At 33.4% G+C, this 107,475-nt stretch overlaps 3 protein-coding genes across 4 annotated transcripts; 1 reads left to right on the forward strand and 2 right to left on the reverse strand.

Moving 5' to 3' along the window:
- The first annotated feature begins 31,441 nt into the window (after positions 1-31,441).
- LOC133202674 (acetylcholinesterase-like) lies at positions 31,442-38,788 on the forward strand. Its single transcript, XM_061338530.1, has 4 exons — positions 31,442-31,815; positions 32,070-33,624; positions 37,006-37,199; positions 38,618-38,788. The coding sequence occupies exons 2-4, from the start codon at positions 32,096-32,098 to the stop codon at positions 38,755-38,757; spliced, it is 1,863 nt and encodes a 620-aa protein (XP_061194514.1). The 5' UTR covers positions 31,442-31,815; positions 32,070-32,095; the 3' UTR covers positions 38,758-38,788.
- Positions 38,789-43,564: 4,776 nt separating this feature from the next.
- LOC133202672 (uncharacterized) lies at positions 43,565-97,977 on the reverse strand. Its single transcript, XM_061338529.1, has 31 exons — positions 97,954-97,977; positions 96,989-97,201; positions 96,699-96,789; positions 96,266-96,373; positions 95,705-95,791; positions 95,185-95,276; positions 94,681-94,749; positions 92,549-92,628; positions 92,164-92,282; positions 91,955-92,007; positions 91,775-91,838; positions 91,150-91,320; positions 90,755-90,822; positions 89,568-89,678; positions 89,112-89,205; positions 88,397-88,516; positions 88,009-88,097; positions 87,651-87,819; positions 87,414-87,474; positions 83,767-83,896; positions 83,569-83,654; positions 82,591-82,706; positions 82,245-82,322; positions 77,130-77,264; positions 76,721-76,884; positions 67,274-67,450; positions 62,474-62,556; positions 50,644-50,727; positions 47,988-48,093; positions 47,647-47,794; positions 43,565-44,405 (listed from the first exon to the last, which is right to left on the reverse strand). The coding sequence occupies exons 2-31, from the start codon at positions 97,186-97,188 to the stop codon at positions 43,863-43,865; spliced, it is 3,696 nt and encodes a 1,231-aa protein (XP_061194513.1). The 5' UTR covers positions 97,189-97,201; positions 97,954-97,977; the 3' UTR covers positions 43,565-43,862.
- Positions 97,978-102,414: 4,437 nt separating this feature from the next.
- On the reverse strand, positions 102,415-107,117 carry LOC133202424 (uncharacterized). 2 transcript variants are annotated; one of them, XM_061338242.1, is made up of 4 exons: positions 106,920-107,117; positions 103,494-103,671; positions 102,984-103,168; positions 102,415-102,830 (listed from the first exon to the last, which is right to left on the reverse strand). In XM_061338242.1, exons 1-4 carry the CDS (start codon positions 107,082-107,084, stop codon positions 102,663-102,665), a joined length of 696 nt encoding a protein of 231 aa, XP_061194226.1. In that variant the 5' UTR covers positions 107,085-107,117; the 3' UTR covers positions 102,415-102,662. The 2 variants fall into 2 exon arrangements, with proteins under 2 accessions (XP_061194226.1, XP_061194225.1); XM_061338241.1 differs by having other exon boundaries at positions 106,917-107,116.
- Positions 107,118-107,475: the final 358 nt, after the last annotated feature.

Here is a 107,475-nt window from a genome sequence, read left to right on the forward strand (position 1 = left end):
ATGAAGAATGTTTATTGGCTATTTATCTGCAATATATCCAATAAATAAAGGTGAGTTTATTATTTGTTGAACTTTTTTTGTTATTCTTGTGAGAAGGTAATTTAACAAGCAATGCATTGTGGGTCCAGAAGTTACTGTGGAAAAAAAATTTGTTTGGATCAATGTGCAATGTCCAAATTTTCTCTTCACCCACGCGTTGTATTAAGAGCTCCCAGTGATGAGCGGGGCTTTGCGCTACTCCCTGTACTCGCAATGATTATTGTTATCATAACTGTTTACTTACAATTTACATCGAAAAGGGTCTCAGTTTGTAGGATTTAAAGGGAACAAACAAAAATATTCTTTAACAAATCCTCAATGATTATTGCACACAACTTGATGAAAAAGTCAATACTTGATTTTGCATATACTTAACTTAGCAGAACTCTTTTGCGGTGAAGGTAGGAAACGACTGTTGGATTGGGGCAAATGTGCTATTGAATACAATGCAAGATCGATCATTGTGGAATTTATAAGAAAGAAATCCTGGTGAAATATCTTGCTAAACATATGCTGAACCAGCCTAATAAATCTGAGAGAGGAGCTAATCCTCAAATTTTTACATTTTTAGCGATACTTTTCACTAAGTGGACTCTTCTCATGAAATTCTCATTGAAAATTGTTACTTTTTACAGTTCATAAAATACTTTAAACTTTCCTTATTTGACAAAATAGCTACTATTTCGAGTTCAATCCTTGGCAATACATTGTACTTTTTGCATACTCATCACTGCTTATTGTTCAAATCATTTGATTGTCACTGCTGTAAACAATGTTATGCCCCAGAAATCTTGCAAGATTTAGAGCTTCCTCGACTCCCCCACAAAAGAGCAGTAGTAAGTAAGATAACTGCAAGGTACTCGTGATTCTATGTATTGTTCTGTTACATGTAGTTCAATATTCGATATTGGTATAACGACCTTACAAATTTATTACCAGCCTTACAGAAAACAGAAAACTGTTATAATTAATGTACAATGTGGAAACCTAATTTCCCCAACCAAAATATTGCCTAACTTAACCCAAATATTAATCTATTGTGATGGTTTGAAGTGTATTTATTATGTGTGTATATATTTATTTATCTGTACGTGACATATTTCATTCATATTTCCCCTATTTGTCTTAACTTGTTATATGGAGTTACAGGTATTCCCCTTTGTTTATAACCCGTCCGGATTAGGCACGCCCAGGTCTATAGTACCCGGCCGGGATTTATCATATTATACATGCATTTGTGTATAATCAGCAGCAGTCGATATTATTATTGATTATCGATTAGACATATTTCGAGGATCGAGGCTAAATTTCTATCTACAATAATGGTAATTATCACACTCTTGGATCGTAGGTGATATTGTTTCATATGTTTTACGTTTGATTTACATGATTGTTATTTTAACAGAATATAGAATCTAATTCTTCAGTCTTTAAACACTGAAATTCTTGTTTTCTTTCATCCTTCCGAACTCGGATTATGTATGGGACTGACCCCTAGACAGTCATGTTACATTATAAAAGCAATATAAACAGACAAACGAGAAAATGATTCCAGTATATGAAGAGTGTAGCTAGCAAAGTCAGCTGTCTCCCTCCCTGATGATCTGATAGCTAGCTGTATAGCTTTATATGGAAATGAGAACAAAAGGAACTGTCAAAGAACTTACTAGACAAAAGTGGGCGTTTCCACATATAAGATAAATAATTTACATCGGGATCGAAATGAAAAGATTTAAGAAAACGTAAATAAACTACATCTGCCACAATACATGTCAAATGTCTGATTGAAAAGATTAGGATACAAAAATTAAATACATTGCACCCGGCCTGCTTTAAAAAGAATCATATCATATGATATGCAATTATAATGAACTTTGCAGAACTTAATTTAAAAATTGTTCGTATATAAACAAACACACCAAACATGCTAAACAGCTGAAATAAGAAACCTAGGCAATTCGGAAAGTCTTATCTGTCGTAATAACAGATATAAAACATTCGACAAGAAATTGCGCAGATGTAGTGTGTCTTTAGAAAGACTTCAAGTCTGCAGAACATAATTACAAATTCATTTCAAGGAATCAAACAAGGATGCGATTTTTTCTTGCCCAAAATTATGCCTTACCTGAGTAAGCTGTTTACATCGGATGTGTATAATGCCCTTATAGTACAATGTCCTGACTGATTGTAATAAATAGTTTTTAGGTGCACAAACAATATCATTTTTATTGGAAATAATAATAAAATTATTATTCTCTATAAGAATCATGGCGATATGCAAAATAAAATATATAAAATTTTTATTGGACATAATAAAAATGACAGGAGTACATGTATAATGTCCTGATTTGGGGTATAATGACCTGATTTGATATGTCCTTCATAACAATTTAAATTGGTATTTATATTTATATTCTGTTTTTTTTCATAAGATTTTTTAAGATTGAAATTAATGTGTTCACATAAAAATTGGGATAAATATAAATTTATTCTTGGGAATTTCATTTTTCATCTTTTTGTACTGGATGTCAGTTGAGATATATAAGGCTCACAATTTGGAGAAAATGACAAATAAGGCTGGTTTGACAGTGAAAATGTGATAAATGTTTACTTTATCATTAATAAATTTTGTACAAGATGTTTTCATCCATATTATCTTTTTGAATAAAAATTTTTATTCCTAACACATGACCTTAGAGAGACCATGCAATGTGATTTTTTAAGGAATGCTGTAAAATGATAATAATTAAGAAAAAATGTGGAAAACATAATTGTCACTTAATGAATTGAACTGTCATATCAGTAATGTGGTAGCTTTTTTAATCAATGGATGCTTCACCCTGAGTTTCTTTTATATATATAAACAATTATGAAAACAATAACTTAATATTCAATTATTTTGCTCTTTAACACTAGATAATAAGTGCATTTTGAGTAACATTGAGGTAGGTCATTATTGTATTAAGTAAAACCCTTTTGCTATATGTCTAATGCCCTGTTAACACAGAGAGTTTAATTCGCAGTAAATTAATGCGAAGTGAAATAATGTGAATTAAAATAATGCGAATAAGAATGCATTCGGATAACAGCAAAAGCGAAGTAAGCTGATGCGAATTAAAATTTTGTTTCTAGGCTATGATAGCTTTTCAGTAAGGCTATTATGACATCATTTGTAAATCATGTCATGTATGCAGAGCAGATCATTTGACATAACATATATAATCATAGTGACTGTATACATTTTAGTGATTTACATTACTTTCCTTTTTTTTCAACCAAAAATAGCACAGATACATAAATCTAACCACCGACATGTGGCCTTTCAATTGACTTAATTCTGGCCTACGCATGCGTCAAAATTTAATTTGAATTAGCTTTGCTTAGGGTTCACATGGAGCTAATGCAATGTAATTTAATGCGCAGTAAATTAATTCGAATTAAACTAATTCACACTAAATTCTCCATGTGAATGCGCTTCAAATTTAATTCGCAGTAACTTGTGTTTAATTCAAATCAAACTCTCCTTGTGAACAGGGCATCATTATATGCCCTGTTCACATGGAGAGTTTAATTCAAATTAAACGCAAGTTAATTTACTGCACATTAAATTACTTCGCATTAGCTCTGCGTGAACGCTTCAAGCTAATCTAATTCGAATTAAATTTTGATGCATGTGTTTGTATGTTGTTTAACGTTCCTCTGGAGAATTTTTCACTCATATGGAGACACCGCATGGTGCAGTGGTTAGAGCGTCTGCTCTAGAGTCGCGAAGTAAGGAGTTGATCCTTACGTTGTGGGTTTGAATCCCACTGTGGGACGTGGAGACCGGTCCTTCGGATGAGACTGTATAGACCGAGGTCCCATGTCGCAGTAGGTGCTGGCATGAAAAAGATCCCTCACTGCTCAATGGCCGTAAGTGCCGAGTATAGGACAAAATTTCCAGCTCCCCACTGGCAAGTGGCGGCGTCTCCTTATGAGTGAAAAATTCTTGAGAGGGATGTTAAACAACATACAAACAAACAAACATATGGAGACACCACCACTTGCTGGTGGAGAGCTGTGAATTTTGTAATATACTCGGTACTTACGGTACTTACTACTGTGTCACGGGACCTCGGTTTATAAGGTCTCATCCGAAGGACCGGTCTCCATGTCCCACAGTTGGATTCGAACCCACGACGTAAGGATCAACTCCTTATTCCATGACTCTAGAGCAGAAGCCACGTGGGCGACTTGATGCATCACAGTGTAATGGCAAATGTAGGGTAAATGCACATGTGGGTGGTCAGCTATTATAGATACTTGTGCTATTTTTTAGTGAAAAACAAAGGAAAATTATGTGAATGAAATGTGTACAGGTATTAGCCTATTACATTCTGTCAAATGGATCTTCTTTGCATAAGGTGACGTGATTTGAAAATAATGTCATAATAGTCTGACTGAATAGCCTTACTTGTAGAAATTAAATTTTAATTTGCATAAGTTTAGTTCACATTAGCTGTCATTTGAATGCAATTTAATTTGCATTAGTTTAATTGTATTAGTTTAATTCGCATTATTTTGCTGCAAATAAAACTTTCCATGTGAACAGGGCATTAGAGCAGATCAGAATATACATGTATTCAAGCTGGCTCCACGAATATCCTCCTTAAGGCTTTAAGCTAAATTTAATGAGTTATGAAACCATTAATATTCAATTGAAAACAAATGAAATGATGTCTATATATTATAGGCATAAGTTAAATTTATAATCATATTATATTCTAAGCATAACACGAAATAAGAGGAAGTAATAGATTGCAGCTCTCAAGAAGAAGGGGGGGGTGTTTACAATCAGATCTCACTTTTGGCTAAAAAATAAAAAAACAAACAAAAAACAAAAACAAAAAAAACCCAAAAAAAATTAGGTTGCTGAGCTAAAGAAGAAGGGGGGTGGGGGTGGGGGGTGATGGTTACAATCCGATCTCACGTTTGGCTAAAAAATTAAGTAAGAGGTTACAGATTTCAAGAAGAAAGGGGGGGGGGTTACAATCTGATCTCACTATTGGCTAAAAAAGCATATATGTGAACTACGTTTTCAAAATCTTCAATTAACACGGACCAAATTTAGCTAAGTTGAGTCTTACAAAAATAAGTGAAGTTCATTTCATGTTGAAATGACACACACAACACATTCGATTATACCTTTCATTTGATGAATTTTAAATCATTGTGAAATGAATAGCATACATTGTGTACTATTCCAAGAAAGAAAATTATCACATAAATACGAACTGTCTTTTCATTTCAACAGAGTACCCGATATGCAGCAATCGTCACTGACCCCCCCCCCCTTACACCTTGATGTAAGTTTCTATACACCATATTTCATCGAACAAGTAATAAAACATACCGTTTTCCAGCGTTTCTTTAACATAGAATCCATCCTCATCAAAAGAATCTAGGTTTCTTTGCCCAGGCTTTCCTCTGCGTCTTTTTTTCGACATGTTTATTATATCCCGCTTCAAAACAATTGGACTTCCGCTCTCTTTACACACGCGCATGCGCATTCTAGATGTGTGTAACGTCAGAGGTGTGTAAGTGAAGATGGCAACTTCAATCCGCACGATATCTGTGTAATCATGTGTTTGATGAAACCCCGAAACTGGGACACGTTATTTTTTTTACTTTTTTAGGATTAAGACATGTCAATTTTTCGTTTTAAACGATAAAAAAGTTTGGGGACTTGATTCAAGTCCCCAATGTTTTTTATGTCCCCAATTTACGACTTGCGTATCTGTCGAAGGTCCCCAATATGGCCTTCCCACACAAGCACCCTCACCCACACACACACATATACATATATATATATATATATATATATATATATATATATATATATATATATATATATATATATATATATATATATATATATATATATACATAAAATAAGGAAAAAAGTGTATTCTGATTTATAATTTAAATCAAGAATTTCGGTATCTATGTACCAAAGGCACCTGACGTAACTTATTTTTCTTCTAATAAAAAAATATACCCCTACCTAATAATACACTGTGCATTATTATTAGGTAGGGGTACATTTTTTTTTTTAAAAAAATAAGTAACGTCAGGTGCCTGTACTATGTAGATGTTTATCATAGACGTGTACACCGATGCTTGACTGTACATTTTGTCGTAAATCAGATGGAAAATAAGGCTCATCTCGGCACACATTGTCGCCGGCGACAGCATGCACCGATGGACAACAATTTGTGCAGTGAGGGTAGGTACATATTGTCGCTGACGACAATATTTACAGTGCGACAATATGTACCGTCACATGGCCACTGTGGTTGCAATTTGGTATTCAGTAAGAAAAGAAGCAAAAATTCTTTTTAGGCAATTACGTTAAGCAGAATTACAACACCCAAGTTCACAGACAACTAAAACCAAAAGGAAAGACTTTCTTTTATCAGTATCAAACTGTGCAGTCTTTTCTCCTATATAAAGTAAACTACTTAGTATAAAGATGCATTAAAAAAGTTAATTTCAACAGCTAAGGAATATTTTTTAAGTTTAGTGTGAATTATTGGTATGTAAATCACAATGACTTGTCACGAAGGCATATTTCATGAAGCGCGCTAGCTTCATGAAAAATATGCCTCTGTGCAAGCCTGTGTGATTTACATACCAATAATTCACATTAAACTTAAAAACATTCCTTATATCTACATTTTACATGTTTAAAACCACTAACAATATACTCAATGTTTGAATTTCTCAGCTGTCCTATATCTTTATACACAGCGTCATTAACAGGAAGAAATGTGCAGAGTCTTGTGTCAATGACAAGAAATAAAAAAAATAGTTTAAGGGAAAGAATGCTTGATTTTGAACTATTGTAAAGATCATGCATAGGACATAAGTAAAAACAACAATATTATTGTTTATTACATTAAGATAATCCATTCATACTTGGTTAATGGTATATATAACTGACAGGTAAGCTATCTTGACCTTACTTGAATTAAGCGAAATATTGCAAACTACTTGGTTAGAAAACTCAAATAAGGTATGAATTTGATTCAAGTAACGAACCAAAGATTACCTTTAGTGGTTGTGATAAAAAGATGGAAGAGAGGTACAAGACAAAGGGTACATATAATAATGGAGAATATAGGAAATGGGGATGGATGAATGGCTAGGTGGTTGAGATTTGAGCAGACAGGAAACAGACTGGAATATACATGTACTTGTATTTGGATAAAAAATATCCTATTAAGTATCAAGTTCTTAGATGCTGTGAATTGTAAAATTAAATATACTGTAGGAAGAGGAAGTCATTATCCACTGGCAAAAGTAATTCTTGTGACCTGCATAGGAAATTCAGCATTGTGAAATTATCCAACACCAAACGAGTTTATATAAATCACTAGCAAAGTTTCAATCGTGTATTTAATTAAGCCAACAAAACGGTATATTTAAATTCAAAAGTCTCTGCAATTCCTCCTTTAATAACATGTCTGTCAGGGGTAGTAGTGAGTGCCCATTGATTAAGATCAATTCTTCTTTCTTGAATCTGAAGAGAAGAATGAAGTTTTTTTGCCCTAAAAACAACTTTTGATCTGTCTTCCATTTTATATGACAAAATGCAGGGTGAATGTGGAATTCTTTATATCTCATATCAATAGCAGTTTAATAGCCAACACCCAATGACTTTATAAACTATGTACACACAATAATATAATTTTTCTTTGTCTTTCTTTGATATTGTAAAAGTGATGTATGTACTTGTGCGAATGCAAAAATTGTGACGAAAGACTGGTTTATCCAAGATGCCGGCAAATTATAAATAAAATTCTAATGATAACTTTGCAAGACTTTTTGAAGTTCAAACCCCTTGCTTATAAAGATAATAAACTGAAATTTTAACACGGAAGAAAGTTATGCAAATACAAGCTTAATTATTAAGTTATAAGATACAGAAAACTGTTGAAGTTAAAAAAGCCCTCAGTAGAATTTTAAAATTTCAATAATCTCTCCCAAAATTTAGAAAACTGGATAAATAGATTCATAAGGAAGAGAATTTTAGGGCATTTTTGCCTGCTATACAATCCATTTTCCTCTAGGAAATAAATATTGTCAAAAGTAAAAATTGTCCCCATCAATGCAACGTTGATGGTGGCATTCAAATGAAGCCTTTTAGAATATTTAAGCTTCATCTGTATTGAATGTTGTGTAAATTCTTAAAATTAACTCCATAGACAATGACAAGGTAAGTAAAAGCAGGTCAAGCATCTAGACTCAAGAAAGATCTGCATGGACCTCGTGCAATGTGTTGATGCAATACATCACTATATGCAGCCGTTAAATACATTGACGGTATGACTTTTGAAATGGATGTACGTTCAATGACGTAAAGATTGTTGTGTTCTGTGGGTAGTTTTTGAAAGTTTCTTCCCGGGCCCTAAACAAATACATACATGGATATTGAATGTCAAAGATCCTCATCTTTAGCGACTAAAAAAAGAAATACAGGATTTTATGGAACGAAAGGCAGAGTGTATGCCGGATTTAGAACTCAAATAGCCTCTACATGTATTTACAAGTGCCAATCCTTATTATATGAAAAAGGTGAAGATAACGAACAGTGATAGATGTCAAAAATTCCTCCAAACCATACAAATCTCTGAACAGAGCATAAAACAGGGACCCCCGGAAATTCCAGAGGTGAGATCAGGTGCCTAGAAGGAATAAGCATCCCCTGTTGACCGGTCATATCCGCCGTGAGCCCTATGTTCTAGGTAGATGGAACATACCGTAAATGTATATAAAAACAAACAAAGAAAGGCCTAACAAATGTTAAAAAATATGTCTGTTAAAATACGACCGAATGATAGGTTATATCTGCCAGCAAGGTCATTGTAACGACCATAGAATTAATAAAATGCTGAGTTTAATCGAGATTGTTGTAATCCCTGTAACATCCAACTTTTCTGTCGGTAGCCTGCCTCGGTTTAAAAATTGTTTGTGCATGTACTCGGAGCATTCTCTTGAGTATCGAATAAGTTGGGAGACATAAACACCAAATACAGATGATTATAGAATTTTATATTACATTGTAAAAGGTAAAGATAACGAACAGTAATCGATCTCAAAATTCCACAAACAATACAAATATGTGAAGAGGGCATAAAACACGGTCCCTGGAAATTCCTGAGCCGAGATCAGGTGCCTATGAGGAGTAAGAATCTCCTGTTGACCGAACACACCAGCCGTGAGTACTATGTATTGATCAGGTAGACGGAACTATCCATAGTCAATTCAGTACAAAAACAAAGGCCTAACAATTGGTATGAAACAAGTTAGCCAAAATATGACCCAATGATAGGTTATTTTTGCTAACAAGGTCATTATAACGAACCATAAAATTTACGAAATGCTGACTTCAAACGAGGCTGTTGAAACCCTTGTAACATCAACTTATCAGTGAGTAGCCTGCCCGCTTAAAACATTGATCGTACCCAGGGCAAGCTCTTGAGTATCGAATAAGTTGGGAGACATAAATACCATAAGCACGTGATAGTGGAATATTACTACAACATAAATAAGGAAAGTGGACGATGGAAAAGTTGAAGTCATTTCCTTTGTTAGTTGGCCCTTATCGTCTATAGTCAGTAAAACATCCAAATATGAAACAGATGCAGCAGACTCCGTGGTGTCTTTTATTTCGAGTTCATTGGGATATATCGAGTCGACATATAAATGAAAGTAACTATATTGTTAATTGATAAATAAAAACGTCGTCGATATATCTGAATGAATATCGAGTCGAAGATCACATCAAGTATTTTCATCTTCTCATATAGAGCTTTTGAATAGATTTTTTAATACTAAATTCATAGGAATATAAATACAGGTTCGCTAATAAAGGAGCACAATTAGTGGCCCTCGGATTTCAGTTTGTTGGAAGACCTGTCTCCAAAGACTACATTGATATTGTCATTGAGAAATTCCAGCGTTCTTTTAAAATCAGCTTCAGAGTACTTGTGTGTAGAATCCGAGTGATTTTAACAAAATATTTTTGTTGATGACCAATCAAAAAACATGAAATTTTCCGAGTTCCATTTTGATTGAAGAAGCATAAAAAGCCTTAATTATTAAGTTATCGTGAGGAATGCTTGTTGACTGTGTTGAAAAGTGGTGAAAGATTTTGTGATTTTAAATGTTCTAAAAGTTCATTTGAGTTCTGGAGATTCATTACTGATTTACACCAATTCTGGAATATGCTGTAGCACAGTACACCTGAAGTTCCTTCTTTACAGCAGCTAATATTTTGTGAGAAGTAAAAATATATCTTTATCTCTAATTATTCATTAAAATAACAAATTCAATGTAGTAATGTTTATAGCTCGACTGTTCGTTGCTCAATTTAAGAATATTTTTCTGCAACATCAAAGCAGATACATGTAGGTATTTAGAATTCCTTGTGTGACAATAATGACTGTTTTATACATGAAGTCTAATAACCACCATCATGGTGATGTAAAGACCAATCAGGTAGAGATGGCCTCGTAATCAATAGTGATTTTTATCACCAGCTGAGACACATCTATTCATGGTTTGAAAGATATCTTCCTTGGTTACAACTTGGTAAATTTTATGAAAATGACATTAAGCTGGTTAAACTTACCTGTGAATTCGAACTACTAGTATAACCTTCATACCGACATAGGTAATATTTCTGCAAAAGATACTTTCGAAGGGTGTATGTACTACTGTGTTTATTGTAAGATCATTAATAATGTATACATTTTATCAACATTCGCGTTAAAACCCTGTGAATTCGAACTATTAGTATCATATAACCTTCATAATGACAAAGGAAATTTTTATTCTGCACATGCTCCTGCTGCAAAAGAAACTTTCGTAGATGTATGTATACTACTGTGTATGTTATAAGATCAGTATTGTCAAGCAATTAATCATGTACGCATACATTTAATCAACATACGCCCTGATCTCAGTGAATTATGACTTTAGGCGTGCATGTAACGATAAACCAATCAGGATGCTGTAATAATTGTTAATTAAAGATTTACTACTTACACGTGTATGCTAAGAGTCGATAAGTTATGTTCAGCTCAGAAAAAGAAAATTATATTTGAAATCACAGTGTGATCCTTTTTGTAAAGTGATATATGAATTGAAATGTACCACTATTTATCTTTTACCGATTTCCCTCTGGGTAAAGAGCGATTATGTTCAATAAACCTTCTTGATTTTCTAGCCGGCGTATTGAAAAATCATACTTTACAATTGGCAGTCAAAGTATTGGTCAGTGCACTCGGAGATAACTGGTTGATGAAAAAGGCAAGGTCCGTCAGTTTGACCCTTTACAGATTACTCATTCTATCAAGAGCTTCAAATCCACTTCGTTTTATAGTTAGCAGAATATGAATTCAGTTCCATTTTATGTACAAATGTCAATGATGATAGTATGCATATTCTTTACCCTTACATATGGACTTAGCAATTTTATAGAACAATCTTATTTTAGTAGTATTTTGAACGACACTTATAGAACACTTATAGAACACCGATATATAATACGTTCCTGCATTTCAGCAAGAGTCTATTCTGCTATATTAATGAACCAAGGTTGTAGAAAAAAAAATCAAAAGTAGGTATTAAAAACAAGATGTGTTTGTGAAACACTATGCCCCCGATGGTAACACAATTCTGGAGTGGGACGTACAGTGCAATAGTTATAGAAATTGTTTAAGTTTTTCAAATGTAGGTCAAAGGTCACAGTTGAGGTCACATGATCAAAAGTTTCTGTACCAATGGAAAGGTCTTGTCATAATGAACATTCATGTCAAATATTAAAGCCTTACCCTTGACAGCGCAATAGTTATGGGCTAGGTTAAAGTTGACTACAGACAGACAAGCAGACAGACAGGACAAAAACAATAACCCCCCGGGATCTTTCGATCCAGGGGCATAAAAATAAAATAAAGACACAAAGATAAAATAGAAATACACTTTTAATACCGCTCTATATATAAGGAGATGTAATGTGTAATTGAGTTCTTATCGCTTACTTTGTTTAAAAATGGCAAACAATTTTTCTCAATCACTAATTAGATTCATATTATTTATTAAGTATCCCTGCCTTGGGTATGAATCAAGAAAGAATCAAAAACAACAACTAACTAGCTACATGTACAAACTAGGTAAAACCTAAACTTCTTAAAATACTACTAAATTAATAGATGCACAGGCAACAAGGACAGGTCGGCTCTTATCGGGCCCCTAACCCTGGTACCTATGATCTTCCTGACAAATTGTCAGACCTCTGGCTTATGACTTGCCAAACTTTATCCCAAACAATTGAACAGCTTCGGCTCTATTCGGGCCACTGATCAACTGTATGGGTTCAAAAGTTTATATCATAGAAAATAATATTACCTACTCCCTTCTCCGCTGTAGCAGACACAGCCTCTCACTGTCTCTTATATTTATACACTGTACTAGTGAGAGAGTCTAATAGAAAGGGGTGTCAGGTTATTCCATTATGATTCTAATTAAGGTCACTAAAACGTTTGATAGAATAGACCAAAAACATCACAGAGACTTTTACAAAGTCATAATACAAAGGAATTGTATTAAAATTAATATCTTATAGGGAATCGAACACTCCTCTTAGCTTACGGTATTGCAATTGGTTTCAGAAACAAGCAATAACAACATTCTGCGTTACATTTGTATGGCTAGTTTTTTTGTTTTTTTTTTGTTTGTTTGTTTTTTTTTCTTTTGACTTTAGCAGAATAAATGTCTTGATTAACTAGTGCGAATTTTTAACTCGTATGAGACGTCAACATATACATAAAATATAGAACTTCAAACAAAGATAAAATAGAAATACACTCAAGAAAGGAACTTCTACAAAGTTTTTATAGCTTTAAGAGAATCGAACACTGCCCTTAGCTTACATGTTGATTTAAAAAACAAGCAACATCTGGAGTTCCCTCAAATCTATATTATTGTATTTGAAGACTCTAACAGATCAAATGGAGGCCTGATCCAGGAATCAGAAAACGTCATAATTCATTGATCTTAATGACGTAGCATGGATAGATGGCGTGAGTAGATACTGTGTAAATGATACCCCGTTTTTCCTGGACTTCCCATAATGCTCCGGGATGCTATGGGAAGGGAAGGCAAGTGATAATATCAGAGAGAATTTTAGGAACTGTGACTATTTTGTCCTCACGTAATGCAATACTACTCCTTTGTTCAATTGTCATGGGGACACTCAGAGGAACAAATATACACGCAAAGCTTTATTTGATCTTAAACATCAAGTTGAAATTAAACACCTACATGAAGGTTTGTCAATTCATGGAAATGATACTGTACAGATTAAGGAGAGATGGTGCAAACAGTTTTTTCTTCTCTAAAATCATGAAAATAACAACTAAATTTATGTTTATATAAGTAAAATTAATTTAGCCGCATAAAGTTTTATTGTTTCATTCAAAGTTTCTCAATAAAGTCCTATAGTGATAAAAAAAAATGTAAAGATTTATAAGCGTGATGGCAAAAGGGAAGAAATTTGAACACCACAGAAAAGTCTACAAATTCGTAACATTTTAGAAATATAATGTATGCATCATTATCAACCAAAATAAGTCCAAAAGTATATACAATATATATCTTTTTTTTTCTTTGGTAGCATGTGTCCTTATAAAAATACAATAATTATTTTATCCCCACATGGAAGAATTTCATGGCTTTTTCGCAATATTTCTTGTAATTGAAATCTAATTAGGAAATTTTTATTGTGTGAAATGTTAAAATAGACTCTTGAAAATGTTTCCAGAAGCTTTACTTAACAAAAATTTGATTGAACTGTAAAGTTAAATTTACCAGCTTTTCACCAAATGATGTGGATTGATAAAAAATTTAAAAGTTGTTAAACTAAACAGATATCACTTCATTAGTGAAAGAGACACCTTTATAATAATCAAACTTAAGATATTTGAATTTTTGGAGGGAATTTTGTGTGTATGTCATATATCCTTAAGAAAAGAAGTCTGATTTCGTTGGCACTTAAATGAACACATGACCCCATTTTCTATGTTTCTTAAAACAAGATGCCAACAGTTCTTGATGGTCATCTTAGTATGATGACTTTCTCAATATACCTTATGAATTCATTATCCCCACTTGGATACTGAAAGCGATTGACCCAGCGAAAATTAAGAATTTTATACTTTTATACTCTTGAAAATGTTTCCAGAAGCTTTACTTAACAAAAATTTGATTGAACTGTAAAGTTAAATTTACCAGCTTTTCACCAAATGATGTGGATTGATAAAAAATTTAAAAGTTGTTAAACTAAACAGATATCACTTCATTAGTGAAAGAGACACCTTTATAATAATCAAACTTAAGATATTTGAATTTTGGAGGGAATTTTGTGTGTATGTCATATATCCTTAAGAAAAGAAGTCTGATTTCGTTGGCACTTAAATGAACACATGACCCCATTTTCTATGTTTCTTAAAACAAGATGCCAACAGTTCTTGATGGTCATCTTAGTATGGTGACTTTCTCAATATACCTTATGAATTCATTATCCCCACTTGGATACTGAAAGCGATTGACCCAGCGAAAATTAAGAATTTTATACTTCCTTATCCACAACACATAGATTATGTCTGCTATAGATACAGAGGAGTAAAGAATTTTTTTTTTTAAAAAAAGATGCATTTTTAGACCACCTGTTTCACTCAGTGACCTAAATCGGTTATTGCCCGTCTATTTTCGTACATTGTGTGTTAATAGCTGAACAGTCTTTTTTCCTGAAAACTGTTGAGCCAATTTTCTACAAATTTGCTTTATAGCATCTGTAGGGGTAGAGGAAAAAGATCATGAATATCATGGGTTTTGTCCCTTTGGGGTGGGGCCAAAACCGTCTAAAGTAGTACAATCTTTAAGAATCTTCAATTTTTGTACACAAAAGACACACACACACAAATCGAACCTTTAATTTACCAAAATAGTCATAAAATTAACAAATTTTGTTCCATTTAATATGTGAATATCATATAACAATGAAATGAATTATGTCGTTTTAGAGAGGCTGAAAATGTTCAAAACTTTACAGACGACGCACTTCTACCGAGGAAGGACACGGCAGCGGACAGTAATTTATATCTAAAGGGGACGATTTACCTTTTACAGAACTTTTTTTAAAGTTTTGTCAAACATCTTTGCAAAAAATAAATAGCAGTTCACATACACTGTACTCATAGAAAAATGAAATCCCACATATCTCAATTAATTAACTGCATGTATGTGCTATTAATGAAAGCTATTTCATTTAGTCTTAGAATACAAATATTCCATGTAGAGAAAAAGGTATAAAACGTAGAAGCGTAATATGAGAGATAGATCTTTAACCTTTATGTGGGAGGACACGTAATTAATAGGGTGGCACATTAAAGCCAGAAGCAAAACCAGAGCAATTAGGGGATAAAAAACGTAGTGGCAATTTGTCAGTCATCTGTCAATTCCAAAACGGTCTAAAAATTCAATTATTTGGAGTAATTTGTCTAACTATAATTACACTGTGTTTGGTCGACGTAAGCAGAAGGTTAAAGTGCATAATTGATGTGACACCCACACTCTCTCTGGCGGTTTGTCTCATCTACAACCAAATTATTACTTTTTTAAAAACGGATGTATAAAACCGAAGCATAATAATGATGATGAATAGTTCATAAATATTTAATAAATGAGGAAAAATCATTGCAAGGTGTGGGTCAAAATTGGATTTTTTTTTTCTTTTTCTTGGTCATGATCAGCTGCTATTTTTAAACGACTTTTTGATGATGATTCAATTGATAATCGTAATATTCTCTTTGAATTGACGATGCGTTCACCTCTTTTCGTAAAAAACTAGTAGTGAGCAACAAAAATTGAACGTTATCAAACTTTCTTTTAAAGATTTTTTACGTCACCCGAGTAACTCAGATGACCTAATATTTTTTTTCGTCCGTCGTCAACCGTCGACGGGGTCTACTAACCCTCCATCAATTTTAGCTGACTAAACTAGTTTTAACCAATTTTGATACGTAGCATACATGGCAAAGTGGAACAAAAATTTTGAATTTCATGTTCTCTGTCTCCCTGGCCTTAGTGGAAGGACCAAAACCATTAAAATTAATGCAATATACAAAAAAAATCATCTTCATCTTTACTCCTGGACATCAAGTAGTTAAACTGTTGGCATGATTATTTTAAGTAATGAGCCCTATACAAAAAATTCATGAATTCTGTATCCAGGGTAGGGCTTAGTTTGTCATATATTGAAAATGCATCATATCTTATAAACTTCTTTTCACATGGACATCTAGCGGGCAAAATTTGTATGATTATAATGAGTACTCAACTTTATACCAAAATTATGAAATTGGTCCCCGAGTCCATCTTTCAGGTCATAGAGTGGGGCTCTGTTGGTCATATATTATACATATATCACATCTTTCGAAAACATACTCTACTCATATAAGCATTATGCAGATAATTATTTCCATGATTATAATAAGCAATCACCCCTTTCTAAAATTGTTTCATTCAAAGTCCCGTTGTATATTCTTTACGGCGGGGTTAAATTCAAGGCTCAGGGCCCATGGTACAGGCTCCCTGGTGATCTAATTTGGTCATACTTGTATACTGAAATACATAACATCTTTGAAAATCTTCTTTTCTAAAAGATATCGAGAGCGAAAACATTTTGCATAGTTAGAATGAGTAATAAATTTTTAACAAAATTTTGTGATTCATGGTTCCAAGAGTGGGCCATGTTGGTGGTATATTGGAAATACATAGAGGATATTCAATGTTTTGTAGCTGGATATGGAATTTTATTTCAAGAGTGGGACAGGATTTTTTGATATTTTCACGAGTGCCAAGCACGAGTAAAGTATAAAAAATTCCTGTCTAACGAGTGAAATAACTTCCATATCCAACTACAAAACATTGAATTTTCTGTTTATTACATTCTCTTTGATTTTCCCTTTGCTCCTGTCTTTTCTTAACAGTGTCATAGGCTGTGGCGTCATAGTTGAGCAGTTGAGACGTCATAGCTTAGCAGGCAGTTGTGAGATTGAAAGCATTGTAACATGGATTTTTGCAACATATTTGGGAGGAAATTGGCAGTTTTAGTCTCCATTAAGATAGTTTAGTTACTATCTCAATCTTATTATGGGCCAGAAATTACTTTTAGTAATATTTTAATTCGTTATTATCATTATTACAATTACTAATTATTACAGGCCTGAAATTACTTTAAAGTAATATTTTACTTACTTTGATATCCTTTTACACTGTAATAGAATACTCAGTATAACTTTGGTATCCTTTCACACTGTGAGAGAATATCACTTTTATTCAATAATTTCACATTTGAAAATGTAATGAATACCACCTTTCTTATTTTCTTAACTCATAAACATCTTTAGCTGAGAAACTATTTTATAATAACATCTACCAAATTTCAAAGCCCATAGTCCATAGTAAATGTCCAAGGGTGGGTATGTTGGTCATACATGTATATCCATACATGTATTGAAAATACTTCACATCATTGAAAATCTTTATTACTTATGGACATCTAAAATGCAAATTGACTGGATGATTTTAAAGAGCAGCTAGCCCTCTACAAGAAAATTGTTAAATTCCTGTCCCCCGGGTCAGGAATTCAGGCCTCAGGTTTGGGTTATATTTGCCATGTATTGAAATTTATAAAACAGTGACATATTTTGCTTTACTCCCAAACTTTTACAAATGAAAACTGCATAAATATAGAAAAAAATTATAGTCATCACCAAACTATAAAGGGTCCAGAATTCCATTTCCAGATGGGACAAAAGTGGCCATCGCTTTAAAACTCGTGATAGTCATGTGATCATCATGACACTCATGTGATTGTATGTTGTTTTACGTCCCATTCGAGAATTTATCACTCGTCTAGAGATGTCACCAACTATTGGTGACAAACTTTGACCTATGCATCTTGCTTATGGTCGCGAAACCGTGAGAGTTCTTATTACTGCTTATGTTTACCATAATCCGAGACCTCCGTTTTAAAGCTCAAATCTAACTTTCACTCTCTTCACTTAGTAACGATAATTAGAGTGTAAAGTTTGACAAGGCGCCGGGTCGAGAATCGCACTTCCTGGTCACGAAGCAAGCACTCAACTACTACACAACAGGGGCCGGTTTATGACATTTAAAATGGAGGTAATATTAAAATAAAATTTTCTAGAATGTAAGAAAGTAGTAACGTCACAATCTTTTTTCACAGGATGAAGGTGTTCTAGTAAATGCTAATCAGTGGAAGTCAATGGCATGCGCCTTTTAAAACCCCAGTCACATTTCAAAAAACAACCAACGGCCGACGGTTTTTGAGGCAAAAATAGGATTCTTCAGGCGACAGTCGGCTGTTCATCGGCCGTTGTCTTGCCCGATTTTGACCTCTTTTTTCGTCGGCCGACCAATTTTGTATCTGTAGGGCCATGTTATAATTTTTTTTCTGCGTCTGTGACCGATTCCTTCAATTGGAGCAGTCGTTGAATAGTCTGTCGACCAACCTTCGATCATCATTCGACCATCGGCAGACAGTTCGTTAAGTCGGTCGTCGGTCGGTCGACATTCGGGAATTGGGTTTTCGTAAATGTCGGCCGACGGTGAAAGTCAAACTGCGGTTTAGCGAATGATGATCGGGCGACTGTTGGCCGATTTAGAATTATTTAATTTTGAAAATCATTGGTGTTCTTAGGAATTAATGTGACTGCTCCGCGTCGCCTGATACTACTGTCGGCCGATCATGTTTTTCAGCCGATGATACGAGAAAAATTTGGTCGCCCGACTTTCGATCGACTTAAATGTGACCTAGGCATTACAAATGAAGCTACGAGGGTGTATACGAACTAGACTGCAATAAATACTTCGTATGGAAAATTACAGGAAGCAACTCTTATCCACTTCTCAGCGCCCACAAAACTAGAAGTACTGTGAGCACTGAGCTCACAAAATGATACCCCCGCCTCACATATGATAATAATGGCAAAGTCCATGATTTGCTATGGGAGACCCGAAATAAGAGTCAGATCAAAAAGTAAAATATGAGGTCAAAATGGCATTATGTAATAAAGACTCTGTGAAAGTATCATTAAATTTTATTCAGTTGTATAGGAGGAGCTGCCGATAAGAGATAGGTACCCCTCGATATTATAGAAATGGAAGGAGAAGCTGCGGATAAGAGATGGGCACCCCTCAATATTGTAGAAAGAATGACAGTGTCCGTACCTGTTTTACTATCATGAGAAATATGTGTCTGATCAAAAAGTAAAATAGAAGGTGCACAATGGCACTATGTAACAAAGATTCTGTGAGTCTCATTAAATTTCATTTAGTGGTATAAGATTGATTGATTGATTGATTGAATGTTGTTTATGTCCAATTCGAGAATTTTTCACTCATATAGAGACGTCACCTTGTGAAAGGCTTCAAATTTAGACATATACTCGGCACTCATGGCCGTTGAGCAGGGAGCGTTCTCTATCGTGCCAACGCTTACCGTGACATAGGACCTCGGATTTAAAGGTCTCATCGGAAAGACCCATGACTTTCACTCTAATGCCGGGCGCTTGGCGAAGGAATAGTCACTACCTATCTTAACGTCTTAGGTTTAACACGGCGCGATGAACAAGAATCGAACCTGGGCCTCCCGATCACGAAGCGAACGCACAACCGTGACCGGCTTAGTGGTATGAGAGGAAATGCAGATAAGAGATGGGTACCCCAATGCCTAGCGGACGGACGTACAGCTATACGGACGGACAGACGGACGGACACCCCATCACTACACTATAAAAGATTAATAAGCCTGATTCTTTAATAAGAAGTCTCAGTCCTCAAGTTTTTGGTCATGGATCAAAAGCTAGCGGATGAAAAAAGACCACTAGCTGATTTTGATAGATACCAGGGTCTTTTAATTTGTATCAACAGTCCTTAAAAGGTAAATATTGTGGTCTCCAAAACTATTAGAATTTCTTAATACTAAAAGGGAAAACTAGATAGAGTCAGAAATGCCACTTAAACCAGCCCGAAGTCATATTAAGAATTGTGTCTTTCAATACATGTGACCGATGAAAAATCTCTATATAAATATATACATTCCTTTTTATCTTGATTAATAAGTATTCCAGAATAGAGCTGAGCGTAAACCTTTAACCTCACCATTTATCTGTGTAATGATGGCCAAATGCAGATTCAGCATGAAATGCTAAAGTTTAGGTATTCACTATATTCACAAAGCCAATATCTATGCAAGATGGTGGTGCTTAGTCACTTAGAAATGGACCTGCTAAATATTTAATTTGAGCAAACATCCGGAAAATATTGCTCTTTTATAGCAAATATATCACAAATACTGGTGATATCCATCCTTAAAGAGAAACGCACCTGGAAGTATTGTGATGTCTATTTTTCATGAAGAACATGTATATTTTTAATATCTTCTATGATGAAGAATAAAAATACCATTTGAGAAATGGCTTTATTTCTTAGTGAAAGCCATTTAAATTTGACCTTTTTGCACTTAGAAAAAGGACGAAATATTGATTTAAACTATTGCTGTTTCAAAAAAAAAAAAATATAGATATAACAATACGTTTAATGTAAATGAATACTCAAGGATAGTATTAATAGTTTTGGTCAGATAAACATAATCACCTTTGAAATCTAAAAATACGAGTCGTGACCTCTTTGCACTTAAAAATAAGAAAATTGAACGTGGACATAGTAGGTTTCTAAAATTCAGTTTAGGAGTAATGCCATTTTAAAAATTTTTGCATGAATATTATTGCTACAGCTTCTTTTTGTATATATATAGAACAAAAAACATGGGGACATATTTCGTTATTTTAGGTTGTAAATGTACACTATCTTATGAATATGAAGATAAATGCTAAACACACATTTTGAAAGGTATTAAGATTAGTACTTAAGATTAAAAAAAAATAACTTGAATAGCTAAGAAAGTGACTTATTTTAATAATTCCTTGCCTCCGAAGAATGCAACTTTAGTAAGATTTTTACACACTCTGGAATTAACCTGACCTGAAAGCTTTCATGTCTTCTATACGAGAAACACAAAGCAATCAAAGCATGATAAACAGTGTTTATCCCAATTCAAGTTTTGTGATTTTCATTTCTTCAAAAATCACTTGTTAATGGACTTGTGTCTTAGGTCACACAGCAACCGAAGTTAACACTATGCACTCTTGTTTTTGAATATTTATTTTCAGCAATGTCCGCAGAGCCTCCCTAATATACCTCATTTGGGATGGCAGGGGCTCCCTGGATCGGTAATTCATTTCATGGCCGTAGGAACCGGGGGCACGGGAGGGGGCCGTGCCCCCCAATAATTTTGCCGATATTTAGAATACTATAGAAAACATAGCTGCTATATGCTTGTGCCCCCTCAATAATAACGTTTGATGACTTTTTTTTGGTTTGGTTTGGTTTTGTTTTGTTTTGTTTGTTTGTTTGTTTGTTTGTTTGTTTGTTTGTTTTTTTGTTTTTGTTTTTTTTTTTTGCTTGTCAGGGAATTTCGGTAGTTGATACTGCCCCCTAAAAATGTATGGTTGTGCCCCCTCAAAGTGAAATTGCTTCCTACGGGCCTGCATTTCAATATATGACACAAGATATAATGTATTATACAAAAGGACCATAGACCACGATGCTCATCTGAGTGACCTTGAGCTTGTCCCGCTGTTCTTTAGAAGGTTTTTCTTATTCCTTATTCCCATGAAAAATATTGACCCCATATATTTTGGCAATATGTTTTCCTATTAACATAAAGGGTTCTGATTTAACTGAATTTGAATCAACACACATTTGGATGCTTAAACATTAATAATATTAACATAACCTTGCTGTTCTGGAATAGATTTTTTTTAATACAGTGTTTTCCTTATATACAATCATTATGTAAAACTTGATCCCAATCATCTATTAATGACCCTGTTGCTCTAAGAAGGGAAATCTTTTTAAGCCTCCCTCCATATATTTCCGTGTAAAACTTTGATTTCTTATTGTGACCCCACTCTACTCCAGGGCCAGGGCCATGATTTGAACAAACTTGAAATCTTGCACCCCAAAATATAGAAGGGGCTCCCATGAGCCGAACCGAAAGTAGAACTTGCCAACCATTACCATTAATACGTACAATCACTTCATACAATTTTTGTTTGGTCGACTCAAATATTTATGTATTCCAAATCATTTTAGGGAAACACTTGGAATATTTTTGTAGAAATTTTATATGTATTTTAGTCTGTCTCATGCTCTCCTTGTCCCCATTACATCAGTATTTTACAGAAGTAGGCTGACGTTTACGGTTAAAAGTCAAACTTTATTTCATTGTTGGCTTAATCTTTGTTCCGATTTGCATTTTCTCGATCACTTGGATTGGCATATGTAACAATAAAATTGTCACATGTTGCAAATAATCATTGTTTCTCGAGACAAACCAAGATTCGGCGTTTGTATAATAAAAAATAAAATTACCTATCTGATTGCGCTCAACACGGTTCGTTGTCTCGCGACTGATGAAATCGTCCTACAGAGTATTCGACGTTAAGTGTTTTTTAGTCGAAGAAACCAAATACTGTGATTGATGCCCGTACAATGATGCCTTTTCATTATCTGCAATTTTGACTTCTATAGCGATGGTCTCTAATCGAATCTACCTCAGTCGTTTAAATAATTTTCTGTTGATAATGAGTACCATTTAGGGAGAATATGACTTGATGTAAAGACATTAAGCAAACACCGATCATCTTTATTATGGAAATAAAGAGCAAAAAACCTTCGACAACGGCGACCTGCATTCCACAGGCAGTGTACCAGAAAGGGCGCTATCGTAAGAACGCTTACTGTATAGTACTAGCGCGACCTTGACAGACAAACGCAGTCATGATTCTGCAGAACCTCCCTTTAAAACAAATTGCATATTGCAGTTTAATTTTTTCAGAATTAACGAATTATAATTTATTTATGCTCTTTATTAGAGTATGTGGATGAAATGATTTAATAGAAAAAAATGTACACATTTAATAAAACAATTAATTAATGGTAATTTCAAAAAAAAGATACTAGTTAATAGATTACAACAAAAAATATTTCACAGCTCTCTCTCTCTCTCTCTCTCTCTCTCTCTCTCTCATTGCGGTTGGCTTAATCAGAGAGAGCAGGCATAATGGACTACAGGATATATAAGATGTAAATTATAGCAAATATAGCAGTCATGATCATAACCAATCAAATTGTGGCCCATGTCTTAAGTAGACTAATTTAAATGTTTGAGGTATTTCATACACAAAGACTATAGAGCCGAGTTTTATTGGAGAAAAGGAAAAAAATTCAGGACAAGGGCACACTGCAGGCTCTCGAACTTCTAACCGTTTAAAGTCGATTGAAATTTTCTCAAGGGAACATACATGAACCGGAGACATTTGCAACCATTAAGGTAAGACCCCAAACTATAATTACATTTTTTAACCTCTGTTTATATCTTTGCTTTTTTCGTAATCTTGCAACACCTGTCAATAATTAAAATCTAACTCAAGAATTTAATGCCTATCTTTTTTTTTCAATGAAACGGTGTTATTTTTTTCCCTTGACGATGTTTGATAAATCCTACAGTAATTAACTGTTTTTATGTAACATAAGGAACTTATTTTAAGTGAGGCTATTTGTGTATGAAAAGGGCTGGGAGAGAAGATGTTCAAATTTCATGATAAGTACGGATTAAAAATTTATTTTATGGAAGGATTTACTTAATCAATTAATCGTTAACAACAACCCCAGTGCAAATTCTTAATGTTCAATTCTTTTTTTTTTTTAAATTAAAGTATCCTTAATTGTTTTGGTAATGAATTTTCAATACATTATTAAAGATTGGTTATAAAAACGTGTGTCACTCAGAACAATTGAACATTTGAAACTTCTTGCACACTCAAGTGGATGTATAGTTAAGATGAGTTTATAACGATGTTCGACAGCAAGAACAACAATTCAAAAAACAAAACAAAACAAACAAAAAAAAGATTCGTTATTGATAATGTAAATTATAGCAAGCAAGAGGATTTTTTTTCACTACCCCAATATCTCTAAATCATATACTGTAGAGTTTTAGCAGAAACTTGATAAGCTGGTAATATCTTAATTTCCTTTAGTCGATTTCAAAATAAGATATTTTTTTCAGAGCTGTTCAAACACTGTTTATATTATTACATGTAGTTAGGCGAAAAGGTTTCCCCTTCAAGAAAGATTTTTTTTTTTATTTTTGTTTTTAATGTTGATAACATCCCGTACTTCTTCTGGGGGCATTTAATGAGGGTTGTATATATACAGAGAGCCAACTTTCGAACGTAAAACAGATGGTCCACATTGTGGCTGATGTAACTTTACAGCATAATAACTTTTCAGAAAAAAGAACAGAAAAAAATATATTGCTTTTAATAACGAATAACTTATCGACAGCAGTCAATGAAGAAAAAAAAAACCTTTGATTTTTTTCAAAGGCCATTGCCCTTGATTTGATACAATCACTTCCTACTGCTTGGATTTATCTTAATTCTCAAGGCCATACCTATAAACTGCCATAAAATGGCTTTGATTTACGTTTCGTTTACTCCAGTTTCTCACCAAAATGTATTATATAACATATCCTACCCAGTCTGTCATAATATTTACTGGTACACTAACGTTATCAATTAAAGTGCTCGTTATCTTAATTCTGACGTTGAATAAATTGACAGAAACCATAAAAGCAAAATATTGTCTCATTTCTTATGACGAAGACGAATGTTTGTATATATTTTACAGTTCTCGTGTTATATCAGAATTTGTCTTATAGCCTACTGATTCTCTGCTCCTTGTTTCATTGGTCGCTGTGGTACATAATTAAACTGTTGTTATACCATGTTAAACAGTCACGTTTACACTACAATTTCAGAAGTACTTGACACAATTTTATTAGGACCCAGGCCTAATTTACACCAGGGCACTTGACTAAATCATTATTTCTAAGCTAAATCAATAAATTTCACCATTTCTCCCCAGATACTAAACTATACTTTTGTGTTGTCTTTTTTTTTATAAGCGAAGTTATGGCTAATATCTCAGTGGCAGATTTACTTTTCCGTTCCATGCACATGTATATTTCATGGTCTGGGCCAATTCCCACAGTGTAAAATCGACATTAATTGTTCCAAGTAACAAGATTGCCAATAGTCCGGATACTTTATACGTGATACACAACTCCAGAATGCCGTTTTCTGAATGACAGCATGCTAATTTATTGGTTCTATACGGCTAAATTAACCATATCGTGATATGCATTGTCTTGTTAATATTGCTCCTTGTTCTCTGAATTCTCTAGGGCTTCTCAAGAAGAGTTTCCAAATTGTATATGGTTTCATTTCATGGGACTGTCATTGAATCTTATTGTCCATTTCAATAATCTGTCAATTTTCCATTAAAGGGAGAATATCCTCGCGATGCACGAGAATTAGCGTTCAATTTTTGGAATTTGGTACAATCTCTCTTTCAATTTCTAATCAATATTGTCATCTACATATTAGGAAGTTATTGAATTACGTTTAGGGATCACTTCAACTTGCTGAAATCATTAATGACAACTAAACATGAATAAAAATTAATGAAAGCATTAAATTGTTTTTCTTAAACCTACTTTAAATACCTATACTTTAAAATTACAAATTAACATTTTACGCCATAGGCGAACTGGCACGCCTTATCTTAATTGATTAAGTAAATAAAAAAAAAATATAATATGTACACTTTTTTATTTACTAATTAACAAAGGAAGCGCCCTTTACGCATGCATATGTTCACAAAAAATATATTTTGCGATATGTAGAACATGTTAAATCATTTTCAAAATGTCTCCAAGCGATAGTTTTGCAGAGTTATTTCCAATGACAACATAACCTTTATATTTACCGATACTGGCCCACAATCTTCCATATTTCAATTACAGACACAGCATCATCAGAATATCAAAAGACCCACTTCAAAAAGATGAAATCCTGCGGGAAAAAGTAGCCAGATTAAGAAAATTTGTGATTAATCTCGAAACACTTTGTTTTTATATTGTTATCGACAAAAACCGTTAACACATTGATGATGAGATGGTTATGGAATTTTTCTGATAATTTTGTGCCGTCAAATAATGGCAGGTGTCAGTGTATTGAACGATCTTTGGCTTCGACTCACTGATACATGTGAAAAAAAAAAGATACAAGAGAAAATGTTCTGTAGTTGGAGGATTTGTTCGAGTTTTAAAAGAAAGTTGCACTGTACATGTAGCAAATTTGCAGAGTAACACACAGTTACGTTAATTCGTTTCTGAGGGAAAAAAACTGGGTGCTGGGGGCTTAATATTATTATATGAGTGCTTTGAGATATGAATTTAATTTTTGGTAATTCATGAGGACATGAACTACATTACGATGCTTGAAGTTAGCGCTTCGTGAAAAATATGCAGGTATGAAGCGTTGTACATTTACATCTAGTTCATGTACTAGTACCTCATAAATATTCAAAAATCAAATTCATTTCTTTTATTTACATTATTAATCTGGTGATTTGACACAAAATATGCCATCCAACTGTCATTTAAAAAAAAAAAGACTGCATTGCGTGGTAGAATTAACCAGGAGAGCGAACTCTCTATAATCTACAAAGCTTTATCAACTATTTTCTTATTTGTACAGTACCAACTGAGTGAGACCCAACCTGACAGAAAGCAGTCCCAGAGGAGTCGCAGAGACTGTTTTCTGGTACTGCATAACGAGGTTCGCTCCTTGGCTTTTTAGCAGATTTTTGTCTTAACCTATAATTAAAAAAAATCTGCATAATATTTTAGTTCTTACAATAAATTTGGATTCTACAATGCCAATTAAACTATATTCAGTTAAAACTCCATGATTAAATCCCATACCAAAAGCATTCAGTGAGGAACTATATTTTGTGGCGGAAGGTTTTTTTTAAAAAGAAAATGATCATTTCTTTTCTCTTTCGAAGTATTTAAAGTATGTTAAGCTTGGATTCCTATTTTTCCATGCAGCCTGCACACAGAGTTATTCTGTGCCGTGAACTGTTTTATGCTACCTGTCCTAAATTATATATTAAATAAACTATCATGACTTTTATCATCAATATTTTAATAAATATAGCAAAAATATTGTGAAAATCCAAAAAAAAAAAAAAAAAAAAAAAAAAAAAAAAAAAAGCCCTCATTTAAGCTTAAAATTAGCACTATTTCAGTAATATCTAAATATTAACATCACAGACCCCCACATTTAATTTTCTTTTCTGAATATATAAGATATACTTTTGACAATTCTTCTTAAAATCAGTAAAATGTCATTACTTTCAAATGATTTCATTGCTTGTGAAATTTCTAATGGCAGAAAAATGACATTTTTTGAGTACAGAAAGGTCAAATTATTGAACATGCAAAGTAATTTGAAAATTTTTGTTGTCACAAATTTTCAGTGTGTCTATTCAAGATGAAATAAGACTGTGTTTGTTCCCATAATTTATTTGAAGAAAAATATTGGAGGAAAAAATCTAAAAATTGATTCATGTGTAAGACGTATTTACAGTGCAAAAAGGTCAAACTAAATGTTCTGTAGCGCAAAAAGAACCCCCATTTTTTGTTTTGATTTTTAATTAAGCTATGTGTGTAAATTCTAAAAATGTACTTGATAAAAAATTCTCATTACTTTTGATGGCAGGATCCAACCTCCTTAACTTTAGTTAAATTTGTATACATTCGGGTTTGCAATATAATAATTACTAGGTAGATATAATGACCTTGCTTGTTTTGAAATTGCATCAGGACAAATAGACAAATAATGAAACTCATAACCAATTTCTTTAAAATTACAATGTACATAAGTTACATAATCTTAATTCTCTAGGAATACCGTGCCATCTCCCTGTTTCAATTGGAAGCCTAGCATTACCTTCATTGCTCCACTTTCTCCCAATTTCAAAATCATGTTCTTTATACGAGGGGTGATCAAAAAGTTCGCGAACTATCTCTATATTTAAAAAACCACAATTCAGATCAGAATGAAATTTGGCACACGTATAGTCATACACATGTTCTGTAAATAGCATATGTTATATAATGTTTTGCTCCGTGTTTGTGACGTCACAATGTGAAAATGACGTCAGTATGTAGGTCACTTGTGACAAAAAATGGTTGACTCAGTCGTACTTGAGCAACGAACGACTGTAAAGTTTAACGTATATCTCGGAAAAGCCTTTGCAGTAGAATATGATAATTTGTACAAGGTTTATGAAGACAAAAGACTTACCAGAAGTTCAATCATTAATTGGATTGAATGTTTTAATGAAGGCAGGGAGATGATTTAAAATGATGTTTGTTCTGTTGCCCAGCGAAAGCAATCCGGTAAAAAGATGTGTCCTTAGTTGAGCAATTTGTTTTGAAAGATCGCCAAGTTACAGTAAGAAAAATAGTTGAATGTCTAGGCAATAATATAATTATCAAATCCCTAAAATATCGTTTACTTTAGAATTTAAACATATGAGATATGAAAAAAAGAAGGCGCCCATACTTTTTCCACATTGGATAAACGACGCTCCCGAGACAGATGACTCGGGTTGTGATGGTCACCATGCTAGTTTTGGGAAGGGATATCCTTATCCACCCATCCTATTGCTGAGATTAGGCCATTTCTGACAGATGGTCTGTTCTTATTATAAAAAATTACTTGCATGGTAAGAAATATAAGACTCGGAAAAATCTCTTAGCTTCTATGAACAGACCGCTACGAAGCATGTCACGTGACCGCCTGGATCGGGTGATTCACGCATGGGCAGACCAATGGCAGATGTGCATTAAAATCGGAGAGGACTACTTTAAAAAATAATGAACACTGAAACCTCATATAATTTCTTTTAACGAAGTAATTCAATTAGTTCGCGAACTTTTTGATCACCCCTCGTACATTGAACCATTGCTTAAACAAAAAACATTAATTTTCCAAATGATAGGCACAAGAAAATACGACTATGAACATCAAGCAAAACTTATGAAAATGGTAACACATGCATATCTTGTACATATTTTAGGAAATTCATTTTGGCTATGCAATAATCTACTAGTCTGCTTGCAGGTTAATTCTCCATTAACATCTCCTTTCGTTCTACCATTCAAAATATAAATACATGTATTACAATTTTTACATACATCTATAAGTTTTCTTCCAGAGATAATAATTGGAAATGTAAATTTATACGTTTAACCACTCGAATTCAATTACCCTATCCTTATTAAAACACATTTATATATACTAGTAATTGATATTACAAAAACATTTGATGATTGTATAAAAGATGGCATTGTCCCAATTATTTCCTTCAGAATTGAATTTCTAAGGGTGCCTTCTTACGTTTAATAAGTATTACCTCTCAGATAGAGGATGTTTCTTCTGATATAAGTATGCACTTTTGGTAGTGCTATGCTGCAGTAAGTGCTGCTCATTGATTATTCAAAACTATGTGGATTGTCATAGATCTAACAGCTTAAAGACAAGTGTTATATGCTATCTTACGATGCAATTTAGATTGGAAAAAAGTTTTTAAACTGAGAAGTTTGCAAACAAACTCAAGTTAAATCAGCAAAATAGAATACTTTATCTACTTGAAATTTTAAAGGTGTTAATTCTATAACTCCTTTACAAAGTTTGAAATTTGATTTTTAATGCGAAACATACTTTTCCGTCCAAATTCAAGGGTTTTGGACTTCTCATTTCCATTAAATTGTTTAAGTTCAATCTATTTGTATCTATTATAATGTACTGGTTTCGATACAGCACTTGTAGTATATATCTTGAAAGCATTTGAATGGATAGTGATAGATCATTTTCCAAACGTCACTTTTACGTCAGTATACACTGGCGCATACACGTATATTTATCTTGGTTTATGTTCTCGCTTGCAATGACAACTTCCTTTAAACGGACTATATACAGTGCATAGTCCAAAATATATAGGTCTAGATTAAACAAATTATACTTGAAGAAAAACTAGGTTTAACTTAACCCATGCCACAAAAGTCGACAAATGGCACTGCAATTCTGATATCTGGATTATTCAGAATCACGGTTACATGTAATCCTATATGATTGCAAATACAATGTGGATTACAATCAAACACGTTACAATTTTTTTTTATCGGAATATACCACTACACTTCAGAATAAGATGTGCTACTTTCGAAAACGTTCATACAAATCACAAGCCTTTAGATCGCTTTAATCCGACTGAAAAAAGGGTGGTGGTATTTTCAAATTAAAGCGACCCAAAACTGATTACTTTTGGGGGAAAAAGATTTCACAATACACAGAAATAAGTGACTTTCTGTGTGTAAAAGTGAAAAAAAAAATTCAATGGTATTTTATATCAGTGACAAAAAAAAAAAAAAAATTAAGTATATGGTAGAAGCCATCCCCCCACCTCACAAGTGAGTAAGGTTAGTGAGATATGTGTGTGTTTGTATGGTTTTCTTTCCGGAGTCATATTTACACAGAAACCAAGCTATGATGATGGTATTTTTGTCTGTTTGAGTCTTCAATCGTAAACATCGTATGAAAAAGTCAGCAACCACCGCCAAAAATTCCTGCATATGTGTCATATTTGACAGATTCTTCTGTTGTTGAGGCAATCATTTTAACAACCAAGATATCATTGTTTGTTTTCTTGGCTTTATAATAATTAATGTACTTGAAGGTTATTCAACACATTTTGCATGGGGTTTTTTTTTAAGTACAAAGAAAATCACGCATAGCTTCAGTTATTGCTAAGAATAAAATGAAATATAGGAAAAATATGTCCCCGTCAGATAAATAAAAATCTTCATGAATAACATTTAAGTTAAAGCTTATAAAGTCAAGATCACATCCAACGATTTAAAAGTACACGATTTGTATTAAATAACATGTTATGATTAATGAATCAAAACATTTAAAGGTATCAATTGTACTTGCATTTTCTAATGTATAATCGACTTTCAAAATGTTTATCTATTCTGATTAAAACAAAATCTATACAGAGTCATAAATTCCCTTAACCGATATTTTCAGAATCAATACCAAAACATGCATATAACCCAACGAATTCACGGCCAATATTGGACACACAATATACACATAATGAAGGTGAAATTCGTGTCATATTTTATCTAATTTTCTATTCCTCAAATGCAGTATACAACTAAATGAAGTATTAACATTCGCTTCTATCGATAGGGTTGCTACCATACTGCAAGAAACCCTCACAATGATTCAACTCGCGCGTTGGATCTTGGCGTTCCCTCGCAGTTGATTAGTTAACACTATGCGTGTTTTGGAGGTAAAACTCAACAAAGAGAGAGATCTTTAACGATTTCCTTAATAATATAGATTTAATTACAAAGCCGGGGCCATGGTATAAGTAATGGATGTTAAAGAACTTTAATAATCCATTTTAGATGTGAAAGTCGTGAAAGAAAGCGTCGTTGTCTTTCATATAGGATAAAGAGAGAGAAAAAAATCTTGAATGTGTGGATTAAGTTTATTTGATTTTCCGTGAAGGGGATCCATATTAATGGTAGGTATTTAAAGTGATATTCAATGAGGATGTAAAATTATTGTCCAAAGATATGTAAGGTAGTTGTCTACGTGCTTTGAATTGATTTTAATTCAATGCAACAGTATGCCTCTTTTATTAAGGCCGCCAAATATTTATTTTTCTAAAATCATCCAACTGAGGTATAAGGTGCATGTGTAATATTTGATTATGGTACGGGTTTGACTTATTCCCGTTAACATAATGCTATAATTTCATTACATTGCTTTTTTTAGACCGATGTCAGTACTGTGATGACGTCATGGATATTTGGGACCTGACATTCTTCGCTGCGACCATGTTTTGGTCATGTAACATAGTGTCAGCATCACATCATGATTATACAGAACCTGTAAAAACTGACAAAGGTAGCATTGTGGGTCTAAGACAACGTATAAAGGGATTTACTTTAGATTCCTTCTATGGTATTCCCTTTGCCAAACCTCCTGTAGGAAAATATCGTTTCAAACATCCTCAGCCTCCAGATCCCTGGAAGGAAATAAAAAAGACAGTTGATCTTCCTCCGGCATGTATGCAAGTGTATGACAATACTTTCCCAAATTTTACGGGAGCCGAAATGTGGAACCCTAATACCCCAGTGAAAGAAGACTGCTTATATCTTAATGTGTGGGTTCCTAAAACGACAGAGTCCAAAAATAAGTCTGTGATGGTATGGATTTATGGTGGTTCATTCAGTTTTGGATCTATATCGTTAGACGTTTATAATGGAAAATATTTAGCTGTAGAAAGTGACGTCATCGTTGTATCTATGCAATATCGAATTGGGTCTCTGGGTTTCTTTGTTGGTTCAAGTCCAGAGGCTCCCGGAAACTGTGGATTATTTGACCAACTTTTGGCACTTGACTGGGTACAAAGGAACATTCATAATTTTGGAGGATCGCCTAATGACGTAACGCTATTCGGTGAAAGTTCAGGAGCTGCATCTATTGGTCTACATCTTCTTTCCCCTCTGAGTCGTTCAAAATTCCAAAGAGCAATTTTACAAAGTGCGGGCCCAACAGCTCCTTGGGCAACTATCACTCGCGAAAAAGCCATAGAAAGAGGCAAAACGCTGGCTAAAGCATTAAAATGTGAAAAAGATTCAGAAATGGAAATGTTAGAATGTATGAGAAAGATAAATGAATCACAATTTCCGCAAAATGATTTTATACTGGATGCTAACATTCTCCAATTTCCCTTTGTACCTATTATTGATGGAGTGTTCCTGATCGAAAACCCTGAAATTTCATTTAAAAATGGAAATTTCAAGCGTTGTCCAATTCTTGCAGGGGCAAACACAAATGAGGGATCCTACTTTTTAGCATACAGTTACGGAGGAGTTGTATTCAATAAATCACATAGTAGTCCAATAGACAGAGACCAATATAAAATAGAGATGGAAAAACAGTTTAGGCACTTTCCACAACATCCAACAAAAATCAACAATTTTGTTTTGGACGCAATAAGATTCCAATATACTCCATGGAACGACCCCTTTGACAAATTCCTCCTTCGGGATGGGGTGGAAGCGGCGGTTGGGGACTTTAATTTCGCATGTTCCACTGTCGATCTTGCTGGGGAGTACGCAGCAGCTGGGCTAAATGTGTACTATTACTTATATAACCATCGCTCATCGGTAAACCCCTGGGGTGAGTGGATGGGAGTTATGCATGGGGATGAAATCATGTTCATCTTTGGACAACCCCTGGACAATGATTTTGAATATGAGACAAAGGAAAAAAGGCTGAGCAAGAAAATGATGAAGTATTGGACAAATTTCGCCAAAACTGGGTAAATATGGCTAAATTTTAAGACACTTAAGATAAATGAACAGAGTAAACTATTTTCGATTTATTGGAATGATTCAATTATAAAACACATTCCAAGCGAAAATGGTTTTAGACCACAGCTTTGACGATTGTCCGGCAAAAACATATGTACATGTACTTGCAAAAAGTGTCATTTTAGAATTTAATAATATCCTCTGCTCAATAAAACTCCCGCTACACATACAAATACACATACCAAAAGTCAAAACTAACAGGAGTTTCGCTCCATCGTAAAACAATAGACACAAAACCCTTGTAAAGATAAACTTAATTCTGTCAACATGAAAAACTTTCGACAACCTAAGATAACCTTGCATTGTGAGATTACTGTGCTTTGCAAGTCCTCGAGCTTCTTTGAATTATATGGTTTAGCTGTGATTATCTTTCAGTTATTTAATCGAAGGTTTGATTTCAGACATTTCTTGTCTTTCTTCTCTCTAAAGATTCATAAGAAAGAGACCTAAAAGTGCAAAAATACAGAAAAAAAAAACACGCAACTTTTTTTTAAATTTAACACTAAACAAAATGATGTTAACGATTAAAAGTACGTTGACAGAGAAATAAAAATATCCAGATACGATGTTCCTTTTCACTGCCTGCATTCACCACCTTGACATTTCAAAACACACCCAAACACCTCCGTACCCAGGAGGACTCATTGATTTAAAGATTTTTACAAGTACATATGACCTGGGCATTCTCCGATGTCTTTAAGATTTCATGCATCATGTGACTTGACTAAAAACATTTCTGTATGCATAACAATAAAATATCAATAAGCAATATCCTGGGTCTGAAACCTTAGATTGTAGTGTTAACACGTCCCTTGTCCTGCTTGGAATCTTACTGAGGTTATGAATGTCAGAAGAGGGGATACATTCCAATGTGATCAAAGTATCCTTTTTTGTATTATTGTGTATATAAATGTATAAAGTAGCTAATTTATTCAAAGGGTTGGGGGGAAAAATGAAATTCGCCACTTTCTGTCTCTTTTTGTCCAAAAGAGCAAAACAATAAAGCTTATGAGAATGGCCAAGTGCTTTCAGCTAGAGAAGAAGATAAAAATGTTTTAAAGGATTGCTAAGCACGCACATCGATTATATAAGTCAAAAGCTGATGGGAAGACTTTAACAGGCCTTGGTCCCATTTCTAATGTCACGAGAGTGCGGATCTTTGAACTAGTTATTCCAAACGTGCTTCTAAAACATGCTCCAATGTTTACAAATAACTTCACCCAAATTATGTATTTTTGTTTATGGAATATTGTATTACCTTCTATTCAAACTATCTTATATTATCCAAACATAGAATTGAACATTTAACAAAATATTAAAGAGAGAGAGGGGTCGATATATGAAGAAAAAAAAAATCCTTAAGCTTGTGGGTTAAAGAGTTCAATCACAGAGTACGGAATACTTACCGTATACATATAAAAAAAAAAATGGCTTATTTGCATGAGAAATTAATTTCAGTACAGCATACTTCCATCAATAAATGTATAATTTACGTGCGTATAATCTATATTTTTAAAATAAATTGGTAGAAAAAAAAATTGCAGATGCGAAGGGGACTTGACTTCGCTGGATCCCAGCATATACTGACGCAAAACATTTAGATGACTTAAGAGTCTTTAAACAAATTCAAATAAACAAGCCAAAAATATTTTCTGCTCCCAGTACTACTTAAATCATATCAAAACAACATATGGTGTATGATAAACCCATACCTGCCCATAGAACAGAACCAACAATATCTTCTTTTTAAACTTTTGAATTATGACCGAATTCAAGCAACTGGTGTCATGTTTTCTATTGCAAATGATATTAAAAGATATCGAATATAATGTATTTATTTTTTGTCATCTATTTTAGAAGACAAAAATGGTTTTACTGTCTTATTTTTAATCTTCAAAGATAGTATTAATAGAGATATCTACATGTATTCCAAAGTCAATCTAAGTTTAAACACATTCGTGTTTATTTTTACCCATATAAAATAAAATTTTCGCCTAACAACATCCGAAAATGAAGATTAAAACAAGAGGCCAATGGGCCACATCGCTCACCTGAGCACATTGGCTAGGAAAAGGCAAAATTCAGTTCAGTATTGAAAAGTTAATTATATAAGTGGTCCCAACCTATTGGGGGAAAGGGTGGCATTATTCGAACAAGCTTAACTTTACACTAACTGAGGATTCTTCAATATTTCTTTGACTATTAACGGCTTTTAAACATTTTTTAAAGATTATGTTCCTGTAAGTTTTATCTTCTACCCCCCCCCCCCCCACACACACACATCTTGGGGTTATTGATTGAATTGAACAATCTTGAATCTACACTATCTAGGATGCTCCAGTTTTGTATCAATAAGACTAATCATGGCTTTGATGTCCTCAAAAATAAGGATTTTTAATGATATTTCCTATATATTCCTTTGTAAAACTTTAATTGTCTATTGTGGCCCCACCCTACCCCGGGGGTCATGATTTGAATTAACTTGAATCTACACTACCTGAGAATGCTTCCATATAAATATGACCAATCATGGCTTTGCTGTTCTTGAGAAGATTTTTAAATTTTTCCTGTGTATTCCTTTGTAAAACTTTGACCGCCCGTTGCAGCCCCGTCCAACCCCGGGGGTCATTTGAACAAATTTGAATCTGAGGATGCTTCCACACAAGTTTTATTTTTTCTGGCCCACTGGTTTTTAAGAAGATTTTTAAACAATGCCATTAAAATTCACTAATTTTTAATCATCTCCTCTTGGAATAAGGCATGGCCCTTCATTTGAATAAACTTGAATCCCCTTAAGCCAAGGATACTTTGTGGCAAGTTTGGTTGAAATTAGCTTAGTGGTTCTGGAGAAGAAGATGAAATTATAAAAAGTTGACGCCGACAACGACAACAACGACAGACAACGGACAAATTTTGATCAGAAAAGCTCACTTGAGCCTTTGGCTCAGGTGAGCTAAAAACTGCACTTAGTTTGTTAAACATATGCTCGCAAACATTGATCTGAATTTATGATGACTTACAGCCCATTTTCACTGTCTCAAATTTTGGATCTTTTGTGAAAAAATAGTCGTTTGGACTCAATATTCGCTATCCCTGAATTTATTGTTTAAATGAGGCCTTGAATTGAATTCTCAAAATTTTAACCGTCTGAAGAGATTTTTACGTTAAAATTGTATTTTGTGTTTTCTGAAATATTCAGAAGTTTTCAAACAAGTGGAAACTAAGATACTATTTGTAGCAAAATGCTATTCTTACATATTTTTTCCAGATACATGTAAGTTCCTTTCTAAACTTGTAACTTTGACACGAATCTAAATGACTTTTATCAGAAATCCAAATAAAGAACCAGGCGAGGACAAAGCCCTGGATGACTGGCCAATTCACACATACAAAGGACGAGAATATATAGTACTGGACACCAAATTCCACGAACACAACAAAAAACCAACTATAAAGAACGCATTCAAAGTCAAAGACTGTGCATTTTGGAGGGAATATGTTCCTACGCTGATGCACACGACAGGTATGATTTTTGGATATTTTATCAAATAAATTTTCACTTCCCATTCCTGCAATGAATTTCATGATTTTGAGTTGTATACATGTACTTTTAGTATTTTGATATTTGTGCATTAAGGACATAGGATGCTCAAAAAATCTGTAAAACAGTTTGTGCAAGCTTGATTATTGCTAAATCACATATTTATCACAAAAATTAACTATCAAACCACTTTTTTTCATTCTCCACAAATTTATACTTTCATATCTATATTGAAATCCAAAAAAGAATTTGAATCTCCCAAAATAGATAAAAATTTTACTCTAATTTTACAATGTAACAAATGAATTTCAACACAAAAATTGCAAAAACAAGACGGTATTATCAAATCCCTACTTTCTCCAGATTTTGGGTATCCTGTGACCGTAATTTTTTATTAACATCGCGAATTGACAGAATGGTACAACTGCATGAAAAACAAAATGGTGCTGAGAAGAATTTCATATCTTTGAAATATTCTTTATTACTCGTCTTCTACTTTAGAAAAGTCCATTTTCATGTAGCTTTAAAACTTTGCTGTCATTAATTCCCTTCGTAACAAGTCAGTTTGCAACTAATGATTTGATCCCCGAATGGCGTGTGATTTGGAGTGTTTACTAATACAGCTGAGTGAAGACTTTGCCTCATTTTATCATATCAGGTGAGTTTTCATGTTCAATTAAAGCAAATTTTGAATTTATCTGAGAGACATTTAAACATATTAAAGGAAATGGGCGCATAAGACGTGCAAAATGCTTATAGCTTCTAATGTATAAAATATACAAAAGATATATTCAGTTCGTGAATATACTATTTAAAGTTCTTATAATTGAAAGGTATGAAACGTTTTCTGCGGGATATTCTTTCGGCAAAAATCATTTTAAGATATTGAATATTGATAATAATAGTGAAATCTTCACATACAAAATGAAAAGGGAAAAAAAAACTTTATGCATATCTTATTGTCGAAGTCGCTGTTCCTTTCCTAGATGATCTATAATGGATCTTCTGATAAGTGTACTTAAACTTCTGCTTTTCTTCATTTCAAATTTTAACAGAAGTACAGTCTAAATGTAATTTGAAACAAGATTTTATTTGTATTTCCCAACTACAGTACATGTATAGTACAGAGACCCTTTATTTATACCTTTTAATATTAACAATAAAAATGCAGACATACATGTATTTAGGGGTTGGAGATGGTTGTCAAGAACAAAAACTTTCGGAAAAGGTGGCTTGTCATTTTCTATTTTCAAATTTAACTAATCTACTATTGCCAAGATTGCTATCACTAAAGCAAAATTTATTTATATATACCTGGGATGCATATTTAATGCTCTTATATTTTTGGAAAAGGGTGTTTGTTTGTGTTTCAATTTTCTTTTTTTTTTCTTGTTTTTCAGCAAACATGTCCGACGTTGAACGAGAGTGGAAGTTAGAATTTTACCAATGGAAAACAAATTATATGGTTCAATGGCAGAGACAGTTTGATGAGTTCGTCAGAAACTACGAAGATCGCCTACAGTCGTGTAGTGCCCCTTAGAAAACGGGTTAAACGATTAAAAGCAAAACATATCAAACACTTTGTTTTTGTGTTGTTCCTCATTTTACAAAGTATTTTGTTCCCTGACTTATTAAATTGGTGTCAAGTTAAATTAATTTATTACATGTCTTTGCCTTCGTTCAAATTTAGATTAACAAAAAAAAAAAAAAAAATCGACGGTCTTCAAAAAAATATGCCTATGGGTCTTCATGACTTTAGGGTTTTGTTTCATATCGCACGTAGGGTCAACCCCTCCCAAGCAATAATTATTTTCTTATATTCAAAATCACACAACAGGGCGAGCCATTTCATAAAGTAATCGTTCTAGTAATAGGAAACAAGACAGAAAACATTCATACATTATCATTTACAAGACATTTATTATCTTTCAATTGATAAACATTATCAAAGCTTGCCACTGCAGTGTTTATGAGTGTTACTGCAAGATTTCTCTTATGTGTGACACCGTAGTGATATAGGAGCAACTATCGGAACGACCTCTTTTCGTAAAAGTGATATCGCAAAACATTGAAATGTAGATTCCAACACATGAAAAAACACAGACATTGGATTACTATGTTACAATATTATCTTGTGAAAAAAGTCGGTCGTCTGGGTAAAATCAATCTTTTTCAAACTTCCGGATTAAATTCTTTAATAGATTTAAATCAAGAGTATTAAATACTCAAAAAATCAAACGTAACGATTAAAACGAAGCGAATACTGCCTGCACTTAATCCCTTTATATATCTTTAATTCGCTGACAATTAATTCTTTGAGAAATACACCAAAACTCCGTACCCTTAGAAAAAAGGGAAAGGGGTAATATTAACACTCTTTTTCAGCTTTAAAAAAAATCATTTTTTTAAAGTGGCAAATTAGTTATAAACTTAAGCCTCAGTCATCATCGGACAACATTAACAGATGTCCAACGTCAGAAAATACGGCGACAGAACGGAAATCCATTGGCATTACGTTCACGAGCTCGAGTCTTCCCCGCCGGTGTTCATGTTCTCACGATCAGTGTAGGTGTATGAAGCATATAAAATGGATAAAAACCATGCCTTAACCGTATAAGCAACAGTCAACTTAAATACTTCAATGTTTGAGTTACGTACGAGTACCGGGTAAAACGAATTGCAAAACGCAACAGAAAAATTTGGGGGGAAAAAAGTTTTCGAAGATTAGACCAACGTTCGTGCGTGCGGTTGGTGCCCAGAACACGTCCAGTTAATCCGTTCTACAGCCGGTAGATGTCCGGCTCTAACTCAATTCTAATGGACACCAACGAAAGCAGACCGGTTAAGTACAAATGAATCGCATGAGTTCCGTATAAAACGCATGCAAACGCATAAAGCTACCGTACTTATAGCGGACAAGTTAGTCCTGTGGTGTCCGTTCCAAGTTTGGAATCTGCTCAAAACTTTCCACCGGATTAGATAGAACCAACTTCACTGGATCTTTCCGGTCATTTAACGTAATCGCCGAAAGAGAAACGGACAAGAAACGTACGCGAACGGAGACGAGCGGATTAAAAGAGGCATAATGCCTTTTTCCAGTACTATTTCGTCAACTAGATAAACTTAGAAACGAACTTTTCTTCCTACTAAATGAACTTCTTAATACGAGCTCATCTCTGTTATTTCCTCAAACCCAGCCTGTGTATTATTAGGTACGACGTATCACTTATTTTACATTATTTTAATTATGTGTTTAGTACCGGTATTATAATGAAGTATATATATATATATATATATATAATTTTTTTCCCGTTTACTTTATAGCTAGATTTACTTTTTCTTTGATATTTGTAAATACGCTAATTGTGGCCTTTTCGTATACTAAGTGCGCTATACATCTTTTTGCCATCTATTTGACGTCTGTGAGCGTTATCCGGAAATATGTGACTGAGGCTTTCATGAACAGTATAAAAGACAGGTTTGTTTTATATGTATATTGTTCGAAATCAATCATATGAGAATTGGTTCACAAAAATAAAACGTTTTTGAACATTTAAAAAAGAAAAAAAAATGTAGTACTCTTATAAGCTTTGTGGTATGGTACATAGTTGTGTTTCAGGAAAAATGTATACGCGTACATTCAAACAATTTTCTGAATCATATTCTTAAATGAATTTGACGAAGAGTAAGTGCTGAAAGCATTCTAATAAGCACAGTTTTCAGATAATTATGTTTGAACATTGGCATAGAATTCAAACAATCACATATCAATTTGATGTACTTTTAGAAATACTCGAATAATTGCGACTTCAGTTGGACAAACCAATAATAGACAATTTGATGGTAAACAGCCTAAATACACATGACGAAGAACGGGTTTATTACAGTCTGCATTTTCTGTCTGCTTTAAAACATACAAAACTATGACTATCTCAAACATTTTAACACAGTAATCTGCAATTTTCCAACAATAACACTTAAAAACGTAAAGCGGCATCGTTTTCAAGAGTGTGCATGCAAGATTAGTCCTTTTTTCTATATTTATAATAATAACTACAATAGTTCTCTTCAAAAAGTTTTACCCCACCCTTACCCACTCCCTCCCCCTTATTTATATCACCTTTACTATAATTTGATTCGATTGTATTTTATTGTATTAATATTATACAAAAGGTCCAAGCACAAGTTCTTACTGTTTTTAAATGCATATTGATTAAAAATGTGAAGATAACGAACAATGATCGATCTAGAAATGTCTATAAACAATACAATTCTGTGAAAAAGGCATAAATCACGGACCCCTGGAAATTCCAGAGGTAGGATCAAGTGCGTAGGAGGAGTAAGCATCCCCTGCATGTTGACCAGTCACGCCCGCCGTGAGCCCTATGTATTGATCAGGTAGACGGAACATTCCATAGTCAAATTCAGTATAAAGCCAAAGGCCCAACAATTGATATGAAAAAAGTCGGCAAAATTAAGATCCAGTGATAGGTTATATTTGCTAACAAGGTCATTATAACTACAATAAAATTTACGAAATGCCGACTTTAAACGAGGTTGTTGAAATCCTTGTAGCATCAACGTATCTGTCAGTACCCTGCCTCGGTTTAAAAATTGATCGTACCTGGAGCATGCTCTTGAATATCGAATAAGTTGGGAGATGTAAACACCATATGCAGTGATAGCGGGATATTATTGCATAAGTAAGGAAAGTTGACGATGGTAAAGTTGAAGTCATCTCGTTTGTCATACAGTTTAGTTGTTAGTTGGCCCTTATTGTCTATAGTCAGTAAAACATCCAAATATGAAACAGAAGTTGCATACTCTGTGGGGTCTTTTATTTCAAGATCACTGGGATATTTCGAATAGATATACATGTGAAAGTAACTACTGTTAATTGATAATACATCGTCAGTATATCTCAATGTCGATTTGAAGGTTACAGCAAGGTTTTCTTCTTCTCATGTAGAAGTTTTTGAATAAATTCTGTTTCATAGGGATAAAAAAAAACGGGTCGGCTAATAAAAGAACATAATCATTGCCCATCGAAATTCCAACAGTTTGTTGGAAGACCTGGTCTCCGAAGACTACATAAATGTTGTCAATGAAAAACTCCAGCATCCTTTTAATATCAACTTCAGAGTACTTGTGTTTAGAATCAGAGTGGTTTTTAACAAAGTAATTTTGTTGATGACCAATCACAAGATAGGAAAATTTCCAAAGACACAATATTATACAATTATGGACTTCAGTGTAGGTCGATATGTGGTTCTAAGGACCCATGGCAAGTGATATTGACCGAAGACACAGCCAATGAAAATTACGAAAATAATCTTCTTATATAATATTCCATCTCTTAGACTGAGCCACGGGGTCTGACATGAATCTACGAGGGGTTGTCAAAACGTTCTGGTCTGACGCCATAAAAATTATACCACGAAGGCTGTGCTTACAAAATTTATAAGGTATATAAAACAAGTACAGTTAAAGAAGTTTTGAAATATATACGACAGAATATTAACCCACTAAATGATCATTTCATGTGTACGTACTTCTCTGTAATAATACATACATGTATCTGACATACATGTAGTTTGACTCCACACAATATTGATTAGATGTGATTAAAAGAGGGTATGAATTTTGTTCATTGATTATACAATCTTGTTCATGGCAAGATACTTTTCTCATTTACGTTTTAAAAAAAAATATTTTTGATACTTGCACAAAACCATTCCCATCTTTTCTGAAACAATATCTTTGAAGAAAAGAACAAGGCAATGGTTGTTAAACCGACTTACTAAACCTCTACTTCCTCCTGCCCCCTTCCTTTCCTTCTTTCTCTTATTTGATGTTGACAAGCTTAGATTCCTCTATGATCTTTTGTAACAAAAGTTACTTTTAAATTTAATCATTAACCAGTCTGCTTTATGTTTAATACTAGTACATTCCAATCATGGTATTTTCATGTGCTTTTTTTTTTATTCCTCAACTTACAGTAGACAGAAGCCTCACTTAAGTAGTATGCCCCAGACTGGAAACTGTCCAGCCATACATGCAACAAAACTTTCTTTTTCAAACTTCTTGAATCTATGTTTAAAAAACAAACCCTACACAACTGGTAGTTAGACCTTCACAGAGCAAGAATCTATGAAAATCTGTGTGTGAGACCTAATGCTGATTTTTTCCCCTTATTCATTCTTTGCAACTGATCTGCAGGCAATGAAACAATTATTATAGAACAGGTGCAATCACATCAATGAGAAACAGCACATTTAAAGATTTTTTTTTTTATTTTATTGTTTTGTGCAATAGTAAAACATGCAAATTTATGCTGACCATACCAAATTCTAACATCAAATATAAATGATAAATCTTGATGAAATGTTTTAAAATTACATGTAATAAATGTGTGTTTAATACATGTAACAAATGCACTTTAAATAAGTCAGTATCAAACTGAAAATATAAAATATATATTTCATTGCAACTTAGTAAAAACATCACAAAATAAAACTTTTTTTCTCACTCCAGCACTACTGTGTGTCATTGTACATTTAGTGAGTACTTTTCAAACTCTGGCATGGATTTTTACAGCACCACACAAAATTCCTGCCTTCCATTTTCTCCCCACTACAAGCACTATCACTCAATCAGGCAATTATCAATATGAGCATTAAGATCCACATTAGATATATCCTTAAATTCCTGCTTGCATATAGGACAAATTAAGAGTTTACTGCTAGTCTCTTTCTTCCTTTTAGTCACATTAGCAAACATGGTGGCTAGATTTGACTGTTTTTGCCTCTTGCTTACAGGCGATTCCACCCTATCACCGAGTGGTCTTTTTCTGGAAATCTTTGACAAGTCTGAATTTGACTTTGATGTTAAGCCACTCTCCACTGCTTTGGAATGATCATTATTAGGAGATATATCTTTTTTATTCACATTAATTGGTGTTTCTTCACAATCACTAGATTTCTTTTCCAAGTCATCTTTAGCACTAGTACTGCATGTATCATCATTACTTAGACTAGCTGGTTTGAAGAAGTTCTTGATGGTGACTGGAGGTCTAAGAGCCCTTGTTTTGCATTTCTGGTTGACAGGAGTCACTTTCTCAATGATGACCTGTTTTACTTGACCTTGATCGGGTTGTGTCAAGGACAAACTTGATCCAGCAGCACCATTCTGTCAAGAAATTCACTTTTACTCATATTTCACATGAGACTTTTCTGATTAATAATTCTATGTATTTTCTTCTATGTAAGTAAAATTGATACACCTAAGGTTTAGATTTATTATTTGCTATGCATGAAAATATTATTGGAGAAAGAAAACATGACATATGTGCTGTATTACAAACAGTAGAACACAGCGGTAAATTGTCCTTAAAATTGTATCATCGAGAATTTGAGACTCTATCTGCTGATTTTCTTTTTGATCTCTTGGTTGTAATGTTTCTATTATTCCTTCATTATTACTAAGAAATTGGCTGACCAGATTCCTATTGATCAGAAGACCTACTTAAAGCCTCTGCACTTGCTGGTTTTTACAATCAATCCCCGAAGTAAACAAGTGTGCACTCCATTTTTTTACTGCATCTCTCAATCATATGTCTACAGAGTGAAATGTCGGAAGGGATCTTTTTATTATCTTCACTTCAGTGTGGAGTTTAGATGTGTAAATACAGAAACTGCAGTACAGAACTCAGTTACCAAGTGGGCAAAGGCTAATTGCCTAAAAGAACTAAGACTTGTGGTGAACTCATTATTTGCTGCTTATCACGTAATCAATAAATTCCTCATTAAACTATCTTCAAGAAAGTTGTTAATAAGCAATTATATGGATTTCCTATACGATCATTAAGTAAGGCTTTGGGTTTTTGTCATATGAAGAAATAATCAAGGTTGAGATGGTGGTTATTTAAAATAAACAATAAATCCACATATGGCTGCATTCAATATCTGCACTTGTAAACAGTGGACTACGTCCTGGTGTCTTGAATTTCAAATATGGCCAAATATTGTCTTAACAATTTTTTTCTTCATGTGGGGCTTATTTACTTTTTTGTTTTGTATAAGTTCAAAAATTGGTCTGGTAATAATTCATTATATATGAGCTAGGATTAACAGACCAGAAAATTTGTTGTTCTTGCCCCATTGATTCAAAATATTTGACAAATTGATTTCATCAGTAGACAGAACAAAATGCTCAATACAAAGTACACTGTCCTGAAAATTTAATTTATAACTCTCCAGACAAAGAATGAACTCCCTAACCCATATGAAGGACAAATAATGGGTTTATGACCTTAACTCTATAGATAAAATAAACAATTTTCATCCAGAAGGCTAAATTAATTTTATCAATTTGAAAACATTTCACCCTGTATCTGCCTGAAAATAATACTTTTCATCAAAAATTAAATCTATTTTTTTCATTTTTTTTTTTTTTTATTTTGATGACAGCTTGGGCTGTGTCAATATATCGATTAATCAATACGTATCAATATTCAGGAATGTATTGTATCGAAAAAATAACTTCCAATATGTATCGGGCAGGCAGTTTTTCTTATAATTCTGTGAAAAAAGTTGGGAATTTCAGTTACCAAAGATTATTCTTAACTGTTTTGAATTAAAACTGGTTAATAATGAAATGAACATTAAGGAGATAGCACATCTTAAATAACTATTACAAAATACATAGACAACTATATTTTAACATGTTAGTTTACATGCAGTCATTAAAAGTTTGAATTTGAAGTACTGACTTTGTAAAGATAGTGAGACCTGAACTTCCAATTTGGTAATTTATCAAATTTATGCCTTAAATGATTTACAAAACTTTTTTGATAGACTTAATAAAGAATCCAATATATCGCATATCACTTTATGAAATATTGTATGGTATTGAAATATTTTGCTCAATACACAACCCTGAAGACAGCAACTTGAAATTTAGAAGATTATCTGAATCATGAAGCAATTTCTCAAAATATTTTCATTCACAAGATTAGTGCAAAAAATACATGTATACAAATAGAGATGTTTCTGTAGGTTTAAAACATATCTTGTGTAAGCTAGGGCTGGGTCAATACAACATTTTCTATATTGATATGTATCACGATATTTGAGCCATGATACGATTTGTATCACGATATGTTGAACAAGTTATAAAATGTTCTTTGTATTGAAATGAACAAAACATTTCTTCACAAATAAGAATAATTTATTCAAGGAAGTTGTACATCTGTTGTAAAACAAAATTATTTTACACAAGTGGTGTTTTTCATTATGTATTTCATATTTATATTTTGCATATTTATTTTATATATTTAACCCAAAATGTTAAGTAAACAAAGAAAACATATGTCAGAATTTTTTTTGCGATATTTCCATATTTCTTCATACATATCAAATGCGCATCATCCTCACAATGAATCAATATTATCGATATCTTGATATATTGTCCCAGCCTAAGTGTAAGCCCGGGGAAATAAAACTTTGTGTCATTATAATAAATGGGACTATAAAGGTATATATAACATATTCGTTAGAAACTGTATCATATAAATGTAACCCTGTTAACTGTCATCCAAACACATATATACAGTTTATCATGATCATGTTTATTAAGAATTAAAACAACTTCTTATGTGTCCTTACATAAATAACTAGCTACCTCAATTTGGAGATCATCATGACCTAATTTTGGGATGTAATACACTTGAACCTTCACGTGACCTTGAACCCTCACAGTAAAAAAGATTTAATCCAGACATGATACAAGAATGCATAGCCCTAAAATTCTTTAGTGAGGTCAGTGTGACCTACTTTTGTGTCATGACACACCGTAACATCAACTGACAAGGTCTGAACATTTTAGATAAGTGTCAGGTTTGATGAAAAAGCTTCAATGGATGGAAAATTAAAACCATTACCATTTAATATCCAATTTATAAAAATATACAGCACATGAAGTGATGATTACTAGGAGTGAAATTCACTGCGATATTTTTTCTCGGTTTGATACACGGTGCAAAATCTCTAATTTTTGGATCGGTTCATTTTTCAGTCAGGATCGTTATTCGGTCGGGTTTGGCATAAGGTAAAACACGTTACTTAGTATAAATAAGTATAGAAAATGTAAATTTTTTATGACTGATAGTTTGTAAAATAATTTTTGACAGTCAAAGAATTCTAATCAATTTCTTCTAGTCAATTTGCAAATAAAAATTCGTGAATTAAGTGACTAGATTCAGTAAAAGAAAGCACAAAACAAGGTTGAATTTGTTTCCTTCTATCAAATGTATCGTATCGAGACAAAATCATACAATACGTATCAAACCGTGAAGGAGGTGTATCGTTTCACCCCTAATGATTACACAAGAAATTTTCAAAGTTTAGCCTAAAAAAGTAGTAGAACTTACTGCCTGTAGCACAAGCTGTTCTGCCTCTGTCTTTTCCTTCATGATCTTTTCAACATGAGGTATCAACACTGCTGGATATCGAATGCCTACGACTCGTTCCCCATTGTTCAGTTTCACCCTCACAACCCTGATATTGGATTCAGACTTACTGTGAAAGAAAAAATTACGCTTAATATTTCATACTCCATGTAACTAAATTAGTATTGTGCAAGTGAAATATGTTTTCTGAACTAATATTTGTTGATTATACGCCAAGCAAGCATTTGAATCACAACAATAAAATTGAGTGTGAATTTTCCATAAAACTCTAAATTTGCAAGAATAGTCAGTTTACACCATACCTTAATCCTAATTTATGAGCATTGCTACTCAAAGTGCTCTCCAAGGTGGACATATGACTCAAGATATTTCCACAGAGTAAATGAATCGTGTAGCACCTGCTGCCCACTATCAAGACAAATAACAGTCTTATTCGGAAATTGCACTAATGTTTTTTATTCAAACAAAGTTTATGGTTGTAAAGTCTCTTTATAATAGCTGTTTTGAGCTTTTGGACATAGTTTAAAAAAAAATTTTATAGCTAGAAAATTATGGCTTCAAACTGCTTTTGAAAACTGTTTTCAAAGTTATGCATTTAATAAAAACAATTCTACCTACCAACCTTATTTGATAAGAATGTAATACTAAACTAACATATTATTTCTTAGGCCTCGCTTATAAAATATTATTTTTATCAGTATTATACATGTGCATAAACTCACAGATAGACATATTTCATGACACTCTTGTAAATTGCCCATCATCTATATCTGGGGTTAATTTTGAAAGACTAGATGAAATCCCACGCAAGCGCGGGGAATTGAATTTATACCACTACCGACAGAAAATATATTTTAGTTCTCTATTGACAGCCTACCGGCTTATAGCAGGAACAAATACTTTGTTCAGCATGCAGGAACAAATACTTTGTTCAAAATCCTGCATGAAGTAGATTTACCTATCCAATCCCCCCCCCCCCCCCAAACACCCCCCCTTTTTTGTTTTTTATTTATTTATTTATTTTATTTTTTTTTTAAACTTGAAAAATAGTAATTTCATTAATTGACGTTTATTGTGAAACCTGTTATACTGTGTTATGGTTATTGTACTTCAGATGCTTTTTTAATTTCATTTCCGTCAAGGATAAAAGCAACGAATATGAACATTTTACTAATAAATTGATGGGGGGGGGGGGGGGGGGTAAAAATTCACAGGTACTTGGTTTATAAATATGTATGTACCTTATTGACAGGTAAAAAAGTAAAGTACATTTTTACATACCAATAAGGTACAAACATATTTATAAACCAAGACCCAAGTACCTGAGTAAAAATTAGCTTTTATCGCCCTATGAATAGGCTGAGTATTTGATACAAAAGACTAATCTGCAATAATGTAGCCCTCTCCGATTTTTTTTTTTATTTGATCTGATATTTTCTGGCCTCTCTCTCTCTGCCCCTCCTCCCCCCCCCCCCTTCAAAAAAGGAGAGGGCTACATTATTGCAGCTATAAAAGATTGTATTTAGAAATTAACTGTGCATTGATTAAAGCGCAAAATTTTACATCTTTAATTGTATCTGAACAATACCTTATTCATTAATTTTCTCTTTTCATGTAAGCAAGTTTATTACGAAGTACAAATTGTACTTCGGGTTCGTTGTCACGATGCGCTCAGTAGGAATATATATAAATTTTACCGATAAATTTATTGGGAAAACCTACTACATACATGTAAATGTAATAGTCTTTCGATATATAATTATATTCACAACTTATAGTGTTATCAGTGATTTACCATTATTTCAATTATGACCATTTACACGAAAGCTTTTCTTATGGTCATGTAGCTATAATCGCCTCCTTTTTTTCTTAACATCGGGCTCGATGCTATATGATGTTCTAGAAGCTTCCGTCAATATAAAGATTGGTGAATGACGAAAATATTTTGCACATTTCCCTTTTTAATCGGTTATCAAAACTTATTTCTTTTATATCATTTAAATCGAGTTTTAATTGAATAATTCAGTGATGACGTTTTATGTAATAAATAAACGATTGCTTGTTGTCAGTTTCATTAAAAATTGCCAGTAACTTAGATCCGCCAACCGGAAATGCCACCGTACTCACGTTTTAGCTATTTCATGGCTGTTTATAGAAAATGAAAGTAGACTTTTAATTTAATGTACGATACTTACTATGCGAGTGAAATCTAAACATAGTTTACGGACATCAGCTTGTATCAAGTGTATTGTTAGAGGAGTAAGTAAGAACTCTAGTGCACCCGTTTCGGAGTTTATTTGCAAAATTTATTAATTTATAAGAATAGATGTTAAAATGAGTACAGGTATTATCCATACCAGATTCAGTGATGATTCTGTGAATTGGCCAAAATATCTAAAATAGTTTGGGGGTTGAGGGGCTGATGAAATATGGGCTTAAGCAATCCCAAAGTAAGTTTAAATGAGTGACTAAAATCGAAGTGTGACAGTTTGTTCAACAACTTTTACATCCTGACCTGGCTGAATGAACCACCGCACCATTGAAAGGAAGTCTGAATCATCCCTACGTTTGTGTTTACCTTACTTGGAGATAAAAGCAAATGTCTGGATGATGCAGACTAGATGAAACATGGACAAAACAATTTGAATTTTTTACCTGGACTAAAATGGAAATGGGTCGCTGCAAAAATAGAAAGTATACTGAAATATTGGAAAACACTCGTTAATATTGGATTCTTGGATTCAAATTAGCGGAATTCCACTAAATATCGGAACAGAATCATCACTGCAGATTTTTATTAATTCAATTATCAAATGTGTTATAAAATATACATGTATATTAATAAAGTGATTTTTTTTCAACAGATGAAAAATGTGCAGAATTTGTGAGGAAACAATGCCACTACAACAACCAGTCCTGTGTAGTGTGTAATCTTCCCCAGTCCTCCCCTTCATGTACCTCTGCAGGAGCGGCCATGTTTACACCCTCTACCATGCATGCAGTGGTCCTTGGAGTCATCATACTGTTCCTTCCATGCAGATTCTAAAAATAACCAATCAAAAATAAATTTTGGAAAAGACTTTTTCTCTCCTTCAACTAAATTTATGATTCAAGTCTTTTAACTACCAAGATCATCAAACTTTTGAATTTAACCAAAAATTCTTGCATAAAGAAAACCTTGCCAATTATTATGAAAAGAGTTTGAGGTACTTTTGAGATTGGAACCACATATTTTCATGGATTTGGAATTGGCATCAGTAGACCCCAGGGTTGACAGAACCATGTTTTTCTCTCTCTGTCGAAGAGAGGGACACTCATTTCTATGCAGCATACATGGCCAGGGAAAAAAGTGTTAATTTATTTTTTTTCCTTGATTACCCTCCGGAGGTAGAATCAATAACGTTCAGATAAAAGACTGATCACATGATGAAATCATGGCGGGCTTCAACCAGGTGGAAACATTGATGAGGGATTTTACCTCCTGATAAATCTTCCAAGGCCAATAGAGCTCGGAATCTTAGCAACAGGGGTGACAACAGGACAATGGGCAATAGTAATGATTTAGATCAATTTTTTTTCCCTATCGTAGCCAAAATAATTTTGTTTTTCTACAGCACATACATGTAACATGTAATTTGACTTAGACCTTGTGCAATGCAACGTTGTGTGCAATCAGTTTACAAATGATAATCATTACATTATCTAGTATTTCACATTTTGTCCAAAGCAAGTCATTAAGTACTAGGTATCTAGTCTGAACAATTTTACTCTATATAGATTTGACTGTTGTTTCACAGATTTTTTGCAAATTCAACACTTTTTCCTTATCATGGTGACACTTCTTGTCTCTTATCTTTATAGATACACAATTTGTTCAGCTCATTAATTGGCAGTATTACATGCAATTAAACTGGATGGATATAAATATAAAAAGAAAGCACAACTTATATGTTGAAAGTCATTCAAATTTTATGCATGATTGTATAGTACTGTATGTGTTCTATGGCATATTCTATCCCAGTTCAAATTGTATCTTAGCGTCATCTTCTCAAGCCTGTACTGTATTGATTACTAAACTCTGAGAAGTAATTAACACATAAATATTAAATTTAAATACATGAAATACACCAATTCTATCTTTACAATGTGTTTTTTTTAATATAACAATATTGAATTTAAATCATTTCACTTAAAAAAAAATGACTATATTTGCATCTAAGAATATTTTACAAGCAAAAAATAAATAAACAAATTAACAAATAAATAGAATAAATAATACAAATAAAAATTGAACAAGATAAATTATTCAGATCAAAAAAGAAAAACCAAATTCATTGCATTTCTGAATGCTGTGTGGGTGCATAAACATTTATCGAGAAACACTAACAGCATTCTTTTTAAATCCATATGCCAAATGAATATTCACACCGAGTAAAAGAATAGACTGCATTTTGTTGTCGTTAGTTATAATGATCTTTTACTTCATGCTTCTAATTTCACTATAATATCCCATGACATATGTCAATTCTTTCTGCCAAATTATAACTTCACATTCCAACAAGCTACATCAAAAGAATATTCATTAATTTCCCAATCAATACAATCTTCATTGCTCAGTGAGTACTCAATTAATTAATACATTTTTTTTTCTTGAAAGCACACACTGTTCTACTTTGGACTCTTTTGTAATTCAAAGAAAAATAAATGGACCTTAATATTAACTCAATTCTGATATGATCAAAAAAAAATTTTTTTTAAGTAATCTACATGTTATTAAGATCACTTGGATTACTTTGTACATTTAAATAATATCAATCTTAATTTTTTCCAAGTTTATTAATTAATTTATACACAGTACCTATATATTTAATGTATATGTGATCTGAATATTTCTTCTGATAAGAGACCTTGGGTTTTTTTTTTTTTGTTTTTTTTTTTTTTGGTATGGGAAGAGTATTAATTTTTACTTCAGCCTGCAGCTTTATTCTTGCAATCAATGCTTATGATGAAGCCATCTGATCAAAATGAATTGTATCTTTGTATCAATGTGCTTCGATGTACATTCTTGGTTAATTAAAAACAAAAGAAAGAATTATTGCTGGATAAAGAAACAAAGGCTGAATGCTGTATTAATTTTTTTTTAATTGTTTTAATATTATGTGTTACAGTAATGAATGAGAAAAACTCTAATGTGGACCTTCTGCTGTTGAAAGATGAGAACAACAATTGTTCAATAAATGCAAGATAACCACTATGTCACAACTGTAGAAATGCAAAAAAAAAAATATTTGAACAAGTCCAATAGTACATGTTACCTCCAAATTTTGAATGCTAATTTACACATCAACATAAGCACTTGTATATATACATATATTAGTATGTGATTTCCTGTTACACTTGTACATGCAAATTAGTTTTTGAAATATATTTTATGCACTCATAGCATCTAACCAATTTTTACTTTTGAAGTTTATTTAAAATCTATGTACTGTGTTAGTGTTTTTCATGTAAAATACTGTAAATATTTTGTACAAAAAAAATCTTTTTGAAATTCTGTAATTTTTTGTGTGCTTGTTGAACACATACTGCAATGTTGCTCTATCAAATTTTCTTTTAACTGATGACCTTTTATCATTTTAAAGTTTAAATAACTACCTTACTAACAAATCGCAATTTCAATGTTAGCAATTGCATCTTAAACTAACCTGTAATTCTCTTATAATGGCTTTCACTTAGTAATTTTGTAATAAAATCTCTTGAACAACATATGAATAACTGTTTCTAGACAAAGTTTACAAGCTAAGGTGGTTAGAAAGCATCTGATCCTGCTACAAAGAAGGTAGCTGATGAGTCAATAATGCCAAGTCCTATCACTTAATACATTACTGTATACAGGAAAATTTTTGCCCCCATTTAAATTTATTTTTGCCCCTTTCGCCCTACTCATAGGTTGGCGAATTTAAAACGGGACAATTCAAAGTACACAGTATAATTTCTTAAACAGAACTGTGACTGAGCGAATTTAAAATGGGGCAAAATTGATTGCAAGTCTGAAAGGGCAAAAATAACACGGGGCGAAAATAAACCTGTATACAGTATGTGGCTTACTTTTGATCAAACACAGAGGACCTCAAAATATTTAATATATTCCTAAAGTGTAAAAAAAAGATTTGTGTCCAAAAGACATGAATATTAAGGTCAATGTTGTAGAAGAGTGATAACTCAGAGGCAAAGGTCAGATAGCAGGTCACCTTCAAAGGCACCTAGGGGCTGTACCCCCCCCCCCTTTCCATTTTTTTCTTTTTTAAATCTGGGGTAGACACACCCTTTTCATGTTTTTGTATTCTAATATGCACTACATGATATCGATTATGTAACCCTTTTGTCTCCAGCAAATCTTTTATATGTATTAATTTGTTCGTCTGTTGTTTTAATAAGTGACGTGCGGCATGAAAGCTGTCTCCTCACTGGTTCCAAGGGTCTAGCTTGGAAGGAGCAAAATAATGGCAGGCCACAATTTTAGTGCCATAATCTGCCAAAGGTTTGTGGGGAGCAAAGTGGACCAGAAACCCATAATTTGCTTAAGGAGATGGGTATTCAATGAAAAAAATCTTTTTTTCAGAATAGGGCAATAATACAAGACCTGAGGGAAGGTTAAAGACACATAATCTTTGAAATGCTATTGCCAAGTTGAAGATAGATTTTTGTGGATGTTTTTGTAGAATCCATTCCTATATGCTACAAGATTTACGTGCAAAATTAGAAAGTGTGATCTCAAGATCAAAAGGAATGACACTGTCACACAATTTCGACTTGAATACATTGATCTTCTCAGATGTATCTTTATATTATATGTACGGCTGAGTATCAGCTGGGAATGTTGTATTGCAACATACTGCGATATTTTTAACTGTATTGCGATATGTATTGCAATATTTTCAATAACCTTTAAAATGCTCTTTTTTAAATTTTTTTAAAACCTCCATTTATAAGCAGAATGTATAGAACAATTATAAATATGCTGTAACAAAAATGTTCTTGTTTATTTCACCACAATTTTGCAATGAAAGGCAACCATAAAACAGCAACCTGTTTGGCTTGATTGAAAACGTTCTGACATACTAAAATTCATATTTTACTTCAGAAATCTAAAACCCAAGCATTTGCCGGTATATCAATACTAGTAAAACATATCGCAATATGATATTTTTTGTTAATGAATCACAATATACCGGAATATCGACATTATTACGCAGCCCTAATTATATGTGAATGGAGTAATCCTTTATGTTTGTAAATAAAATAATCTCAATTCTTCAAGAAAGGTCCAACTGATCGTACGATAAACATGAACCATGATCACAAAACTCTGGCCTGTTCAATGTTCTCAACGAAATGTACAATATTGTATGAAGCTTTATGATAGAATTCTTGTGTTCCAAACAAATGAGCTTTACACAGATTCAAAAGGTGCAAGTTCTACACAACAAAAAAGGGAAAACAAATGCCTGGCAAGGATTTCTGACCCCTTATACTAGGATGAGGAAACTTGAACAGAATCAAGATTACTGTCTAGTAAGTGTGCATTACTGTCATTCTAAAGTGTCTTATTTAACCATCACTTTTACTGGAAGTCTACTTCTTGCTTGAAGACTCTATATTAAAATCAATACATAATAAAGTTATAGTCTAACCTATATATTCATTGACTCTGTTCCAACCAGAAACCATGCTAGATGTAAGTACACTAGAAATATGTCCATAGTACAAGAATGTCACGCCCAAGGTACATTTGTATTGCAACATGAAAGAAATGTATCTGGTCTTTTTAATCTGAGGTAATAGTAAAATATTATGAAAGAATAATGTTTATTTTTTTTTCATATTGTCATTCTTTATAGCATAGTACGTGGAGTTGATTCATACCATCTATCACCTTACAGCTAAATGATGTCTCATTGATTCAAGTTCATTTTCTCATATTACATGTAAGCAAATGTATACATGATCACTTAAAGTATGTATGGTAAAAATGTTCTTAACTTACAAATATTTATCTGTGAATGGAGTTTTAGTAAGTTATTCTTTATGAAATTAATTAAGATGAACTAAGATCAAAACGAGGAAAAGGAGAAGTTCAAGGACATAGGAAGGTCAAGGTCAGGAAATCATGACATTGTTTTATTGCTCTTAGCAAGTCTTAATATATTATGAAGTTTAGTGAAAATAATTTGAACAGTTTTTGTTTTTTTCTTTTTTTCTTTCTTTTTTTTTGAAACTGAGAAAAATGTAAAATGATAGAATAGTGAGGTCAAGGTCATGGGAAGTTAACAGTTAATACTGACACTTTTGAATTGTTATCACTATATGTCTTTGCATGGATTTTAAAGAATCTCAGTAAAGTTAGTGATCATTGGAAGGTCAGGGTGACACAGAAAGTCAAGGCCTGACAATTATGACACACTTGAATATTTTTTACCATTTTATATCAGTGTTTGAAGAAAATATCTTGACAGTAATTTTTTTTTAAATAAGATAACTTTATGTTACTGCAAAATGATAGAATAGTGAAGTCATGGTCCTATGTAAGGTCACAGTCAGAAAATTCTGACACATCTTGAATGGTGCGACAGATGCACAGATGGGAGGATGGAAGATTGAGGTGATACACACTATATGCCCGAGAATTTTTGATGACGGGACATAAAAATAAAACTGACCAATGAATCTACTAAAGAGCATGGATATGTGACATAGGCATAATTACATTTACATCCAACACAAAGTTTCTTTTTTCTCTCAAAAAGGCAGGGGCATCACTAATTTGAAAAGTATGATAATTAATATTGATGGTTTTACACATGAAAAAGTGGATGAAAATATATTGGTAATTGAAAAATCAACATTTCACAAAACTGTGACATTAACATACCATTTAAAATCAATTTCATCATCACAGAATGCAAGTTCCCTTACATCAGATTATCATATTTTATGTAATTAAAGAATTTACAAATTGTGAAAACACCAAAAAAAGACCCTGCATGGAAAAGGATCCAAAAAATATATGTAATTTCCTAGCTACATAATGACATTTGTGGAGAAAATATGAAATTTCTGATAATTTTTTTTAAAGTCCTTTTTTAAATGGACAGGGCAACTGTCAATTATTAATTGTAGCTATGACTCTTAGACACACCATCAGATTCAATTTAGAAAATACCAATATATATCTGCACAGGAGTTTCAGAAAGAGCGACTATAAATTTCCAGAGGAAAAAAAATTAAAGACCCCACTATACATCAATGAAATTTTTGGGGGGGGGGGGGACTCTGGGGAAATTATATCATATAGTGTAAATATGGAGTGTATCTACTTAATTTTCAACATACATGCTATTAACTCCAAGAAAAAATGTTCTCCGACAATGAAGTGTTGCTGAAAAGAAATCACTGTTGCTTAGTTAAATGAGAAAAGCTCATGGAAATAAAGTGTTCAATTAATTTATTACGGCCAAATGGGCAGTTCAGAATGCTTGAATTGAATACAAATTGCATGAGTGATAAACTCTAGATTTCAATTTATTTCATTTTATAGATATACACTCTAAGGGCAGATCATTCTAATTGCTTAAAAATACCATGGAATTAGAACTCTTTACTGTACAGTGTATAAAGATTTTTTTAAGTTTGAATGAATTGTCAATATCTTACCAAACTGATGTGGTCCATTTCTTTTCTGAGGATGAGAATTCTAAACAAACCCAACATAATACAATATCAAGATGATGCATGTTGACATGTAGACACTGGCGGATTTAAGGGGGGGGGGGGGGGGGGGCGTGGGGGGCGCACGCCCCCCCTAAAATTTTCAAAGTATGATATGACTAATATTAATAATGCCATACTGTGGTATATAACTAAACAATACCACTATTTTTGTGCCTGGTTTTACTTTTAAAATACACGAAAACCCAGGAGCTTCCGGGGGCTTCGCCCCCTGGGCCCCCACCAGGGCTTCGCCCTGGCCTCAGGGCTTCGCCCTGGACCTACTGGGGGCCTTAAGGCGGCCCCCAGACCCCCTGCCTAAACGAAGTTATCCACGCCCCCCCTAATCACAAATCCTGTATCCGCCCATGGTAGATTTATGTAAGATTTGTGTTATAAAACAACAGAACAAGAAGTCTGTGAGCCAATGCTCACTAGTTATACCCCCAATCTGATGTGAATATACGCTTTCATGTGAATACACACAAGTTCAGTTGCGACTTGGTATGAACAGATGCAGGAATAAACAGGAAGTTGACATCAAATTCATACAAAAATGAATCCCATCACATGGCATGCCTAAACAAAGCGTGAGCTAAATTTCAAGCATCTGCAATGAGTAGTTGCTGAGAAAACTGTGATGAAAATTTGGTAGGGACAGACAGACAGCTACACACAGACAGACAAACAAGGATAAAACAGTATACCCCTTCTCCTTCGGAGTGAGGTATTAAAAGGTGAATATACAAATTCAATATATATCAGCCCACTTAATTCTCACAAAGAGTATTTCAACTAAGTTGTTATAACAGAAAAAAAAGTATCAAATCAGCTGAAATGTTATTGTAAGATTTCAAATTAAATGATATTTAGGAAAAGAAAAAACGGATAGACACTGGGGCAGGGTTTCATTCCAACTTTTATTTAATGTAATACATATTATACATAAAGGAAGATAACTCCAAAACATGGATGTACTAAATTTAATTATGAAAACCTTTATGCTTTTCTGACTTTCTTTTTAAATACACAACTGAATTTAGTTATACAATTCAAATTTAACACACTGGCATAGACAATGTATTTTGATTTCTTTGCCACTGAAATTCGGGACTAAAATCAGTTTTTTTTTTCTTTGAAGATGTCTTTGATGTATTCTGTTGCACAGTTTAAAAGCAAATGGAAATCCATTGGAAAAGTATGCTTCTTAAAGGACTTATCGCATGCTCTTAAAAAATTGTAATTTTATGAAAAATATTATCTTTCACCTTGTTTATTAAAATACTGAATACAATAAATGTCATTATATGCACATTTTAAGCGATATTGAGAGTTGAAATTCAAATACGGCGATATGCATATTTCAATCGGATTTCAACAAAATACTGCTCTGACATCATAGGCAACAATTCAATGATAGAGAGATGAGGAATTGCACACTGTTAACGGAGTTTCAACAACAAATGCAGTCTATTTACGAAAAACACAGAAAATTTTTATTCCTCACGTTTATTTCAATAACTATAGAAATATGAACTAGTTCTAAGGTAAAAGGCTTTTGTAAAATTTTTGTTTTTTTAATTCTTAACTCTTAGAATCTGCAGCTCTGATTACTGTAATTTTGTGATGGGGAAATTATTTTTTCAGTCTTTACAAAAGATACGAAGGTATACTTGCATAAATTAATATTACAATAACCAGAAGTCTCTGACGAGACTGTAGCTCTACTGGTTGTATTTATAAAGGAAGATAAAAGTAGCACTTTGACTTGAAACTTTGCAACAGCAATAAACAGAATAATGATCCTTGGTTTAGTCTCTTTTGTGGCAAGATTTATTATTATATCAGACTAAAACTGTAGGAGGAGTAGCCTTTTAAAACAATTTCACAGAAATTTTGATTTAAGTAACCATGGCAACATCATTCAACAAAATCAAAAAACAATAACACCTATTATGTATCTCTGTAGTCTACTTGTATGCCACATTATACTGAAATCAGACAAAAAGTGTAGGAGGAGTAGCCTTTTTGAAAGTATTTCAAGAAAATTTCAAGTTTAGTAACCATGGCAACACCGTTCATTGAAACCCAAAACTGGTACAGAGAATTATGTATCTTAGTGAAGTCTAATTGTGTGCTAAGTTATACTAAAATTAGACCAAAACTGTAGGAGGAGTAGCATTTTGAAGGTATTTCAAGGAAATTTCTATTTTTAGTAACCATGGCAACACTGTTCATCGAAATCCGAAACTGGTACAGAGAATAATGTATCTTAGTGTAGTTTACTTGTGAGCTAAGTAATACTATAATCAGACCAAAACTGTAGGGGTAGCATTTTGAAGGTATTTCAAGGAAATTTCTATTTTTAGTAACCATGGCAACAATGTTCATCGAAATCAGAAAATCAATATAAAGAATTATGTATCTTAGTGTAGTCTACTTGTTTGTCAAGTTATACTGAAATCAGACCAAAACTATAAGAGGAGTAGCATTTTGAAAGTATTTCACAGAAATTTCTATTTTTAGTAACCATGGCAACACCGTTCATTGAAATCAAAAACCGATAAACAGAATTATGTATCTTATTATAGTCTACTTGTGTGCCAAATAATATTGAAATCAGATAAAAACTGTAGGAGGAGTAGCATTTTGAAAGTATTTCACAGAAATTTCTATTTTTAGTAACCATGGCAACATCGTTCATCGAAATCAAAAACCGATAAACAGAATTACGCATCTTAGTATAGTCTACTTGTGTGCCAAGTTATATTGAAATCAGATAAAAACTGTAGGAGGAGTAGCATTTTGAAAGTATTTCACAGAAATTTCTATTTTTAGTACATCGAAATCAAAAACCGATACATAGAATTATGTATCTTAATATAGTCTACTTGTGCACCAAGTTATATTGAAATCAGATAAAAACTGCAGGAGTAGCATTTTGAATGTTTTTCACAGAAATTTCTATTTTTAGTAACCATGGCAACACCGTTTCCTTGAAATCAAAAACTGTATCTTAGTGTAGTCTACTTGTGTGCTAAGTTATATTGAAATCAGACCAAAACTGTAAGAGGAGTAGCATTTTGAATGTTTTTCACAGAAATTTCTGTAACCATGGCAACACTGTTCATTGAAATCAAAAACCCATAAACAGAACTATGTATCTTAGTGTAGTCTACTTGTGTGCCAAGTTTTACTGAAATCAGACCAAAACTGGAGGAGTAGCATTTTGAAAAATTGTTTACAGACGGACAGACGACGGACACATTACTATCGCATAAGCTCTTCTGGTCTCTGACCAGTAGAGCTAAAAATGAACAATGAAAAGTCTATAATGTTAATTTTCTGAACAAAATTGGTTAATACGTGTGATAAGATGAAAAATCATATTGTATTGTGAGGCAAGTTTCTTCGCCTTTTCCAGGTCTCCCTCACTATCTTCACTGCTATTTTAAAAATGTTGACAGATTTTGCGGATTTTCTCTTGCTGACAGTTCAAAAATATAAGGTCGGATATCCTAATTCATATCGACAAAATCAGTGATTTGGTCTTCCATAATGCAAAAAATCCAGCTTGTATCATGTATATTTTAGTAAGATTAATGTGAAGAGCTGATCAGCCATCGTCGTCTTTGACGTCACACGGTCACGTGATTGATATCTAATTAACTTGAATTTTTTAATTCAGGGGTTTTCATTTGAGTCAGTTAGTGTTTAATAATTTATCGCAGTATATCCCAGTAAAAAAAACATAATTTATATACTGTGATCATAAAGTCTGTAATATGCTTTTAATTTCAAGTAATTGTCTGAGAAACATGCAATAAGTCCTTTAACTTCTAGAAGAATCCTTAGATTATTTTTCAAGATGACTAATTAATATCAGTAACTGTTATACAAATTTGTATCTATATGTTTGTTTTCGAGCTGCACCTTCTGCAACTTAATGCTATCGGTGTTCCAAAGGTGGGTACTCAAAGTTACCGCCATTCCCAATACTCATTAAGTTGCACAGTGTTTTTATCCATACATTAAAAGTAGCCTTTCATCATTCTTTCATCATTCTATTTTGGGAAGAGTTTTACATTAAAATATTTTTTTTTAAAAATGGGAAAATATTGTTAATTTAATTAGGGAAGGAAAATGACCACATTTGCTACAGGAAGCTGCCTCTTTTCAGCTGTGATTTTGGGTCTAAAAAAAAACATTGATTGCAGGTCTCCAGGGATAATTCTGCTCTACCCTCTGCCACATTGGGTGACCCACAATAAAGGACAGATGGTACAATTTTTTTTTTTTCGAAAACCATGAAAATATTAACTAAATTTGTAAAAATATGTTTACATGAGTAAAATGATTATGTGTAGCTGCATAAAATTTCCTTTTTTTCATTCAAATTTTTTCAATAATGTCCTTTAAAGTGATAAAAATTGGAAACATCTATAAAGCTTAGAGCAAAAAAAGGGAAGAAATTTGAACATCATAGAAAGTGTACAATTTCTGAATGTACATGTGTATGTATAAGTAAAAAAATATATACCAATCCATGCATCCAGTTTACAGTAGGAGTGAAACGGTTCACCGCGGTATCGATGCACCGCGGTATTTTTTCTCGGTTTGATACACGGTGAAAAATCTCTAATTTTCGGTTCGGTTCATTTTTCGGTCGGGATCGTTATTCAGTTGGGTTTGGCATAAGGTATAACACGTTACTCAGTATAAATAAGTATAGAAAACGTAAATTTTTGATGACTGATAGCTTGTAAGATAATTTTTGACAGTCAAATAATTTTAATCAATTTCTTCTAGTCAATTTGCAAATAAAATTCGTAAAATAGGTGACTAGATTTAGAAAAAGAAAGCATAAAACAACGTTGAATTTGTTTCCTTCTATCAAAATGTATCGTATCGAAAATAACCGAACCGAGACAAAATTATGCAATACGTATCGAACCGTGAAGGAGGTGTACCATTTCACCCCTAGTTTACAGCATGTGTCCTTAAGAGAAAATCATCTCACCTGCTTTTTCTCTAGATATTGGGCTGTATCTGTGAAAAAGATCCGTCTTTTCCTCATCAAATTGAGACAGCCCTGTATTTGGTCTGAAAGAAAATTTAAAACCACCTTAACAAATAGATTCTTAAAATTAAAAAAATATATATCATTTTTCAAAACACTAATTAATCAACATTTTTACTTACTACTTATATGATTAATAATAATTGGCAATGGAAGAACACCTAAATTTTATTTAAAAATTAACTAATATCACTTAATTACATGTACAAAAAATTACTACCACACATAGAAAAAGTTTGAAACAAGTAACGGTAATGGTAAACCATTCACATATTTAATCACAGCTATAAATAGAAATTAGAACATTATCAATGATAGTTGGGACTTTCAGGTGTTGCTGACAAAATGTACATCAGCATAACATTTGATGAAAAGCATTCTGATGAGAGTATTGTAATACTATATCCCTCCCCCCCCCCCCCCCCATACCCTTTTTGCCTGTGTCATGTTCCCCTTAAAAATGAGAAAGGCTGTATTTCCATCAAAAGTCAGTGAAGCTGAACCAAATGCAAACTTGATCTGTGACTCAAGGTAGACTACCATACCAAAAATCTGCTCACTATTTCCAAGCATGTATTTAAAAAAAAAGTCCAGAAACCAAGTGGAACAGACTGACTCACAGACAATGGGGCAGACAAACAAACAGATGGACAAAAGAGGAGGAGATGAACTGATGGACAAGGAGGAAATCAAAAGTCCCCTACTGTTTCCCCAGTCTGGGACTAAAAAATTTTCTGTACATTGATTGAACTCATTTCATAATACATGACTATTCTAATGCTTACATTTGTTCTGAATCAAAATATTCAGCATTTGCCAATGTATAATAGCTGATAGTATGTGAGTTAGGCAAATGTCACTATCTACTTATATTCCAAATATATTAATATCTTATAAATATTGTAACGAAATATGCTGTGCCTAAATATTTGTATTAAACCTGGTATAAATAATTACTTTTCCTATACTCTACAGCATTTCATTATAATAATACGTTGGCTCTGTACCTTTTGACGGTCAACAAAAAGTCTTTGCATAAAAGAAACATATAATAATTTATTATATAAAAGTATAAAACAAGATATTTGGAACTTCCTCGTTATGTAAGAAAGGTGTAAAAATAGAAGGTGCACCACTCTGGGAACGAAGGTACAAAGATATGGAAATGAAAGGGCGAAGCAGATGTTGCTAAGGTAAACAGAACTGCAGAAGGAGAGTATGCTGCAACTCTGGTAACTGGAGAAGGTGCACACTATTACGATGAAATATTCACCTTTTGTAATTTGGAAGGGTTGTTTACGGAAGCCCATTTAGGACCTATCAAAAAAAATTTTTGAATTCGATATAACAAATTGTAGAATTTGTTATAACAAATTTAATTCGTAATAACAATTTCTTTCAATTCATTATAACGAATTTAATTGTTATAACAAATTTGTTGAATTCGTTATAACGAATTTAAAAATTTGTTATAACGAATTAAATTCGCTATAACGAATTCAAAAATTTGTTATAACGAATTAAATTCATTAAATCAAATTCAACAATCAGGGCCTATAAAAATATGTATAAATTTGATATAACAATTTATCGAATTCGTTTTAATGAATTTAAATCATTATAACAAATTTTTGAATTCGTTACAATGAATTCAACAAATTTGTTTTAACAGATTAAATTCATTATAACGAATTCAAAGAAACTGTTATAACGAATTCAATTCGTTATAACAAATTCGACAATTCGATATATTCAAAAATATTTTTTGATAGGTCCTAAATGGGCTTCCGTAGTTGTTAAACACCTTCTGGGCCATTTTACTATTGGCTAAATCTCCGTAGTCTAATCGTAATTTGGAAAGTCTGACACATTCAGCGAGCCTCACTGTGTATACACACAGAAGAGCTATGACGCTATCCAATCAGTGAGTGGCTAACAAAATTGCGCATGCGAATCTTCAAGCCAAAGTAACTGGGAGGGAAATCGAAGCACAAAAGAGCTGAAAATATGAATTATGGATAAAATATCGCTTATGGTCGATGGTGAAACATCTAATAAACACAGGTAAGCACTTCTGTGCATAATGACACATATCTAATGCCACAAGGATCGAGAACAACATCCTGAATGAATGTAAACAACACATTCAGTCCTTGTGAAACGGCATGTTTCAACTTTTGCTTTCAATCAATTGAAAGCGAATGATTATAAATAAATTGGAATAAAACACATATTATCACTCAAAATATCGTATCTACACTCCATAGTAATGTGTAAATATCCATTTTATCTACACTCCATAGTAATGTGTAAATATCCATTTTAAACTAAAATAATAATCATACGTGATAACCATGGATGACACAAGGTACAGGCCCATGTAAATTCATAACAATATGTTTTCTTTTAACTGTGTCAAATCTTTCCATTCTCATTCAGATCATGGTTGACTTTCCGTCACTGGTATACAATGTATGTTCAGTATTTCAGATTGTCGAAAGTCAAAAATTGTATGTTTCTATATATCTTAACACAGATAATTTAATTTCTAGGTTCAAAGTTTCTAATGAAAATAAATTTTCAATACAAACATGTACATCAATATATGAATTTAAAAATTAAAGGAAATATTTCATTAAGTTTTCCTATAATCAAGGAGAATGGAGTGTCTGTACCAGTTTATGATTTCAGCATGTACACTCAGATTGTATTTTCAAATAACTATTTCTGGAAATTTAGGAAAAGTAAGAGATGAGGCAATAAAGCTGCAGGCAAAATAATGGCACTGAATGAAATGTACGAGATATTTTCTGATATTTGTAGCAAGCATGGTGATACTCAGGACATGTTTTGTATGGATTGTAATGAGAAGATATGTCTCATATGTGGTCGGCAGGACCACATTAACCATAACTGGAGTAGGGCAGCAATAATTCTGGGAAACCTGAGATCTGAACTCCAAGAACAGCGTCATATTATAAAAAATAAAAGAATCCCTCTTCTGCAAGCTGAAATCAAGAAAATCAAGTCTCTGAAAAAAGAGAACATGAAGCTGGCCACTGCAATAGAAGAGAAAATCTGGAAGCATCTAGAGGTTCTTGAAGGAAGTCTACAAAAAAATTCTGATCAGCTAATTAGTTCATGTAGAAATCTGAAGGAAGAAGGTGATGAGAAATTAGACAATAAAGAAAAAGAAATAATGACATATTTGGCAGAATTTGAATCCTGTTTCAACAAAATGCAAGAAAATGAATTTACAGGTATATCGCAATTGCTGGAACTAAAAACAGGACTGTCTCGAGTATCTGAACCTCTGAAATTGGCGGATGAAGACGTGACATTAGAGAAGGTCACCTTTCAGGAAGGAGGCCATGTTGAAAGTGCTTTACTATCCATGATTGGTGAGATATCACTGCATTACAAGAACATTACATTCACAAAAATATTTGCAGCAAGAAGAGGAGAGAGAGACATCAAGTACATATCTCCCTTGACAGAAACACTGGCATGGTTTCGAGAAGTTGGAACTGCAGACCATATAATGATTAATATTAAGAAAAACAATACAGATGACATCTACAGGTATACAACGTCCAACTTTCAGTATTTCCCTGAAGACTTCATAACTTTGAATAACGGAATGCATGTTTTCACATGTCATTCACATCAGTGTGTGATAAAAATGTCTCTCATGTGTTCGGATATTGAAGAATTGACTCCTGCCACTTTCACAAAACTGGCAGATATTTCTCCACTTTTTCCTGTCGGTATTTGTACTACAGCAACTGGCTACTACCTCCTCACTGCAATAGACACACTAGCATTGTCAAAAGATATTTATTCTATCAAACAGCCAAAGACCAGTGTAGTCCTTGTTATAACAGATAAAGGAAAGATTAAACAGGTTTATCAATATGCAAACGATGAGAAAACAAAATTGTTTTTCTATCCCTACCGAATTGCAGAAAATAGTAACGGAGATATTTGTGTTATTGACAGAACACAAGCAGACAGTGGACATATATGTGTTCTCTCTTCATCAGGAAAATTCAAATTCCTCTATAATGGTTCAAATCAAAAGTCTAAATTCTCTCCCTTTGGAATTTGTTGCGATGCTTTCAGCAACATACTCATAAGTGATAACAAGTGTGTGCACTTGGTAAACAAAAGTGGAGAATTCCTGACCTATCTGGCTATAGCCGATGTGGCACTAAGGTCTCTGTCCATGTTTAACAGCACCCTGTGGATAGGAGGAACTACTGGATTTGTTTATGTCTACAGATATGAACTGAGTGATTCTTAATTACTATTGTAAAAGTAGAAATATTCGTTGAGGATTTAATATTGTTTATTTCGAATAGTTGTCAACAATTAGCAACGAAATTTAATCCCCCAAGATTTTTTTATAACTACATGTATATATTGAAGAGGGTTATTTTTGAAACAACGAAATTTAATGCCTACGAAACCTTTATGGATGACAAATCAACGAAATTATATCGCCACGAAAATTTGTGCTTTTACAGTAAATCTGTGCTTTTAGTAACTTTCATCTAAAAACAAGATGAAGTTCAGAAACAATGTCTCCAGAGTAACTACTTTTTAATGGACACACATTCCTATGCAACAATGATCTTAACATAGTGGCTTAATTTATAAGTGTGCTATTTGATTCACTATTAGAGTACAAATACATAAAAAATTCCTGTTATTCAAAATAGCATCACCAAATTTTCCTACCTGGCAATGGTGAAGAGATGAGAAGAGCCCTCTTTCTGTGTTGCTAACAAGTACATCTTCCTCCCGTACATGTCACGTTTAGAGATGTAAAAGCCGTCATGCTTTCCTTTGTAGTTGTCTGCCCTTGTTGTAGCCATTTCCCAACTCATTCCACGATCAACATTCAGCTCCACTAAGCTTTACAAACAATCAAAGCCATCCATTAAATTTTCCAGTATTTGAAAAACCCTACAAATCATTGAATTTTTACCCAAAGTCATTAATTCAATGAGCATAAAAAATGCATCCTTATTTCAAATTTATCACGATGTTTATTTGTGCAAATAAATGTCAGGCAACTAAATGTATGACCCTCTACATACCATTGTACATTGTACAGGCAGAGAAGGACACAACTATTTTCATTTCAAGTTCAATAAATAATTCAGTTAAAATTAATATATAGTAATTTAGTAGATTATACAACTAGCTTGAAATTGTAAAAAATACTATGAACCAACTATCATTTGCCAGAGCTTTTATTCCTGATTCGTAAGTTTAAAATTCTTCCGTGACTTAATTTTTGTGACTGGGGAAACATTCTACATAAATACACAATCAAACTAATGGTTTACAGCAAGAAATATTTATGAGTAAAAAGTTCACCAAAGCTTGGTATATGTTTTGTGCACATGAATAAAAGTTGGTTTACCGTATTTGCATATACATACATACAATTCCGTACACCGTATATGTATGTCATACACGTGATATGTACGTGGTACATGTATGTCACATATTTTTAGGGATCAAAGGCAGGACACAAGAATTCAGGGGAAATGAAAATTTTTCCTGTACAAGTATTTTGAATTTTTTTACCAGAAACCACTATTTTATGACATATACATGTACATGTATGTCATCACACATGACTTACTGTGCTTGGTTAATGTAAACAAAACCCATCACCACTGATGGTGTTAATGATTAAATTGTTATCAAATTGTATCAAAATTCTCCAAGGTTGAATTGTTTATATAAAATACTTTTTTCAATATTTTGTACAAATTTTTCACCTAAATTCCAGTATTTTGAAGGCTCCTGTACATTATTTGGGTCTGAAACTTATCACATGTATGTACATCTTATAAAAGATACTAACTTACATTTGTTGAATTTGTAATGGTGGATGATTTATAGTATCTATATATGTTATTAAATCTTTGTTATTTATTTCAATGTATCTAGTCACGTATTAAAATGAATAATTATTGTAATATTGTGTTGTGTAACATTATACTATTATTATATTATTATTATACTACATTTAATGTCGGGTTCGTTGCCGACTTTGCGCGTGTGTCAGGCCGTTCGGGACAACGTCTGGACGTCTGTTAACGGCCTGACCACCGTGACGTTCGCAACGGCCAGATTAGATCAGTGCTAGACTGAGACAAGCTGCGAGTAGGTATCCACCATCCCCTAGACTTGTAATATTGTTAATTGTAACTTATTTATTTATTTATTTCATTTAATAAACCTTTGTTAACCTTTAAAAATGTGTTTCTCTCTGTAAATCACTGAATCTGGATTAACATGGAAACGTACAGGTTTCCCGTTACATTTTTGGGGGCTCGTCCGGTGATTTACAGTTGAGAACATTTTTCGGTCTATTGTAAAAAAAAAAAACAAACAAACGTATCAACAATTTATGTTCAGAATTTTAGGAGGTATTTAAAGAAAAACATTTTTTTTTCTACATTGTATTTTTATGGTTTAAATGGCGTCAACACTTTTCAGTAATCTGTCCAACAAATTTAGGCAATGGTTTAGCTTTCATGAACCGGAAGCAAGGGCTAGTACTAGTGAAGAAAGGAGCGGATCTCACGGAAATAAAAATATTTCCAACAAAACTCAGGAAATTCAAAATCAGCACAATTTCTGCGATGCGGACATAAGATCAGATAGACCTACATGTATTCAAAGACCAATTGTTGACAATGACATACCTGTTTCATGTTTCGTGGAAAATAAAGAAGTTCATGCTTCTTGTAATGTTAGGCCTAATGCTAGTGCACCATACCGACAAGAAAACCATGGGGTTTTTCAAACAAGTCTGGAAAACGGTCACAATGTAGGGTTTGAACGAAATGTTCAGAACAATTTTGACTCATATCTGAGTGATAACATGTCCAATCCATGTGAAAAACTGTCACAAAATAGCTCAGCTTCTCAGCGTATTTTCAATCGAGGCGATCACGTGACACAAAACGGGTACTGGGGTACAGAAAGGGGAGATAAAAACGACCCATATTACTCTGGTCGAACCAGGGGAAATTATTTTGCACATAGTACACCTATGACAAATATTGAAAATCGAAATGTGGTGTCGAATTGTGAAACAAATAAAACCCCTCATCGGGAGGTTACAAACAAAATGCAATATTTTGAACCAGAAAATAAAATTGAAGATGAAAGAGAAAATTACTTTTTCTCAAGATGCGGTCAAGATAATGTCACTTCTCTATATCCGAGATGGTCAGATGGGGATCAAAGTTCATTAAATTACCCTTCCCCAAATGTTCACTACAGTTCAGGGTCGAGAGTAGAAAATGATTATTTCGCTGAAAATAAATACGGCGCGCAGTCGGTCTATCCATTAGACTCAGAGGTTCGAACACCTTACCGGAATTATTTTGATCGGAATGATCAAATACCTCCTGTTAAACATTCTTTTGAACCAATGAAAAAAATGCCCAACAATGTGAAAAATTTTCAGAATTCTGAATGTCGTTTGATAAATGACAATTTTAGCAAACAAATGTTTCCAACAGGTGCACAAACGTTCGAATGCCCTGGTCAATTGAATGCAAATAATTACTTTCTAGATCAAAGACGTAGACAAAGAAAAGAAAAAGAACCCGATCTTTTTACCGGAGAAAACGTGGAATGGGCAGATTATATTTGCCATTTTGAACAGGTGTCACTTTGGAACAAATGGTCAGAAAGAGAAAAAGCAGCACAACTCGCAATGAGTTTACGAGGTGCTGCTCAGCGAATTCTCGGTGATCTGTCTCGTGACCAGTTAACAAATTACGAATCTCTAAAATCAGTTCTAACGCAAAGATTCAATCCCTTAGAGCGCGAGACTGCTTTCCGCTGCGAGTTCCGGAACCGGAAACGACTTTCAGGAGAGACAGCAGCTGACTATGGCTACTCCTTAAAAAGACTAGCTACTCGCGCATTTCCGACAATACCAGTTTCACTTCGTGAGAGTATTGTTATTGAACAGTACATTAACGGACTAGGTAGTCAAGAAATAAGAAGACATGTGCAATTTGCACACCCTACTACGTTAGACAGGGCTATATCTCTTGCCCTGGAATTCGAGGCATTTGAAGGAGTTCAAAGTAATACTCCTCGCAAACCAAAAGATACTGAAATTCAGTCTGTCCGAGCGCTGAAAGCAACAAACGAGTCTAATAATCTTGAAAATAAAAGACTTTCAGAATTAGAAAAATCGCTTGCTCTGATGCAAAAATCTATTCAAAAATTAACAGAAAGAGAGAACCAAAATGGCAGAATAATTTCTCGCCGTACGCAAGATGAAACTCGAAAGAAAATCGTCAAATGCTATAACTGTAACCAAACAGGTCACATTAGTAAATTTTGCCCAAAGTCACAAACACCCATACTTGCATCAAGTCCTAGAAAGGTTACATTTTCGGATTCTGTCTCAAAATCTGGTGATTTAAACTAAGTGGGGCTGAGCTCGGGGCCAAAAGCCCAGCCCACAACGATTTAACTACTGAAAATTTGACAAGGCCCTCTGTAAGGTTGTCGGCAATCTCTAAGAGTTGTTGGTTTTCTATTGTTGAGATTGGTGGTTTGAGCGCAAACATGCTCATTGATACCGGCTCATCGGTGTCTCTGTTATCAAAGGAGATATATGAGACTTTGAGTTTCAGACCGATCTTAACAAAAGTAGCAAACAAGTTAACCACAGCTGACGGTGAACCCCTGCGTGTTTGTGGGAAATCGAATTTCCCGCTCCGAATGAATGGAGTAAATTTTAATTACCCAATTATAATTGCAGAATTGGGTGATCTTCATGGTATATTGGGATTAGATTTTTTGTCTGACAACGAAATGGTAGTGGATACTTGTAGAGGAATTTTGATGTCCTCGCACTTTCAAATTCAGTTATGCAGGGAAAATAGTTTAAATCATACGTGTGCAAGAGTTCAGATTTCTGAAAATGTTCGAATACCACCTAGGTCTGAGATGTTTATTACTGGCAATGTCAAAGGTAATATTTCGGATGATGTGACGTGCATCTTAGAGCCAGATAGGGACCAGACAGGATATGATGTCCTCATACCTAAATCAATTGTCAACATCACAAAATCATCTGTGGTGTTTTCTGTCCTTAATCCTACTGACAATGATATACATTTGAAAAAAAATAAATGCATAGCTAGTATACAAGCTGTAGATTGTATCATAGACAATGATGATTGCAAAGGTTCGGGAGTAGAAAATAAAGATATGTCTTTACAATCAAGTGTACCAGATCATTTGCAATCGCTGCTAGAAAATGTGTCAAATAAACTTTTATCTGTTGAGAAAAACGAGTTGAAACATTTTGTTTTACAATATTCTGACGTTTTTGTCGGATCTGACGGAAACTTAGGCCGAACTGACCTCACTGCTCATAAAATTGACACAGGGGGCGCGAAACCGATTAAGCTACCCCCAAGACGACTTCCAATATCTCAGCGAGATGTTGCTGAGCACGAAATAGAAAATATGTTACAGAAAGGAGTAATAGAACCTAGTAATTCTCCATGGGCTTCGCCCATTGTTCTAGTAAAGAAAAAGGACGGCTCAACGCGTTTTTGCGTTGATTATCGGCGCTTAAATGCTGTCACTGTGAAAGACGCATATCCACTGCCTAGAGTGGATGAATCTTTTGATTCACTAGCCGGTGCCAAATATTTCTGCACACTCGACTTAGCCAGCGGATACTGGCAAGTGGTTATGCATCCCGATGATAGACAAAAGACAGCCTTTGCTAGTCATAAGGGATTATATGAATTTACGGTAATGCCTTTCGGACTGTCAAATAGTCCGGCAACGTTCGAACGATTAATGGAGATTGTACTTTGCGGACTCCAGTGGGAGAAATGTCTAGTCTATTTAGACGATGTCATTGTTTTTGGAAAAACTTTTCAAGAAACTTTAGAGAATTTAAGACAGTTTTCGACCGATTTAGGAGCGCAAAGTTAAAACTGAAACCTAAGAAATGCGTTCTTTTCAAAGACGAAGTGTCATTTCTCGGTCACGTAGTCTCAGCTAACGGCATTCAGTGTGATCCGACGAAAATTATCGCGATTAAGGAATGGCCGGTACCCGAAAACATTTCGGATGTTAGAAGTTTTCTGGGACTTGCGTCGTATTATCGTAAATTCATATACAATTTCTCATCAATCGCTTACCCTTTAACAAGACTAACACAGAAAAATAAACCATTTGAATGGACCGCAGAAAGTGAAAATGCTTTCACTACTCTTAAAAAGTTACTGACAGATACCCCGATACTATCATATCCTGACATCAAGGAAACGTTTATTCTTGATACCGATGCTAGCGCATTTGGCGTTGGTGCAGTCTTATCGCAGATACAAAACGGTCAAGAAAAGGTTATAGCGTACGGAAGTAAAACACTGTCCAAATCTCAAAGCAAATACTGCACTACGTATCGCGAACTTCTGGCTGTTGTCATTTTCATTAAACACTTCAAGCATTATCTTTATGGGAGACATTTTCTCCTTCGCACCGACCATTCGTCTCTCCTTTGGCTGAAGAATTTTAAAGAACCGGAAGGGATGTTGGCCCGATGGCTTTCCTTTCTAGAGACGTACGATTTCGAGATTAAACATAGGAAAGGTTCTCTGCATGGAAATGCAGACGGTTTATCTAGACGCCCCTCGCGCCGATGTAAGAGATTTGACTGTAACCAATGTTACGGTACCTTGCCAAGCAGCAAAGACAATATCTCAGAGGAGTCAGATAGGCAAAACAATGCCTGTATCGAAACCAACCAAACAGTATCAGCAGTCACAAATAAACAAAACCAGAAAAATAAAAATGATCAAACATTGTTAAGTTCAAATTGGTTAGGTATTGATGTAGATATTGAACGTTTACAGTCAGAGGATGATACAATAAAAACAGTAAGAGATTTCTTGCTTGCGTCAAATGAACGTCCTACATTAGCAACTTCAGACAAAGAACTTGATTTTCTGTTAAAGCAATGGTCGGTACTTGAGGTTAAAAATAATATCCTTTACCGAAAATGGGAGAATGAGGACAGGTCCATTACTTTGCAATTAGTTGTTCCGAAGTCAATTAGAAAAGAAATCATGATTCAGTTGCACAACAGTAGACTTGCTGGTCATCTGGGCCGCGAGAAAACCCTAAAGAAAATTCGATCGCGATTTTACTGGCCTGGTATGTCCACGGATATTCGTAGATGGTGCCAAAACTGTATGTTTTGCCAGAAACGGAAACCAGGCCCGGGGGTGGGAAAATCTCCAATGAAACATGTAGATGTTTCAGCGCCTTTAGATGCTATTGCCATTGACATCATGGGTCCTCTACCTATTACGGAAAATGGAAATCAGTACATAATGGTCGTTGGTGACTATTTCAGCAAATGGATCGAGGCATATGCATTGCCTGTACACACAGCTCAATCTGTAGCTGACAAATTAGTAACCGAGTTCATTTGCCGATTTGGTACACCTCTGCGTATCCATACAGATCAGGGACGCGAATTCGAATCCAACTTATTTTCAAAATTATGTCAGCTTTTAGAAATTGATAAGTCCCGTACTACACCGTACAGACCCCAATCTGACGGCATGATAGAAAGATTTAATAGAACTTTACAGCAAATGTTATCTATGTTTGTCAATGAAAATCAAAATGATTGGGATGATCATCTCCCATATTTAACAATGGCATATAGAGCATCTGTACAAGAGAGCACAAAGTGTACCCCAAACAGAATAATGTTAGGAAGGGAAATTTCAGTTCCTATTGATATTATGGTGGGATCACCATTAGATATACATAGATCCCCGTGCCCTGTTCTGTATGTAGACTGGATAGAAAAAGCTATGCAATTAGCTTTTGAGTTTGCACATGACAACCTACAATGTAGTTTTCAAAAACAAAAACACTATTATGACATGAAAACGAAACCTAGACAATTTGAAGTAGGTACTTTGGTACTACGTTGGTATCCACCAACTGGAAAACAAAAATTAGGCTTAGGATGGACGGGTCCTTACGAAATTGTAAGGAAACTATCTGATATTACAGTTGAAATAAGAGACTGTAAAAGTTCTAAACTCAAAATTGTTCATATTGATCATCTTAAATTGTTCAAAATAAATGAAACAGAATCTCAGAGTGAATATTCTCAGTTGTATTCGGACAAAAACTCTGTATCTGATGACAGTGTTGAAGACATGATAGAAACGCAGTGTTTCACAAGAGCAGGAAGACTTGTAAAACCCCCGTCCAGATTTTCCCCATAAATAAGCATTTTTTTAAGAAGGGGGGGGGGGGGTATGTCTGTGTTATAAATAGTTTATAGTATTTCTTTTTATTTTATTTTAAAGGATGGACTTTGAAGATTTTACTTTAGATCTCCTGGTGGATGATAAAGAAATGGACTTCTTACAAGACGCCCCTGTCTTTGCACCTCTAAGTTCTGAGACATCAAAGAACATTGAGTTCTTTTTCTCATCTGACATGACTTGTCCTGTGGATGGATGTCCTCCAGCACTGACTTTCAATACAAAGGCCAAATTTCAACGACACTGGATGGAGAAGCATCTCCCAGAGGTCATATCCTATTCATGCCCAGTAGTCAACTGCAAGGTCGCCCGCCGTAGACGGTATGATATGAAAGTTCATCTACTTCGAGTCCATGGGACCAGCAAAGGATTTGTGGAAAGTATTCTTTCCAAGAGTCAGAAAACATCAAGACCCAATGCATCTTTCATTCATCCTGGAAGTTACACATTCTACGGCAGGACCAGACCACCTGTGGCTAAGGATGCTCTTCCTCCAGTGCCGTTGACTTCTACATCTGTGCCTGTGGCCTTATCCTCCTCTCCTGTGGTGCCTGATGAGGTTCCCCTTTCCGTTTCTGATGTGTTGGAACCACCTACCAAGAAGACCCTCACAGTTCAGGAGTACCTCTCTCGACCAGTGTCCTCGATTCTGCGACCTCTCCATGTTTCTACCCAGACCAGGTGCCAGGATTTCCCTCCTTTTTCTCTTCCTGACGTCCCTGAGACGCAAGAAGAAATCCTAGCTTACATTCATTGGTTAGACAGCCTTTTCAACTCTATCAATCTCAAGAGGAAAACAGCCGAGGAAAAACTTGCGTGTTTGAAGACTACTTCCTCTGAACTTCTCGTGGAAAGGGAGAAAAGACGCAAACTGGAGGCCGAGAACCTGCGCCTGCGGAAGGAACTGGCGGACCTCAAAGCTGTTAATCTTTTGTTTCCTGAACTGTGAGGTATTGTTTCTTTCCATCATCCTTTCATCTGTGCTTGTGATTTAGAGACTGTATCTGGTGATCTGTAACTTGCAGATTTGTTTTGTAAACTGTAATTGTAATGAAATAATTTCAAATCCTTTGTATTATAATGATACATGTACATGTTTTATATTATGTATAATATGGATTGTTAATTGAAAATCGAATATTCTTTGTTGCCAAATATGATGTTGTTACATATTGTTATGTATTGCAATGAATGCTTATAGCTGTTATAAAAAATTACTATCTTTATACTTATGTACTTGACTAATGTATGTGTCGCATACATTAGGTCTTAAGAAGGGGAGAGTGTAATGGTGGATGATTTATAGTATCTATATATGTTATTAAATCTTTGTTATTTATTTCAATGTATCTAGTCACGTATTAAAATGAATAATTATTGTAATATTGTGTTGTGTAACATTATACTATTATTATATTATTATTATACTACATTTAATGTCGGGTTCGTTGCCGACTTTGCGCGTGTGTCAGGCCGTTCGGGACAACGTCTGGACGTCTGTTAACGGCCTGACCACCGTGACGTTCGCAACGGCCAGATTAGATCAGTGCTAGACTGAGACAAGCTGCGAGTAGGTATCCACCATCCCCTAGACTTGTAATATTGTTAATTGTAACTTATTTATTTATTTATTTCATTTAATAAACCTTTGTTAACCTTTAAAAATGTGTTTCTCTCTGTAAATCACTGAATCTGGATTAACATGGAAACGTACAGGTTTCCCGTTACAAATTCAATACAATAACACAGGCCTTAAAATAATTTTTCCTGTCTTGTCAGAAAATACAAACTCTACAAAGACAACATATATATTACTTACTTCGTAATTGCATGGTTTTTGTTGAAATCTTTAAAGACTTCCTTTGGTTTTCCCACCATTTCTACAGATGATGCCGTGATGTCTAGTAAGCCTTCGTTGTATCTACCCTCACTTTTAGCATTGTCTATAGATACTGTCATACATTCTATGAAGTATTTAAAAATCTGGAAGGAAAAATACACATACTTCTTTAAACCTCTGTCCAATACTTTACCAAGTGTAATTTACAAATGTTCAAGCAATATTACTGTACACATGTTACAAAATCAAATATACACGTTTAAGATCTTTTTATTTTCTTACCTACTATAACTGTGGAACATTTTTTTATTCTTCAAAATACGGCTACAATGTTGATGCAATGTTAAATATTTGGACTCGCACTTTTAGAACTGAGATGGTTACTTACACAGTTCTGTTTGGCTACAGACAATCCCAGAATACGGTTGAGGAATCTCGAGACGTCTCCAGCATCTCGATCCTTGATCTGTATCCCTACCCTGAGGGCCTCTACATCAATCAGCCCCATCAGAATCAGCGACTCCTACAACAACAAACAGCAACAAAATACAAGCGCTTCTTATTAAGCAAGTACAAGATAAGCACTTCAGTTTTAAGTGCATTAAAATTTTTTCACATAGCAGTCGATGAAGTTTGGAAGGACAAAAAAATAATAACTGGCTATTTTACTAGAGTTGGTAACTCATTAACTCTTCTGAGAATTGAAATTGAATCATAAAAGAATGATATTTTAGCAAATTGATCATCATATGCTAAGAGGTTATAATTACAAAATACAGCTGAACTTTCACTACTGGACGAAAAAAGTGCTGAGAATCCCAAAATTTACTGATAATGTTTGATAATCACTGATACTGTGCTGTTCTTGCTGATAAATACTGATATTTACTGTTATTCTTACTGTTGTTACTGATAATTTTAGTTGTTTCTGATAAATACTGATAATTACTGTCGTCTTTACTGTTGAGTCTGATAAACACTGATAAATACTGTTGATGTGCTGTCGATGCTGAGATTTACTGATAATTACTGTGGTCCTTGTTCTTGAGCAAGAAGGTGCTAAAATAGAGCTTTGGGTTGTTAAAACCTTCTTCAATCATTACTTTCTTTTTTATTTAATTTTCCCAACAACATTTTCATGTTTCTTTATATTTACTGCTTGTGACAAAAATATGATACTGGTCTCAATTATAATACGGCCGTGAAAATCTTGACAATTATAATTAAAGTTAACCATTAAATAAAATTGTCAGCGTAAAGGCAAGTGTTTTCCAAGAATCTATGAAAATAGTACATGTATGTCTGTAAGCAGAATAAATGGAATTTTCCTTTTGCATAAAGATTTCATTTTAAATAAGTCACTGTAATACTAAAACATTAAGGCTTAAAAAAAAAAAAAAGAAAAGAAAAAAAAGATTGATAGCCCGACTCAAGAAATTTGGGTAAGGAGGTTGGTGAATTTTTTCATTAAAAAACACTGAAGTGGAAATAATTATTAATGGATGGGCTAAAATCGGGATAAAAAAAATTCCAGCAGAATAGAAAAAATTTGATTCGGACTTTTTTTTTCACTCGGTCAAGAGAGGACGACAAACAATCATTTTCTTTTTAAAGATGGCCTTACATGATAGCATTTTTTTTAAATTCTTCCCCAAAGATATGCATAGTTTTTAATTTTTTTTTTTTAATGTTCGGTCTTTCGGATCTTTTTTCCCCTGAAAATCTGCCCGAAACTGATAAATTTATGGGTTTTTTTTTTTTTAATAAATTGAGAGATGAAAAAAAGGGGTGAATATGTTCAGTCTGTAGGCACATATTTATTTATTTATTTATTTTTAAGGAATACGTAATGCAAGCATCCGTAGATCGTCCCAGAATATAACTCTGCTACATGTTTATACATGTGCAACCGGCAGATGGGGGCTGATCAAAAATTATTTGTCAGAATTATAGTGTAAGTGCAATGGTATACACGTGTACATGTAATTATGATGTTGGTTTCTTACAATTTTACAAGTCACCACATAAAACATTTTTATTCAATAAGTTTTAAAAATCTCATTCATTTAATTGAATTTTTATGGAATGGAAAATAAGAAATGGGACCTACTAAATGTAAATAATGGATTATTAAGTTGATCGATTTTAATATTGTAAGGTCACAGATCTGAATGGAATACACGTTTAAATTGATCAGAAATCAAAGATCAACCCGTGATTTGGCTTTATTGTGTACATGTCTTAGGCACTGGGGCAGAACCGGGTACAACATGTATATTCCATGTAAGTTGTAGTGGTCAGCGTAACAATGGGCACTAATTACCTATTGTTCTGCGTCTGCGGCCACCGGTGTTAATAATAAACAAATGAACCTGCACTGTACAGTCATGTACACTTGTACTTGCTACTTATCTTTATGAATGCACAAAAAATTTAATATTTGTTATCGATTTGGTTGACAAATTAAATTGATAGAAAAATGTTTAGCAATATAGGACACAGTACAAAATAAAAAAAAAAAAAAAAGAGAAATGAAGTTATACACATTGTACAAACTTATTAATTAAATGAAGTAACTTAAACATGTCAAAATAAAATAGATTTATTTTAATTCACGTCGATCTTTGCTCAGTATTTAATTTCATTTTCTAGTTTTACGTACATTTCTTGAGATAAAGTTTAAAGAATATCCAGGGGGAGGGTGCTACATGTAAATTCATTTGAATCTCTGTTAACAGTGTTTATGGGCCTGTAAAACGGAGACGAGAAATTGATAAGGAAGAGTTCGACTTTGTTTATCTAATAAATAATTATGCAAAATTTATACGAGATTTTTTTTTTAAAAGATGGTTTAGTGATTTAGCAATTTGTGTAATGATATTAGCATCAACTGTTCACAGTTCAGAACATCGCTGAATCCGAGAAAAAAATCTGTTATGAATTATCGGAATGTAATAGTAACATGCTGATCGCACTCATGAATAAATGTTATTATAATAGCTGAATTTTGTATTGTTTCTTGATTCTCTAAAATAATTTATTCCTGTATATTAAAGATATTTAGTAATTATTATATGTATAACTTATGGAACTTAAAACTAAAGAATCAACCTTGCGCCTATCAGCTTAGTTAACAGTCTTTCACCCCCCCCCCCCCTTTTTTCTGCTACAGTCTGAATAACTAATTGAATCATGTCGCGTGTACTTTGAGTACATTGGTCTCGCAAAAAGAGAAATGGACAACAAATATTATGCTCTCTGTACAAGGTTATTTCTAATTTTACTAATGTTACTAAATGCATATCGTAAGAAATACAACGTGTACTAATATTTGACCCGATTCTCAAAACGAAAGTAGAAACTGGACATGTGAATATTTTACACAGTGTTTTAAGAACAACCGAGTAATTTCAAGTTTTGTTTTATTTCGTTTTTTAACTGACTGACCGCGTATAAGCAGGTTACTATTTTTTTTTTTTTAAATTGATCTAGCTGTTACCAGTAATTACGCACATCGTACTAACGAAGAAAGATCTCCGTATTTCATTGAATGAAAATCACACTGCATAAGATTTCTATCTCTTGGTGGCTTGTTGTTTAAAAAAAAAAACAACGAAAGATAGATAGCTTGATACCACAAAATGATATTAAAAGAATTGCGAGGAGGACATAAATTATAGATCTAGAGAGCACTAGCTAAAAGAGATAATTCAACAAATTTAAGATCATGATCAAATCTTATTATTTGAACCTGTCACATTCTTCCTTAAAGGGCATAGTATATGTTATATGAATAGATTTTTTGTGAGAAATATTTAATACTGCCTTGTTAAAAGGAGAATGGTTTGTAAAGGGGGGGGGGGGTGTCTCAACTAACAGAGCAGACGGAACCCATGTTACTAGTCAAATATTCAGGTTCTCTACATGCAAATATAAATTCAATTGCAACCATTGACTGTATTGAAGATGCTTCCTAAAATTTTTAACGACAGTACAAATACACGCTGAAAAAATATGAGATGGGATTTTTTAAAAAAAACCTTTGTGAATAAAAAATTGTTTTAAAAAGTACCTGCATAGGTAGAGTAACAACTGCATGAACACCCCCCCCTTTCAGATATTGACAACAAAGGAGAAATATAAAGATAAAGGAAAACATAAACATTTATGATCTAATTTTAACATTAAGATGTATAAAAATTAATAATAAAATAAAAATAAATAAATGAATAATGAAATTTGAAAACAAATAATTCATGTGACTTTTTCATTTACAATTTAATTAGTAAGTAGATTGTAATGAATTTTGTTGATAAAATACTTTCTTTAAAATAATTCATCATCACTCAAGTTTTTTTTAGCACCTTCTCAGCTCAAGAACAATGACCACAGTAATTATCAGTAAATCTCAGCATCGACAGCACATCAACAGTATTTATCAGTGTTTATCAGACTCAACAGTAAAGACGACAGTAATTATCAGTATTTATCAGAAACAACTAAAATTATCAGTAACAACAGTAAGAATAACAGTAAATATCAGTATTTATCAGCAAGAACAGCACAGTATCAGTAATTCTCAAACATTATCAGTAAAATTTGGGATTCTCAGCACTTTTTTCGTCCAGTAGTGTTTGGTGTCTCAAACATTGATGTCTCAAAAAAGATGTACACGTCAAAGTGATTTGGAAGTGCCAACCACTTTTTCTTTATTATTTTACCCTCTACATCTCAAATACTTGGATTTCAAAAAAATGTTCATGATCACATCTAGTTCAATATAACAAGGTTAAAATGTTGTTCCAAATATTGGTGAATTTAAATCATAAACAAACACCTTATACATTATAAAGTTGGGGGGGGGGGGGGGGGGGTTACATTCGGCAAACCTCGGCTGATTCCATCACCTTCATCAAACCTCGGCTGTACAAGGAAACTTGATATGCGTCTCCGCTTAATATTTGTGATAAGGCTGCCTGTTTACCACTTAGGGAAAATGTAACGCTTTGAAAATGCTAATAAACATGCATCTGACATACAATAAAAATTTTCAAAAGGATTTAGATAACACTAACAATAACACTTACCAAGAGACATGCACCAAGTATCTTTACATATCACGTTTGTTAACGGATCGAATTCAACTTACTGTGCACATGTAATATTGGTCGCAACCATATTGCATATAAAGTAGCTCCGGTCCAATGGAGGTTTACATGATACAGCCGAGGTTAGATGAGGTACAAATCGGCCGAGTTGTGCCGAGTGGGGGGGGGGGGGTTTGCTCCCTTAAATCTACACAATATTTCTTTTTAACAAATAGCATATGATTTTTTTATACCTAAATATATCAATTTTTAATAAAAATGGTTAACCTCTGGTTCTAACGAAAATATGTAGATGATTTATGCAATATCACCCACAATCACACTTTTTTACCTCTATACAAAAACGCACTTCATCAAACAGACACATCATTTGGGTGAAAATCGACACATCTTACCTGCATTACAGCTAGGAAGTCTTCCTCACTGTATTTCTCAGACACAGTCTTCATGTTGATACCTGGCAGTATCTTTCTCTGTGCAAGAAAACAGCACATAGGATTCATTTATTAAGGTCTTTTTATAGTATCAAACTTTTGTCATACTGCAAATAAAAACTTTCTGTAAAGCTCAAAATTAAACATATTTTTAACTATTGACTTTAAACTCCACCATTTCTCTCCAGATTGCAATTTATATTTCTTTGTAACAAGAAGCCAAGAGGATATAATTTACATATAACCTAACCTTAACTTTTGAATTTAAGACAATTACTCCAATGCCGAGATATAAATAGCTACATACTGTGCATACACTCTGATACATTGCTCTCAGAGCATTCCTTCCGTAAGGTGTATCAAAGTTAAATTCTGTCAAATCTGCCCCTGATGCAGCTCTCCTATCTCCCTTGGTTAGTGCACCTACGAACACAAAAACATAAAAAAAAAAAGACAAGAAAACATTGATGTAACCATCAATTGTCGCCCGGGAAATAAATAAAGTAAACAATGGAAATGAGTCTTTATCATCAAACCGCTTCGATATGTGTGAAAAAGGCATGCGTCTAAATGATGGAGACGATAGTCGAGAATATTTTGAAAACTTATAGTCGGATGAAAATCGAACAAAAACGATACCCTTTTAAACTTTATCAATTCCTCAAGTAAATGTTGGCTGCATAAAATATAAATTGAAACCAGACACATGCATCACCTATTTTCAAAAATATCTTTCACTTTAAGAATATAAAACACGAACTGTGTAAAGTACATTTTTACGTTTTTATGCGATAAGTAAAATTCGATGTTCTAAAAAAAGGGACCTGTCGTTTTTCCGATAGTAAATGATAAGCAAAAACATATATATTTTTACAGATTCACTTTATGGAAGTAAATATATTGTGTATCTCGTAATTTATAAAGGGAAAGAACATTCTGATTAACAATCTTTTTAATGTTTAGAAAACCTTTAATTCTGAATAACTTCTCCCACCTCAGTCCCCATATACCAACACTTAAACTTATATGTATAGAGCAGCCCGGTCCTCCGGGCTGCAATGACAAAGAAAGACAACTCTGTCTTTCTTTTAACTAACAATACTTTGTCATGTGTATTGGGACTTGCATGTATATTTGAATTCAGTAATTCAAGTACACAAAATATTATCCAAAACGTTCACAAAAAAATAGAGAAGACACAGGAAATGACTATATGTGTATCTGACACCTGTTTTCAGCTTTACTCCAAAAAAAAATTTTTAAAGTGACCAATAAATATATTTACCTAATGACTGCAACCTGCGTGCCACAGCAGCTGCAAATCTCCTCTCACCTCCCAAATCTGTTGTCAAGAGCTTATACATTGGACCACTGAAACAAGACACAAGAACAAAAATTTTCAATTTCTACTGAAAAGTTAAAATTTACAAAGAGTACACATTACTAATGAGAAGAACAGTTTATCTTGACATTTGACCTTTACCTTGATTGGTTTGACCTATGTGACCTTCCCAGCTGTTGAACAGCTTTGTCAGCACTCCATGGTAGCTCTACAGTCAGATGGATTCTCCTTCTCTGGTTGGCACAACGAACATCAGCATGTAAAGAAATACCTACAATGACCAAGTACTGTACATGTATACAAACATGTCTATATCTAAAATGAGTAAGCACCATGTACATCTAAAATGACCAAGCACAACATCTTAACTTTTTCCAGAGTCCAGTCTCCAGACAATCAAACTATGCATACGATGTCTATAAAACAATCTAATTCTTACCAGGAACTGTAACTTGAGATAAGTGGTCTAGATTTACTTGCTTTGGGTAAAGTTTATAATTTATTTTACTCTGCTGATTATGCAGATATTTTCTCTACTAATAAACGTAGTAGCTTACTGTATATACATGTACTCGCCTATAAGTCAGTTTTTTGGGAGTTAAATTTTAGTCCAAAACTCTGGGTCCGACTTACAGACGAGTCATAGAAAGATTGATATTTTTCTGGACAACAGAAGGTACCGTAATTTTTGGAAGATAGGACGATACTTTTTTTCTCAAAACCGCTCGGGTCGTCCTATTTACGAATCGTCCTACCTAAGGCTCAAGTTTACGAAAAAATACCCCCAAATCAGTAAAATTTACGTCAATTTTAAAACAGATTTGTGCCATTTTCGTATTTTTTAAAAATTATTTTACTGAGAAAAAAAATAAACAATAAAGAATTAAATATTTATTCCATTGATTTTTTACAAAATAAGTTCCATTAAATATCTGTCGATGTACAAATAAACTTATAATATCATCTAGACTAGTAAATAATGTCTCAAAGTATATTTACAACATGCTGTGTCCATCTTGTGAAGTTGGAAGTTGCAATCGTTTACTAAAAATAAAACTGCAACCGTATCAAAGTTTAAAATACGGAAGAGTTTTTCACCATCGCAATTGAAATCTTTTTTTTACCATTTATTTGTAACGAATAATTGAAATAGTATACCTAAATATTTTTTCATTGTCTTGTGATATTTATTTAAATGTAAATTGCTTGAAATAAATTGTTGCCAGTAAATTCCTAAAATTATTTACCAAATATACCACTAGTCATAACTATTTTGTCTTATAAACCAAGGGGTACACTGAATTATACAAAGATTGGCTTCTAGTAGAATTTTAATTGTCTGACAGATAAAGGGATATACACTGTGTACACAAAGGTGTTAACACAGGTGTTGGTTTAAACACCCGCAGGGCATGATTAACAGATCCACGTGCCGTTACAGGGGTATTAGTGCTATACATCATCGAACAATCAAAACTGTGAAATTCGTGATGACTGTTAAATTACGAATGTACTCTCAAATAAATTTATTTTTTACAACAATATCTCAAGCAAAATCATAGCATGTTAATACGATTAATTTCAACTGCTCACTATTACACGTAATAGTCCATTGCGTGTTTTAGCAAATCCCTGGACAAGAAATATAAAAATGGCGGTCATCGAAGTTAATATTGTACCCCGGTAAATAATGCCGGAATAAAAGAATGTGTCCATGATGTTCTAAAATGGAAATGATTATTGTTTGATTTCGGGTATTTCCCTAATTATAGCTGTTGTATACTACCGTATTTATGTGTTTAACGACAGAGTCAAACTACGACGGCATTGAACAGGCAAGTTGGAGAAAATACGTTATATCACAATTCAAGGAAGTTTTAAATATGTTTGGATAAAACACTATTAAAATGCTGTACTCATAAAAATACCAGTTTATTTTATCAATACGTTAGTTAAAGAGGTTTACATGTTCTGATGCGTAGTATCTACGTAAGAATCTCTAGAAAAATTTATAAACAAAGCCTCGTCCTATCTTCCAAGTTCGTCCTATCTAAGGATTTTTTAAAAATTACGGCTGAAAATGAGCCTTTCGACCTATATACCCCATCGACATATATCCCAAAAATTACGGTAGTATTTTGTAAACAATCTCGCCGATTATCGTTAAACAACATCTTTATATAAATCATTTATGTATTCTAGGATTATTCATAAAGTACAATATTTATAAATTTTAATAGTTTTATTTTTATCTGAAGTGTGCCTTGCTTTATTTTTTAACGATTTAAAATCAAATATCGATGTCAATTTTTATAAATAATTATTGAAACCAGGTTAAAACATCAGAGCATTAATTTGTAATTGACAATCAATTCTGGCAAAAAGTTGTAATGACTTATAAGTGGGTCAATGGCAAATCCCTCCAAAATAACTGCAAAAAATACAACCGACTTATAGGCGGACCAACTTATACACGAGTATATACGGTACTCTGATACATATACAAACATGCAACTGGATGTACTGATTACAGTACGTTTATTTACAGTCGATACATACTTTGATGCAATGATTATTGCATTAATTCATGACACAAAAATATGATTCTATGTCAGCACTTACATAGAAATATTACTTCAAGACTGCACCAAATTTTCCACAACATTAACATATATTTCTAAATTTTGAAAAGGCAATAAAAGTTATTATTAGGGATGTCAATTTTACTCGGATAACTTAGTCGAATAGTCGGAGGCTTTAGTGGAACGATAGTCGAGTACATCGTTGAAATTTAAATTAATTTTTCATGTCATTTTTCCTATTTGTCTTTAACGTTCCATCTTCAACAGACTGCTAGCATGTACAATAAATAATCTAAGCTATCACCATTATACAAGGAATTATAGAATCGTTAACATTTACGTAGTAATAGATATATGTATCCAATGTATTTGATTTCAAATTATAATATTTAATGCACATTTTATCTATATACAGAATATTAAACGCTCGCATTTATCCTTTCTTTTCCTGCTGCTAGTACATGTACCCGTTATTGATTTCTTACCTGAAGCCATTTGAATGTGTCTTGTCAGTGACCCATGATTGTTAAACAATTAAAGCATAACTCTTATAAAAACAAAGAGAACTTGCAATGAATTTTAATTATGAGATTTTTTTGCGAACAATCAATACAATTTTAAAATGATTGGTATTAATATCAGAAAGAAACATCTTTAAATTACGCTCAAAATTGTTCCAAAATTTACATGTATTTACAAATATGTTACAACTGTTGAATTATTATTCATTAATTGATGGTTACATTATACGACATCTTACAGAATTGCAGGTTGAAAATTTACAATTTGGACCCGACATCTTTTAAGTATACCAATGCATGTTTGTCGAACAAAAAATTCCTTTGAACAATTAACGAGGACCCGTTCAGCCTTTCCCAGAGTTTTTACTCATGAGAACACTGAATACTGTTACCGTAATAAATGAACTGAGCAGATCCATTTTTTACCATGAATTTTTTTACCTTGAATTTAAGATTACTATTAAGTAGCAAATTTTTAACGAATAACCGACTAAAAAAATTTAGTCGATAGTCGGTATGATCGAACGATAGTTGAGTACTCGAATATTCGTTGACATCCCTTGTTATTATTACAGTTTTTATCATGTGCATTCCTTCAAAAATGAAAGACATACTTTATACTCTGTGTAAATCTTTAAAAAATAAAAATAAAATGTTTAGATCAATTAAAATTTGATTATTTTACCTGTACTTGCTGCATCAGATATAATGGCAACTAGCTTTCTTCCTTCCATAAACATGTTTCTCTGAAATACACAAAACTTGATCATATACAATCTCCTAGAGCACCTGCAGATTAACATTCCTCATCATATAAACAAAGAAGAACATCTACCTAATGCTCAACTTTTATGCATAATATATGAACACAAGACTTATTACCATCTCATCTAATGATAATGAACCGATTACAAGTTCTCACCTCTTGTACATTAAGACTCTCTATTCCTCCGTAGCTCTCAGCATTTGGTGTCCGAAGTTCATACCGAGGTGTCTCTTCTGGGGAATGTCTAACAATACGCCCCTTCCTACCCGTCATTTCTGCTACACAATTTGGTCCACCTAACTTGTCTATGATATCATCCAAGGGACTGTTATAGTAAAAATAGCATTGACTTCTCCAACTGAACAAAAATTCAAATACAATATTTATGGACTTCTTGGAATCATTGCTTCTGAATAATTTCTATATGTCATGCAAAAAAAGGTCTTCAGGAAGCATAGCAATCTGAGGTCAGGAATTTTGGCAGTCTTAAATATCCAACTCAATTTATCTATACCTATTTGGTAAGTTAATTTTTTCAGCAAAGCCCAATAGTAAATCCCTGGCCTGTTTGCTCCATTCATCCACTAAAACCTCATCTTTATTCTTAAACAAGAAAGAAAAAAACTATAAATAGGCCTGAAATTATCAAAATTCATTCCATTTTGTTGAGTACAATCATTATACAGGTAAGTATACAAATCATAAAGTCATTATGCACCTTCAAATTAGTACGCAAACTTGTGCGATACATTGCACAGTGAAATCAAAGACTTATCAATCAGAATTTAATTGAACATGTTACATTGCCTTTTAAATTCCATATTTATTTGTAATGTATCTCTTAGAGTATTGAATATACACACATAACTGAAACTAAAGAATCTATAAACAGACAGTTCTACCTGGCTTTCTATCATGATTGGAAAATGTTGAGTGATGAATCTAGTGAAGATCTCCTTACACAGGGAAACAAATCCTGAAACTTTTCCTTTGTTTTTGTTGAATTCACTTTCAAATGAGGCCTAAAAAACAAGGCTTATTTTGTGAAACTTTGTGTCAGTAGTGCAACTGATCTGAGATTTTGCATGAGATTATGATGACCCACAGAGGGTAATCAGTTGTGGAGGGTCATGATGTGATATTTGGGGGTGTGAACCACAGAATGTGGAAGGGTTGGCAGGTCTGCAATTTCATTCCCTTTGTTTAACTTACAGATGAAATTTCTTATTTAGCCAGAAAGATGGACATTCGATGAATAGATTTTACACAACAAATTGTTGAGAAGAATATGTTCATGCTTAGCTCACAACTGTCTAATCCATACATGTTTTAATTTTCCAAACACTTAGAATTTTAAGAAAATACATCTGTACTACACGAAATTTTGAAGAGCAGAAAAAATTTTCTTCCAAGGGAAAAGGTGACATGTAATTTTACGACAAGAAAGAGTTCATGACAAACATGATCAGTATTGATCACAGTAAATATACATACATGTACATGTACATGAAAAATGAAATGTTAACCGGTTGGAACAATATATATTATTCAATAAAACAATTTTTCCGCTCAAAAATATATACAAGAAAGAGTAATTATAAGTTGCAAAAGCAGTACCTCTCCAGTGCTTTGTAGCCCAATAACTACACAACATCCATTTTCTAGAGCTGTCTGAGCTTCTTTGACAATAGTCGGTATCTTCATACCAATACTACAAGAATCATGAACAAGAACTTCAGGTACATGTACTTTTGATATGGCATATAATATCCTCCCTTTGTCAATAAATCTAAAATCACATTCAACATTGCTTTAAAAAGCCCAAGTTAAACTCCCATAATCCCATTTTTGTCAAATACCTTCTCTAACATAAATAATAATTTTCCACAAATATGTGTCAGTTTGATTTCCAGGAATTTATTCACTTTACTATATGTATACTAAAATTATCTGTAAATAGGAAAACATACATGTACAACTAACATAAGATACATGTACATGCAGTTCACTTTCACAACACAATGTAATTTGATCTGAGCTGTTTACACATAACTTACTTCACTGAAAACTCACCAGAGGTGTTTAAAGAATCTCTGATGACAGGACCAGAATTGTGACCATATCCTACTGCCACTGTAATTAGTTCTAACTATAGCACTCTCCAGTGCCTTCTTCAACTCATTCCTAGAGAGACAAAGCACACATTGAATTTCAAACAAACGTTAAACTAGAAATGTTCTAAGGAAATTTGATTTCAAAATGCTGAAGTATAACATGAACAACTACACAATATCTACATGTACAATATGATTTATAAGAGCAAATACAGATCTATAAATAATTAGATTTCTCTTTCAGTTTCTATTAAACTAAAAGTAATTTGAACTTGACAACAACAAAAAAGCAAGAGGCCCAATGGCCACATTGCTTACCTGAGCACTGTGGCTAGGAGAAAAGCAGAAATCAGTTCAATACTGAAAAGTTAAATGCAAAAGTGGTCCCGATCTACCCCTAAAAAGGGGGGGGGTATGATTTGAAGAAACTTTAATCTACACTAACAAAGCATGTTTAGTATTTCCTGTAAGTTTGAACTTTCATTGTTGTCCCACCCTACCCTAGGGGGTCATGATTTGAACAAATCTGAATGTACACTACCCTTGGATGCTTTCATATAATATGACCAATCATGGCTTTGCTTTTCTGGTGAAGACGATTTTTTTTAAACTTTCCTATGTATAACTTTGCTCGCCCATTGTGGCCCCACCCTACTCCAGGGGTTGATGATTTGATCAAAATTAAATCTACACTACCTGAGGATGCTTCCATATAAATATGACCAATCTTGGTTTTGCTGTTCTTGAGACGAAGATTTTCCTACACATTCCTATGTAAAATTTTGATTGTCCATTTTGGTCCCACCCTACCCCAGGGGGTCATGATTTGAACAAACTTGTATCTACACTACCTGAGGTGTTTCATCTTTAATGACCCAGTGGTTCTTGAGAAGAAGATTTTTAAAAAGTGCCATTAATTTTACACTAATCTGTTAGTATAATTTTCTCCTCTTCATTTGAACAAATTTGAATCCCCTTGACCCAATGATACTCTGTGCCAAGTTTGGTTGAAATTGGCCAAATGGGCCTGGAGATGAAGATGCAATTGTGAAAAGTTAATGACAACAACGACAGACAACGGACAAATTTATCACAAAAGCTCACTTCAGGTGAGCTAAAAAACACATTTTGCATGAAATAACAGACCAGACATGAGCAGCTGTGTCGTAGATCTTCCTCTGTTCTTCTGTGAGAGGGACTTCCACAGTGGAGAACTGTTAAGATACATTCAATAAATTAACATGTACTAGTCTTCAGGTGCAATTCAAAACATTCAAATCATCAATTCATGAGAAAATTTTTTTTCCCAATTTCATTATACATGCAGATTTAAAGGCACTTCAATACTTACATACTGTAATTCACAAAAATAAAAACCCTTTTCTACTTTCAAATTGTTAAAGCAAATAAATTCTATTAATAATTTATTACCCTTTAACTGACATTAAATTAAAATAAATCACAGGAAAAAATCTTCTCTATTTTTTCAACAAGATCATCTATTTTCCATTCTGTGACACAGTTTGGTTTCTAACCCCTACCTCGGCCTGTTTGTAGCTCAGTCCTCTGGACACATACATTCCCGACATCTTCATCTCCATGGCCAGCATCTCTGCCATTCCTAGCCCTTTCTTCTGAACAAACTCGATGAACTGTTCAAACGATCGGAACTGGGCCCCTATACCCCAAAGACCTAGCCTCTCCATAAATGCCTACAAATTATCACCTCCATCATAAGTAAATGTAAATAGTATGTTTAACATTGTTTATCATACACGTTAAAAAATGTGACTTCCAAGGAAATCACATATATAAAATTTCAAAGATGAAAATCAGCATTTTGCAAATAAAAATTCATGTGCAGTGCATGTCTATACAAGTTTTATGGCATGCTGACAACTTTGCTTTCATGTCTGGATTATCTTGCACTAATAATACTTTACAGCAATTTTATTTCAAAGAGCATAACTTTACATGCAATTCTCTTCATTTTCATGAAATAAATTATTTTAGTTTGCCTGAAATGAATAATTTTTCTTCATCAAAATTTTTTGCCTTTGTCATTTCTTTTGGCAAAAACAGTTCAGCAGAAAAGCAGTCATTTAAACTTCCCTATCATATGACTGGCTTCTGGTGGCCTAAAAAAAACTTTTGTGCAGTTCTTACCATATTCTTGACATCTGTGACACCAGTGGCACTGCAGTAGAGCACCCTTGCTTTGGGTAACAACCTACAAAATTATCACTTAAATAAATACATGTATGTACAAATGCATACTTCTACAAGTCAATGATCAACCTACAAAGTACAGTATGTGCAATACATACTAGCACACAGTCGACTTACCTTTGAATTGTCGTGACAGCTAGAGCTACTTTTGTACTAGCCTGTTCTTTGCCCTAATAGGAAAAAATCACATTCAAACATTACTGCATCTCTCTTTAGTAATTGTACACTGAAGTGCAATCAATGTCACCAGTCTCTCCAATTAATTAACCACTAGATAAATCTGACATTTTCTATTACTAGTTGCCCAGAATCTCTTCTTAACTTACTGGGACAAAATTTTTGGCTTTGTGACATTCATCAAATACCAGACATCCATCAAAGTCCTCCCCTCCACACCAGCTCACCAGCTGTTGTAAACGACTCTGTTTTGAACCATTGAAGGCACCTAAGACAAAAGACAAGCTCTCATTGTCTTCTATATCTTTATATTAATTACTTCCATAAATAATTCAGACACATAAATCTGTTCTATCTGACCATGTAGAAATCTGTATGTTACAAAGATAAATCCAGTCACCTTTCTATGAATATCTACTATGAACTTTATCAATGGATAGAACATGTACCTAAAAATCTTCAGTGAGCATATAGAGTACAACTGAATGTAGTAAGTATTTCAAAATCGTCATAAATAAAACCAGGCCTGCTAACCTCTCTGAACAGATGACACCAGTGTAGCATAAGTACTGAACACAACTCCTTCCTTAAAGTCTGCAGGTAACCCTAAAACCCTGCAAGAAAGTACAAAAACTAGAAATATGTCCATAGGACATGAATGCCCCACCGAGGGTATATTAGTAATGGAACATTTTAACACAAACTGAGAAAAGTGAAGTCAAGGTCAAAGGAAAGGTCAAGGTGAAAAAATATTGATGCAGTTGAATAGCTTACATAAGTATGTATCAGCACATGAAGTTTGACACTAATTTAAGAAAAGTGAGGTCAAATGAAAGGTCAAGGTCAAAAATTAATGATGCAGTTGAAAAGGTTACATCAGTATGTATTAGCATATGAAGTTTGATAAAAATATTAGGAATGGTTTCTTTAAAACTGAGCTAAACACTAATTTAAGAAAAGTGAGGTCAAGGTCAAAGGAAAGGTCAAGGTCAAAAAATATTGATGCAGTTGAATAGCTCTCTTCAGTATGTATCAGCATATGAAGTTTGATAACACTATCTTGAGTGTATCTTTAAAACTGAGCTAAAAACTTATTTAAGAAAAGTGAGGTCAAGGTCAAAGGAAAGGTCAAGGTAAAAAATATTGATGCAGGTGAATAGCTCTCATCAGTATTTATCAGCATATGAAGTCTCTTAAAAATCTCTTGAATGTTTTCATTAAAACTTAGCTAAACACTTATTCAGGAAAAGTGAGGTCAAGGTCAAAAGAAAGGTCAAGGTAAAAAAAAAATGTTGATGCAGTTGAATAGCTTACATCAGTATGTATCAACATATGAAGTTTGATTACACTATCTTGAATGGTATCTTTAAAACTAGGCTAAACACTAATTTAAGAAAAGTGAGGTCAAGGTCAAAGGAAAGGTCAAGGTCAAAAAATGTTGATGCAGTTGCATAGCTCTCATCAATATCTATCAGCATATGAAGTTTGATAAAAATATCTTGGGATAGTTTCTACTGAGCTTTGAACAGAGCTAAACGCAAAGTGCAGGGTTTGACACTAAGGCACGTCCGACCGACCCAGTCTAGTAAATGAGTGGTCCGGTCGTGTAAAATGTACGTTAACTAAACTGATTGGTTGTGTTCATAAAATAACTGTTAAACCACATTTCAGTCTTCCAAATAAATATGCAAAGAACTTTTCTAAAGAAATTTTGTCCAATTGAAAACACTGTAAAGAAAAAAATTCCCGTATGACACAATTGCTATTTTTAGCCATGCATAGGCACCTGAAGTGTGCATCGACAACCCCCCCCCCCCCCCCCCCCCATTGATTTAAAAAAATAGAAAGAGTTCATAATTTCTCAAAAGTATTGTATTTCCTTTTCAATCAAACTCATATTTCGTTTTATGCAAGTAGACTGTACTTTTTCTCACGTGTAGAGATTGGCCATGAAAATACAGTAACCAGTGGTTACGGCTGTAAATGTAATAGACAAGTCAGGGTAGACACTAGCGTCGTTCAGTATCAATATGGTATAAGTTACTGAAAAAATATATTCTGCAATTAATCTATATTTAGGATGAAAAATTTATTTAAGTTCATTGCTTACAATAGTCCCATGTTGTGATGAACCAGACTTTATTTGATAGTCTGTCAAAATCTTGACAGGCGCAATCGAGAGAGGACTTCACAATTACATTATTAAAATTGGCAATTATAAAAATTAAATTTGCTTGTTTGGTCAGGGCTAGCGATTTTTGGGTCAGGGCTAGTAAAAATTATGGGAAGTAGCCCGACTGGACTAGTACTCATAAAAGTTAATGTCAAACCCTGAAGTGTGACGGAAGGACAGAAGGAAGGACAGAAGGACGGAAGACAGACATGACAAACACTATATGCCCCAGCAATATTCATGGCAGGGCATAAAAAAAAAATCATCCTCAGGTACTGTTTTTCTAAAGTTGGTACTGCTGAGCAAATTTCATAACCAACAAATGCACCAGGAAACATTATTTGAAACAAAATTCACTTAAGTAACATTTATAATTCAATAAAGAAAATTCTTATGCTTTCTTTAACATTTATAAGATGTCAAACCATCCCTGTGATTCATTCAACTTTTCTGTATTTAAAAAGCTACCAGATTTACAGGTACACTACAGAACCTTGTTTGTCTGTCCAGTTCCTGACAACCATCAATAACTCGGATGTGGCAACCAATATCTGACAAATCCCTGTAAATAAGAATTCAGAATATCTGACAAATCCAATACACAAAAAGATCTTGTAAAGAAGGTAAGAGTATTTGATAAATTCAAGAAAAATGTTCAAAATATCTGATAAATCCATGTAAAAAAGTTCAGATTCTCTGATAAATAAATAAGTTCAAAATATCTAATTACTTCTTGTAAATATATATGAATTCTGAATATCTGATAAATTCCTGTAAATACAAGTACATTCAGAATTTGATATTTCCGTGTAATTAAGTTCAAAATAAACAAATCCCTGTATACAAGTTTAGAATATCTGTCATATTCCTATAAATAAGTTCAGAATGTGCATTACATGAAAGTCTATCTGTGGAATTTGAAATGAAAATAGCTACTTGTAGCGAAATCAACAATGTGTATGTACTCAGCATTTTTTTTTCATGTACACATCTTTACCTTCTGCTGTCTACAATTAAATCTGATGAAATGGTGAACCATATATGCTTTGTTCTCCCCCTGGCATAGTTGTCAAAGATAATCCCAGAAATCTACAATTGATATTTGATAAATGATCATTTTCATTTTTATAGCAACAATGTAAAGTATGTTTTCCTTCATTAGCTTTCAACAATTTACAATTTATTGATGAAGAATCAGCAATAAATGTACATGACTCTACAACTCTTGATGTCTTGCTGTTCATTGCAGTGTTATACTATTTGTGTAGCATCTACATGTACATTAATTGCATTAATGCAAATTGTAAATTTTAAAAATTCACACTAAAAAGATTACCTGAAAGTAAGCTAATGGAGTCAGATTTAAATCTTAAAATTCACAATGATGAATGTACAGTACATGTCATAAAATTATGAGGTTTAAATCAAATTACTCTGTATTCATGTGTCTTAAAGAATCAGTATTACAGGAAAAATTATGACACATCTTCCTTGAGCAAAGAGAAATCTTGAGTCACCTGTCGTCCTTTTCCTACACCCGCTGCATCTCCAATAAAGAAGCCAGCTCTTTGTCCACTGGGCAAGATCCTCATGTGTTGCTGACACTAAATCAAGATGACTTATATACATTCTGACATGGCTAAAGCCTTTAGACATTCTGCTAGTGTATAATACCCACATGCACATGTACATGAAACAATGCTTTAATTACGTTTTCAAAAAATTAATCAATCTTTCAAGAGATGGAACCAAAAAAGAAACAGCTTTTCATAGTTTACAGGTATTGTACTAGAGAACAATGGTTTCTCACTTTGTAAATCACTTGGAGATCAGCAAGCACATTTTAAAAATTTATCAATTTTGATTCATGAATATCACTAAGCTGAAAGAGAATTCATCATGCCTCTTACATGTATTCAACTAAGCATGTATTCTGGATTCTTATACATAGATCATGTAACCCATGTACAAATGTACCAATACAAAGAAAACTTATCCACTCCGTCACATCAAAGCTCAAAGCTTGTACTTGTAAGAATAAACATTATTCACTGTATAACAGAAAAATATTGACATACAGCATAAAGCACTCCCTCCAACTGTAAACTGCTGAGCTTTCCCTCCTTTATCACCTCCTCTGGCAGGGAGTCTGTCAATGGGTATGTTGGGTCTGGCTGACTTAGGGCCTGGGAGGAAAAATAACAATTAAATACTTCATCTATAAATCCAGATGCTTACTTTCATTTTGTTTCTTGTGAAGATTCATTTCAAGAATGAATCCATTTGCAATATTTTTAACACTGATCCAATTTTGGTGCTTAATATTGTAGTAAGAAAGAAATGGGATATATATGAATGACAACATAATAAAATGAACCTTTACTCAGAATCAATCAACATCAAAAATAGTGGTGTTGGAAATCACATATACCCCCGGATTATTTTGCATTGCCACTTTGCATTCCCATCTATCATATTACTATGTCATGTCTGGTTTCTTAAGTAACTTACAGCTAAAGGACCAGCCTCCACAATATCACCAGGGTGTGGACAGCAGCCTTTTACAATCTCTTTATGCTGATAAACTGAGAATACTTCAGAACTAAAAGAAAAACAGACATATTAAAATCGCCATGCTTTACTTGAAATTTAAACCATATTTTATTCACTTTATAAATTTGCACTGAATAGGATTGTGCTGCAGGCAAAGCTCACTTTAACAAGGACGTTAAAAATTTTAATATTATCATATTTGTACATCCTTGCCGGGAAAATGGAGATGAAATGTGCAATAGTTATACCTGACAGCTTCTTGTACACCTTCATCTTGCATCTTCACTAGTTCCTCATTTTCTTTGTTTGCTGTTGGAGATGTTGGCCCTGCTGCTGTTTTTGTTGGAGGGATGGTTGTATACAGAGCATTTAGCTGATCTATCTGCTGTAGAATGGGATGAACAGCAGCTGGGGTCCCTGCCATTATATTCTGGTATGGTGTTGCCATCTCAAGTGAATTTCTGAAGAATTGTTAACATGGTTAATGATTGTCGGTGATGATCTAAAAATTGAATTGATAAATTAATTTCATTGGTTGTTAAAAATTAGATACAATAAACATGATAAATTCACTTTTACACACTTGAACACTTTTTTATGACCAGTGGTATTGTAGGTTTCTGTATTTCATGTGCAAAGTGGTATTCAGGTACTGATTCCATTGAAATCAAACACCCAGTAGATGGGTAATATGGCTCCCAATTTGTGAAATTTTACTACAATGACACCCTGTTATCGAATGATAGTATTATTTTCTCCAACATGTGTTTCATATTTCGAGTCAATAATTACACAACAGAGAGTCTATTAACAGAAAGGATATTCGCTATGTATCCTTATTTTTGGAACATACCGCGCTGCAATTGAACCCGCGATATAATGAGAATTGAGTACATATTGCGTAATCATCACGTATTTTCATTTCACTTTCAGGGTTTACAAAGTACTTATTAATGTTTTCAAGTTTTGCACCCATTTAATATGGTTGATGATTTACAACTTCATTATGCGTGTAATTTGACTAATTTAATACTAATTCGAAAGCATCAATGCTGAACGATTTTTTTCTACCAGTAGCCTAAGGCATACGATAAACTTCGCCATCTTTTTCACTGTTTATGTTTTTCTATTCCGATGTTTGCAAAGATAAGCTGTGTACATTTTCATTGATTGAATACGCTATTCAAAACATGCGCAGATTAAAAATTCTTACCCCCAAAAACACAAAATTTAACAAAGACTACATCTTCGAAATTTTTCCAACTCTGCAATTTTTCCCGCCAACTGATCAAACCGTTCATCAAATGATTCTGTTCAAGACAAGTTGTTCCATTATTCGAGGTATTGAGAGGCGGATTGTTACGAATCATTTAGATTGTGTTGCTTTATACATCGTGTATCTCTGTACAAAGCATGTTAAAGTGTCTGTTTTCAAAATTGAACATGCAGATGAAGTCTTTCTTCTATATGTACTATATATTATACAAATATGCATGTACCACCAACTGCATTAATTCACAACTAAAACCAATAAATAGAATGGCAATAAAATACCCAAAGAGTTTTACAGATTGGACAGTTGGATTAATTTTGACATTTTGGAAACTGTAAAATGTATTCAACTGCACGGATAAAATTTATTTTTCAAACTACACGTGTCTTATTCTTTTAGTACAGTGCTCTGATGCATGGCTTGCAAAATTCGAAAATCAAACTTTTCATTATTTTTTCAATTTATATATTCTCACATTGTGTAAAACAACATAGAGAAAACACAGAAACAATATCAAACCAGGGACCTATATACTATATAGTATATAGATCCCTGATCAAACAAAATACATGATGTAAGAGTGCACAGTTTACATTAACCTGGAAGGATAACTCCCTTATTAATTACATATATTGATGAATTCAGAAAGGTTATTAATGACGGATACCTTTTTACATGAAAATAAATTTGAAAACTTGGAAAGCATTTGGTCGACTTATATGTTGATTGTAAATATATACCCTTTTCTACAATCATTTAAAGCTGAACATAATATAATGGCATTCGTCTCCATTATTATTTTTACATAAAGTACATTTGAAGGTTTATTGTTCCATCGGCCTGTCTCGATTGGTAATTTGTGATTACTAGTTCTAAATCTTGCTAGTGTATTTAAGTGTTCATTGATACATTGGCATTTAAATAGTTTCTAGATGTAAAAGTACTATTAGTGAAAAAAATATTTTTTGCCTAAGTACTAGTTGTATCACAATCGATATCTTAATTCCATTTTTACCAGGAATTTTATCATTCTTATTTTAATATTATCTATTCAACCTAACCATAAACCATACACATGCATGTAATTGTCTTAAAGGCAGAGAAAATAAGCACCTCCTCCAATTAAATTTACATCGTCTATAGGGACCCCTGTCAATCAAACGAATTAAAGTCCAGGATTCGTACCGGTTGATATATAGAATTTGACTGGCATTTAGTCGCTAGTCTCTGTGTATACCTTGTATATCTCTAGGTACCTTGCTTGGCCGTAGGAACCGAGGGGTGGGGGTGGGGGGTTCGATATATAGAATACTATAGAAATCATGTCTACTATACATGTATGCTTATGCCCCCTCAATAATAACGTCTAATGACTCTTTTTCTTTTCTTTTCTTTTCTTTTTTTTTACTTGTCAAGAAATTTTACACAGGAATTGGTTGAGAATTTCTGTTACATATAAGAAGCGAATCTGTGAACATCTGTGCTGTTATTTTTTTAATGATATTTAGAAAAAGTTTGGGTTTTTTTTTCTCTTAGGCGGGAGCATTTTATAAAAATTCATACTCTCTGATACTAAAAGGGAGTATCAGAGAGTGTGAAGATATATAAAGGTTAGTTTTATATTACATATTTTCTATTACTCAATTGTAATACTTTGTGAATGTGTCATAGAAAAATATTTTACATAAAAAAGTCGGAGAACCCTTTGGGTTCGGAACGCGGGAAGGGGGAGGGGTTCCAAGCACCTGTGTTTATGCTTAGTGGTTTATAACTTCATTAATTTAGAAATCTACATTTCATTTGAAGGAGGAAAGCAAAAGCTATTTTGACCCCAAGATATCAAATGAAGTCTACGTACGACTTCAAGCGTATTTAGTAGTCGGATACCTATACCGAAATACTCGTCTATCCAAATCAAAGCGATTGTTTCTTATATTTGTAGCAAGAGATTCAAAAGGCTGAAGCTAACACAAGCAGTAAAGGAGCCCTTAAAACGGATGAAGCGCCCGAATTGACAATCTGTGATGCAGCAAATGCAGAGACAGGTACATTTATTTTATGCGGAATCTGGAGTTACAATAAAGAGTTTCAGTACACCTACCTTACCCGTGAATCGGACGAAGTCGATAGACCACCATGCAGCAATAAATATAGCGGAAAGCCAAAGGAGGTCAGAGTGGTGCATGTGCCACTACACACTAAGAGTCACATGTAAGATTTTGTATCTAAAACTTTGGTACAGGTAAAATTATTTAATCTTTTTTATGAACTTTGTTTATTAACCTATTTTTATCTAATTAATTATAATTACAGAGCTCAGATGACTCGGAAAGTTCGAATATCATCAGGATTGATGGAAAAGCTGTTACACGCACCAAGAAGCAAACAACGTAAGATTTGGAATCGAACACAGCTTACTTCTGTTACAGGACTATAGAAATATACTTTTATAGTAAATGGAGACCATTGATACCAAGATTTATATCTCCTGTCAACGGAGGTAAAAAAAAAAAATTAAGACCCCCCTTTCTCATTCATTTTGGCCTGGATTTCATTACTAAACTGACAGTGTGTTGACTTCTGGGAGTTTTAATTTTTATTTATTTGCCTGAAAAATTTGTTTCATTTTGATTAAAACCAAATTAAAACCATTTTTCTTTCCAATAGATATCATTGGCATCATGTTTTAGTTATAGAAAGTTTTCTTTACAATTTATATGTTTCTTTGTACAGAGGATCTATAAGACAACGAATTCGGTGACTATTTCACGAGACATCCTTTCGTGTGCCTGTTTCTTTCTTGAGTATGTAGTTCTAGTGAGTACGAGTTCCCAAACACCTCAAATAGAAAGCATTTGTCTGAGAACGACCTACTGTAAACCTTAAAATATATAGCATTTGTGTAGGAATTACTTATCTGTAAACGTGTATTAGTTTTAAAATATTTTTCTTTCAGGAAAAAAAGTAAAGCACATGGATATAACGAGGAATTATTTAAGTTGAACTCGCATAGAATTTGGAAACATTTCCGCAGGAATAAGATGAATAAATAACAATATAGATGTTTTGATAGTGAAAATGTTTTTATAGCATTAGATTTACGTGTATATTTTACACATTTTGAAAATATATACACACTTCGTATCTGAAAAAAAATGAACATCGTTTTCTGCATGATGCTTTGAAATGTTAGTACTATATCTGCTACACCTTTTAGGGAAAACAAAAGAACTGCAACATGTACCCTCCTTCTGACTTTTTTTAATATATAACACTCTGAAAGTATTTAACCTCGGTGAAGTTTAGAAAATCGTGAAATTTATTAAGATGACCCCGTCTTTCGAAATTGTATCATTTTTTTATAATTTGCTTCTAACAGAGCCAGTGATGCAAAAACATCATGGAATGCATGTCATTCTCATTTCTAACCTTTTCTAAAGTGAATGCGTAAGAGTTATATTTCTTGTCACGAAGTTTTTCACCCAAATAAATTATATCCTGAGAAGTTCTTAGAACAAATTTCATACAGGCATGCTTGATCACACTCTAGTGCCCAGATTTTAATCTCTTTATAACAGTCCGGAAGAACCCCCTGTACCTCATCTCCCTTATCTATAATAATTAAGAGGTAGATTATATAATTCTTTAAATATTAAATTACAGTTTCCCAGATATATAATAACCAAATGCGGCTGACATTGCACATCCAGATGTCTCCGACGATGACACATATATATTTTGTAACAAACGTATCCTGAAACAATAGTGCAGTACATATATATATATATATATATATACATCGTGAATACTGATAATACATATAATATAGAGCCTCTTTAGTTCAAAAGACACCATTCAATGATCTTTCTAAATTTAATCAATCTATTGTCATTTAATGTCAGAATGTGAAATACGATATTTTTATGTCAGGTTTATATCTCTCCCTTATGTATACGTCATTTTAATTAAAGACCACAACTTGAGTATGCTTCTGTGGTATGGGGATGCTGTCAAATCAATGATAACGATAAGCTGGAAAAACTGCAACTTGGTCACAGGTTTAACAACAATATATAGCATCTAAACTAACGATTATCTCTTATAATGTATATAGTAGAGTATATTTTGTGTGGAACGATTATTTTGGGTTTTTTCCCCGATTTTTCCTATGGTATACATAATAAATAAGTGTAATATAATTTGTAAAGAAATATCCAACAAGCCCAGGGGGTGATATTTCTTTCGGGAGGGAGGGGGGGGGGTCTGTCCACAAGTACCTGTGGTGCGTAAACCTGACAAACGCGTGTGGCACAAACTAATTCAATACTGATGAACATTCAAACTTGAAAAAAGCAACACAGTATCATAGTAAAATATATATATATATATATTTATTTTCACAGCTATACAATAAAACTCTACACGTAAAAATACCAATAAAAGTATTATAAAACAACGAAAAGTATTTCTTTTAAAAGATGCATTAGTATCACAAAACGTCTACAATGTATAAAAATCCACCGACTCTAAACCGCCGTATATAAAAGCTCAATGTTATAAATCTCTGATATTCTTATTATAGCAATATAAAATATGATCTACAATCATACAAATGAGTTATTTTTTCAAAACAGTAATTTCCTGTGATGCTATGAAGTAAAGGAAACAAGATGCTGATACGAATCCCATATCCCCTTCCGCCTTCCACCTGGGATTACCTCGGTTCCAACAACGGCGCACTTCCGGCTGGCCCCAGCAGTTGCATATGCTTGTATCTGCTGCATAACTTCTTCTGGGGGAAGGGCATTTTCTCGATCCTGAAATTTTACAAAATTACAAAACACAATGAAATAAAAAAATATATTATTTGAAGCGTTTAACAGTCTACATGGTCCATGGTTGAAAAACAATTTTATCAGTTTTCTGGAACGTAATTTTTGAATTCTAGACAGCTGATAAATGACCTATACCTGTTTACTTGCAACAAAAAGAATGGGAATGTTACTAGCGGCCTCCAGCTTTAGAAATTTCCTCAGTTCGTTAGCATTCTCTTCCAACCTCGCCTCGTTTGCCGTTGAATCCACCACCCAAACCATTACATGGATCCCTTTTACAAATTCTTTCCAATAAGATCTACACATTTCTGATCCTCCAACTACAAGGAAATTCAAATTTTGATTATACATGTATCACCATCTTAACTTAAGATGGTTAAGACTTAAGCGCTGAGCTATTAACACAAATTATTACTTTGACTTTTAGATCATGCACACACGTAAATCCTTTGCCGAAAATGTGGTCCTTTAGTCGTGGAAACAGAGAAGGAGGTACAGTGTATACTTTCAATCCGACAGTGTACCTTTATTTTTATTTTATTTAATCAATATTGTATTTTTTTTAGAAGGGATGGTCAATTTTATAACTAAATGGTGTGCACTCCAACGTAAAGGTACATGTTTCTTGTATAAAACAAATCTTACCATCCCAAATGTCGAACATGACGTTCCCTATGGTGACAGACTTGACGTTGAAGCCGACAGTTGGTCGCGGCATTACATTCTCTTCTTTTCCCTTACTTAAACACTCCACGAATGCGGTTTTCCCGCTCCCATCCAACCCGACCACAAGTACTCGTGTCCTCGGACGCTCCGAACGAGTCTGTGGGATAGAAAAACAGATATATTATAGTCAATTTGCAATATGCACCTGCATATATGATTCATTAAATGCGCACAATATGATATCACAACTAATTCTTGTCGTGTTTTTGTTGATAACATAACGATATGCTGTAGATTTAATAACACACCGTTAATATTGCTAGATTCTGAATTTCAGTTGAATATATTGGACGTAAAGAGATCAATGATGTAAAGCTGACAATTTCAAAATTATTGAAATTAGTTGAACTTAAACTATTTGAGTAAATTCGAATTTAGAATGGATTCCAAGAAAATTGACAACTAATCTTGAAAATTAAGTTAGTGAAGCAAGTACCCACAACAGGAAAAAAATATAATTCTAAAGCATTTTTACAACCTATTAGTATTTCGCTGAAGGCATTGTCCCTGCCTCTATAAAAATAACACCCTCCCTTGCAATTTTAATATGAAATGTGTCGAAAGATTAAGTACCCTCCTTATGATTTTAAACAATGTGGAACACAGATTGCAGTTTAATAAACGCCCTCTGCTATTCTTTAAACGCCGTTAGACCCCTTGAGACAAAAATTTAAAGTCGTGGTATGCTGAGTTTGATTTCAATTTGAGTTGTCCTTCTTCCGCTTTAAGTTCTTGGACAAAGACTTTTTGTCTAAGGGGTGGTTTATGTAATGTATGTGTAGCGTCAGAGACTTTAATTTTAAATACAATGTACTTAGCCTTGGCGAGGGGATAAAAACAGACAAGGAGTTGGATAAAAAATTCACATAAAACACTTTCTGATATTATTTAGGAAGAGAACAGTTATAGACGGTTACCTTATAGTTATTACTTTACATGTTGACACCTCTCTATTAACAAAAAAATTCAAGGCTTATTGATGTGCATATTCTAAGTATGAATATATATATATAGAGAGAGAGAGGGGGGGAGAGAGAGAGAGCACAACAGTAATTAAACACATAAGTTGACAATGAAATTTATCAGCAGAATTTCTACTCTCAGTCAGGAAAATATTTTTGAAAGCAAGGATATTCAGTGGGACATTGCAAAAATTGAAGAAATAGGACATTCCCATGGTGTCAAATTTTGACAAAAAGTACCTTGTTAAGTTTTATTATTATTTTTATTTTCCAGCACCAGATTCAAGTAGTTCAATGATGCTTATTGTTTTTTTTATAAATGAAATAAGTATAGTTCTGGGCCATGATGGGAAATTTACAACATGTACTTAAACATAAGAGGTATATACATGTATATGTTTAAAGCTTATGCAATAACAACCACAATAGTCATCAATTAAAAAAATGCCTACAATATATTATCTGTAAAAAATCATGAAAATTTATTATTATTTTTTTCCATTGTGAAACTGACTGCATTAATGCTAGCTGCTTGATTTTAACCAGTAGTATTTGTACAGATTTTTTTTTTTGGTAGTCCTTACTACAAATTTCAATATTGTGTTAATCATTATTAATTTTATGTGGAATTTTTGGAGAAGTTAAGACTGTGGCATTGCTTCTTGTCAAAATGTAGAGATATGATTTCAACTTAAAAAAAAGACAAACAAAAACAAGACCAAAAAAAAAAAAAAAGATAAAAAAAAGTGGGAAGAGGGATATCTATTTTTGACACATTTAATGAATGATTTAAATTTGGAAAAACATACATGTATTTGCCTAAGCATGTCCTTAACATATTCAGGAATAATTAATGGACCAGTACAATCAAACAGGATGTGAAAAAAAAAATAGCAGGTACCAGTGAATAATTTTTCAATTAAAAATATTGTTTAATTTCAATCAAATCAATATCCTGTTCATCATTAAACTAAATTTTTGGTGGGAGGCTTTCAGAAACCCCAATCTGAACATCAAAAAACAATACATGGGAATTGGGATTCATTTAGTAAATTAAAATGATTATTTTCTGTACAACAAACACATTAATTATAAACTATCACTGTCATTACATCCTATTTCTATGCCCTGTTATTTTCTAGGAAAAAATACTTTGTTGCAAAAATAAACTACACATAGCAGAAATGATAAAGAGTAGACTATTCTGAAATGCAACTGTCACATGGTACAAAGATTGATTACAGTTGTCACAATGGTCTAATCATTGTAGAGGCTACTGTGTACAATCGGGACAGATACCTAACATATACTGTCATATTGCTAATTTTCATGGGGCTTTAATTTTTGTTGTTTTTTGAGGTATGAAGATACCAAAAAATTTATGTACTCCTCGAAATGTAAATTTTGGAAAATGTAACAACTATAAATCTCAACAACCACAAAATCAAATCCCCACGAACCAATATTTTTTTCCTCAAATCTCGAAAATTTGATCCCACAAAAATGTTTGATATAAACTTTTAAACTACACAATAAAAAAAAAGTTAGTAGCAGTATGTTATCAAGAGTCCAGAGCATAAAAACAAGGGTACATGTATACTACATGGGAGGGAGAAGGTTATCTGAATTCACAGAAACCCTCTTTTACATTTTAACATTCATGTTAAACGTGTTCAGGCACGTGTTCAGGCACATTTAATATGTCAAATGCTGCTTAAATGCATAAAAAAAAATTGAATTGCATAAAAATAATATCGAAGGAATGTTCTGCCCTATTCATTTGATTTTGGTACCTGACCCCAGTAATCCGATGCTATCCAATATCCTGGATATGGGCCTTGCTATAATTTCATTTTACTTTATTTAAAAAAAAAAAAGAAGAAGAAGCTTGTCCATTGTTGAGGAAAAATGGCAAATCTAATTGAAGATGATAATCATCTTTCCTACTGCTATGAAAATCCCCCCCCCCCAAAAAAAAGGGCAATGAAAATGTACTATCTGTTGAAAATGTTAAAATATTTTAAAATGATTAGAACTATGAATACACCTGAAAACCCGCCACCCCATCCCCCACCATGTTAGGGTGATACACAGTCCACAAGTTCAGAGTTTACAGAGTTATTATAATTATTTCATATAGTGTATCAATCTTTAGAAAATAGACAATTTATTCATATTAACACGATTAAAGTACACTATTCTATTGTAAAATGTTCCGATTAATTAACACTTCAATAAACAGTGCAGTAGTTCGAGGTTCATATTTTTCGCATGGCTGGTAACGCACTCACTGCATTCCATATGACAATTAGGCACTAACATTTATGTAAACAACTTTAAAAGAGAAAACAGAGAAATAATGTAGATATCTATCGCTTACTACATTTTTAACTTTTCGGAAGTATTCGTCGGGCTCTTGGTTGCATTCTGATTCTTGCAAGAATTTGATTAATTTGTAGATCCCATAGGCAACTGCTGATGTGACGATTCCCGAAACTATAATAGATGTAGGCCTTGTTTCCCAAAGGTATTTGAGCCACGAGTTCATCCTTCCCTACCTACATTGTTGACGTTCAAGATATAATTCGATCCCGATCATTGTCCTGGTGTCTTGATCATTATAGCGTTTGAAATTATGGTGCAGCTTACTAAAGAAAGGAAGTTGTATAAGGGATAATTTATCGATAAAAATCAAATTGTCTTTATATTGTCCTTTTTTAAAAATAAGAATTAATATTTTTATTTTTTTTTATCCATAAATATATTAGCAATTTTTTCGTCTAAAAACAAGCTACTGACGAGGGTTGTTCCAAAATTCCGTAGTCTGAGCCCATAGTCTAAATATTATCGTGTCTGTGTGTACATAAGTGTGTTGTTGGTTGATAAACTACTTTGTTTTAAGTTGAGAACTTGAAAATAATAGGAGTTCATAGAATTTT

This window comes from Saccostrea echinata, unplaced genomic scaffold (genome assembly GCF_033153115.1).
Source record: "Saccostrea echinata isolate AGI-Se365-2 ecotype Australia unplaced genomic scaffold, CSIRO_AGI_Sech_v1 ptg000047l, whole genome shotgun sequence".
Classification (NCBI taxonomy): domain Eukaryota; kingdom Metazoa; phylum Mollusca; class Bivalvia; order Ostreida; family Ostreidae; genus Saccostrea; species Saccostrea echinata.

Bases quoted from the DNA above. Each gene is read 5' to 3' on its own strand.
- LOC133202672 (XM_061338529.1), bottom strand. From the start codon at position 97,188: ATGGCAACACCATACCAGAATATAATGGCAGGGACCCCAGCTGCTGTT. The intron at 89,679-90,754 runs GTCTGTTATTTC...TTGTCTCTCTAG, and splicing joins GACACAGCTGCTCATGTCTG to GAATGAGTTGAAGAAGGCAC. The intron at 67,451-76,720 runs GTAAGTAATATA...TTGTTTGTAAAG, and splicing joins AAAAACCATGCAATTACGAA to CTTAGTGGAGCTGAATGTTG.
- LOC133202424 (XM_061338241.1), bottom strand. From the start codon at position 107,084: ATGAACTCGTGGCTCAAATACCTTTGGGAAACAAGGCCTACATCTATT. The intron at 103,169-103,493 runs GTAAGATTTGTT...ATTTCCTTGTAG, and splicing joins CATGTTCGACATTTGGGATG to TTGGAGGATCAGAAATGTGT. The intron at 102,831-102,983 runs GTATAGGTCATT...GTAAAATTTCAG, and splicing joins TTTTTGTTGCAAGTAAACAG to GATCGAGAAAATGCCCTTCC.
- LOC133202674 (XM_061338530.1), top strand. From the start codon at position 32,096: ATGGATATTTGGGACCTGACATTCTTCGCTGCGACCATGTTTTGGTCA. The intron at 33,625-37,005 runs GTAAATATGGCT...GACTTTTATCAG, and splicing joins ACAAATTTCGCCAAAACTGG to AAATCCAAATAAAGAACCAG. The intron at 37,200-38,617 runs GTATGATTTTTG...CTTGTTTTTCAG, and splicing joins TACGCTGATGCACACGACAG to CAAACATGTCCGACGTTGAA.